A 144,179-nucleotide genomic window follows, 5' to 3' on the forward strand; every position below is an offset into this window, starting at 1 on the left:
CTACTATATGCTGCTATCTTAGCGGAGATGCTGTATATTTGCAACATTTATTTTTTCAGAAATTTCAGAAATTTAGATTCATGTAAACACCTGAAAAACTTTTGTTGATTACATGTTTCTTCGGTCATGTTTTTAGGTTAAAGCATGTATTTTGGCCTATCAAGTAAGTAAAAATCGTAGTCCCCGGTCAAGTCTAAAAAGTGCTCGGCTTTTTGTATTTTTTTTAATTTGTATATTACTGTTAGGTGTTCCTTACATTTTCTTCAAAATTGAAAAGAAATACTATTGCTTTTCCCATCATTTCATATATATGGCCATCTAAAATCTAACTAAATCACTGAGATAGCCAGATATTATCATGTGTGTATGTTTAGAGCTTTTAAGTTATCAAGCAAATAGCTCACTCTATATTGAAAAAAGGAACTTCGCTGAGAAAATCTCAAGTAACAAGAAATTACGCATTTACCTAGACCAGGAACAAGGAACGTTTAAACGAGGAAATGTGTTTTTTATTCAGTTTGTTCAAATACAATGAAAATAAATATCAGGAACCCGATCATAAATTGACGTTGTCCTGTTGAATGCATTACATTTTTGTGATACAAAAACACTGTCAAATAATATTTCCTTACTAGGGAATTACGTTTGGCTTTTCAATAATATATGATTACAGATAAACATCAATTTGTTGCTATGTTAATATCTAATTTTATCTTTAGGGAAAATGTCAACATTTTCTATAGATATTTATCATTTAAAAAATGTATTGATTAGTACACCTATGAGAAAATTTCAATTTTGCTACGTACTGCCTACACCTATAAAGGGAGATGACTCGAGTGCTGTTTCAACTATTTGTATATTTTTGCACCTTTATGATAAAGGTAGTTATATAAGGTAAATTAAAGAACACTCACATATTTGCGCTCTTTCGAATAAAAAAGCTTCGCCGAAAACAGCATAATACGAACCGTAGACAGTTAAATTCAGTTCACTTGAGGCAAGTGTGGATTTTGACACATAGGGTCTTACAGTTCATTATGGACACAATTCGTCTGTGCACAGCTGTATTGCACAATATTTTGAAATTTAATTCAGGGAGCATTCGTGGATCGCTTTGTACTTCTTTGTCTCAAAAACAGTAAATAATACGTTTAATTTTGTAAGCGTACTTCTTAAAGCTCTTGTATTTAGTTTTTTTTCAAATGAAATCTGAAAAGATATCTGAAATCTGACTGAAAAATCCAGGCCGGAAATATCATGAGGAATATAATACTTTTTTTTTCAAAAAAGCACCAAAAATAAAAAGACGATTTTTGAGGCGTGGTCCCCGTTGACCCCTTATAATTCAAAAACTGAAAAAGATATCTGAAATCTGATTGAGAACGCAGGCAAGGATTTTATTGAGGCAACTAAGAAAAACATTAAAATAAATCCAGAAATAAACAAGAAATCAGGGGAAAATTATTTATTTCTGGCCACTTATTCTTACTTGGCTCAAGTCACAACCACAAAAAAACAATTCCAGTCTTCCTTTTGTGGTATGACACCTTGTAATACAATTTCAAAAAGATTTATTTACTATAGTCAATTGCAAATTGTCGTCTGAGCATCAGGAAATTCCACATTTCTGCCCCCTTTCTGGCCCCTAATTATGAAAAGTCTTTACCTCAAAAACCAATCCAAGTATGATCATTGTGGTTTAGAATGTTGTGGAATAATGTCATAGACATTCCTATGCTTTTATTGGAATTATATAGTTCAATGAAATCTTGTTTAGGTCCCTAATTCTAAAACAATTGTGGCCATTTCGTAGCTACCGACCATTCACCAAAGTTTTAAGGAAATCGTTCAAAAACTGGAGACGTGGGGTATAAATATGAAAGTTGGCCTTTTCAGTACAATAACTGTTACATGAAATGAGAATAATGATAAAATATGGAAGTCGACATGAAATGGGCTCATAGTTGAGTCTTTCGATGTGGTATTAGTTTCATAATGTAGTTACAGATATTAAAAACTAGAGGCTCTAGGATCCTGAATCTTTCACCTTGTTATTTTTTGCATTTCAAAGGCAATGACTCGGAATTGTCTGACAACTTTGACTCAATGAAGACTTTGGTAGGTCTCATTCTGAGGATCATTTTATCAATTGAAAGTTTCTATCTATATATTATAGTTTTTAAGATATTGGCTAAAAACTGCTATAACACCATTTTTGGGCATTTTAAGGGCCATAGCTCTAGCATTGATTAATCCCTGCAGACTATTGTAGACCTGTAAAGTAATGTAAGACATGTACAAGGGAAGTTCTTTCTCTAAATATTTTTAACTTTGTACCCGTGCTAGATTTTATGTCATATGACAGTTGGAAGCACCACTGTGTTTAAGTTTTAAAGTGGGAAGAACTGTTAGAAACAGAAACTGTAGACTGGTAAAATACTTCATTTTAACAAAAACGTGTCGTTCTGACAGTTATCTGAGAAATTTTCAATACAAACTACTACATCGTATTATTTCTACAAATTCCTTCTTTTAGAGAATCAAGCTAAAGCCAAGCAATCCATGTTCTTTTTGTAAACTAGATGAAGAAACCATCGAACATTTATTCCATGATTGTCATATCACAAAACATTTCTGGTCATCATTTTTTGCATCAAATACATTTGTACAACAGAGGCTTAGCATTTACTAAGCAGCAAGTACTATTAGGGTTTCCTTCATTTCTTCATATTTTATGTGTTGTTTATAATTGCAAAAATTATCTATATAGATGTAAATTAAAGGAAATTATACCAAATATGGTTGGCCTCCTCAACCGTATTAGACAGTACCGATCTCTTGAAAACTATGCAGCAAACAAACATTGCACATATGACAAATTTGAAAGATGTTGGGCTCCTTTACAAACTATTTTTCCATTGTAATTTTATTACACAGGAACTTTTTTTCATTTATCAATTTCTCTTTTCTTTCTTTCTTTCTTGACTTTTATTCCAAATGAACTTCCGTTCTTTAGATACATTGCAGCCCAAACTTATATATTACAATGAACGAGTGGTAGGTGAATGATGTGAGAATGGAAATGGAATATATTTACTCTTTTTTTTCCATGGTGTTTTGTAAATATGTTATATGTATCTATAAAATTTTAGTATGTCAGTGATAATTTCCCCGTTAAGGATTCCCTGTACACCATAGTCAAGTGGTGATGTAAGGGCATTGTGTAAAATCCTGACTACTAGAAAACAAATAAAAAATAAAAAAAAGTCTGGTTCTAATTGGGCAGGTAGTTTCAGAGGAGAACATTAATAAAAGAAATAACATGAAAAATAGGGAAAAACGTCGAAGAAGGGCAATAACTCCAACATGGCTGAACAGATTAAAACGAAAATTTGATGCGAAATAGATCTCATCATGCTGAACACTTTTACCCGTAGGAATTTGGCTCAACCTAACGGTTTTGGAGATACATGCGAAAAACATCAGTCTGACCTTTTTTTGTTCTATTTTTAGTAACTGTGGCCATGTTTTTTCGACCAATCCCCACAATATTTCTATGCAGGATACCCTAAGGAACATTCCAACCAAATTTGGTTCAAATTGGTCAAGTAATTTCAGGGGAGAAGATTTTTGAAAAAAATAACATAAAAAAGAGCAAAAGTAATATCGAAAAGGGCAATAACTCCAACATGGTTTAACCGATTAAAATAAAATTTGACCACAGAAAGATCTCATCATGCTGAATACCTTTACTACCCGTGTCAAAATCTTGCTAAACCTAATGGTTTTGGAGCTATATGTGAAAAACTTCTGTCAGACACCTGTGTTCTATTTTTTTTTTGTAACCGAGGGCATGTTTTTCAACGGATCAAAAATCCCCACATCAGTTCTATGCAGGATACCCCAAGGAACATTCATACCAAGTTTGGTCAAGAAGTGTCAAAGAAAAGAGTTTTGAAAAATTGTTTAGAACGAGAGACGACGACAGATGCCAAGTGATGGTAATCGCTCATATGGCCTAAACCGATAAATCAAATGAAAGCGTAATCAAGGGAACCAAGGTTATAGTGGTAATCAAAAGAATGTAATCCAGGGACAAAGACCAGACATGAAAAACAGACATACACAACAAATATAAAGTAACTAAAATCATACATACAAAGTAACAAAAGTAAATGAGCAACTCGGACTCCACTAAAAACTGGGAGCATGGACCAGGTGTACCGGTAAGGTAAGCGTCCTCTGCTTTTCTAGAAACACCCCCTCCCCCCCAACCCGAGTTGCTCATAAAAAGTCAAGTCCGGGGTAGACAAACGAGGAAAGGTAAACTATGACCTGTTGAATAAATCAGTTTTCATGGTGCTGATGGATACATCATAACGATCCACGAAAAAATAACATATATGAAACTGATGCTGCAGTTTTTCTATTTTAATCAAGACAAAATGTGATTGTGGACACTGAAAGATACCATCTTCAAGATTTTGTTATTATCAATTCATCAAAGATTTTCATACATAACAAGACAAAAATTAATACATTGCGAAGGAAACATTGCAAGGCTTGTCTTTAATTTAAGTCCATTATAAGTTTCTGTAGGTATATGAGCAATGGAGTTAGCCTTTGTATAGTTGTAGATTATTTATTTCATGGCAAAGAATAGGAATGTCATGCAGAACTAAGTATTGCTACAGTGAAAACGATAAGGTCAAATCATCCTGTAAACATATTAATTTTTATGCTTTCACAGTGGACAGGAAAGTGTGAAAAATAATATTTGTACAGTGTATTGTTAACTATGTTTGAGGCTACTTATATTTTTTAAACTGCTTAAATAGATACCAGCAAATATGCTCACATGAAAAAATTCTGAAAATCAGCAACCACCAGGAAAACAATATCCTTCGACTCCTTTATAGAGGAAGAACCTGTGCATGTACATCAAATTCAAGAGGCTTTTTAAGCAATTGTTGTTTTATACACAAAGGGTACAATATTGTAATATTTGCAATTTATAAAAAGAAAGAACATACATCAAGATCTGTATAGATAATTTATTACATAGTATTATACATAGTCTTCAAATATTCTTTCATTCATATTTGGAAAATACAAAAAATTCTCTACCAAATGTTTGTTTCTATAATTTAAAATGTCTGTTCTTACCTAACCAAACATCAAAGTTCCTAAATATACCATCAAAATGTAGTAATATACCATCAAAATGTAGAAATATACCATCAAAATGTAGTACATGTAATATTATAAGGCCCAGCATGTTATCTAAACCCTTTTTTGTTTGTAAACTCAAAGTTTACTGATAGTGGTACTGAATAATTTTGCACATTTTCAAATGCAAATAATATGAAATTATTACACTGCATTTTCCATTATGGCTCTAGGGCTGGTATGGGAAGAGGGTTGATGCAAGGACCATATGGTACAATGCATTTTCATAATCTGTTTATCGCATGTGTAAACCATAATAAAAAAAAATGTCCATATTACTTCCAAATATGTGATAACATCTTTGTTGCAGGTACATTACTTTCATTCACCAAGATGTCAGCAAAGTTACAATAAAATTGCATTAAATACTAGTAACCAAAATATATTTACATTGCAAAAGCAAACAAAACTAAGTATGTTACCATGGGCCCAAGTTACCAAGAAACCCCACCAACCCCTTATAGAACTATAACTTTACTGTAGACATATAAACATTAATCTTTACTACATTACAACTTTCTTCACAATAATCTGAATTCATTCTGAAGCTGTATAATCACACTTTATAATAGTCATTAAAGTTCAGTCTGAGTAACAGTTCCTGTAGATGTGGCTGGTATCCTCTGATAGATAACTTATGGACAACTGAAAAAAAATATTGATAGCAGTGATTTATTGAATGTTCTCAGTGCAATCATTGTTTTCACAACCATTTCATTCTCCATTTTTTCTTACAAAACCATTATGATTCTTTGCACTTGTGACCTTCTGTACATGTTACTTGAAGTTACTGATGAGTCAGGATACACATAATAATAAAATAATGCATAAATTGAAAAGTTATACCCTGCCATATAATCAATAATAATAAGGCATTAATTGAATATCAAGTGATACCCTGTTGCACTATGGAGAACAAAATGGGATGGCAAAATGTTCTAAATGGCCTTACTTCAAAACTACATCTCGGATTTTGATGAAAATTAAAATTAAATTGTATTTCATGTCATTGATCAATGTGCAAAGTTTCAAAAATATTCATGGTTTCATTCTCAAGTTATCATCTTGCAGCTGTCATGGAATAGCAAAATGGACAGACAGAACATGTGGAAGGACACAAAACTTTTCTGAGGGTAGCATATAATACCACACCATAGAAATTAGGTGCTTGAATGTGGAGAAACTTATTCAAAATAAACCCTTAAAGGACTGATTATTCAATTCAGCTTAAGCAGGTGTTTGATTCATACAAGATAATACATTAAAACTTAAAAGAGAGATATGAAAAGATTTGGTTACCAATTTATTCTCATTAAGACAGGTTTGACTGTACAAATGTATGCCTACCTTTGAATAAAAATAATGAATATTCCCTGAAAGCCTTGTAGAGAGCCACCATATTGTTGAAGTTAGTGTGAGTCATTTGGTCTGTTTCATTGTCATGATACCACTCTGCATTGATCAGCTGAACACGAAACTTCAGAATGAGACAGAGAAGATCCTGTATTATCTTCATCACTGGAGCAGCCTTGTCATTCAGTAAACATCTAAAAGTAGATTATTCCTAACTATATAAAATATGTCAACTACGTGTAGAAAAATATGAAAAACAGTTATGATCAGAGATTTCCAAAGAAAACTTTATTTTTACTTATATTATTCCACTAACATCCTCAAATCAAATAATGTAGCCTAGAATTACCAAATTTATTTCACAATGTGAATTATTGGAATTTTATACACGGGAAACATTTGATAAATCACTGCTACCTATATAATAACAATAAATAAAGCCTACCTAAAGATGGTTTTATTGAGGTACTCTGAGTGGATTCTGTGTAGATCATCCAAATCATTGACATCTGTTGTAAGAGATTCCATAAACTCCCTCCATGATACATGTATAATCTGGTTTGTGACGTATCCCTGCATCACCTTCACAAAATGTTGCATTTCTTGCCTGTAGGGAAAACCATGGTTATGAAAAGGAATTGTATTGGTAATATCTCAAGTTGAAAAGGCTGAATTTGCATTCAAACAGAAAAAGCAGCTTCTTATATTTGATGCAGAAAATAGAAATATTTAAAACCATGATTCCTTGAATTGAAAATCAGTTGTCTGATTTTTTGCTTAAATTGAACTTGCCATTTGATAACAAAATAACATCAATATATACCAAGCGAAAACATTATTATTTCAGAGCTATCAGTAATCTAAAAGTGATGTTTCAAAAAATTGAAAATGTGATTGATTAACAGAAAGTAGTATCACATGTACATCTTTTGGTAGATATTTCTTCCACTTTAGGAGCAGAATGGTTGATCAATGCATGGATATCAATGAACTCCATATAAAGAAAAAGGAATTTTTAATAAAAGGGAGAAAACACTGGTAATTTCAACTAAACACTTCAGGCAATACCTGTAAAGCTGTAACTGTCTGAACTGTACACTGTTACCAGCTTTGTGTATGGTCGCTGTAAGGACAAACAAAAACATACAGTGTATGATTTAATATAACCAAACAGAAAGCCATGTGTGTGTGGAGAAATAAACATACAATATGGGATCAGAACAAAAGCCCCCTATGAGAAATTATTTTATCAATTATGCATAATATTTCTTTTAGCACTTAAAGGGTAAAATTTGAAATTTAATTTCTAAAGTGTTTCTTTTTAAGACAATATTTTATCAATAAAATGATAACAGTTGTCAAATATACACTCTTTAAAAAAAAGATATATCTAAAAACAGTCATTTTGTTTTCTTTTTAAAAAGTGTATTACTGGCAGCTTTTCTTATTTCATTGTTGAAATTTCAAATGATTCTTGTAAATAAGAAATATAATATCAAATATAAAATGAATATACCCTTGCACAATAGAAACTTACTAAACATACTAATAAGAATTGAAAAAAATTACACAAACAAAACAAACAAAAATGAAACAAAAAATTCACAGAAACTGAACCATTTTAATACAAACAAAAACTTCCTTAACAGAATTAAAAATTACACAAAAAAAGATAAACACAAATAAAAATATACATTAACATTAAGCTTATTGTAAGATGGGGGAAGGGCTTTTCTCTCGGGGCTTTTATCTGGGGGCTTTTGTCCGGAGGGTTTATGTCCTAGACCCATACAATATACGTAAGACTAAAAAAACATGCAGATACATTTACGTGTAATCACTTACTTACACTCTCAAATATGAATCATTTGTACAAAACAAAGCAGTATTTAAGATACATGTACATGTATAATGGTAGCCTTAGGTTTAACCCTTAAATTATTTTTTACATTAATATTTTTTTTTTAAATCCAGCTTACCTCCCCTTTTTAGCCTATGCCATATATCCTGTAGCACCCAAACAATTCTCTTTAGATTTAACATGAAGGAGAAGATTTTACTATACTTGCTGATCATACTGTCAGTGATCACTATGTTTAATGGCCATTCCACCTGAAAATATTTCATGACAGAACTATTGATATACAAACCAGGAAAAGTACTGAATACTTGTGTAAGGTTTTACTGTAACCCAACCTATAACAAAAGATATGGGGATATTCTATGAAACTAAATCCTGCTCTGTTAAAAGCACAACCAAACAAAGTATTGTACTGAATAAAGTGTGATGTTTTAATTCAATATACATTTCAGTATACATTTAGTAAGCAGAGATGATTTTATGAGGTCAACAAACAAAGCGGGAATTGGCAAAATCGGAAGTAAATATACAGTGAATCATAACAGTAAAATCCTGATTTAAAATAGTGTAAATCCACTCAAAAACGGAAGAAAATCATTCCTGAATATGTATTCAATTCTAAATGTTTGGTAAGACATTGATCTTTAAGTTACAAAATATAAATACTCTGTGAAATATTAATGTTTTATTTATTAACTGATTAAATCCTTCGTTTTAATTCAACATAATATACTCAGTACAATTATAAGTATTGACAGACATATAGAGTTCAAACAGAAATTTACAAAACTATTCAAATTTGTTCCAAATAATTAAAGATTTTCCTAAGTGAATAAGTGAATAAAAATATTTACCCATAACCTGACCTGAAACCCTTATCAGTTTTCTATTAGCTGCTACAAATATAACTTACCTTATATCTAAGCTCTAGACAGTCCAGTGTATTATGTGCAGTTTGTTGGAGGACTGGTGGTGCATATTTAATGGCAAAACTCAGATGGTCAGCATACTTATCATCAGCATGCATAGAAGACCTTAGTGACTTTGTCAAGATTCCATTCAGAAATACAGGATTTAGCATCTCCCTAGGCTTAGGGTTAGTGGCAAGCTGAAAGGATTGAACATACATAAAGTCAATAGAATGCTTGCTATTGACTGTGACACTACTGATTAACAAAATAACATATGTTATGAGCATAAGTGATAAGTTTCTATCTCAATTACATAACTGTTATTCTGTTTAGAAAAAAAATGCTTCTTTTGCTTGAAGCATAAAAAATACAGAAATTTTGTCATTCATGTATTTCTTTTCCTTAATTTTAGAGAATGAGCTTCTGTATGAATTGTATAATCTAATTATGTAACAAACCTTTTCAAACAGTAAATCACTGAGAATCTGTGAGAAATCACCATCTCCCATAAAAAGGTATCTTCTAAGGGCTTGGAAATGTTCTTCAATGTGAAGTTCTGTCATAAAGTAATCAATCACACTCTTATTTACAAGGGAGGCTCTGAAAATAAAATAGAGCTTCAATTCTAATGATAACACCCACTTTCTGCCTTTTACTCCCTGATTTTCAAAAGCGATGGGGATCTGTTTTAAAAGCGTTTTGGTGTGGTTGTTCAGGCATGGATATGTGTACTACATAAATACAGGAAATGAGCTTGACATCAATAGAAATTGGAAAAACAGTGAGCTATAACTTGATAGCCCTCCCCCCACCCCCACAATCCTCCATTTGATAAAAGGCACTTTGATTTAGATCAAAATCTAAAACGGAAGGTGGACAATTGGAATATGTAAGGAAGATTCAGTGAAAGTTTCATTCAATTCCATTCAATGCTATAGGAGGAGTAACGGATAAGAGATTGGTCCTCCCTGTGTAACAGAAGAAAAGAAGTACAGACAGTAGGACAGAGAGACACACCTATCACCGTATAACAACTCTATGGATCTCTATGTAATGAAAGTGGCAACAATGATTCCTTACAGTGAAATAATAAAAGATCATAGATATGTTTATATTAAATCATAACATTAATGAGATATAAGGGGACTATATACATACTGTATACCTTTGTAGCAGTTCATGTGGAGGGTTCTACCTCATTAAAACTCATGTAAGAGATTTTTTACTTAAAAAGATTTTTTTTTCTTTCACAAAAAGACAAGTTATTTTAACCAAAGATCTATCACTAACTTACAATTCTATGAGAGAGATTCTATATATTTTTTTTATTTTGTGGGAGTCTCTTTAAGCATCCTCTGCTTTCCTTACAGGTTGAATAAGTTGAATAAATCAGTTTTCAAAGGGAAAAAACCTTTTGGAACAGGGCTGTGCTGCTACAGGATTGAAGTCATTGTTAAAGTGTATCCATCTGTCCCATGAAAACTTATTTATTCAACATGTCATAGTTTTCCTTTCCTCTTTCGTCTAACCTGGACTTGACTTTTTATGAGCAACTCGGCAGGTGTTTCTAGAAAAACAAAGGACACTTACACTACCGGTACACCTGGTCCATACTCCCAGTTTTAGTGGAGTCCGAGTTGCTCATTTGCTTTTGGTACTTTGTATGTTTTATTTTAGTTACTTAATGTTCTTTGTTGTGTATGTCTGTTTTCCATGTCTGGTCTTTGTCCCTGGATTACATTCTTTTGATTACCGCTATAACCTTGGATCCCTTGATTATTTATTCTGCCCTAATGTGGGTGGGTTAATAGCTGTGACTACAAGCCTCTGACATCTTCCTCATACAATACTCACTGTGCTAGCAACGGTCTTGTGACAGAATATTTAAGTAGCTCAGGAAGTGGCATATATCTAAATACATCAACATCAGATCGGAGACTGAGGCCATAATCACCTAACCCTCCATAGATTGTGGTTATAGAAAGTAAATCTGTTACTGGCTCATGTTCTGAAAAAGTAACAGATGAATATGAAAATTTATACATTCTTTTATACAGTTAAATAATTAAGTATTTGATAAAGTTTGAATTATCATATTTAAAACTACCATATTAAATTTCAGTAAAGAGTATTTTTGCAGATTGTTATTTTTTTCAGTGTGAAAGAATGAGAATTTTCTTATTATGACTTTTGTTGTCCAGACCTTTCAGGGCTGACTTAAAGGTGTGTTTACACTTACTGAGAACTTTTGGTGATCTTGTATTTACTATTTTTGTAGGGGTTATATGATGGTGCGTTTGTTGTTTTACCATTTCTGATCCTTTTGAAAGGAAAATGAATTTTTCATTTTTTGGGTACTCCAAAAAAGATGCAAATAACACAGCTTATAATCATCCCCCTTTTTTTAAGTGTATAATATATCATTGAAATGAAAAATTTCAGAAAAAAAATGAAAAACAAAACGCAACTTCCTTCCATGATGTTTATAATTGCATTAAAAATCTGTCAAAGCCTTTTCACCATGTGTGGAGAACAGGATAGTGGTAGACAAATGTATTTTGTCAGAAGATGGGATATCAAAAATTGCACAGAATTAAAAATACTTTAGTCTACAGCTTTCAAGAATTCATTCAGCTACGTGTAGTACAGCAAAAACGATAAACGAAACAAACCAGAAACCTGCCATAATGGATCTTACATGGTTAATGCATTAACTGAGTGCTAGATATAACATATCCTTCATGTTTAACTGTAGTATCCTTATTTGTAAAATCTGACTGCCACATTTAAAAAAAAAAATTATAAAAAACATATACAATACTGTCAAAAGAACCTATCTGTTTTGTTATATTCATAAACTTATAATCCACTAAAACGATCAATTAAATTGTTAATCTCACCTAAATGGTCAAATTTATCTTCATAAGAGAACTTCTCTAAGACCTGTACCTCTGTAAATATCACAGTAGGACCAGCATCTGAAAATAAACAATTATTATAGACAATCTGAACTTGATTATTTTATGAACAATTTATCAGTGTCAAATATGTTGTACAGCTGTAGTTCATGTACATGTAAGTAAACAGGTTGAGGAATAAGGGGAAGGGGGTCATGGTAAATTTGCTATATAATTTTTTGCTGTTGATATATCATATTTTATTCTCTTAATCATTGGCATATATGTTTTTGAGATAGAAAAATATCCTCATGCTTTTTTTATTTCAGTCGAGTTACAAATGTACATGTAGTGAAATTTCAACGCAGATGGAAGTAGACATCATAACAAATATTGTCTGCTTAATATTGAAAATACACAATTCTAATCAAATTTGCAAGAAGCCCAAAAAGCTGCTCAGTTTGGAAGTATGTTCTGCATATACTTTCCAAAGTGTGTTTTAACTGTTAATAAAATCATCAAGTGATGTGTGTTTATTGTATCAACAGAACAAGGTGTCAACCTCAAACAGTTCTTACTTTTTTTCAGATAAAAACCTAATCATTTGCTCATAAAGTAAAAAGTTGGAAAAAACATTGAAAAAGAAAGGAAAACAGCACCATAAAACTAAACAACTCAGTTCGAGGTAAAATTATAACATACCAATTTCATCATGTCCCTTCACATGTCTATCACCATACAATAGTCTCTGTACAGTAGAATCAGATGAATGTCCATGAATATTCGTAGCTTTAAATTTATCCAATCGAAGCTGATCATAGTCGATGAATTCTGACTCCTTAGATGCCCACATTTGTTCTGACTTTTTAATCCGTAGTCTTTTAATCACAGAAGGTTCAGACTCTTTCGATGCATATTTGTCCTTGTTCATTCTTATTTTCGGCTTTATGCCAAAGTCCCGTAACTCCGACTCCAGAGATGCATAGAAATGTGGGTTCTTCCGTAATTTTGGAACTGCTAGTTCTACAGAGTCTATTTGACTTAACTGAGAAGGATGTCCAAACAGACTAGGCTTTTTTATTTTCCACACTACAGATTCAGATTCCTTGCTTGAATCATAATCCTTGTTACGTTTCATTTTCGGGAAACTGGTTTCCTGAACATTTGTTGACTGGGTGTTAGCAGACATATTGGGATTAGGTCTGATATGTGGACGGATTTTATCACTGTTTGATTCAGTTTGCTTTGAAGCATGCATATCTTCACGTAATTTGATATGCCTTCTATATTCTTGTTCTGAACTCTCTTTGGTTGCATGTTTATCACCAACTGGCTTCACAGAAAATTTATCTTTTTGATCAGGTTCCGTTTCTTTGGTTGCATGAGCATGATCATAAGTTTGAATTCCTCTACGAATGTCAGTCTCCTCTGTTTCAGCAGTAGCACTATATGTTTCATTCAATTTTATCCCTGTTTTAACCCTAGGAGAGGGAGAACGTTTCAGTTTGGGAGTAGATGGTCTGCCAGCTGTAGGGAACTGTTTTTTAGGTGATGAACCTTTGTCAGGGTTTTCAAAGATCTCATCATAATTTCTAGCAAAAAAAAAGTTAATGTAAATTTTTCTATACTTAAAGAACATTAATACAGCACTACAACAGATTACCTGAAAGTAAATTAAGGCAAGTACTATCTTTAAAAATAGATAGCCGATGCAGTAAAATTTTGCTCCTTTTACTTCAAAGTTTCTACAATTCTGTCAAGAAAATAACACATAAGGCACGTCATTTCAAATTTTCTATACAGTTTTTTTGAACGCAACTAAGTTATTAGTATTTGGCCAATGGGGAAAAAGAATTGTGATCAGGTGACTTGCATTTCCATAGAAGAGCATCCTTAAAGTCAAAGGGTAAACGAAAAACTATATCGATTGCGTCGGAAAAAATGATATATTTAACAATACATTTGACTGTCATTAATGTAAATTTGTTAAATTGAAACCATCCAGCTATTCAGGAAGTATATTGAGAAACTGCCAACTATTGCTACATTTTTTTTATGCAGTTAACATGAAAAGTTGATTAATGTCTTATTACTTAAGAAAGGAAAATAATTTAGCATAAATACATACACTGTAGTTAGGTTCATACATACAAAGCACCATTTATATAATTTTTTTTTAAAACCTACTCTCCTAGCTCGTTCTTTGCCCAGTCTGGCATCTGTACACCAGTTTTTCTACTTGCCCATTTAGGCAAGGCAACATTATCATCAACAACAACAGGTTTGTCCCTCTCCATGCCTCGGCTTGCCCAGGCAGGTAGCACTATTGTGTCTGGAAAATCTTCAGCTTTCTGAAAATATAAAAATATTCAACACATATGCTTCCATAAAATTAGTTGAACTTGGACCAGTTGTTCAAAATTTGATCTGCATATTAAGCATTTATACACTGGGTAACTCAGACAGATTGTAAAAGATTTTCTCAGTGAATAACATTTTATCCAGTAAATCTTATTCGGTATTTTGGTCAACCAAGCTTAAGGCTTAAACGTACAATATGACACCACAATGGTTTAAATTACATTAAGATTTCCAGTGCAAACAATACAAAGATTTCTCTTCAATTTCTTGGGGTGAATACCTACCTCTAAATCTGCTCCATGCTTCAGAAAAATTAGGGAAAATCTTTTAAACTTACAAAAGAATTAAAATTGAGTTTAGTCAAACAATGTTCAAATCTTGAATTTTTTCATGAATCACCCGTTTATTTACCAACCACTTCATATCATAAAATATTTTTGATTCTATCTATTTGTACCTTAGGTTCTGGGTTGGCCTCCAGTTCATGTGACCAGAAGTTAGAGGGCACTGTATACCTACCTTAGGTTCTGGGTTAGCCTCCGGCTCCTGTGATCAGAAGTTAGACGGCACTTTATACCTACCTTAGGTTCTGGGTTAGCCTTAAGCTCCTGTGACCAGAAGTTAGAGGGCACTGTGCAACTAACTTAGGTTCTGGGTTGGCCTCCGGCTCCTGTGACCAGAAGTTAGAGGGCACTGTCTAACTACCTTAGGTTCTGGGTTAGCCTCCGGCTTCTATGACCAGAAGTTAGACGGCACCTTATACCTACCTTAGGTTCTGGGTTAGCCTCCAGCTCCTGTGACCAGAAGTTAGAGGGCAAGGTATACCTACCTTAGGTTCTGGGTTGGCCTCCAGCTCCTGTGACCTGAAGTTAGAGGGCACTGTATAGGTTCTGGGTTAGCCTCCAGCTCAAGTGACCAGAAGTTAGAGGTCACTGTGTAACTACCTTAGGTTCTGGGTTAGCCTCCAGCTCCTGTGACCAGAAGTTACCGGGCACTGTGTAAGTACCTTAGGTTCTGGGTTAGCCTCCAGCTCCTGTGACCAGAAGTTACAGGGCATTGTACACATACCTTAGGTTCTGGATTGGCCTTCAGCTCCTGTGACTAGATGTTAGAGGGCACTGTAGATGTTTTGGGTTGCCCTCCAGCTCCTGCGACCAGAAGTTAGAGGGCACTGTGTAGGTACCTTAGGTTCTGGGTTAGCCCCCAGCTCCTGTGACCAGATGTTAGAGGGCACTGTGTAAGTACCTTAGGTTCTGGGCTAGCCTTCAGCTCCTGTGACCAGAAGTTACAGGGCATTGTACACATACCTTAGGTTCTGGATTAGCCTTCAGCTCCTGTGACCAGATGTTAGAGGGCACTGTATATGTTTTGGGTTGGCCTCCAGCTCCTGTGATCAGAAGTTAGAGGGCACTGTATACGTACCTTAGGTTCTGGGTTAGCTTCCAGCTCCTGTGACCAGAAGTTATCATCCTGTTGTATAAAGTTGATTCTGTCAATATCTAACTTAGCTCTCCTGACTCGCCATAATGCCTTTTGTTCTCTGAATGCTGCCTCCTCTGTCAGCTTCCCATAATATTCTACAATCTCTTCTCTACAAGGATAGATTTATTGATTGATAATGTTTAACTTCATATAGCAGAAATTTTGAGTATTTCAGGACAAGAATATTTGAATAATTGAACTGGCCCCTGCTATGTACTAGACAGATACACCAAGATGGATTGTTATCGTGCTAGCTTCATAAGGTAAGCTTGTCACTCTACTCAGACACATAATTGTTGGTTAACCTTATATGGCATGGTCCTGGCAAAAAAGCAGTGACAGCCAATTTTAAAGTATTTATCATGACTCTATCAGAATTATTTCCATGACCTCCCACACTCATAGAAAAGGATGTTCAAAATGTACAAATGTCAAAACACACACAACAATTAAGTGTCAGTCCCTGTAAGAATCAGTAGGTGGCTGAAACATGGTATAAAAAAAAACATCATTTTGAAAGTTTAATTTGACTATATGCACCATCAGAATTAAGGAAATATGACAAAGTTTTCCATATCATGCTGGACAATTGAATTACAATTTCATTGAAATGCACAGAAAATGAACATTTCAAGGGCAGATAACTCTGTCAAAAACCTCAATTTCCTAAGATTCTATTGAAAAATGTCTGAGTAAAGACAGTGATGCAGAGATCAAATAATGGTCTTTTCAAAGAGAGGAAGTATCCTTGAGTGATATTACATTGTCAGATCAGTAAGGTTTTGACATGCATGTTTCTGATTTTTCCCATTTTGCCTAATTCTTACAAAGACTTACACTTAATCTATAGCAAACTATCTTAAAGGAGACAAATATTTTAAACTAATTACTTCAAACTTTCAAACAAACCGGATAATTCAAATTAATTTTTTTAATTATTAGGCAATCTGTTTATTTTTCAAAAATCTATAAGGGATGGACGAACCTGTTTTACATTTTTTTGTCCAAACATTTTGTGTATTAATGGCACATGAAGTGATACCTGTCAAAGAATGGTGAAAACTGTTAAAAATAGCCTAAATGAAAAACTGTATTTTGGATGTTGGTGAATTTAACTTACATGATCTTGTATTTTATGGTTATAAACAACTGTGCAAAGTATCAAAAACATTCACTGATCATTCTCAAGGTATTATCTGCAAAACATCAGGCAACTGACAGACACGGACACACCACTTTTTTTAGGGTGTCACATATTACCTCCCCACTCCATGTGGTAGGAAATGAAGAGATGAACAATGCAGCACAAATGGGCACCCTTAATAAAATGAGAGAGGGTCTGGTAAACAACAGTGTTTCTGTACTGACCTAACATAGCACTATTTTTCATGGTCGCAGACAAAGTTTAAAAGACCGGAAATCCTGCAACTTTTGAAGTGAACATGCATCTAACAGCATGCATTATTTTCTTACAAATTCTTACCCATCATTTTTGGTATTTACAAAACTAAATTCATGGAATAATATTTTATGTAAATACACCATACACAGTAAAACTTACTTTGCTTTTCTTTCTAACTCTAATTCTTTTTCTGTTAAAGCCTCTTCCTGTCTTGTTGCTACGGCAACCAATTGTTTATCTGCTTCTTTCTGCGTCTTTTTCTCAGTTGCTCTTCGCTGCAATACATATTTTAAACAAATGTTCACTATTTCTTCATTAAACATTCCAAAAGCATTTTATCTGCTTGAAAACGGTATTGCAGGTAGTTTTTGTTGGGGTGCTAATTTTGCCAGAATAAAATTTGCATAATATATACTCTGAGCTTTAATAGGTACTTAGAGCACAACTTAATATACCCAAAAATTAGAATTACCAAAATTTTTGGCATACTTTTTTGCCTAAAACTCACCAAATTATACAACTGCCAAAATAATAAACTAAACAGCATAATATTATCCTACTCTTTAAAATAATGAATCTGTTCATCTTTGAAATTAGTTGTCAAACTTTATAGATGTAAAAAGTTTACAGGTACCTCTAGGTAAAGCTTTTTTACTAGTGATGTTGCAACTGATTGGTATTCATCCTATATGTCAGTTTTATATAAATTTTAATTTTTAGGAACATTTAGATTCACACACATACTAAATCAGACTAAGTTTACAGGTTGCTAAATTGTGTTTTTATAATATGTAACTCTAACTAAGGCTTTTATCAATATTTCATTGATTTCTATCAGTAACTTCAAACATACAGTTTCTGATATTATGCAGTATTCACTTCATACCCTTTTTTAAATCTGCATGGCCAATAAACATCAGGAAATAAAATTATAATTTTTGTCTGAGCTTCAGGAGAAATTTCTATTCACATCTAATACCTCTAAATCAGAAGTCATCTGTTCTTTCAGGAAAGTGAACTGTTTTCTCTTCTTCTCATCAACCTTTCTCTTCTGTGCTATGACTTTCTCTACAATTTATTTGAAGATGAAACCACCTCATACTAACAAGGATATTGATTTTAGATCAACATTTACTTAAATCTAAACTTCAAGTCTGCAAAGCACCTTGCCATATCACCTGCATTTTAATATTTATTAAACAGATGGTCAGTTTAGATACACTTTCTTATGCTAGACAAGATATCATAGAATGTTTGCCAGTCGAAGGAGTGTTATCATGACTCAGATTAATGTTTCAGACAACATAAAATATTTCTACTAGTTTTCTACATTCAACACCATATCAACGTTTTATAACTTCCCATACCTTTCATATTCCACGAGTATCACTCTTTATCATATAGATAGCAGGGTTTTATAGAATGTTCCCAGTGAAATCAATTTCGATAATTCACACTGTAAAATAAATTTGGTGATTTCACCCTCGATCTTTTTCACAGCAAAACGTCACAACACTGATATCAATCTGTCTTTCACAAAATTTGAAATTCATGTTGAAAAAAGCAATGGATAATGGAGAAAATCTATGTAATAAATAGGATAACTAATTGGTGATCGTGAATAACCAAAACATGATCACTCGTGCCATGAACGCATAAAGATTTAACTTGTGCATGGAACAAGTTCTGCACAATCTTTAAATTTTCAAAGTGTTCTTCGGCACCCGTGATCACATTTTGGTCATTCATTCTTTCAAATTAATTATCCTATTATACTTTATGAATTAGTGTTCGGTAATTTTGTTTTACCCTTATTTGATATTTCATTGATTACCTCCCTTATCTTGACGTTTTTTCTCAATATTTCCCTTACCTTGATATTCTCTGATTTCTCGCTCTGCTGCAACCCTAGCTTCATGTATCAAGTCCTGTTTAGCTTTCTCTGCTCTAGCTTTCATTTCCTCTCTGTAATACAAAAAAACTTAAATGAGCATCGGAACAATCTATTAAGTAAAAGAGGGCCAAACCAAAATCCTAAGGGCATACGCATTAATACATTTTGGGTAAAAATATTAAATGCTACTGCTTGGTTGAATTAGATTATTTCAAAGTGAGTAGAATTATGAATGAAATAATTTGTTATAATCTGCTTGACGGTAGAGGGGCACATCAAGTGGAAACTTGTACACCATGCTCTTCCTGCCTAGCTAGCTTCAACAATGTACTTTTATGCTGACATCATATCTTTAAGGTTTTAAAAGTCCATGATAAACATAACGATGAAAACCATTAATTTGATGACCCTATGAATATAAATGATTAAAGTTAGTTAACTTTCAGCATTAAAACACTATATAAAACTGAGGAGGAAACCACCTCTGAGGTCTAAGGACCTCCCCTAGCCTAAATAAAGTGAATTATGAACATTTTGGAGGATCATAATTATACAGAAAATTTAAGCTAATCCACCCACATGCAAAATACCGAAAGCCTACACCAAAAGACAACAAAATTACAGTCCAGACACAAATCCGTATAGCAAAATCATTATTTTGACCTTGAGGTCAAAATTATCTGGTACAGGGTTTTTATAGCATTCATGCATGTTTCCAGTGCAAAGAATTTAGCCTAGCACCTGTACTAAAGTAATTAACATTACCTGGTCTGTGTGAGTTGAGAGGCAATCTGTTTCATCCTACTGACATATATCTCACACTGTCTCTTAGTACCTTCTATCTCCTCACTGGAGTAGGACAATACAATCCTGGGGATCTCAAAATCTTCCATGTTACACAAAAAATGCTTAAATAAGAAATGAAAATATAAATAAAACGGAAACAATGTAAAAAATACTTACAAATGGTGGAATTTAAAAAAGATCTACTTAAGCAGAAAGTTGACTTCATACACTGTTTTACAATGTTCAAAGTATCTCATATGTACTTTAAATATATCAAGTTTCAGAGTATATCTATTTGGAGATAACCGTGAATATGGTCACTTCCTGGAATTCTCTAAAATAAGCAAGCTACTAATTGGTATGCTTACAGTGTACATATATCTATGAAGACATTTTTCTGTAAATGCTCTATGAAATAGCAGAACACATGTGTCTATAGACAAAAATACAAACAAAGATATTTAGTAAACTGCAATTTGATGCATATCTGAAAAAAACTGCACAAGCTATCATGCTTTCACCACATATTGCTATTATGAAAAATTTTCTGTAGGGATCCAAAGTTTACGTTAGACCACAGTTTTTTAATTTGTGGGAATTTCAGTTTTCCAATTATCATTTTTATTACCACTGACTTTAAAAAAAATTTACAAGTGCAAAATTTTAATATCTACATTTTAAAAAAAATAAAGTTACAGACAATGCGTGCTTCTAGTACTGTTCATTAACATCTTGACAAAGCAAAATCAATGAGAAGATTGAATGAAAATGGCTGCATAATTTTCACCACTTTAAACATATTTAAGAGTTTTGGTAGTTTGGGAAACAAGTTAACAATAGCTAGAGATGATTAAATCAAATACCTTTAATTGAAAAGAATGTAAACAATTTCTGTAAATGATTTAAGAGTTTGAAAACCTTGTGGGCTTGTTTTCATTCTCACAGGGAAGTAGATAAATACAGGGGAGATAATTGGTGGAAAATCAAAGCTATGATGTATTGTGTGGAATATGCAAGAGAGCTTATTAAACAATTAAAAAAATTCAATTAAAACATAATTTGTTGTCTTCTTTATTTCTGAAGATCATATCACCCTCCATAATTATTGAAATTTTATAAACTATTTTTAAATCACAGGATAATTTAAAGGGGAAATCATTGTGAGAAAAAGACAAGTTTCATTGTCTTCCCATTGATGGAAAATTACAAGACTTTTAAAACATTTTTTAGATTTGAAAGCCAATTTGATTTTTTTTAAGAAGGTTGTTTAGTCTCTCGGCGTAATTGTTATATGAAAATAGAAGACAAATGTTAAAAAAAAAGAAGTTTTAATGAAATCCGTCTGCTTACAAAATTCTTTGTCCCTGAATTATTCCTATACTTTGCAGTTTTTTTTTTCGATATGGACTTTTCACTTAGCCTTTCTGTAACACTACTTATTTACACCAAAACAGTGCTCAATGATAAATTACACAGTACATGTTTTTGACCAACCCTGTTTTAAACTCGAATTTCCTCTTTGATTTTGAAAATAACTTTTGAGTCATTTTTTACCACCTTTATTTTAACCTAACTGTATAATACTGTAACGAAGGCTATAAATACAAAAAATAGGAAATTAACATTGTTTAAGTATTGCACATTGAATTTACTGGACACTTAAAAAATTGGAATGACAATTTATGTTAATAACTGATGTGTAGGTACATACGGTAGATTAGAATCCCACTTCTAATTATGTCAGGTTAGAAAATGGAAACTTTGAAAAATTTTTATTTAAAATATAAATAGTAGATATGTATTTATGGTTCCCATTTTATCATATATTTTTTTTTCAACTGACTAACCCGATTACATCCAGTCAAAAATCCGTAAACCAACAAATTAAGAAACTGTGACCTTAGTAAAAATTCATAGAATGGACATTTCTTTGCCGTTGTATACAGATACCTCCGGACAACAAGTCTTCAGTAGGTTGATAGATTTCCCACAGCTAAATATCTTCTTGGCATACTGTCTGAGGAACAAAGGGACAGAATCCATAACATCGCTTACATTCAGGGTAAACCCATGGGTCCAATAGTGTTTATCTGTAATAAAAAGATAATAGTGTGGTAGGAGCAGAACATTTTTTTTTAATCATGCAACACATGTGAAGTGAATGTGGTGCTATTCTTTATTTAAACGTGGACTGAGTTTGATATTGTTACCATAGTTTAATGTTCATGTATGTGATTTTCTATAATTCATAATTTTAAAAAATATTTTTTTAATGTGTTGTTATAATTTTTATCATCGTACAGTACTGTAGCAAGGGTAATTTTCGTGGGATGCTAATTTTGGCATATGTTAGCGATTTGTCTTAAATATGCCAAATAAACTCCATGAAGCATTAACTCTGAACATAAGTATTACATGTATTAGTGCACCACTTAGCATTCACCAAAATTACAATCATCAAAATTGTTCATACACTTTTTTGCTTCAAAACCACCCAACTTTATACCCACAATACAGTATGAAGGTACACTAAAAATCTATTTACACATATACAACACATGATTACATATAATTCACACATGAAAAGAACAGCATAAAACTAAGGGCTGTTCCATTAGACATCAGGTACTAAGGGAAGGCATTTTTTCACTAGGGGAGCCACCCATATACAACATTTTGATTATAAAGGATTCAAAAACCAACTGGTGTCAAAAACCAAATTCCATAAGTATATTCAAATTTAACAAAATACAATGACATGGTTAAGAAAGTGAAAATGTCTATATGCAAAATGAGAAAGCAGAAAAATTGACAGGAATTGATCTCCTAAAAAATAATCTGAAGTAAACGTAGATGATAAAAGGGGGACCGATGGATGTAATAATGGACACATAAAAAATGTTAATACCCTCATAACAAATCTTTGTTGCTTGAGATATATTTCTGACAAAAATAACAAACCCAGTTCCATAATATTTCATGAAAATCAAGATCCTATGACCTTGCACACCATCATTATGTGTAGAAACATCCTGAAAAAAATATTTTAGATGTAGTTCAAAAACTGTACGAGGAGATAGCCAGACAAGCCAAGATCCATATATTTCTGAGTAAAATGACAACATGTAACTATCACCAATTTCCGTAATATTTTATGAAAATCAAAATCCTTTGGCCCTGCACACCTTCATCATGTGTAGTAATATCCTGTAAAATATTTTATATGTAGTTAAAAAACTGTACAAGGAGATAGCCTGACAAGCCATATAGCCCTGTTTCTGAGTAAAATGACTAAGTGTAACTAATTTCCATAAAATTTCATGAAAAACAAAATCATTTGGCCCCGCACACCTTCATCATGTGTAGAAACATCCTGAAAAATATTTTAGATGTAGTTCAAAAACTGTACGAAGAGATAGCTGGACATGCCATGATTCATTTATTTCTGAGTACAATGACGTGTAACTATCACCAATTTCCATAATATTTCATGAAAATAAAAATCCTTTGGCCCTGCACACCTTCATCATGTGTAGAAATATCCTGCAAAATATTTTAGATGTAGTTCAAAAACTGTACGAGGAAATAGCCGGACAAGCAATAATTATGTGACGGACAGAAGGACGGATGGACAGATGGATTGACAGGGGTAAATTACTAAGCCCTCTGACAGTTTGTCACAGGGGCATAAAAAACATGGGTCTGTGATTAGCATGATGAACTCATTGGACCTCTTGCCATTTTTACTGTTCTTTAGACAGGTAAGTACAGGTACCTCTGAACTGAAGATAGTCATCATGAACTAGTATCATAAACTCCCCGTATATATCTCTATATCTACCATGGTATATCCAATCCTCTAAGCATCTACATAGAAAGAAAGGAAAATATAACAATAAAATATTATGTGGTTCTTTGGCATATATCAATATATATTTGTACAGAGGTAAAAAAGTAAATCCTACATGAATTTTTCATTCTTGAGTGTTTTACATACTACTATTATATACAACTTCTTTAGCCTAAGTTCTATGCAAAATGAGCGGATAGAATTTAATACCAAATACATATACATGAATAAGTCATAACAAATCCATCAGCTATAATTTGTAACAATATTAATTTAGTTTATTTTTTATTCAAACTTTGTTCATGGAAGCAAAAGAAAATAAAAGACTTTGAATTCCTGACTTGGGCTTTAGAGACATTTTCTATCAAAAAAAAATAGGTTGAAATGATGATAAAACCGCATTTCAAGTCAAGAAAGGATTTTTATGTACATGATGTGTATTAACAGCTTTCTAAAAAAAGAATTAAATGACAAACTACACAAGACATGAAGTTGTCTGGTATACCCCCACTCATACAGGAAGTTTAAATCTGATATCAACCAAATAACTCATAATGTATGCCTTATCAATTGAAAAAAACACATACAAAATTTGAAAAGAACCCATCCATTTAAAGTAAAAATAATTGCAAACGAATTTGGACAGACACAATGACGGAAGGATGGACAAGCAATTCCAATATATCAACTACTCATTGCATGTGGGTATAATATCTGTACTTACAGCAGATAAGGAGCACAAGCAGCCTGGAAGATAGACAGCATCATGGAGTAGTTGTCAGAGCTGGCAGATTCTAATGTCTCTGTGTATACATAACTCAATAACTCTATACCCTAAAACATACAGTATTATAACATTTTAATAAGATGTCTTGGACTTCTGAAATGTTTTTTAATAGGTACAAACTTCAGTTACAAATGGTATCTTTAGAATTTTTTTCTTTTTTTCAGAACGTAATACACCTACACAATCTGATATTCTTCAGCCAACATAAAGAGTAAGTATACAATAAAGCAACAATAATTTGAATCTTCCATAATATGGTGCATTTTTTAACAAAAAAACAATCATACTTGAAACAGAGAGTATTGTTATAACACTTATAAATGGTTCAACAATCAGACATAAAGAGGGTGAGAGAGACAGAGAGAGGGACATTATAAATATCTCAGACTCTGAGATACATGTACATTTGTACTTACAGTTGGAAAATCAAATTCCCCATATAGATCAAAATGTTCTTCACATTTACACAGTTTGACAAGATATCTGTAAATATAACATTAATCCAACTAATAACCATGTTACCTTTAAACATGTAACACCAAGTTACAAGTACATGTATGTTGCATGAATTAATCACAGATATGGTTTTAAATGATTTTTTTTCACCTCTACATTTGCATGAATTAATCACAGGATATGGTTTTAAATGATTTTTTTTTACTTCTACATTTGATTAGTTCCTGATTAAATACATCTTATAATATTTCATATCTATAAAACTCATAATCCTTAGTTTGTGTGTTTCATTAGTGCTTCTGCATATTTTCTAGAATTGAGCAGGAAAATAATCCCTTTCTGTGATAACTGTGATAAGCAGGTTTATTTTGTCATCGTTACTAACTTTTCTCACTGAGCTGGCTTGAGCAAGAAAGTCGAAGTGTAAGATGACCGATGGGAATTTTTAAAGTTCACGTAGATAGACTTATAGATGATTATTGAGCATCTTCACAAAACTGAATTTCTCCCTTAAGCTGACACAACAAAAACAGACTATCAACGAGTAAAGACAACCCATGATAATCTCAGGGGCAAATCCAACGATTTTGAAAAAAGGGGGCTCTACAGGGGTTCCAGACTATCATTATTTCATTTTTGCCCAAATATACACAAAATTAGTCAAAATTTTGCAACAATAAAGGGTCCCAACCCTTAGAAAACCCTTATCTTCACCAGCTTCTTCATCTGTTTGCCAATATTTTGCCAAAATAATACTGACAAAGGTACATACATCCTTATTTAAGAGAGATGTTTTCTTTCCCACATTTCAATGCCAAGAATAGAAGTTATCAGTCATTAAGATCAATAAAAACATCATCTCATTATTTACCTCATCTGACTGAGAAGCTGGTGACACATAAACTTCAGTCGTAAAACAGTTATATTATCTCCTATAGATAGTACAACAGCAACATAATGTTGTAATATTTTCCTAATGGCACCAATGAAGGCCTAAAATTAGAGAAATATTTATATCAACAATTATGAAATGTATAGCACAACAGAGACAGGTTGTGTAGAAATTTAAACCCTAATGAATGTACTTATACATAATTAATCTCTTTGACTAGATCTAACCAAATACCTAAGGAGAAAGATTCTTTTTTATTACAGAATTAGCTACTAAGTAGAAATTACAATTTTGAAGATGATTTAATAAGAACAGTGGCAAATTTTCTTCAATAATGAAACATGAAACCTCTTGTTAAAAACCTGTGGTGTGACCTTGTCAAACTAGTCATTGATTGGAAACATGGACGAACACTTTAAGATTTCTGACTAAAACTCATCTACTGTAGAAATAGAAAAAACATAACATAACATTAAATGATCCGTGTTTTTGATAATTTTGTAGCAAAAAAAAGACACCTGGAATATCAGTCCTTTCTTGTAGAAGGAGTCCATAACCTGAGGTAGAGAGAAGTAATGGAGTCTGTTATATATAGTCCCACATTCCATGAAATCCTTACAGATAGACTTCAGACTCTGTGGTGTGACTCCAGTAATACAGGTGCCTTCTCTAATGTCAAACTCTCCAACAGCCTAAAAAGAGTTGGGAATCAAAAACATATTTGAAGAATTACAATAGTTTCCAATATACATGTAAAATATGAAGCAGGTGTTAACAACATGAGGAGAAAGTCAAAAACCTGACATGTTTGACTGAAAGTTATGCCACATTGGAAATATATATTTAGTGTAGATTTTTCTTTAATGTTGAGAATCATTTATTATATTTCCTAAGTTATCAAAATGCAAAACAGCCCATGAACTGAAATTCTAACTCCAACTCTAGTCAAGTCATATGTTATCTGTTTATCAGATAGTCATGTTCAACTGCTGTACATGTCTGATAGCCATTTGTATGAAGTGACCAATCTAATACAGTAAGACTAATAAACCTCACTCTTACTGTCTTGAAACAGTCACTACTAACCAAGAATCTGACTTACCCCATAAAGTTCAAAGGTCACTGAGGGTATTCCAATCATGACATTAATGACATCTTTACATAATGCCCTTTCTGTAACAACTCGTCGTGGAGGGGCTGTAATTGATGGACATAGTACCTTGATTTCTCTGGTTTTCATAATGATCCATTCATCCATGGCCTGTGGTCCAGCTTCTGTGATGTAGGGTCTCTTCTCTGTAGACCCAGGACCCCTGAAAGGAAAACAATAAATACAGGTTGAATGACATTCATTATTGATGAGTAGAACTACATTTTCATGTACGCAAGTGTTTGATCATCTGTTTTTTTCTTTGAATATCATTAAAACGGGTCTATGACATAAGCCCCCTGGATAAAAGCTCCCCATCTTATAATAAGCTTAATGTAAAAATTGTACATTTATTTTTGTTTGTTTAGTTTCTTTTTGTGTGTATTTTTAATTTTTTTCTTTTGTTATGCGTTCCTTTTTTATTGGTATTGATTTTTCTTTGTTTGTCTTTTTGTTGTTGTTTTTTTTTTTTTTAATTCTGTTTAGTGTATTTAGGAAGAGTTTTTTTGTATTAAAACGGTTCAATTTCTGTGAATGTTTTTTTTTCATTTTTGTTTGTTCTATTTAGTATATTTAGGAAGATTCTGTCATGTAATAAAATGGTTCAGTTTCTGTGTATTTTTTTCCAGGGTATACTCATTTTATATTTGATATTGTATTTCTTATTTACAAGAATCATTTGAAATTTCATTAATGATATAAGAAAAGCTGCCAGTAATACACTTTTTAAAAAGAAAACAAAATGACTGTTTTTAGACATATTTCCTTTTTAAAGAGTGTATATTTGACAACTGTTATTATTTTACTAAGTTGCAAAGAAATTAAATTTCAAAATTTTCACATTCAGGATTAATAGAAATATTATTCATAATTGATAAAATAATTTCTCATGGGGGGAGGGGCTTTTGTCCTGATCCCATTAAAACTTTAAACATAATTAACTTTACATCTAACTTGTAAAATTTGTAAAAGACATATTTAATTGTCAGACCAAAATGTGCAAAACAAATAAATGAACAGTAACTACTCCTAACACTGTGGGTAAGCAGAAGCAGGTCCAGGCCAGGGCGTAATAGGTGTAAGCCGCCCTTTTTAAAGGAAAAAAATTGTAAACTGATAAATATTGTATTGAATACGTCAAATAAGCATGTTCATTCATTAAACAGGTCATAATCTGGTTTCCTTTTATACTGATTTTCATAATTATGCCTTCTCTTCATAAAATCCTGAATCCACTCATGGTAAGAGTTGTCTTTTAGGAGTATTTTATGTTGAAATTTTCAAAACCCTACACAACAAAATTCTTGTCACTATTTAATAAATGTAACATGTGTAAAAGAACTTTATGTTCAGTTAATCTTCATATTATGGGAAAAAATGACACTTTCATTTGATTCCCTCCAACAGTAGTCTTCAATATACATGACCTTTTTTACCCACCATCATTTCTTGCTACAGCAAACTGAAAGTACACTTAAAAGTTTCACAGAGAATCATGTTTTTTTGTTTCAACAAAGTGGATGTTTGTTGTTTGTTGGGGTTTAACATCCGAGCAGCAATATTTCAGCTATATTCAGACGATGAACATGAAATTGATGATAAAATGAAAATGAAATGATGATGAAATGAAAAAGGGATGGGACACAAGGACAATGGGGTTGACAAATTTTGATTGCCACTGGAAATAGGGAGAGGTGGGTAGGGTCGGGCAATTTAGCCTCCTGTGGCGGAGCCCTATGGTTCCTACTCCGGGAGAATACCACAGTAGGGTTCTTTAACGTGCGAGGAAAGTGGCACCTTTTCCAACACGGTGCACCACTATGGTTTGCAGTCAGGTTTTCTGTATTATAGCCTGACAACCCCAGCATGTAACACACCAGGGGTACCCCATTCCACCATCTGGGGCACACATCCCAGTTGCTCTGTGGGCAGAGCGCCCTAGCCCCCGGCTAGGGTTCTGAGTACTATTTAGTCGCCTTTTACGACCAGCTTAGCGCTGCTGCAGGCCTATTCTTTTAACACCCGGACCTGCACAGGGCTCAACAAAGTGGAATTATTACAAATTTTTCACAGTATAACTAAAGATTTAGAATACTGACCATTTAGAAGATTCCCAAGAGTAATGTTTACTGAGCGGTTGTGACAGACATTCTTCCCATATAGACGTATCAATGCCTGAATCCTGGGATATAATACTACATGACATGGTATCAATACCTGTCGATGCCTTGTCATCACATATCTACAAAGAACATGAAAAGCTACTTAGTATCAATAAATATGTTCTGAACTACAACAATCCCTAACTTTAATTTTAATTACATGTTATAATTATTAGGAATTTTACATCGACAAAGGTTATCTAGGTGAAAGCCATATGATCAGTTCCTCTGCCCTATTTTGCTATTACATGTAACTTTGAAACAATAAAAACGGTTAGAATCAAAAGACATCAGGTCATACAAGTGGATTCATGTACCTGTAGTTGTTTTGTAATTTCCTAAAAAAAAAAATTTCTGAATTCAGCCAGCTCTTACAGCCAGCCTGGTATTCAGATAATTCAATAATCACAAACTCTACTACAAACCCTTCAGATAAATAACATGAAATTTCATTGCAAACCAAACATGCTGCAGTTGAGAAAATGACAACAGAGACATTACATAATTAAAAATCTTGTAAGTGTGTGACCTGACAGTCTGTTGGGACACACTTCTAAAATGGTGATTAGGAAAAATAATTCAAAAGAAGGTTAGCCTGCCCTGTGGTCTGAGGATTTCCTTGTTGTTCATTGAAGACCAATGGGTGGCCTTGGGCTGACATTATCATCCGGTGGGGTTGTTGTCACAATACCAACTCTCATTATAGATAATTAGAAATTCATCTTTTGTGTCTATTTTTTGAAAAAAAAAAATGAGAGTCCCATAAGGGAATATCCATGGAAACAGCTCAAGAGATGTAGACCTACCCATGGGACCTAAGGATAAGCAGTTGGTCAATTAAATGGATAAATTTTATAGATTTTACATATTTATAAAAAGTACAATGTGTGTTATATTACCATTTTATCTATAGACTGTACACTAGGAATTCTTATCTCAAAGATTCTGTAAAAAAGAAAATTAGAACATTACTTTATTTTGTTTTCATTCCTTCAAAAAAGGATCAACATGTTTGTAAATTTATCCATTAAGAATTCCACTTGATAAGTGACTTGTGTTTGATAACAGTTGTAATCAATCAATGGATTCCTGTATAGAATAGACTGTTTGTCAAAACAAAATTAAGCAATTAACAGAAATAATCATTTTACAAAATGTAATACACAAATTAAACTGTTTATGTATTTCCTACGACTCTACTACTACAAATCTGTAAGTGACTGATCAATGAACAGGGATGATTTCACGAGGTCTACAAACAAAGCGGAAATAGGCAAAATAGGAAGTAAATATGCAGTAAAAAATTAATTGCAACAGTAAAATCCAGATTTGAAATAGCCAATTCTTCTAAAAAGTTGAAAAAAAAACATCTCTGAATATAATTACATGTAGGTCTAGTAATGGTTAACATGTTAATTCAGACAGTATTATCCATGGCTCAACTAAACTGTTTATTTTGTTATGCAATGTCACTATTTAGATTATGCAAATGCTAAATCTTATCAGGGAAAAGAATCTTAAGACTATTTTAAGAAAGATATAATCAAGACAACTTCAAGAAGGGTCATAAGGGCTACAAGCCCAGATGTCTGAACTTGGGACAAGGTAAAGTATCATAAATCATACTTACCCACTATCCTCTCCATCAGGTAAGTCAGGAAGTTCTAGTTTATCTTCAAGGGAGGTGAATCTTCCCTGTACTAGTCCTCCAAACAGGGTACCAGTAGTAAGCCTTTCATGTGTATCTTGTAGATAACCCTGTAATACAACTTGCTATAATAATATCATGTAACCATAATAGAGGCATAACAGAATTACATGCATTACTGAGGTATCACAAAATTACATGTATAATAGGGGCATAACAGAATTACATGTATTACTGAGGCAAGACAGAATTACATGTATTACTGAGGCATAACAGAATCACAAGTATCACAGAAGCATGACAGAATTATATGTATTACTGAGGCATCACTGAATTTCAAGTATTGAGGCCTAACAGAATTATACGCATTACTGAGGCATCACAGAATTACATGTATTACTGAGGCAAAGCAGAATTACACGTATTACTGAGGCATCACAGAAGTACATGTATTACTGAGGCAAAGCAGAATTACATGTATTATGTTTGGTGTTTAATTTATATCCTAATTATTGTTCAGGACAAAAATTTTTTGTATGTGACAACCCAAGGTATAATTATTACATTTATCTCCTTTCCACCAACTATTTCAATATTGTAAGTGTTTTTATACAGGCATTAAATTTGAAATAACTACATTTTCATTGTCATAGCATCTCATTTCATTTTTCCAGTTCATCCTTGACTTCAATTAGTTCATTTACTATCTATCTCCCTTACTAACATTTGATTTTGAGTTCAGTAATCCTTCTTTGATCTTTTCTTAAAATTTAATAGATAAATTGTAATTTAAATCTAAGTTGAAAAAATGTATGCAGATTTTACATGTACTTACTTTAATTCAAATATAGATAAAATTGTTTCCATCAACTTTTTTATCAGTTATCAAAAAAATATCTAACCTTTATATTAAACAAACTGTTACCACATAAGTCTGTTCCTGGAATGGCTTGGAACAGCTGAAAACATGAGAAAAAAATAAATACATATTTTTTTCTTCCTTTTTTCCAGTGATAAGTTTAGGAGAAATCTGATACTGATTCCCACAAATTCTCCATCAAGTAATCTACAAAAAGTTTCACAAAAGTTAAGAACTAAAGAATATAACATGTACAAATAAATGTAAAGGCATTAAAACGCTGATAAGGATTTTTAATAGCATCTGGGTTTATACCTGGTAGTTTATCAAAACTATGTATTTGCGTGTGCATAGATATAAACAATGTAAATTAAAACAGTGTACCTTTGGATATTGCTCAAACTGCTTAACAGGTTCAGCCAAAAATACTTCCCTGAAAAAAAAACAGAAGCCAATACTATAAAAGGTGTATAAATACATGTATAATATTCTTTGTCATGTTATATTACAGATACAACAGACCAATTTCTTTTTTAAGAGAAAAGATGTCAGAGAAGACATGTATAGTTCAATGTTTATCTGTTAAATCTAAACCGCTTTACATATTTGTAATTATAATGTAGAATTTCTCTTTAATGGTAATCTCCTGCAAATGCCTAATTGCCAAAGATCTATAAACATCTGCCTGAATGATGGGGAAAATATTTTCCAATATTATATGATTTTTATTTGTTTACTTTCTTAGATAAAACTGCCAGTCCATTTAACGTCATATAAGAAATATAAGAAGTTATATGGAGTGCCTCGCTTTCAAATTAAGAATATGACATCATAATGTAAGCAGTTGTGTATGTCTCCTCTTTACTTCTGCACGAATGATCCAGAGTAAACTATATAGAAAAGTATGATTGGCCAAATACTTCATGTTACTTCGGTTCAAACTGTAATACATGGAACAGTTGGTCACCCCAAAAATTCAATAGACCTCAGCTATATTTCTGTCCCAAATTTTTTTTTTTTTTTTTTTTTGGGGGGGGGGTGACAAACCAGTTCACATGTTGCTATATGACCTTTTGCATCAATGAACTATTTGCTAAATATTATGCCTACAATGTGATTAGATAATCAATCAAATATGGGCTCCTACCATTTAATTCTCAATTATAAAATGACTAACTACATATAAACTGGAATTTAGTATTATCTTTCTTTTACAAACATGATTTACGCAAAAAAAGGGGGGTCAGAGGAACAGAGAAGCCAAAATTGGCAAAATCTAAAATAAATATGCAGCAAAATGAATACTAGTACTAAAATGTAGTAAAATCCAAATTTTAAAAAGCAAAAACTTCATATAATGTGAAAAAAATCATTCCTGCATCAGAATTGTACAAAATTCAAAATATACATCCTTCCAAATACAACGTACATATACATATAGCAGTAAAAAAAAAGATTCACTCTTACATTATACTTTATAAAAAGCTATGACTATTACCGTCAAAGAGTGTTTAGTCATAAGATCAACACTTACTGAGGGTAATGCATGTAGAATCTGTTATCTGGGAGAGACACCATGCTGTCACCATAACATCGTGGTCCATAAGGCAATACAGAATGGTCTGACTGAAAAATAAAAAATGGTACAAATTAAAACTTTACCAAATGATAATCATGAAATACATACATTATACATTTGTTGAGTGATCATGAAAGTAACAATAAATTTATATTCCAAGGTATCTATTATTACCTGAGGCAACACCAAAGGTATTAGTTGGTATCGAGGGGTGATCAATTGATTGTTTCTTGAATAAACGAACAACAAATGCTTTAGTATACTGAACCATAGCAATGCCTTCATAACCATGAAATGAAATGAATAGCATGATCATGATTGTTGATTGTCATCACAGTAAGAGGTTTTAAGGACAAACCCTTAGAATGTCTGAACTTCAGTGAGCAAGTGAGAATAATAGTGTAAAAAACCTGAGAAATACAAGTACCAAACTATTGCTTAGGTCAATAGTAAAAACTTTTGACCTGATAAATAGAACAATCAAGGCCTCCTTGAGTAATGACTTAAAATGTTACACTCAGAAAATACATACTGAAATATAATGCTTGCACTTGTTCCCTGTTCAAATGACCAGTGATGTATAATGATTGCACTTGTTCCATGTTCAAATGACCAGTGATGTATAATGATTGCACTTGTTCCCTGTTCAAATGACCAGTGAGTTTATTTTGTACATGTACAATAACACAAATAAGGTTCAATGTGTGTATTGTTTCCTGTTGAAAGTGATGAGGTCAGCGTTACATATGCACAAATTTTCATTAAACAGTCATTTTGACTCAAGTTAAAGAAATTGGCTATCAAACTACAGTACATGTGTGTACTTAATTGCCTGACTATCATTTTGTTTCAACTAAGTAACCTTTGCCCCCAATGTGGGGTATTTTGAGTCCCCATGGCCAACAACTGTAGGTTCTGTCTGGTTTGGTATGTCAGCCAACGTCACTAGAAACTTTAGAACAGACCTGACAGACTCTTGCTCTGTTGAGCATGGTTCTTCATCTGGAAAACAATGATGAAAAAATAGCATTTTTAGATTAAAGAAACTATATACATGTAATGTAAACCTGAACTATATAACTTGATACATGTAATGTAAACCTATTTGATTGTGGAGCATGAAGAATTTTTATACAGGATTTGGATGAATATACGTTTCAGATAAGGTATAATATTAAAAATACAATATATAACATATAATGTATTTAAATTCAATGATTTGTTCTTCACAATGTGCCTACTAAAAAATACTTGGTTGGTGAATTACTTTTTACTTATCTACTAACTTATACATGAATATGTTCTATGTGCCCTGTATATTCAGGCAATACAGACATCCAAGGATTGTTTTAATTCATATGTAAAAGTACATTGCATATCTGAGCAACATGATCCAAAAATAAATAATATTTCCTCCTCTATCTATGCAATGGATTTTATCAGTTTCACCTGCAGTTTATTTCTTTTTTTTACAGGAGGTATATTGCAGGGAAAAAAATGGTATTCCACCTACTGACCAACCTGTTACAACATTTAAACTATCAAGTAATTCCTCCAGCCTGTTGGCTTCATCAAACCTCCTCCTATACCTAAGCTGTAATATGTAGGATAAAATAGTAACTCGCTCATCTTTTGTTTTATCCTCAATTCTGAAATAGGAAAATTCATATTTTACAGTATAAGTGAGTTCTGAGTTTTATTCTTAAAAAAAATATCCCTTGGGTAGGAACCTTCATAAATAGAAAGCAGAACAGACCATGCATGTATATCTCAATATTCCAGATATTACATTTTAATGAAGTCAAATGTTCAGTGTGAAGGACATTTTGACCTTTTTTACAAAATGCAAGGGCCCAAAAAAGAACTATGGTCCAGAGTCCCTCCTATTGTATACTAATATTATTTGTTCTAGACTTCCTGTAATATGTTGACCAATCTAGTACATTCTTTAAAATAAGTGTGTTGTATCTATTGCATAGAAAAAATAGAACATAATTACAAATACATGCATGATGCGTACAATGAACTAAACTTATTTCACTAGTTTTAGGAAGATTTGAGCTAATTATATCACCATTATATATATGTACTACCATTCCCTACCTCTGTTGACTTTTTAGGTACTCAAAAACTGTATCATATGATTTCCTTTGTAATGATTTCTTAACATGTTCTCTAGATTCTTGAGGTTGTGTCAGGAATGCACGTTTTGGATCCTTCAGAAAACTTCCACACAGCTTGTCCAGAAGGTGGGGAACACTCTCTGTACATGCTGTCATTTTTCTATTCAAATCATCATCTATAAAACATCAAATACTAAATATCAATAGTAATCAAGTTATACATGTGGGTATATCAATGGCAAGCACTAGGTTTTTGAAAAAAAGCACTATAGACATGAGAGAAGAATATACAGTTTATGAGATAAAAGGATGACCAAATTGGATTTTGTTAAACAATAAAAACTAGAATTAAAATAAAAGCAGTACTTTGAATTAAACCACTTTGCATTTAATGATCAAGAGTAAAGCCCTCCACAGGTAAAATTTGTTAATTGAAGTTTGGTAATTATCATACCAAGGGCTTTAGCCTGACAGGCTTTTCTGACCAGCTGCTCCTTGGACTCTGAGAAAAACAAAATAATAAGTTTAGCAAAAGTTAATTTATGGGTCCAAATAAATTCTGCATAATGAATCAAAACAGGTTTTCCCAATGTGAATTTCTCCAATTCCCTGATGAGCAGGGCTCACAAATCAGAGAACTACCCTAACAGTTTTTTTTTCAATCAATAAACTCCCAAAATATCCCACTATCCCTTAGGAGCATTCCAATTAGTATCTGTCTCATACTCCAATATGGTGCTTTGAGATCAACTCAGAAGGAAAAGGATACAGACAAAAAAACTGTATTATCTAGAGGGTGAACAAAAGAGATTGGAAAAAGACATGGGAAGAAGTATAACAAATAGCAAGGGACTGAGGTACATTTTGTACATGTTGGCAACTTACACACAGGCACATGTTTATATCAATGGTCATATACTCTTGAATTAATGTAGTAATACAATCATATTTGATAATTTATCATGATAATAACCTTTTGAAAAAAGTGTTTGACATTGTGAGCCAAGGGCTGCTCTGGCTTCCAAAATTTTGTCGTCAGAAAAATTGACAGCTGCCATCTTTTTTCACCAATTTTTAAATACAAAAACGTATTCGAGTCAAATGGGTGCCAAAAAAAATTATTCTATTTTTTTTTAATATGACAGTAAAGTACACTGATGCATTATCTTTGTCCATTCATCAAAATAATCCCTTCATTCATGACATACATGTACTCTTGATGTATATAATGCAGGTATTTACATGTAGCTCTAGTCTTAGTCAGGATCTAAAGCCATTAATCACTTTTCATAGACAAAATAATAAAGTACTACTCCAGAAACAAGTGTTTCATTTCTATCAAGGACTTTAAATTACTATGCTCATGTAGTCCCTGATTTTGAAACATGCTGACCTTTGGCCTTTATGGTCAAATTAAATTTATCTTAAAATATAATTTGATTTTTTATCTATAAATTTTCAACAAACTTTATTCATTTTTTCAAGTGATAAAATTTCTATCAAACTGCCAGTACCATGGACCATTAATTATCACTTCTACTCCTGCTTGATATCTGAATATTATGACTGAATGCCTTCAGTATTTCCTTAATTAGATTTTGAGAATCCCCACTTTATTTTTTACAGATTTTCCCACCAAAAATCCACATAGAAAAAATGTATACAAATGTCATCCATTTAATTTTATCAATTCTTTCATTTCAAAGTGTTTTAGACACTTCCTGATGGGACAATTGTTGTTAATTGGATTTAATTTATTTTGTTATAAGGTAAATCTACTTTTGAATTTACCATATGGTTTAACAGGGCTGTGAAGCTTGTATGTAGCCACATGCACATGGCCATGATTATACCTTTGACCAGATGAAGAGATTTTGCTTAGCTTGATAATATATTTACATCTGATTGACACCTCCTATGAGGATATTGAAAGTCACAGTCACCTGGTCTAATTTCCTTTGATTGGCTTCAGTCGTAAATTGGTTATGGTCAATTAACTCAGCACGATCCAAGTATGAGCTCACATTTGACAAGAAAAGTGAGTTTTATCAGTTATTTGGCTGACTGGTTGTACTATACCAAAGGCTCATTTTAATTTAATCATCATTTTCACATCTGTTCTATTCTCAAGTCAGATGATTTTTCTTGTTGTTTGTTATGTTAGTATCAGTGCTCCAGCTAGAAATTGAAAATGGCAGGGCACAAATGGAGGAAAGGGCACTTTTCAGTTGTTTTCCACATTTCATAATTAGATTTTTTATCCATGTTTCTCTTACTCAATATGAAATTAATGCACATCTATTTGCAAGTTAACATTTAAGCTTACATAACATCATAGCTAATTATAATGAGATTGGTAAAATTTCCTTACATTTACTGAGGTAAAGTGTTTCAGGAAATTGTAACAAATGATAAAGATTTCCAAATGCTATCAAATTCCCAAATTTATCACTTTTTCAAAGAAATAGTATTTTCTAGAACTATTGCAAACACAACCTTTGGATAATATAAATGTACTGTACTGTTGAAAATACAGAAAAACTGCATATTGTAAGGGAAATAACTGACAATTTCATAAACAAACGTATAATTTTACAATTGTTCAACACAGTAAAGACCTGTTAAATTGACAGTATTTGCCTTATTAACAGTGCAGTAAAAAATAACCTTTGTTAAATGATGGCCTGTCCATAAAATTGTGAACCAGTTGTAATCCATTTTCTACTTGTCAATCATCATGATTATTTACAGGTCATATACTCTTTCCCTTACATGTACATGTTTATACAGTAATCATCACCTTTCTTCAGATTTGTGGCTCTTCTTATTAACAAAATGATATTGAAACATGTAAAGGTACAAGGGCGATTTTTGAGTCAAGATAAAAGGACAGGTGGGCATGCCAAGGGCAAGAAGGGTATGGCACCTTTCTTAATTGGGCTACATAGACCACTGAATATTAATGTTTCATGTGATGAATTAAAAAAATCAGTAATTCATTTACCAAGTGTGATTTCACAGAGCGAAGCGGAAATTGTTGAAATAAGAGGTAAAACACAAAAATGTAGAAACCTGATGATAAATTCATGATTTGAAAAAGTGCCAGATCTGATTACTAGAAATTCCATTGATGTGTTCCTTGCAGCAGTAAATAAGGACTGTCTAATCCAGGTAAAAAAAGGACACGGTAGCACTATCAAATCAAATTATGTCAGTAAAGGACAAATTTGAAGGCACATTATACAAGAATTAATCTATAAGAAATTAACATTTATCTAGGGAAAACCAACAGAAAAAGGTAAGGTGCCTATACAACCAAAGACTTTATCTGTAAATGCTTAATAACTGAAAACTTAATGTTTTTGTTGTTATTTTTTCAAGTTTGAACCAGAAAAACACATCAAGAATACATAACGAATTCTAATTGTTTTAATGATCAGGGCTTGTGTGGAATACTTTACAAAGAAGTTTGTTCATTATATATTTGAAAATTGATTAATCTTAAGCGAAAAACAGGTCAAGTAAAATTACATTAACTGTTGAAAATATTTGTTTACTTCGGCGTCGTCCATCTTGAAAATTGCGCCCTTTCTAATTTTGATACAATTGACGGAAATATTTAATATTCCGGATATGGAAAATCGGTGTCAGTGAACGTACGTAATATTTTGCGCAGACCCGGCTCTCTCAAATAGACAAAATAAACACTACGAAAGCTACAGGCAATGATGGTATATCTGTCAAATTATTAAAACAAGCAAAACCAGTGATTACGAAACCTATCACAGTACTGATCAACAAATCATTACATTAGAAAAATCTGTATTTCCAAACTGGCAATCTAAAACAGGCCCATTACACAATAAGAACAACACCCTTGAAAAAGTAACGATTGGCCTGTCAGCATTTTATCAACTATATCAAAATTCTTTGAAAGAGTCATTAATGACCATTTCATATAAAGTCTTAGTTTACATTTCCACCCGTCCGAATCTGCATTTCGACCAGGGTATGGATGTAACACAACATTATTCAAAAAAATATTGAAGACTGAAGGCAATCTTTTTTAATGGATTTAAGTAAAGCTTTTGATTGTTTACCACAATAACTTTTACTTCAGAAATTAAAAGCCCATGGATTGTCTGAAATTGCACTCAAACTCATAAAAACTACCTTTCTGACAGGCAGCAATCAGTAAAACTTGGTTCAGCACTGAGTGAAAGGCAAACCATTTATAAAGGAGTTCCACAAGGTTCAATTCTCGGACCGGTACTTTTTAACACCTTCATTAATGACACCTTCCACTTCACGAAAAATCAATAGCACTCTATACAATTGTGCAGACGACAACACCCTATGCACATCATAAAGAACATGTGTATGGTTATACAAAATCTAGAATCTGACAGTTTAGCACTTATAGATTGGTTTTCCAGAAATCAAATGAAGGCATATTCAGAAAAGTTTCAGGTTTTGGCTGTTGGGAAAAACAAGGGATAAAAATATAAGATTTAATTTGTCTGGAAATACAATCAATTGTGAAAATGAAGTAAAACTACTTGGGTTAACCATTGATTTTGAACTGAAATTCAACACTCACATCTCAAATATTTGCAAAAGGCATCAAAACAACTTAATATACTCAAAAGAATGGGAAAATACCTAAACAGATTGGGCAAATTTACCATATACCGCATTCCTTCATAATATCAAACTTTAACTTTTGTCCACTCAGTTGGCACTTCTGTAGCAAAAGCAATACTAACAAAATCGAAAAAATCCAAGATCGAGGCATCTTATTTATGAAGACTATATCAAAGTAAATATGAAAAACTACTAGAAACATCTAAAATGACAACATTAGAAATCAGAAGGATAAGATCTATGGCAATTGAAGTTGTTAACATCATACACAAAAGAAGCCCATCATACTTATATGACTTAATAAATATTAAAAATACCAATTATTGTTTTAGGTACCAACATTTAGCTGCAGTTCCATCAGTAAGAACAACTGCATATGTCATAAAATAATTCAGGTATACTACAGCCATGCTATGGAACGAGCTGCCAAACCATTTTAGAACCCAGACTTCTTTCAATCAATTTAAAAGTCTTATTAATGCATGGAATGACAGCTCGTGCAAAAGCACTGCATGCACATAACCTCATGCTTTTGTTATTAAAGTAAGGCTTTTTATGTTCCTATAATTTATAATTTACATTGCTTGGTTATAGTGCTATCTGATCTGCTATCATCGAGAATAATTTGGGTTATGCTTATTGCTAGCTGTTTTATTTTTGGCATTGGATAATTTTTACAGTTTGCATGTATGTAATTTAAGGACAGAGCACAGCGTGACGTTCCCACATATGACGTTTCTCTTGAATTATTGCCATTTTGATTTGCTTTCTTCGCTGTTTTGTGTGTATTTTAATGCTGTATGTCTTCTGTGTCTTATGTTTATTATTGTTATTGTTATATATATCGGCTTTAAAAGCTCAGTGGGACCAATCGGATCCCATAAGTGGGAGCTGGCGCTCAAGTCGGAAAAGGTTCCTCCCATTTATGGAATATGGCATAGCTAGAACCGCATCCCATTTATGGGATATGGTCCATATCCTATAAATTGGATCTGATCGGACCCACTTCCCCTTATGGAATATATATATATTTAAAGTGAATTTGGTTTGATTAAGGTTCGTATTTATTTCAGATGATTTTAATACTGTTCATTTTGTTAAAGTATTCATTTATAAGAATTAGGTATTTTTCTTTAAATAAGCTAATTTGAACCAAGACAAAGTTGTATTTTACTCAGTAACTTATATTTGGAAATAAGTATTTAAAGATTAAGACTGCTCAAAGTTAGGGTCCTAATTAATGTTTATTTATGTTTAATGTTTAAATGATAAATTGACTTATATATGATTTTTATTATGGTAACTTTCAGTAATCATTATTATTATCAATTTTGGTCGAAGAATGGAAATGATATAGCAGTCGCCAGAGCCTTTAGATTTGTGATGCCTGACAGCATCTGCAATTATCGTACACTGCCGAAGGAAAACAGTCCCAATGGCATACCCCACTAGCGTATTTAGAAGCATTAAAAATGAAAACCCTGCGATATTATAAATAGTCAACAACCATATAAATGAAACATAAAGAGGAATGCTAAGTACCAATCGGAGTAGCTGTCTTCAGATATTTCATGCATGCAGGCCATGACGGATAAAATGGGAAGTGGGTACGATCAAGAAACTTCTATAAAGAAAGGGGTTTCAGGCTATTATTTGCCACTTATCTTTTGTCCATATTTGTACAAAAAGGTAGCATGACCCCCGAAACCATCCGGACGTATTTTTATTATGATTACCGCCTCGTGACATCAGAATTCCTGGTCTGACAAATAAAAATGAAACTTTGCTTAGACGATGCCATAGAAATTTTGATTATACATTTCTCGGGAATTTTGTCATTTGTTTTGGTCTGGTGTTCTTGGTTTTTGCAAAACTCATTCTCTCTGGCTATTTTAGCCATGTGTGTGTTATTATAATGAAGCTGTAGGTGCTTCAGGGCCTTAAAAGTGCATGGCAAATGTTTCATGCACCAGACACGATTGGTGAAAATATATTCTAAGACTTCATCGTTAATGTTAATGTGTACCTAGAAACTAAGTGCTTTTACATGACACATAGGCGTTTATTGAATAACTTTTAGCACTTAAGCTATAAAGCTTATCATCTGAGAAATGTAGCTAGTTTAGAGGAACATGTATCCAAGGATATGATTTATTGCAATGATTGTGGCTTAATTTTGAATGATTTAAGAGACAGTTTCGATTTGGAGGTCGATAAATTGAATATATATCGACCGAAAAATTTAAAAACTGGGAATGGCCAACTAGTAGTTTGTAGTTCAAATATGTACAATGTCGGAGAATTTTGTGTTCATTCATCTAGGTGCTTCATGGAAATCGATATCGAACTTGCCACCAAACAGAAAGAGAAATACATCTTCAAGAAGTGTTTTAACACAAAATATACAGGAAAGAAAAATTTGGAGAAAACATAAAGGGGAAATCACATGCAGCCAAACGCGCTGAATCAACATCTCACGCTCCAATGCAAGCAGTTTATTATAAAGTTTTTTTTTAAATTGTGGTTTAGCGTATGTGCAGGTCCTACTCTTGATTCTTCAGTAGAGGAGCTCAAAAGAACTATGTTCAACTGTTACATGTACCAGTAGAACACCTTCTCGTTCGATGTGATTTGGTAGTTTGGAATTAGCGTGTCACCTGTCAGTTTTCGCCGATGGAACTGGAACTAGAAATTTTGGGAAAAAGTAGAAGACAAAGAGCAAGTAGCAAATTATACATGTATTTTCAACTACTTCACTTCTTGTATTGAGAATTTAAGAAACCAGATGATTGTGCCAAACCATGATTTATATAAACATGACTATGTAAAGAAAAGGTTAGAAACTATCATCATAAATGGTTAATGATACCTCCAGTAGGAGTAATGAAAGTCATGAAGCACTATTGAAGTTAGATACGACTACGTTATCAGGACATTATAATATTAGATCTACAATTACATCGGCTGAAGTCATTTCAACAAGTCTTACTTTTATGTATAATTCTGTGATTGATACAGGCATGTTTCCACATTCACTAAAGATTGCTAAAGTAACTCCTGTTTATAAGAATGGTCAGAAAGATCTAATACTTCATTATCCAAAATAATTGAGGGACATATATCTGATCACTTATATGACTGCTTATTTAAAAGGAAAATTTTACATCCAGCACAATCTGGATTTAAACCTTAACACTCATGTCAAACTGCTTTTGTGAATATTGTGGATAAATGGCTATGTGAGATGAGCAATATAAACATTGATCTGGCTGTATTTTTAGACTTTAAAAAGGCTTTTGATGTTGTTGATTATGATATACCTTGTAAAAAACTAATGAGCTTCTATGGTGTAAGTGACAGTACTGTGCGATAATTGAAGTCTTACTTTAAAGGACAGAAAGCAGCAAGTAAATATTTTAAATACTTTTGCTTAAAAAAAAAACCTGTTAGTTTTGGTATTCCTAAGGGTTCCATACTTGAGCCGCTTTTATTTGTTTCATTTATTAATGATCTCAATCCTGCCATGCATAATACTAAAGTTGTGTTGACGATATAGATAAATATTAGTGTGCGAAGTGGAAAAGACGTCTCTCAATAAACATTTAATGGAAGACTGAAGAATGAGGTTACATATATAGAATCAATAATGACATTACATGAGAGAGCGGTATTGCGTAAGAATGCATGCATAAAGTACTGAAGTCCTCCTCGACTTGATATGTATGCTGATGATACAACCGTACACAAATCTGGAAAAAAATATTAATAGGTTACAACAGGGCGTGCAAAATGATCTAAGAATTGAAGTTGAAAATTGGTGTAAAAATAACTGTATGTTTATTAACGCTAACAATACTAAGTGTATGATTATTGGAACAAGACAAAAACTGTCAAATGTTGATATACCCTGCTTAGTAGTTAATGATAAAGCTTTAACATTTTCATCCTGTAAAAAATTACTTGGTGTAAAAATTGATGATACTCTAAGCTGTAAAATGGCAGCATGGTTTAGTAGACATGTAATCTATGCTACAATCACGCTGTATTCTAGTACATGAATTAGCAGTGCTAAAAAAAATTGCTAAATTTAACCCTAATTTCAGCTGAAATTATTCATGGGTATTTATAGCCATTTCATTATTATACTACTAATTTTACACAATGAGTTATTGTGAGAATAATTTTTTTTCAAGATTGTGTAACAAGTTTCTAGCAGTGCTAATATATGCCAGCATATGTTTAACATGTAAGCTGTTCCAGTGTATAATTGGGGGAGTTTGTTAAATTCATTTTAGTATAATTCTAGCACTGCTAATTTGTACTAACACATTAAACAACTAAGCTGTAGCAAAGTATATTTGGAGGAATTTTCCTGTTTTTTTCTTAGTATAGTTGTAGCATTGCTTATTTCTACTGAAATGACTTTTTAGCTGTTGGAGTAGATAATAATAAATTTAATATATTTTATTATAATATACCTTTAGCAGTTTTTTTTTTACTACTTTCTGAATGAAAAACTTTTCTACACATGGCACTGCCTTTAGAAGGGTGTATTTGATTAATAAAGCAGAAATAGACATTACAGAAAATATCTACTACACTACCCAATGAAGAAGTCATACAGCCAGTAAAAATATTTATTAATCTGTACAGAAAAAAGTCATTATATATAAATATACTAGTAAAGAAGTGTACACTATGACATACATGTTTATTATGTACAAAACATTTTAGACCTGATTTTATGAGATAAAAAAAAAACAAAGCAGAAACTGACAGATTAACATTATTATTATGATTAAGTATAGACACCATTCTCTTTAAAAAGTGACAAAAAGTTCTACAAGGTATTGGGGAAATTAGTCATGTTCCTCCACTATACATACATATTATATGTATATAAATATTGTACTAAGTTTCAGTTATATTTGATTAATACTTTTCAGGCTACAGATAAAATAGATACCAATTCAGTATGACAGACGGACATAGTCAAGCAGCTACTAGTCATAGATCTGCTTCCACTGTCTATTGTATAATTCAAATTGTGAATTTGAAGAAGTGGAATTATGTTTTAGGCAAAAAAAGTCCAAACTTTAGAAAGGCACTGAATAAAATTACATCCATATCAATTACAATGTCTGATGTAATATATTGTACACTTATAATAATACAGAATACATGAGCAAATGCATGTTAAAAACTTATACAAATGTATGTTAATTGGGAAAAAAATATATAAAACAAAAAAAAAAAACAATTCATGTACTGACCACTGCTGTACCTACATGTATATACATGTATAACATAAAAACCTCTCTTAACAGTAGACGTTTCCTATAGGAAAGCACATGGATTTATATCTTTTTACTCAAATTTAAACTATCATTGTTTATTTTCCTTTTCATTTTTCATTTCAAAAGAATGCCTAATTATAAACCAGTTACAGAATAGGTAATTTATAAATTGATGCTGTGTACATAAAATGTACCAGAAAATAATGTGTCACCAAAAATCACTTTACTCTCTTTCTACAGTTTGGAGAAAGAACAATAAATCAATAATTCTGATTTCTGAAGTCCATATAAACACATAACTCTTATATTATTTCTACTGGCACAGTAATCCATATATTGGACCTTAGAACAGCTTCCATGTTTTCTACTTTGTCCAACCAAGTTCCTAAAATGTAAAATAATTATTCTTAATTTCTTGCCATAATAAAATGAGGCTAGCATAAGTTCACCATGTAATTCATAATATATTAAAGTAAAGCTAATTATGTGATGGTGTTACCTGACTAATGCCTTCAATATCTTGATAATGCTAGTGAAGAAATAAAATTGTCTCATGTTAGGCCACATCAAGGTAATCTGTAGATACTCATCCCCGCTCGCCCCTACTCAAATGGGTCTGCTCCAATTTTTTTTATTTTTTATTTTTTTACATTGGTTCAAATTTCTGGATTTTTTTTATGTCTGTATCCATCATGACTCTACTTATACTCAATACCATAGACTTACGGTAACAAAAAAACAAGTAACATGGTGTATGTTTACAGAATATCTCCAAAATTTTAGGCAGATCTCAGGATGGTTTTCGTTGTTAGTCGCATTATAATGTAAATTAAAGAAATAAAGCAATGGTGTGGCACAAACATAACTGATAGTACACATTTCCATGATTTCTTTATCGCATTCATCAGCAGGAATATGATTTTACACATCTTGGAAAAATAAAAAAGTAAAATTCACCCACCCACCCCATTTTTTTGTTGCTGGTAGATGAAAATCTATAAATTTACTTGATGTGGCCTTAAAGAAGATTTTGTAAAACCTTTATTTGAATAAATCAATATTGTTAAAGCTAAAAAAGTTGGCTAAGGCGAACACTGCAGTTGCTTGTAAAAAATTGTACTTCAAGCCTTAAAAAGGCTTTAGGATCAATTTTTATCATATCAAAAATCAAACAATCCAATTCATGGTAAAGATTATGTGAGAACTCATGCATATGTAAAAAAAATTCTTATTTAAGACTACACATGTTAATGTACCTGTGGAAATTGGTGTCATGTTGATCAAAGCTAGGTACTTGATGTCTCCATTGTTCAGGAATACTTGGACTACATCGACTTAACCATTATCTCCATAAATAACTGTGTAGCTACCTCTGCCTGTCACTTGGGTATAGTCCATTGAATATATGGTATACTTCTTCATTGCAAGCCTATAAAAAATGTATGCCTTTGCCAAGTTGCCAACTACATAAAGCACTTTTAATTTCTTCTGTCTTCTGTAACACTTTTCAATGCCTCTGGATTTCCTCTATGACTATGTTTGAAATTTTCAGTAGCTTCTCTAGCAAAATGCATTGTCGACTCATGGGTCCTTGGTACTGCATGGCTTGAATTGATCTCTACTTCATATCTGTATATTCATACTGAATCTAGAATGTCTAGAATGGCCCTTTTCACTGATAGAATGACTTTTGCTTGGGGCTAAGCAAACAGGCAACCATGATTTTCAATGTATTGCATCATGTTCATCATAGAACACCTGGCACAAGCTGTAAAATTCATAATAAAGGGAGATAATTCTGTAAATAACACTAAAATACAATAATAGAAACAGTTGAATTTTCAATGTGCATTATCTCCCTAGAGCAGAAAGATTGGAATGAATAATTATACATTTCATAATACATTTCATCAAATAGACCTATAAAGCAACTTAATAACAAAAATAAAAATGTGTAGCCCTTATTGGGGTGTATCAAATATTACAGAATTTGCATGATTCTTACGAAGACTACTACTTCAGATATATATCCTGCAGAAAATTCTTTTTATATGGTTACATCCCTTTATCACCATCATATGGTGTTGCCACATCACAATTGGTTCCATTTGCTTGCATTTGTAATAATGTTTTAGAATTTTATGAAAGCAATCTTACTTTATCAATAAAGGTTTTCGATATCACAAGCCAGAAAAAGATTCACAAAATTAAGACATGACAAAAATAAGTGAGAAAATGTCCTAGTCTACAGTATCAATGAGAGTGAACATGTATGGATCTATAGACAAATCATTATCTTCACTTTTTGAATTCCTTAAAAATTGTATGTTTTAGATACATGCACCAGTCATTCAAAACAACATTGATTTTTTTCAACTCCTAAACTATACCTGCATAAGAAAATTAAAAAAAAAAATAGTCAGTATTTGCCAATGTGTCCAATACTACAAGGAAATTATAAATTGTCTGATTGCAGAATATATCACTTGCTGGGGGTATCAGGATAATGAAATGTAATTAAGTCTCACAGACCAAATTTATTAATTCTGCATCATTTCTGATTAATGTTATTATCATTATTATTTTCTTTAGTCAAGATGACCAGAATGTTTTAAGGAGATGTTTTAATGGAATGAACTGAAACCTTGTTTTACTTACATGTGAACTATATTTTCAGGGAAGGAACCATCCTCAACTGATATTATCTTGTTACTATACAACTTCCTGAAATACATGTACATGTGTAGGATACAATGAGGCATTATCATATACAATAACTAGAAATACTATGAAGAAGCACACAAAGAGAATGGAATTAATTTTAAAAGTTTAGGTCTCACTAACCACTTCCGGGTCGAATGGCCACCCCCTATGTAGTACCAAAAACACACTGAACCTAGACATATGCATTGTAAGTGCATTATTTGTGTGTATTATGATTAAAAGCAGTCAAAATAAAGCTGAGAAAGTGTACTTTAAAATCATATATGTAATTTACTACAAAAGTGTATGAATATTGCTTTACATGTGTGAGTAATTTGCCTCCATGCTGTCAGTTAGCAGAACAGGTAAAAATGAGGATTTTATTATTATTTATTCAAGTAAATTTTTTGAAAATTTTTTACAATCATCGTACCATTAGCATAATGATTTTGGAAGCCTTATTTTCCAAGCTTTGCAATGGTATGCAACTTTAAGATGTCATTTGTCCTGGAAATTCACAGTGAAACTTTGAAAATTACTTTTTTGACATGTAAAGTAATGGAAAAGTTAGAAGTGGTTAGTGAGACCTCAATTCTTTGTTCAATTACCTCCCTTTAATCATATTTCTTCTTTTGCATCTACATATACATCTAATCTTCCTATAAACCTTGGACTTTGTGAAGAAATGAAAAGGAGCTTCCCAATATAAATATAAACTTTTTAATTTGTGCAAGCTTTTTTTAGTTATTCTTCGAAACTATGTGGAATAGGCAGTTGGACTGATGGAGAGACTGACAGTAAGACAGTCAGGAAAAAATCTATACACCCCTCAAAATTCACTTGCGGGGGTATAATACCTATAATCAGAGAGATCAGTAACTGTAGTGTTAACCAATTCATTTGAAATCTGGGAACCAGTTTTAGAATTTACTGTAAGATACTTGTTAATGTGTATTTACTCCATCCTGAACTGAATGATACATGTACATGTAACTAACAACACTGTATATGAACAACTCAGTGATTCTAGAAAAGCAGAAGACGCTTACTCTACTGGTGCACCTGGTCCATGCTCCAAGTTTTTGGTTGAGTCTGAGTGACTCATTTACTTTTGTAACTTTGTATGTATTATTTTAGTTACTTTATGTTCTTTGTTGTGTACATGTATGTCTGTTTTCCATGACAGGACTTTGTCCCTGGATTACATTCTTTTGATTTCTGCTAGAACCTTGGTTCCCTAAATTACTCATTTTACTTATAATTTGCATAATAATTTAAGTTTAAAAGTGATCAGAATTAATGTATTCAGATATTTATTTATTTATTGTAGTTATTGAAATAAAAGAGGAAACAAAATATTTCTTTCTAAGAACTACATGTATGCAAATCAGAGATGCATCACCTGTCCATTCAAAATGACCCTTTATTACAAATCTTGTTTAAAGTTTAATCCCATCTCAGACCAGGTGAAAAAAAATTAACTTCAAGATCCTTCACATGATCATTTATATGATAGTGTACTTTGTCAGACAGTAGGACCAGGGAAGGAAAGGAACTATACATTGTTCTCCAGTATTGGGTTGTGCTTACAAATGATCAATATAGAGATTCAACCTACTGACTAGTTGTTTATTTACAAGAGGCACCAATGGACTGTGCTTAAAGAAGTACAATTGATATTATGTATTCCTTTTGGTGCCCGAATAACAAATACAATAACTAAAAATACTGCAGAAGCCCACAAAAAATTTTGTTCTCACTTCAAATGAGGTAAAATTTATAACCCATAAGTTTCATTATCTCTCTTTGGAGTCCATCCAACAACAATATTATTCATTCATGCACATGTACACATGGTGTCCAACCTACCTGTAAAATTTCATTTTATTCCCTACAGCAGTTAAGGAGGAGTTGCACAGAAGAGGTTTTAACATGTAAAACTTTTTAGGTTGATTTATTTCCCTTTGAAACAATTCTTCATTCTTTCATGCATATATGCATATGATTCCTTAAATCCCTTTAAACAACATGACCACTTGTGCTCACGATGTATGAACATATAAAACCTTATGTTTAGGAGGAGGTGTGTTTACAAGAAATATGGACAAGTGGATGGACAGACAAACTGGCTGATTCACATATACCACTAATTTTATCAATATATACACATCCTACTGTTATTGAACTAGAGGCTGTAGAGAGCCTTTATCGCTCATCTTGTCAAAAATAGTCTTTTTAGCTTTCTAAAGCTGGACTCTTGATCTTACTGAACTACTGTCTTTTGTCACAAGAATCATTTAATCAATAGGTTATTTTTTCAGATAAAAAATCCTTCCACAAAAATTGTTAAAAATACCCTCAGGCACATTCATACAAACTTACAAAGTTTGGTTACAATATGTTGAGTAGTTTCAGAGGAGAAGATGCTCCAAATAGTTTATGGATGAACGACACATAGTGATGGCAATAGTCCACATGGCCTTTCGGCCAGGTGAGCTAAACCGGACAGTCCAATTTTGAATCATTCGAGTAATATATACTATACAGTGATTAATCTCCAGAAGTTATCAAGAGGGTAGTGTATAAGGGCATGTTACTAAGTCGAAGTTGCTGTCCTCTTCATGTATAATGAAATTAGGAGGGTAAGAAGTTTGGACATCACAATTCACAATAATCACATGTACATGTAGTATGTTAATATATTGTAAAAGTATCATAAATGGCTGTCAACACAACAGAAGTGTATGTTTACCTGCAAATTATATTTTAAATGATAAAATCAATCTTATAACTTGATAGAAAGTTGAGTTTGGCCATCTGCCATGATCTGGACCTGGGCCTGGGGCACATTGTAAACGGTGCTAGAAGATGAAGGCATGATGCAACGCCATGCTAAGGAAACCTCTATGCATTAGACATATATCAACTGAAACGTACATACCCTGGTACTATGTTCCAGGTATTAGTTACTAGCCATACTCTACAAGCTATACCTCATGAGTATTACGTTCTATTTATGCATATACTGAATATTGCGATCGGGATCCAGTCTGTACGTACGGAACTCGCAATGGCCAGCCCAGAGGCTTCCGAATGACTACAAGGATAAGGAATAAAATAAAATCTTCCGAATATTTCCAGAACTTTTTTAGCGCAATTTTATGAAATGTCTAGGTGACCACCTGCTGTGCAACTTTCCAAATATCTGGGTTTGGTCCGGTTTTATTGAGGTATCTGTTGTTTTTTCTTCTTTGAATTTCATGTCCATATAGGTTTTGTGCATAGTTTGCACATTACATTACCCATATCCTGTGGCTGTAATAATGATAAATTATAACTATAAGTAGTCGAGACCTGAACTGTTGACCCTCCTTTTTTGGGAGGGAGCCTCCCTCTTTTTGGATCAACCTCTCTCTTTGAGAAAATCTCCCATACTACCCAAAAAGAGGGAGTCTTCCTCCAAAAAGGGAGGGTTAACAGGTATGTGAAAACACAATAAAATATTAAAGGAATTTTGCATGTTTGATTTTGAAGAGCAGACAAAGTAGTCTAAAAAATGAAATCTAATAAATAAGATAAAACATACCTACATAAAGTACAACTCTTTGTGTGTTCCACATATTATCTGTTAGGAGCAGGTGAACTCTAAATCAGTTAGCAGGTTGCCACATATTTTACTTAAAAATAATTATATTGAATCTGTAAATAAATTCATATGCTGAGATCAAGATCTGTGACCATTACAGATCAGTAAATAATCCAACTGTAATCTACACATCATTGAATCAAGCCAGATATAAATCTAAGTACTCATGTACTGTGTCAACAAAGTTTTTTTACTTCAAAAACTTGAAAATCTGGAAACTAAAAGTGAAGAAATTGTTCAATTTTATTGTCAGTAAGCATCAAGCATAGGATGCCCATTATGGAAACCTCAATATTTTGTATAGGTTCCACTATATAGATAGATCACTGCAGATAACTTTATAAAGCTTAAGCAAATCCAACATTTTTCCTGTAAAAAGTATATATTTTTAAAAACCTTGTATCATGGAGAACCATGTAAAAAAAAGATAGATTTTATTTTCTATTTTGTCTATAGCCATGGTAACATAATAAAAATATGTATCAGTTTTCATAACAACCACCCACAATAGATTATATATAAGTACATGTATATTTTTATTATTCCTTATATATGTTTTATCAAGACACAAAGATAAACAAGAATGAATGTGTGAGTGATAGATGTATAGAGCAGGTACCTTAATAGATTATAAATACATTTTTGATATACATGTATAATGAAAACAGTACACATAGCCAAAATTTAAGAAGTAGTGAATATACTTTGTTAGGTTTCATAAACTGCCTTTATATTTATATTTGGTGCCTTCCCAAAATTAATTGTCAAAAAACAAGTTTTCTAAAATATCAGGCATTTTAAAACTGATGGAAAGAGTAAGGGGGCATGGTATTATTGTAAAAAAACCAAATAAAATGTGCACTTTTTCTGCGAAATTTTGCATTTTTTTTAAAACAGCCAGTTGGTGCAGGGAAGAGAACCCAATCTGGTGAGAACCTAAATCTTTCCGGATAGCTTAAAGCATGCATTTTACACCCCTTTACCTTCACAAGTATTGTATCTATTTATGAATAAATGCTCTACCACCCACAATCAATATTTCCACCAAGTGTCGCCTTTTTTTTTTTTCATTTTATTAAATTAGACCAGGTTAGTTTCGTGTATGGAACAGTGCACCTCAATCCCATCTGTATAGTGCAAACATAAGGTTTTTTTTTGCTTATTTCAAACTGATATATTTTGGATGTGTTGAACCAAGAAATAATATTAAAAATATGATGCTCCAAAAATGTGGTTGCTATGGTAACGTTATATCAGACATGGTGTTAAACTCTCAGAAAAAAGTTTATGAATAGTGTTTTCCATTATTGTTCCCAAAAAAAGCGCAACAATAAACTAATGGCTCCAGTTTTCCTGTAATATAATACCATAATATCATCTTTTAAAAAATAAAAATGGGTAGCTTTTGCATTTAAAAAGAAAAAAAAAATAATCCACAAAATATGGTGTAATTTTATCAAGAAAGGATGTTAAAAAAAATTTATTTTTTTTTTTTTATTTCTAAAATATAAATATTTTAATAATAATTATAAATAATTTAAGATATATGCCAAAGTCTGCTGTCTGACCCCTATGTTCTATTTTTAGTAACGGCGGCCATGTTTTTGACAGATCAAAAATCCAAATGGTCATTTTGTTTAAGATACCCAAGAAAACAAAAATACCAACTTTCATTGAATGCTGTATAGTAGTTTCTGAGGAGAAGATTTTTGAAAATGGTAACATCAAAAACAGCAAAAAAAACGTCCAAAAAGGGCAATAACTCCAACATGGGTCAACAGATTTTCACCAAAATTTGACCACAGATAGATCTCATCATGTTGAATACTTTTACCCTGTCAGACTTTGGTTTAACCGAACAGTTTTGGAGATATATGCAAAAATCTGCTGTCTGACCCTTATATTCTATTTTTAGTAACATGGCCATGTTTTTTTATCAGATCAAAAATCCAAACGGTTATTTTGTGCAGGATACTCTAAAAAAACTATCATAGTTTCATCCAAATCCATTCAGCAGTTTCAGAGGAGAAGATGTTTGAAGAATTGTTAATGACGACATCTGTCAGAACCAAATACAGTCACTATTTTTTGGCTAAATCTAGAATAGCTTTTGCCTGGCTTTCAGCTTCCAAGTCCTCTTCCACATATGAATTACACGATGATTTCCTTTTTTCTAAAGCTGTCAACTGAAAAAAGTGGCCAATCTGGTTTGCTGACAGAAAATCATCTTTCAATCACTGTCAAGTTTCAAGAAATTTGTTTCTGCAGTTTCAGGGGAGATTTTTAAAAATATGTACGGATGACGCATGACGATAGACGCCAATTAAATTCTAAAGCTCACATGGTCTTTTAGCCTAAGTGAGCTAAAAATAGCTTAGTAGTAATTGTAATACAAATTTCATGCATCCTGCAACAAATCTGGTTGTATTTGTGTAGAAAAAAGATAAGTTATTGAACACAATGATTTACTGTTACCCTGCCTTTTTCATGGTTTTTTTTGCTTATAGTTTGATGGCCAATCTGGCTTTTGACATCTTTTCTTAAACTTACATGTACCTTATATTCAAATTTAAAATACTGTTTCCCTGCTGTTAAGGACTTCTGTACTTTTTCCTGCCACTCTGAACCCATCCTTGATTTTCCTAACACTTCTGCGATCTTTTTCAAGTCATCTATGGCTTTAGCACCATCTGACAGCTGCATAATTGTTGAGGCCTTTCATTGATTTTCTAACATTTGGTTCAACAGCCTGTAAAATTCTCAAGTATGATCTTGTACTGGCAAAATCTGAAAAAATTTATTTCAGAACAAAATGACTGGCACTGTTCAATGACACAGGTTCGGAAACTTCAATATTATCTTTGGTACTTCAAATACTTCTCCAGATGCAGTTTTCAACTTAGTTTCTCCATATGGGGCATCAGTTATAATGCATGGGGACATCATGAATTCCATAAAGTGGTTTACTTGTTGGTCAGTTAAACCTTCTCTACTATAGTGGGCATTTGTAACAGGTTGTCCAGACCCTATTTGTACTTTGACAATTCAGGAATATGTACTCTTGTGTCTTGTAAGGAGTAGTCATTTGCAACCAAAGAAAAAATCTGTCTTTGTCCCCCAATCAGATGAATCAGTGTAAGCTGTAGTTATAAGTTGAAACATCTTCTCTCCTGGTGGTTTGGAAGTGGACTGAAGAAGTACTAAAGAAAGAAGATCAGCTTGTCCAGGAGCAATGACATTCAAAACCTTTTTTAGCTTTTGTTATATAATCTCTTTTGGTTCTTTCTGACACATCATTCCAGTTGCATAGTAGCTGCTTCTTTAAAGGGCTTGCATTGCAAGAAGACAAGAATTTGTCAAGCCTTGCACGTTTCATGTCGTTTGGGTTTTGCTCTTGACTCAAACTATCTTGGGAGCCAATATAGTTTTTGATTAAAATGTTGCTGTACAGGAAAACAAGATATATTGTGACCAGACTCACAACCCACCCAAAATACATCTAGGTTCTTAAAACTCCAAGTACTTGGACTATAAAATCTAAAGAACCATTTTTTTTTTAATTTTAAGAGGGAGTCCATGCAAAATCCAGGTTGACACATAACAAATTTTGTTTAAAAAAAAAATACATTTATTTTATTTCACAAAAACATCCTTTTTCAAAGTTGAAAGTTGTTTTTTTGATTAAGTTCAACGATTTAAAAGAAATAAATATAGAATAGAAAGCATTGAAATTAATTGAAAAAGGAGAGATAACTCTTTAATTTGAGTAAAATTTGGTTGCATTGTTTGTGAATTTTAGTCAAAGTCTGAGCTATCTTTTGTTTGATTTAAAACAAACTTAATACTATTTGACATACATATGATATATAAATTACATTGGAACAAATATTTAAGTGGAATAAAATTTAAATGTGGCACCTATATCATAGGATCTGCCTGATTTTTACATGGACAGCCTCTTTTATATGACAAAATTACGAGTAAAAAGAATTTATTAGGCTTGAATAGAGATTAAAACCATTGATTGTTCATTAAAAACATGCTTTTGTCTTCTTTTGACCAAAAAAAAAACAAAACAAAACAAAATAAAAAGATAGTAGAAAATGTGTTCATGGTATCTGAATGCTCTAACACATTCAGATGCAACCCTTTAATTACTTAAATGAAAGTTAAAGGGTCAAATCAGGGGACCCTTTTGGTATGTAAAAAGATTTTTATTTCCCCTCACACTAGTGTGTGAGACCTGACCCTGAAACACATCTCTTTTAAGTTAAGCATGAAATTTAGCTGTAGCCCGACTTCTACTTATATCCTCTTTGACTGTCTTCCATTGCCAGCAGCTACATATAGTCTTATTTATGCACATATACATATGAAACTTGACCATATCCATGTAAAAATTCATTAAAATCAATCTGAAGGAGGAGTTCAAGGCTAAAATGTGGTGTCAAAACATGGAAGTTGGATAATTCCCCTTTATTGATATTAAACATACAGGTTTTATTTTTTGCTTTATGAACATCTACATCACCTACATATTAAATTTCATCTAAATCGTCTAAACTGTATCAGGAAAGCTGCATTTACTAGTAACATATTTTATGGATTCCTTTTTTCAAGTATTGTCACAATATTTCATTGCAACTAGAACATATACGTCTGATGTTAGTTTCATCAATTCAATCACTTCAACAGTGAATGAAGTGTTGTGCACATAGAAAATTTCTTGACCAATGGAAGTATTTAGGAAAGGGCTAACAGAGGAACAAACATACTCCTTGAATCCCCAAAGACGGCAAAACATTCAAAAAGTCTTATGTCAAATTTTCTGATTTCTTTTCAGTAGGTAATTTTTTTTTACCAATTTTTATATTTGAAAATGTTTTTATAAAGGGGGATAAATGCCATACTGCCCAAAACAATACATTGTGACTCAACTATAAAAATTCCTTCGAAGTTCCAAAACATGATAGAAGATAATTCACTTAAACTGATTTTTACTAAAAAAACACTATGAGAAATTTGTTGAAAATTTAACTGTTAAGTAACTTTAGTAAATTACCCAAATCTCATAAAATCATTTAAAAAAGAATTTACTGGAATTGACAGAATTTAAACCAATTTCTTTTGAGAAAAAAAAAAAACAAAAAACAAAAAACAAAAAGGTGGTAGAAAATTTGTTCATGGAAGCTGAACAAAACTTGTTCATGGAAAGTGAACAATCTGCCGCATCTCCTGATGCCAACCTATAATTACTTCAATAGTATAGGGTCGAAATGGGGGACGTGGCAGCCGATGGCTGCTGCAGTGAACCCCAAACACTGCCCGACTTCACTTTATTCGACCCTTTACGTACATAAAAAGATTTTGCTAAATTCAGCTTCAACTTAATTTTCAGCTGAACTCCTTTATATAATACTATTCCTCTGAATCCTTTGTTTTAGTTACAGTTGTGCAGATGTTGTTCATTAATGTATCTTCATGATTTCATTGGACTTTTTAGTTTATTTTGAAGAAGTGATTTTGTATTTTCATATTGTATACTTACTTGTAATCGAGTTAAAGCTGGAAAGTAACTGCTGCGTAATCCTTTTATGTCTTGACTTGAATCTGTTAAAGAATCCTCATCATGTGCTGATAGTGTGAACATTCAAAATAGTGTCTACACTGCAAGCCTGAGCCAATTTGCAGGCTTGACAGATGTATAACCATTTCTAGTATGCCACAATTTGGTGACTTGAGATTAAAAAACTGATCAAAAATTGAAAATATATCCAAAAAACAAGAAAACACATTTCAAAACAAAACCAAAAAAAAAAAAAAAGAAAGCCCAAATTGAAACAACTAAATAGCAGTAAAGATTCCAAAAATACAAAAAAAACAAAAACACTTTTAGTGTGTCAAGAGAATTGGAAAAATAAAAAACTTTGTAACATAGTTTTCAGCTGATCTACTTAAATGCTGAACTTTATAACTGTAAGTTTTGTTTTTACATGCTCACAAGTTATTACTGGTTACCCTTATTTCACAGGAATAAAATGCACAAAATATTTAGAAGCTAAGCCTGAAATACCAAATTTTAATTTTTTACCTACAGGAGACCTCAAACATGAACCTACTCCCCAAAAATCAATTAATATCTGATCAGGTTATTTAGTACAAGTTTTGTGAGAATGCATAAATAAATGCATTCAGAAGTAATGCCATGGGAGTAATTTGAACTTTCATCAAAATCAAAAGCTGTCTTTCTAACTCATTAATTTGTTTGGTGCTTAAGTTTAAATACCTTATGATTGTTGAACCAAAATGAAATATATGGCATAGCATGCCCAGCCACACTTAACAAAACCTACCAATTATGGAAGAAATTAATCAGTGGTTTTAGGTGTTGTCTTCACAAGATCTTACAGACAGACAAACAGACCCTATGTAATTTTAACTTCAATCTAATGTTTTATGTAAGAGAAAGTGGTTGGACAATTTAAAAAGAAATATACATCTCTTAACCATTAAAAAGAAAAACTTACAAGTACGAATGGACCACAGGACACAGTTATGTTCTGTTTTTAAATAATGTAAATAGAACTCCTTGATTTTTTAAAATGGAGAAATATTCTTATTTTTAAAAGACAATAATGTAGTCTAATTGCTAAAATGTAACTATTTCATAAATAGCAAAATTACCCAAATTAGGAGTGTAACCAAATTTTAAACTGTTTAAAAAGTTGGAAGCCAAAGTAGTTTTTGATTTAAGTTCGGCTGTACTGCCTAAACAGATATATTGTAACCTGACTCACAATCTGTTGGCAATAGAATTTTTGGTTCTTAAAATTGCAAGTACTTGGACTATAAACACTTAAGAAAAATTCATAAAACTTTAACCATTTTATATGCGACAAAATTACTGGAAAAAGAATTTACTGGACTTACACAAAATTTTAAATGATGAAAAAAGTAGTAGTTGAATAAAAAACCTGCCTTTGTCTTCATTTTACAGGAAAATGAATTTGTGGTAGCTGAGCAATCTGCCACATCTTCCAATGCAACCCTATAATTACTAAAATGGTAATTATAGGGTTGAATGAGGGGACCCTTATGGTATGTAAACTGATTTTGTTTCACCTCACACTAGTGTGTTAGGCCTGACCCTGGAACACATCTCTTTTATTAGCTGTAGCCTGACTCCCCCTTATATCATCCCGTAAACTGGACAGTCTTCCTCTGCCAGCAGCTACATACAGTCTTGTTCAAGACACATATACGTATGAAGCTTGACCATATCCATATAAAATTTCATTAAAATTCATCTGAAGGAGGAGTTCAAGGCTTAATTTTGGTGTCGAAACATGAAAGTTGGATAATTCCCCTTTATTGATATTAAACAAATAGGGTTTTGTTTTTCCTTTATGAACATCTACGTCAACTCCATATAAAGTTTCATCATAACCCTCTGAACTGTATCAGGAAAGCTGCATTTATTGGTAACATATTCTATGTATTCTTTTTTTCAGTATTGTGACAATATTTCATTGCAACTAGAACATATACATCTGATGTTAGTTTCATCAATTCAATCACTTCGACAGTGAATGAAGTGTTGTGCACATAGAAAATATCTTGACCAATGGAAGTATTTAGGAATGGGCTAACAGAGGGACAAACATATACTCCTTGAATCCCTAAAGATGGCAAAACATTCAAAAAAGTTGTAGGTCAATTTTCTGAATTCTTTTCAGTAGGTAACTTTTGTTCAGCAATTCTTATATTTTAAACTATTTTTATAAGGGGGAGATAAATACCATACTGCCCAAGTTCTTAAAATTGCAAGTACTTGGACTATTAACCCTAAAGAAAAATTCATAAAACTTTAACCATTTTATATTCGACAAAATCTGTATTAAAAAATTACTGGACTTGCACAAAATTTTAAATGATGAAAAAAGTAGTAGTTGAATAAAAAACCTGCTTTTGTCTTCATTTTACAGGAATATGAATTTGTTCATGGTAGCTGAACAATCTGCCACATCTCCCAATGCAACCCTATAATTACTACAATGGTAATTATAGGGTTGAATGAGGGGGACCCTTTTGGTACATAAAAAAGATTTTGTTTCACCTCACACTAGTGTGTTAGGCCTGACCCTGGAACACATCTCTTTTAATTTAAGTATGAATTAGCTGTAGCCTGACTCCCCCTTATATCTTTCAGTAAACTGGACAGTCTTCCTTTGCCAGCAGCTACATATAGTCTTGCATAAGGTATATATATATATATAAAGCTAAGTAGCATGATCCATGTAAAGTTTCATTTAAATCAATCTGAAGGAGTTCAAGGCTAAAATGTGGTGTCAAAACATGGAAGTTGGATAATTCCCCCTTATTAATATCAAACATATAGGGTTTTGTTTTTGTTTTATGAACATCTACATCAACTCCATATAAAGCTTCATCATAATTTGTTAACCTGTATCAGGAAAGCTGCATTTTCTGGTAACATATTCTATGGATTCCTTTTTTCAAGTATTGTCGCATCATTTCATTGCAACTAACACATATGCATCTGATGTTAGTTTCATCAAATCAATCACTTCAACAGTGAATGAAGTGTTGTGCACATAGAAAATTCCTTGAACAATGGAAGTATTTAGGAAAGGGCTAACGGAGGAACAAACATACTCCTTGAATCCCCAAAGATGGCAAAACATTCAAAAAGTCTTATCTCAAATTTTCTGATTTCTTTTCAGTAGGTATTTTTTTTTTACCAATTTTTATATTTTAAAATGTTTTTATAAAGGGGGATAAATGCCATACTGCCCAAAACAATACATTGTGACTCAACTATAAAAATTCCTTGGAAGTTCCAAAACATGATAGAAGATAATTCACTTGAACTGATTTTTACTAAAAAAACACTATGAGAAATTTGTTGAAAATTTAACTGTTAAGTAACTTTAGTAAATTACCCAAATCTCATAAAATCATTTAAAAACGAATTTACTGGAATTGACAGAATTTAAACCAATTTCTTTTGACAAAAAAACAAAAAGGTAGTAGAAAATTTGTTCATGGAAGCTGAACAAAACTTGTTCATGGAAACTGAACAATCTGCCGCATCTCCTGATGCCACCCTATAATTACTTCAATAGTATAGGGTCGAAATGGGGGACGTGGCAGCCGATGGCTGCTGCAGTGAACCCCAAACACTGCCCGACTTCACTTTATTCGACCCTTTACGTACATAAAAAGATTTTGCTAAATTCAGCTTCAACTTAATTTTCAGCTGAACTCCTTTATATAATACTATTCCTCTGAATCCTTTGTTTTAGTTACAGTTGTGCAGATGTTGTTGATAAATGTATCTTCATGATTTCATTGGACTGTTTGGTTTATTTTGAAGAAGTGATTTTGTAATTTTATATTGTATACTTACATGTAATTGTAATTGAGGTTAAAGCTTGAAAGTAACTGCTGCATAATCCTTATGTGTCTTGACTTGAATCTGTTGAAGAATCCTCATCATCATGTGCTGATAGTGTGAACATTCAAAATAGTGTTTACACTGCAAGCCTGAGCCAATTTGCAGGCTTGACAGATGTTTAACCATTTCTAGAATGCCACAATTTGGTGACTTGAGATTAAAAAACTGATCAAAAATTGAAAATATATCCAAAAAACATGAAAAAAAATTTCAAAACAGAACCAAAAAAAAAAAAAAAAGAAAACCCAAGTTGAAACAACTAAATAGCAGTAAAGATTCCAAAAATACAACAAAAACAAAAACACTTTTAATGTGTCAAGAGAATTGGAAAAATAAACTTTGTAACATATTTATCAGCTGATCTACTTAAATGCTGAACTTTATAACTGTAAGTTTTGTTTTTACATGCTCACAAGTTATTACTGGTTACCCTTATTTCACAGGAATAAATTGCACAAAATATTTAGAAGCTAAGCCTGAAATACCAAATTTTAAGTTTTTACCTACAGGAGACCTCAAACATGAACCTACTCCCCAAAAATCAATTAATATCTTATCAGGTTATTTAGTACAAGTTTTGTGAGAATGCATAAATACATGCATTCAGAAGTAATGCCATGGGAATAATTTGAACTTTCATCAAAATCAAAAGCTGTCTTTCTAACTCATTAATTTGTTTGGTGCTTAAGTTTACATGTTGTAATGTATTGAGAAATACCTTATGATTGTTGAACCAAAATGAAATATATGGCATAGCATGCCCAGCCACACTTAACAAAACCTACCAATTATGGAAGAAATTAATCAGCGGTTTTAGGTGTTGTCTTCAAAAGATCTTACAGACAGACAAACAGACCCTATGTAATTTTAACTTCAATCTAATGTTTTATGTAACAGAAAGGGGTTGGACAATTTAAAAAGAAATATACATCTCCTAACCATTAAAAAGAAAAACTTACAAAGTACGAATGGACCACAGGACACAGTTATGTTCTGTTTTTAAATAATGTAAATAGAACTCCTTGATATTTTAAAATGGAGAGATATTCTGATTTTTAAAAGACAATAATGTAGTCTAATTGCTAAAATGTAACTATTTCATAAATAGCAAAATTACCCAAATTAGGAGTGTAACCAAATCTTAAACTGTTTAAAAAGTTGGAAGCCAAAGTAGTTTTTGATTTAAGTTCGGCTGTACTGCCTAAACAGATATATTGTAACCTGACTCACAATCTGTTGGCAATAGAATTTTTGGTTCTTAAAATTGCAAGTACTTGGACTATAAACACTTAAGAAAAATTCATAAAACTTTAACCATTTTATATGCGACAAAATTACTGGAAAAAGAATTTACTGGACTTGCACAAAATTTTAAATGATGAAAAAAGTAGTAGTTGAATAAAAAACCTGCCTTTGTCTTCATTTTACAGGAAAATGAATTTGTGGTAGCTGAGCAATCTGCCACATCTCCCAATGCAACCCTATAATTACTAAAATGGTAATTATAGGGTTGAATGAGGGGACCCTTATGGTATGTTAAATGATTTTGTTTCACCTCACACTAGTGTGTTAGGCCTGACCCTGGAACACATCTCTTTTATTAGCTGTAGCCTGACTCCCCCTTATATCATCCCGTAAACTGGACGGCCTTCCTCTGCCAGCAGCTACAGTCTTGTTCAAGGCATATATAGGTATGAAGCTTGACCATATCCATATAAAATTTCATTAAAATTCATCTGAAGGAGGAGTTCAAGGCTTAATTTTGGTGTCGAAACATGAAAGTTGGATAATTCCCCTTTATTGATATTAAACAAATAGGATTTTGTTTTTCCTTTATGAACATCTACGTCAACTCCATATAAAGTTTCATGATAACCCTCTTAACTGTATCAGGAAAGCTGCATTTACTGGTAACATATTCTATGTATTCTTTTTTTAAGTATTGTGATAATATTTCATTGCAACTAGAACATATACATCTGACGTTAGTTTCATCAATTCAATCACTTCGACAGTGAATGAAGTGTTGTGCACATAGAAAATATCTTGACCAATGGAAGTATTTAGGAATGGGCTAACAGAGGGACAAACATATACTCCTTGAATCCCTAAAGATGGCAAAACATTCAAAAAAAGTTGTAGGTCAATTTTCTGAATTCTTTTCAGTAGGTAACTTTTGTTCAGCAATTCTTATATTTTAAACTATTTTTATAAGGGGGAGATAAATACCATACTGCCCAAGTTCTTAAAATTGCAAGTACTTGGACTATTAACCCTAAAGAAAAATTCATAAAACTTTAACCATTTTATATTCGACAAAATCTGTATTAAAAAATTACTGGACTTGCACAAAATTTTAAATGATGAAAAAAGTAGTAGTTGAATAAAAAACCTACTTTTGTCTTCATTTTACAGGAATATGAATTTGTTCATGGTAGCTGAACAATCTGCCACATCTCCCAATGCAACCCTATAATTACTGAAATGGTAATTATAGGGTTGAATGAGGGGGACCCTTTTGGTACATAAAAAAGATTTTGTTTCACCTCACACTAGTGTGTTAGGCCTGACCCTGGAACACATCTCTTTTAATTTAAGTATGAATTAGCTGTAGCCTGACTCCCCCTTATATCTTTCAGTAAACTGGACAGTCTTCCTTTGCCAGCAGCTACATATAGTCTTGCATAAGGGATATATATATATATAAAGCTAAGTAGCATGATCCATGTAAAGTTTCATTTAAATCAATCTGAAGGAGTTCAAGGCTAAAATGTGGTGTCAAAACATGGAAGTTGGATAATTCCCCCTTATTAATATCAAACATATAGGGTTTTGTTTTTGTTTTATGAACATCTACATCAACTCCATATAAAGCTTCATCATAATTTGTTAACCTGTATCAGGAAAGCTGCATTTACTGGTAACATATTCTATGGATTCCTTTTTTCAAGTATTGTCGCATCATTTCATTGCAACTAACACATATGCATCTGATGTTAGTTTCATCAAATCAATCACTTCAACAGTGAATGAAGTGTTGTGCACATAGAAAATTCCTTGAACAATGGAAGTATTTAGGAAAGGGCTAACGGAGGAACAAACATACTCCTTGAATCCCCAAAGATGGCAAAACATTCAAAAAGTCTTATGTCAAATTTTCTGAATTCTTTTCAGTAGGTAATTTTTTTTTTACCAATTTTTATATTTGAAAATGTTTTTATAAAGGGGGATAAATGCCATACTGCCCAAAACAATACATTGTGACTCAACTATGAAAATTCCTTGGAAGTTCCAAAACATGATAGAAGATAATTCACTTGAACTGATTTTTACTAAAAAAACACTATGAGAAATTTGTTGAAAATTTAACTGTTAAAATCTTTAGTAAATTACCCAAATCTCATAAAATCATTTAAAAACGAATTTACTGGAATTGACAGAATTTAAACCAATTTCTTTTGACAAAAAAACAAAAAGGTAGTAGAAAATTTGTTCATGGAAGCTGAACAAAACTTGTTCATGGAAACTGAACAATCTGCCGCATCTCCTGATGCCACCCTATAATTACTTCAATAGTATAGGGTCGAAATGGGGGACGTGGCAGCCGATGGCTGCTGCAGTGAACCCCAAACACTGCCCGACTTCACTTTATTCGACCCTTTACGTACATAAAAAGATTTGCTAAATTCAGCTTCAACTTAATTTTCAGCTGAACTCCTTTATATAATACTATTCCTCTGAATCCTTTGTTTTAGTTACAGTTGTGCAGATGTTGTTGATAAATGTATCTTCATGATTTCATTGGACTGTTTGGTTTATTTTGAAGAAGTGATTTTGTAATTTTATATTGTATACTTACATGTAATTGTAATCGAGGTTAAAGCTTGAAAGTAACTGCTGCATAATCCTTATGTGTCTTGACTTGAATCTGTTGAAGAATCCTCATCATCATGTGCTGATAGTGTGAACATTCAAAATAGTGTTTACACTGCAAGCCTGAGCCAATTTGCAGGCTTGACAGATGTTTAACCATTTCTAGAATGCCACAATTTGGTGACTTGAGATTAAAAAACTGATCAAAAATTGAAAATATATCCAAAAAACATGAAAAAAAATTTCAAAACAGAACCAAAAAAAAAAAAAAAAGAAAACCCAAGTTGAAACAACTAAATAGCAGTAAAGATTCCAAAAATACAACAAAAACAAAAACACTTTTAATGTGTCAAGAGAATTGGAAAAATAAACTTTGTAACATATTTATCAGCTGATCTACTTAAATGCTGAACTTTATAACTGTAAGTTTTGTTTTTACATGCTCACAAGTTATTACTGGTTACCCTTATTTCACAGGAATAAATTGCACAAAATATTTAGAAGCTAAGCCTGAAATACCAAATTTTAAGTTTTTACCTACAGGAGACCTCAAACATGAACCTACTCCCCAAAAATCAATTAATATCTTATCAGGTTATTTAGTACAAGTTTTGTGAGAATGCATAAATACATGCATTCAGAAGTAATGCCATGGGAATAATTTGAACTTTCATCAAAATCAAAAGCTGTCTTTCTAACTCATTAATTTGTTTGGTGCTTAAGTTTACATGTTGTAATGTATTGAGAAATACCTTATGATTGTTGAACCAAAATGAAATATATGGCATAGCATGCCCAGCCACACTTAACAAAACCTACCAATTATGGAAGAAATTAATCAGCGGTTTTAGGTGTTGTCTTCAAAAGATCTTACAGACAGACAAACAGACCCTATGTAATTTTAACTTCAATCTAATGTTTTATGTAACAGAAAGGGGTTGGACAATTTAAAAAGAAATATACATCTCCTAACCATTAAAAAGAAAAACTTACAAAGTACGAATGGACCACAGGACACAGTTATGTTCTGTTTTTAAATAATGTAAATAGAACTCCTTGATATTTTAAAATGGAGAGATATTCTGATTTTTAAAAGACAATAATGTAGTCTAATTGCTAAAATGTAACTATTTCATAAATAGCAAAATTACCCAAATTAGGAGTGTAACCAAATCTTAAACTGTTTAAAAAGTTGGAAGCCAAAGTAGTTTTTGATTTAAGTTCGGCTGTACTGCCTAAACAGATATATTGTAACCTGACTCACAATCTGTTGGCAATAGAATTTTTGGTTCTTAAAATTGCAAGTACTTGGACTATAAACACTTAAGAAAAATTCATAAAACTTTAACCATTTTATATGCGACAAAATTACTGGAAAAAGAATTTACTGGACTTGCACAAAATTTTAAATGATGAAAAAAGTAGTAGTTGAATAAAAAACCTGCCTTTGTCTTCATTTTACAGGAAAATGAATTTGTGGTAGCTGAGCAATCTGCCACATCTCCCAATGCAACCCTATAATTACTAAAATGGTAATTATAGGGTTGAATGAGGGGACCCTTATGGTATGTTAAATGATTTTGTTTCACCTCACACTAGTGTGTTAGGCCTGACCCTGGAACACATCTCTTTTATTAGCTGTAGCCTGACTCCCCCTTATATCATCCCGTAAACTGGACGGCCTTCCTCTGCCAGCAGCTACAGTCTTGTTCAAGGCATATATAGGTATGAAGCTTGACCATATCCATATAAAATTTCATTAAAATTCATCTGAAGGAGGAGTTCAAGGCTTAATTTTGGTGTCGAAACATGAAAGTTGGATAATTCCCCTTTATTGATATTAAACAAATAGGGTTTTGTTTTTCCTTTATGAACATCTACGTCAACTCCATATAAAGTTTCATGATAACCCTCTTAACTGTATCAGGAAAGCTGCATTTACTGGTAACATATTCTATGTATTCTTTTTTTAAGTATTGTGATAATATTTCATTGCAACTAGAACATATACATCTGACGTTAGTTTCATCAATTCAATCACTTCGACAGTGAATGAAGTGTTGTGCACATAGAAAATATCTTGACCAATGGAAGTATTTAGGAATGAGCTAACAGAGGGACAAACATATACTCCTTGAATCCCTAAAGATGGCAAAACATTCAAAAAAAGTTGTAGGTCAATTTTCTGAATTCTTTTCAGTAGGTAACTTTTGTTCAGCAATTCTTATATTTTAAACTATTTTTATAAGGGGGAGATAAATACCATACTGCCCAAGTTCTTAAAATTGCAAGTACTTGGACTATTAACCCTAAAGAAAAATTCATAAAACTTTAACCATTTTATATTCGACAAAATCTGTATTAAAAAATTACTGACTTGCACAAAATTTTAAATGATGAAAAAAGTAGTAGTTGAATAAAAAACCTACTTTTGTCTTCATTTTACAGGAATATGAATTTGTTCATGGTAGCTGAACAATCTGCCACATCTCCCAATGCAACCCTATAATTACTGAAATGGTGATTATAGGGTTGAATGAGGGGGACCCTTTTGGTACATAAAAAAGATTTTGTTTCACCTCACAGTAGTGTGTTAGGCCTGACCCTGGAACACATCTCTTTTAATTTAAGTATGAATTAGCTGTAGCCTGACTCCCCCTTATATCTTTCAGTAAACTGGACAGTCTTCCTTTGCCAGCAGCTACATATAGTCTTGCATAAGGAATATATATATATATAAAGCTAAGTAGCATGATCCATGTAAAGTTTCATTTAAATCAATCTGAAGGAGTTCAAGGCTAAAATGTGGTGTCAAAACATGGAAGTTGGATAATTCCCCCTTATTAATATCAAACATATAGGGTTTTGTTTTTGTTTTATGAACATCTACATCAACTCCATATAAAGCTTCATCATAATTTGTTAACCTGTATCAGGAAAGCTGCATTTACTGGTAACATATTCTATGGATTCCTTTTTTCAAGTATTGTCGCATCATTTCATTGCAACTAACACATATGCATCTGATGTTAGTTTCATCAAATCAATCACTTCAACAGTGAATGAAGTGTTGTGCACATAGAAAATTCCTTGAACAATGGAAGTATTTAGGAAAGGGCTAACGGAGGAACAAACATACTCCTTGAATCCCCAAAGATGGCAAAACATTCAAAAAGTCTTATGTCAAATTTTCTGAATTCTTTTCAGTAGGTAATTTTTTTTTTACCAATTTTTATATTTGAAAATGTTTTTATAAAGGGGGATAAATGCCATACTGCCCAAAACAATACATTGTGACTCAACTATGAAAATTCCTTGGAAGTTCCAAAACATGATAGAAGATAATTCACTTGAACTGATTTTTACTAAAAAAAACACTATGAGAAATTTGTTGAAAATTTAACTGTTAAAATCTTTAGTAAATTACCCAAATCTCATAAAATCATTTAAAAACGAATTTACTGGAATTGACAGAATTTAAACCAATTTCTTTTGACAAAAAAACAAAAAGGTAGTAGAAAATTTGTTCATGGAAGCTGAACAAAACTTGTTCATGGAAACTGAACAATCTGCCACATCTCCTGATGCCACCCTATAATTACTTCAATAGTATAGGGTCGAAATGGGGGACGTGGCAGCCGATGGCTGCTGCAGTGAACCCCAAACACTGCCCGACTTCACTTTATTCGACCCTTTACGTACATAAAAAGATTTTGCTAAATTTTTCTAAATTCAGCTTCAACTTAATTTTCAGCTGAACTCCTTTATATAGTACTATTCCTCTGAATCCTTTGTTTTAGTTACAGTTGTGCAGATGTTGTTCATTCATGTATCTTCATGATTTCATTGGACTTTTTAGTTTATTTTGAAGAAGTGATTTTGTAATTTTATATTGTATACTTACATGTAATTGTAATCGAGGTTAAAGCTTGAAACTAACTGCTGCGTAATCCTTATGTGTCTTGACTTGAATCTGTTGAAGAATCCTCATCATCATGTGCTGATAGTGTGAACATTCAAAATAGTGTCTACACTGCAAGCCTGAGCCAATTTGCAGGCTTGACAGATGTTTAACCATTTCTAGAATGCCACAATTTGGTGACTTGAGATTAAAAAACTGATCAAAAATTGAAAATATATCCAAAAAACATGAAAAAAAATTTCAAAACAGAACCAAAAAAAAAAAAAAAAAGAAAACCCAAGTTGAAACAACTAAATAGCAGTAAAGATTCCAAAAATACAACAAAAACAAAAACACTTTTAATGTGTCAAGAGAATTGGAAAAATAAACTTTGTAACATATTTATCAGCTGATCTACTTAAATGCTGAACTTTATAACTAAGTTTTGTTTTTACATGCTCACAAGTTATTACTGGTTACCCTTATTTCACAGGAATAAATTGCACAAAATATTTAGAAGCTAAGCCTGAAATACCAAATTTTAAGTTTTTACCTACAGGAGACCTCAAACATGAACCTACTCCCCAAAAATCAATTAATATCTTATCAGGTTATTTAGTACAAGTTTTGTGAGAATGCATAAATACATGCATTCAGAAGTAATGCCATGGGAATAATTTGAACTTTCATCAAAATCAAAAGCTGTCTTTCTAACTCATTAATTTGTTTGGTGCTTAAGTTTACATGTTGTAATGTATTGAGAAATACCTTATGATTGTTGAACCAAAATGAAATATATGGCATAGCATGCCCAGCCACACTTAACAAAACCTACCAATTATGGAAGAAATTAATCAGCGGTTTTAGGTGTTGTCTTCACAAGATCTTACAGATAGACAAACAGACCCTATGTAATTTTAACTTCAATCTAATGTTTTATGTAACAGAAAGGGGTTGGACAATTTAAAAAGAAATATACATCTCTTAACCATTTAAAAGGAAAACTTACAAAGTACGAATGGACCACAGGACACAGTTATGTTCTGTTTTTAAATAATGTAAATAGAACTCCTTGATATTTTAAAATGGAGAGATATTCTGATTTTTAAAAGACAATAGTGTAGTCTAATTGCTAAAATGTAACTATTTCATAAATAGCAAAATTACCCAAATTAGGAGTGTAACCAAATCTTAAACTGTTTAAAAAGTTGGAAGCCAAAGTAGTTTTTGATTTAAGTTCGGCTGTACTGCCTAAACAGATATATTGTAACCTGACTCACAATCTGTTGGCAATAGAATTTTTGGTTCTTAAAATTGCAAGTACTTGGACTATAAACACTTAAGAAAAATTCATAAAACTTTAACCATTTTATATGCGACAAAATTACTGGAAAAAGAATTTACTGGACTTGCACAAAATTTTAAATGATGAAAAAAGTAGTAGTTGAATAAAAAACCTGCCTTTGTCTTCATTTTACAGGAAAATGAATTTGTGGTAGCTGAGCAATCTGCCACATCTCCCAATGCAACCCTATAATTACTAAAATGGTAATTATAGGGTTGAATGAGGGGACCCTTATGGTATGTTAAATGATTTTGTTTCACCTCACACTAGTGTGTTAGGCCTGACCCTGGAACACATCTCTTTTATTAGCTGTAGCCTGACTCCCCCTTATATCATCCCGTAAACTGGACGGCCTTCCTCTGCCAGCAGCTACATACAGTCTTGTTCAAGACACATATACGTATGAAGCTTGACCATATCCATATAAAATTTCATTAAAATTCATCTGAAGGAGGAGTTCAAGGCTTAATTTTGGTGTCGAAACATGAAAGTTGGATAATTCCCCTTTATTAGTATTAAACAAATAGGGTTTTGTTTTTCCTTTATGAACATCTACGTCAACTCCATATAAAGTTTCATCATAACCCTCTAAACTGTATCAGGAAAGCTGTATTTATTGGTAACATATTCTATGTATTCTTTTTTTCAGTATTGTGACAACATTTCATTGCAACTAGAACATATACATCTGATGTTAGTTTCATCAATTCAATCACTTCGACAGTGAATGAAGTGTTGTGCACATAGAAAATATCTTGACCAATGGAAGTATTTAGGAATGGGCTAACAGAGGGACAAACATATACTCCTTGAATCCCTGAAGATGGCAAAACATTCAAAAAAGTTGTAGGTCAATTTTCTGAATTCTTTTCAGTAGGTAACTTTTGTTCAGCAATTCTTATATTTTAAACTATTTTTATAAGGGGGAGATAAATACCATACTGCCCAAGTTCTTAAAATTGCAAGTATTTGGACTATTAACCCTAAAGAAAAATTCATAAAACTTTAACCATTTTATATTCGACAAAATCTGTATTAAAAAATTACTGGACTTGCACAAAATTTTAAATGATGAAAAAAGTAGTAGTTGAATAAAAAACCTGCTTTTGTCTTCATTTTACAGGAATATGAATTTGTTCATGGTAGCTGAACAATCTGCCACATCTCCCAATGCAACCCTATAATTACTAAAATGGTAATTATAGGGTTGAATGAGGGGGACCCTTTTGGTACATAAAAAAGATTTTGTTTCACCTCACACTAGTGTGTTAGGCCTGACCCTGGAACACATCTCTTTTAATTTAAGTATGAATTAGCTGTAGCCTGACTCCCCCTTATATCTTTCAGTAAACTGGACAGTCTTCCTTTGCCAGCAGCTACATATAGTCTTGCATAAGGAATATATATATATATATATATATATATATATATATATATATATATATATATATATATATATATATGAAGCTAAGTAGCATGATCCATGTAAAGTTTCATTTAAATCAATCTGAAGGAGTTCAAGGCTAAAATGTGGTGTCAAAACATGGAAGTTGGATAATTCCCCCTTATTAATATCAAACATATAGGGTTTTGTTTTTGTTTTATGAACATCTACATCAACTCCATATAAAGCTTCATCATAATCTGTTAACCTGTATCAGGAAAGCTGCATTTACTGGTAACATATTCTATGGATTCCTTTTTTCAAGTATTGTCGCATCATTTCATTGCAACTAACACATGCATCTGATGTTAGTTTCATCAAATCAATCACTTCAACAGTGAATGAAGTGTTGTGCACATAGAAAATTCCTTGAACAATGGAAGTATTTAGGAAAGGGCTAACGGAGGAACAAACATACTCCTTGAATCCCCAAAGATGGCAAAACATTCAAAAAGTCTTATGTCAAATTTTCTGAATTCTTTTCAGTAGGTAATTTTTTTTTACCAATTTTTATATTTTAAAATGTTTTTATAAAGGGGGATAAATGCCATACTGCCCAAAACAATACATTGTGACTCAACTATAAAAATTCCTTGGAAGTTCCAAAACATGATAGAAGATAATTCACTTGAACTGATTTTTACTAAAAAAAACACTATGAGAAATTTGTTGAAAATTTAACTGTTAAAATCTTTAGTAAATTACCCAAATCTCATAAAATCATTTAAAAACGAATTTACTGGAATTGACAGAATTTAAACCAATTTCTTTTGACAAAAAAACAAAAAGGTAGTAGAAAATTTGTTCATGGAAGCTGAACAAAACTTGTTCATGGAAACTGAACAATCTGCCGCATCTCCTGATGCCACCCTATAATTACTTCAATAGTATAGGGTCGAAATGGGGGACGTGGCAGCCGATGGCTGCTGCAGTGAACCCCAAACACTGCCCGACTTCACTTTATTCGACCCTTTACGTACATAAAAAGATTTTGCTAAATTTTTCTAAATTCAGCTTCAACTTAATTTTCAGCTGAACTCCTTTATATAGTACTATTCCTCTGAATCCTTTGTTTTAGTTACAGTTGTGCAGATGTTGTTCATTCATGTATCTTCATGATTTCATTGGACTTTTTAGTTTATTTTGAAGAAGTGATTTTGTAATTTTATATTGTATACTTACATGTAATTGTAATCGAGGTTAAAGCTTGAAAGTAACTGCTGCGTAATCCTTATGTCTTGACTTGAATCTGTTGAAGAATCCTCATCATCATGTGCTGATAGTGTGAACATTCAAAATAGTGTCTACACTGCAAGCCTGAGCCAATTTGCAGGCTTGACAGATGTTTAACCATTTCTAGAATGCCACAATTTGGTGACTTGAGATTAAAAAACTGATCAAAAATTGAAAATATATCCAAAAAACATGAAAAAAAATTTCAAAACAGAACCAAAAAAAAAAAAAGAAAACCCAAGTTGAAACAACTAAATAGCAGTAAAGATTCCAAAAATACAACTAAATAGCAGTAAAGATTCCAAAAATACAACAAAAACAAAAACACTTTTAATGTGTCAAGAGAATTGGAAAAATAAACTTTGTAACATATTTATCAGCTGATCTACTTAAATGCTGAACTTTATAACTGTAAGTTTTGTTTTTACATGCTCACAAGTTATTACTGGTTACCCTTATTTCACAGGAATAAATTGCACAAAATATTTAGAAGCGAAGCCTGAAATACCAAATTTTAAGTTTTTACCTACAGGAGACCTCAAACATGAACCTACTCCCCCAAAAAATCAATTAATTCTTATCAGGTTATTTAGTACAAGTTTTATGAGAATATACAAGTACATGCATTCAGAAATAATTCACTGTACAACCTAGATTTAACCTACTATTTCATTGGAAGTGCCAGTACCAAGTCAGGACCATTGCTGTACCGGCTGCTGTGGTAGTAAAATATTTATTATGGACTTGATTGTGAATCAGATTAGTGTTCAGTTATTTTGTTGAACTTCCAGCAATTGACCCAAAATCAAAGTCTTTCTGATAAATTGTTAATTGGTTCTTAAGTTTACATGTTTTAATGTATTGAGAAATACATTGAACCAAAATGAAATATATGGCATAGCATGCCTTGCCACACTTATTAATAAAACATACCAATTATGGAAGATTATTTAATCAGTGGTTTTAGGTGTTGTCTTCACAAGATCATACAGACAGGCAAATAAACCCTATGTAATTTCAACTTCAATTTAATGTTTTATGTTATGGAAAGGAGTTGGACAATCTTAAAAGAAATATATCTCTTAACCATTAAAAAGAAATACTTATCAAGTATGATGGATCACAGGACACATTAATTTTCTGTTTTTTTTTTTATTCTAATTGAAATGGAGGAATATTTTTAGTTCAAAAGACAATAATTTAGCCAAATGCTATTTGAATTATTGTATATTTGGTTTTATTTACAATACTGTGTTTGACAGAAAAAATAGTGAAAAAGTGAAATTAAAAAAAAATGTTAAGAGTTCAGGGGAGTGAGTGGCATAACTTCACGAGTCTCCTCACAATATTTCATATATACTTGAAAATGCAAATTCCATATCTCATGAAATGTTTATGATATCACATCATTAAAGTCATTTTCTAATTGAGAACTGTTAGAAGCATACACTTGTGAACGAGGAGGTAGCAAAACTCTGTACAGTTGTTTTCAGATCAAAACAAAAGGAGATGGAAAACATGACTGATGCATGGAAAAGCCCGACTACACTAATCTCAAGTAAAAGCGTTTGGGGGGTGGGGGTGGCGAGATGTGTACCAGGGTCAGTAAAAACCCTGAAATCAGCAATAGCCTTACTTAACCAGACATCACCATTTATTGACCACTTTCCTTTCATTCAATCTTATTACATCTGTACTAAGTTTTACTAACTTCAGTTTCACAAACACATGCTTCTACAAAGTTCTTAATTAGAAGATGACTTTCATGATATGCATCTTCACAAAACATTTCATGATATATGTTACATGCACAATGCATACATAAAAAATACTGTGAGCAGACTCACAAAATGATACCAACTACTTGGTTTAAGTCATACAAATTGGAATGTCTACCTTTGAAAGCATTTGATCACAATCTGTGACTTAACAAGAGTGTTGGCCTAATTGTTATTTAAGTAAAATTTATAAAGCTTCATTAATCATTTAATTTATATAGAAAGACCCAAGCATTTAGTACCGGTATTGAACCTATAAGACAGATTGTGTTATTCATGTTTCAGTAATATTGTAAATGGAAAAACATTTTTTAACCAAATGTTCACTTTAAGATACTCACAGGACTCCCTATTTTAATATATTTGAAATCAATGCTTAACATTTTAATGCTTAACAATTTGTCAATTAAAACAAATAAAATATTAACATGAAGATTCTTTCAATTGTAACCAATCTATTTTGCACATCTTAAAAAAATTAATGAGTTTAGTCTGTCCTGGGACATTTTTGTGGATCTAACAGCTGTCATGTCTGTGACTTAACAAAAATATTGATCCAACTGCAACCCAAATTGAAAACAGTAATTAACATATAAACAAAATTGGTTCAAATGTATGTTTCAGAGATTTTGCAGTAAAAACTACCCAATTGAAAAGAAAGCACTTTTACATGGTAATTAAAATACAAATTGTTTGTGTTAAAATCTCCTTTGCCTGACCATATTTCAATTGAACAATGTTTTGTACCAGGCAGACATGTCGAACCAAACTTTTTTATGTGCTACTTTGCTGAAGCAACAACCTGCATGCAAGAATAACATCCTAATCAGAGCGAAGTTGTGGTTACTCCATTACTAATATACTGCCTTCATGAAACAGCGAGCACCATCTTTGAACACCTAAATCCTGCTGCACTCAAGCTAAGCACACTAAGTTTGCACACAAAATTTTCTTTAATTGGTATTAAACCTTAATATGCATATCTTCATATGACTGGTACATTAACAAAACATTTCAGTTCAACGGTGTGAATACCCTGATTTTGTGTTCATTCTTTGACAGATATATTTGTCTCATTTCCTCACAATTTTAATATCTCAATATACTAGTACATGTGTAGTTGATCATGAATATACATAATTGCAGCATGTAAATTCTCATGAGGACAGGTTATGAATGGATGCAAGTACAGAATAATTATCTTTTTTAATTTTTCTAAAATGTCAAAAGTTCAGTTGGAGTAAGTCGTTTAAGACATGAAGATGGATTTTTACTAGACATATGCACACCATTTGATTTTTTTTTCTTCAAATGTCAAGAGTTCTGTAGGAGTGTGTGGTTTCACCTCACGATTCTCCTCACAATATTTCATTTATATTTGAAATGCATATTCCATATCTCATGAAATGTTTATGATGAATTCACATCATGAAAGTCATTTTCTAATTGGGAACTGTTAGAAACATGCATTTATAAACCAAAAGGTGGCAAAACTCGGCACAGATATTTTCAGATCAAAACAAAAGGAGATGACAAACATAACTGATGCATGGTAAAGCCTGACTACCACTAATTTCAAGTAAACCCGAAAGACAGAGTGATTATTATTAAAAACGAGCAAACCTTGAAATCAGCAATAGCCTTACTCACCAAGACATCATCGATTGACCACATTTCTTTCATTCAATCTTATTACATCTGTACTAAGTCTTACTAACTTCAGTTTCACAAACACATGCTTCTACAAAGTTCTTAATTAGAAGATGACTTTCATGATATGTATCTTCACAAAACATTTCATAACATATATTACATGCACATGCATACATACAAAATACTGTGAGCAGACTCACAAAATGATACCAACTACTCCAATTGAACTCAAAACAATTCAGAAATTTATTAAGTTGGAATGTCTGAATTCCTGTGCATCTACTCACAACGCTAATGATGACAGTGTTTCAGGTGGATTACTTCCCTTTGAAAGCATTTTGCTTTATGCACACCTTCATATGAAATTTCTCTGATGTGGAAGTGTAATCAGGGGAACCAATATTTGAGCAAAAAATCTAAACATTAAATTATGCAAGGATAAGACTACCACAGGTAAAACAAGACGCACAAAACAAAGATTTACATAAGGTAAATCTGTTGATAAATTTTGTTCATCATGCAGTCTATCGTTAACCACTTAAACAGTGTATAATTCATTGATTAATGCCCAAGCAACAGTATTTCAGCTATATCCAGGCAATTAACATAAAATGAAAAATATGGGATGGGTGATAGAGCGGATACATTTTGACTCAAACCAGAAATAGGGAAAGGTAAGTAGGGTCAAGCAATTAAGCCTCTTTAGCGAAGGTACTTTAATGTCCAAGGAAGTGGCATTTTTCCTACCACGGTGCACCACTTAAGTTTATGCTTAGGTATTACTTTTATGATATAAGGGCCACAGCAGGAAAAACTATTTGAAAAATACAAACCAGTGTATCTGATGTTAATGGGAATCTGCATTTGGCATATTTCATGTGCACAGTACATGGCATTTTTTTTCAAATCAAAGATAAAATAGGTCCTAACTGCAACACAGAAACATTCAGTACACATCTTATGAAAAAGTTTGTTTGTTGGGGTTTAACGTCCGAACAGCAATATTTCAGCTATATTCAGACGATGAACATGAAATTGATGATAAAATGAACATGAAAAGAAAAAGGGATGGGACACAAAGGACAATGGGGTCGACAAATTTTGATTGCCACTGGAAATAGGGAGAGGTGGGTAGGGTCGGGCAATTTAGCCTCCTGTGGCGGAGCCTTATGGTTCCTACTCAGGGAGAATACTACAGTAGGGTTCTTTAACATGCAAGGAACTTGGCATCTTTCCCAACATGGTGCACCACTATGGTTTGCGGTCAGGTTTTCCGTATTATAGCCTGACAACTCCAGCATGTAACACAGCAGGGGTACCCCATTCCACCACTTGGGGCACACACACCAGTTGCTCTGTGGGCGGATGACCTAGCCCCTGGCTAGGGTTCTTAGCACTATTTAGTCGCCTTTTACGACAAGCTTAGCACTGCTGCAGGCCTATTCTTTTAACACCCGGACCTGCACAGGGCTCTTATGAAAAAGAAAAACATAGAAATTATTTCTTAAAATGTTTTTTCACATCTTCTTCTTGAACTTAATAAATGTGTTAAGTTTCATTAAACTTCCACCATAAATGTAGGAGATCACACAACCACAAAATAATGCTGCTTCGAATCAAACAACATTCCATAGAAGTAATTTTGAACTTACTTCATGGTAAGGGTGTCATCACAGGTTGAAAGGAACATCATCAGAACTGTATGTGGATGTTTGTTTATCCAGATGTTCATAGACATGCATAGTTCAGGCTTCAGCCATCTGTGTGGTAATAATCAATTTTTGCTTGTCTTCTCGCACATTTTAAAACTCATTCAACAAGAGAGATAATTTCTCTATAAAATTCTGCCTAAACAAACAGATGCCACCAATTAATAAGTGCATCTATACTGCAATACACAAACATTTAGTCTTATGAAAAAGAAAAACATAGAAATTATTTCTTAAAATGTTTTTCGCACATCTTCTTCTTGAATTAAATAAATGTGTCAAGTTTCATTAAACTTTCACTATGAATGTAGGAGATTACAAAATAATGTTGCTTCAAATTAAACAAAATTCCATAGAAGTAATTTTGAACTTACTTCATGGTAAGGGTGTCATCCCAGGTTGAAAAAGAACACCATCAGAACTGCATGTGGGTGCTTGTTTATCCAGATGTTCATAGACATGCATAGTTCAGGCTTCAGCCATCTGTGTGGTAATAATCAACTTTTGCTTGTCTTCTCCCACATTTTAAAATACATTTAAAAAAGCTGTTAATAAAACCTGAAAGTTAAAGCATTTCAAATAGGACACACAATTCACGCCATTATTTAGATACCGATTCACGAGTAATAAACAAGTAGATCAAAACCACTACTCCTTGATCTATGTTGCTCATTCGCGTATTCTACCTCTCGCGATACTTTTCCAACTCGGACAGCTTGAAATGATATTAAAAATGAATTTTGACAATTTAACAGACTTTATAACCATTCCGCTTTACAAGATATATTTCCTGGAAACTGGGGTTTGTTGAGCAACGCACAGACTGTCATCATCTGGGTGGCGAGTAATTTATATTATTAGGAAAACGAAGTGGGCAGTTTTCACATTTTGCTTTCAATATACTCAAAGAAGAGATCAATTAGGCGCCGACACGATATATTGACACACGATGCAAAACTCGCTCGAAATTCTTAAGACGAAAAAGATAATATAGTGATTAAAGCTTGAATGATATTTTAGGTCAAAAACTTAAGAGGCATATACACCTGTTTAATTTAGAAATTTCACAAGTTTCATAAAAATGAAATTTTCCTCCTAACAGTAAATACAAAATGTTGTTTTGGAATAAAGTAACAATTTGCTTACTTGTAAGACATAACAAATTAGAAAACAGCCAAACATACTGGAACATCTTCCATTTCAACCCAATAAATACCAAAATTAACCCATTATCTGACATTTTGTTTAGTCATCCATTTTATTACAATTACATTTGACTTTGAGAAAAATGAGTGTCTCTCTCCATGCCCAAGTGTACAAATCAGTACATCTTAAGTGTTTGGTGTCTATTGGAATCTGCATTTGGCATATTTCATGTGCACACACATGGCATTTTATGCACACAGATCCTCATTTTGTCTTGTTAATAAGACACACCTTTAAGATTAAGGTTGTACCACGCAGTCAGAGATAATGGGTCCTGTTTATATACCCCGGGGTCCCACAGGGGGTGGGGGGCCTAAGAGATGAAGTAAGGTGTTGTCCATGTACTGTCAAGAGATAATTTCTCTATAAAATTCTGCCTAAACGAATGCCACCAATTTACAAGTGCATCTTTACTGCAACACACAAACATTTAGTCTTATGAAAAAGAAAAACATAGAAATTATTTCTTAAAATGTTTTTCGCACATCTTCTTCTTGAACTAAATAAATGTGTCAAGTTTCATTAAACTTTCACTATAAATGTAGGAGATCACGAAACCACAAAATAATGTTGCTTCAAATTATACAACATTCCATAGAAGTAATTGTGAACTTACTTCATGGTAAGGGTGTCATCCCAGGTTGAAAAAGAACACCATCAGAACTGCATGGGGATGCTTGATCATTTAAAAAAAAAAATTTTTCCATAAAAGTTCAAGTGTTTTGAGCATAAATCCTTTAAACTAGTAAACTGTTAGAGATATCTGAAATCTGACTGAAAAGAAAAGGCCAGAAGGTAATCTCATAAAAAATCAGTTATACATGTACTAGTTTATCGAAAAGATTGATTCATAGTGTTTGGGCTAAACACCCCAGCAGCAATATTTCAGTCGTATTCAGGCAATGGAGATGAAATGAATGATAAAATGAAAATGAAATGAAAAATGGAATGGGACACAAGGACGATGGGTTCAACAAATTTTGACCAACTGGAAATAGGGAGAAGTGGGTACAGTCTGGCAATTTAGCCTCATGTGGCAGAGCCCTATGGTTCCTACTCTGGGAGAATACCACAGAAAGATTCTTTAATGTACAAAGAATGTGGCGTCATTCCGGACAAGTTAATTGCTCCACTATGGTTTGCGATCAGGTTTTCTGTATTATTGCCTGACGACCCTAGCAAGTAAGATGCCAGGGTTATCCAATTCCTCCCCTTTGTGCACACAACCCAGTTGCTCTGTGAACAGAGTGCCCTAGTCTCCGGTCAGGGTTTTAAGCGCTATTTAGTTGCCTTTTATGACAAGCTTAGCACTTCTGCAGGCCAATTCTTTTGACACCCAGACCTGCACGGGGCTTTATCAAAATAAGACCCAAAAACAGAAAAAGAAGTTATATGATGGGGGCATAGCTAAATTTTGTACTCCTTTAACTCCAAAATAATTAAAAACAATCTACCAAGTCAAAACTTTTAAAGCAGAGATTAGACGGGAACACACTGATATTAACGTTTTTTCTATTAATTCAGATGATAAAAACTATTTTCCCCTTCTTAGCCCCTTATTTTCAAAAGGGTCTGAAAAAACTCCAAATAAAATAAGACCTTCTGCTTTGTCCCTAACAATAATGTGGTTAAAAAAAAGGTCAGATAAGTTTCACTCAAGTTATTGTAAATCAACAAAAATTAATGGACACCAAAGAAGACAGTGTGACACCATTATAAGACAGAAATCAATTCATCCAATTGTAACCAAAACATTAATTATGCACATCTTTAGTAATTTATAAGTTCATGTCCAGGACTTTATCATGTTTTTTTTTTTTTTTGTGTGTGGATCTAGCAGTCACATCTGATTCTCAAAATCTGACTTTACAAGAATATTGATCCAACTGTCATCAAAATCAAAAATGTTCATATTCACATGGTATTTAACACATTAACAATATCGGAATTCAACACAATGTTCAGATATGGTCTTTTGCAGCAAGATGACATGTTTTCTTACACTGTGTACAGGGCATGAAATATTTTCTTACACTGTGTACAGGGTGTGACATGTTTTCTCACACTGTTTACAGGGCATGACATGTTTTCTTACACTGCGTACAGGGCATGACATGTTTTCCTGCACTGTTTATAGGGCATGACATATTTTCTTACAGGCATTGGCATTCCAATGATTAGAGATTCATATAAAATGTGAGTGTCTCCTTTGTGCACATCTACAAAATTCCTCTTCATGAAGTTCTAAGAAATTCTCAGAGCTATATTTAAGATCTAACAAATAATTACCATATTTTCAACATTTCACATCAGCTACAGGAATCACTTAAATAGATAAAGTTTAAGATTCCTATGTGAACACGTATGAAAATGGATTATAACTAGACATACGCACACCATTTGATTTTTTTTCTTCAAATGTCAAGAGTTCTGTGGGAATGAGTGGTTTCACCTCACGATTCTCCTTACACTATTTTATATATATTTGAAATGCATATTCCATATCTCATGAAATGTTTATGATGATTTCACATCATGAAAGTCATTTTCTAATTGGGAACTGTTAGAAGCATGTACTTATAAACCAGAAGGTAGCAAAACTCTGCACAGATATTTTCAGATCAAGACAAAAGGAGATGACAAACACAATTGATGCATGGTAGAGCCTGACTACCACTAATTTCAAGTAAACCCGAAAGACAGAGTGATTAATATTAAAAACGAGCAAACCTTGAAATCAGCAATAGCCTTACTCACCAAGACATCATCATTGATTGACCATATTTCTTTCATTCAATCTTATTACATCTGTACTAAGTTTTACTAACTTCAGTTTCACAAACACATGCTTCTACAAAGTTCTCAATTAGAAGCTGACTTTCATGATATGAATCTTCACAAAACATTTCATAACATATATTACATGCACATGCATACATACAAAATACTGTGAGCAGACTCACAAAATGATACCAACTACTCCAATTGAACACAAAACAATTCAGAAATTTATTAAGTTGGAATGCCTGAATTCCTGTGCATCTACTCACAACCTCCAATGATGACAGTGTTTCAGGTGGATTACTTCCCTTTGAAAGCATTTTGCTTTATGAAAACCTTAATATGATTTCATGAAATTTCTATTATGTGGAAGTGTATTCAGGGGAACCAATATTTGAGCAAAAAATCTAAACAATAAATTAGGCTAGGATAAGACTACCACAGATAAAACAAGAGACACAAAATAAAGATTTACATAAGGTTTACATAAATTTTGTTCATCATGCAGTCTGTCGTTAACCACTTAAACAGTGTATAACTCATTGATTAATGCCCGAGCAACAGTATTTCAGATATATCCAGGCAATTAACATAAAATGAAAAATATGGGATGGGCAACAAGGACAATAGGGCAGATGAGTTTTGACTCGGGTCAAGCAATTAAGCATCTTTTAGCGAAGGTACTTTAATGTGCAAGGAAGTGGCATTTTTCCTAACATGAGGCACCACTTAAGTTTAAATTTAGGTATTACTTTTATGGCATAAGGACCACAGCAGAAAAAAACTATATGAAAAATGCAAACCAGTGTATCTGATGTTAAAAGGAATCTGCATTTGGCATATTTCATGTGAGCACACATGGCATTTTATGCACACAGATCCTCATTTTGTCTTGTTCATAAGACACTCCTGTAAGATAAAGGTTGTACCACACAGTCAGAGATACTGGGTCCTATTTATATACCCCGGGGGTCCCACGGGGGGTGGGGAGGGCCTAAGAGATGAAGTAAGGTGTTGTCCATGTACTGTCAAGAGATAATTTCTCTATAAAATTCTAAATATGGACATAGATATCCATTTCAAAAGAAAGTTTCAAGTTCTGATCAAAGTCTGCAGTTCACCGCCTTTTGAACTCTGAATTTCTTCTTCTTCAGGAAATAGTCATACACCAGTGCCAAATGCTGTGTAATCTATGAAAACAAAACAAAAGCACATCCAGAAATCACAGATGTTGGAAAAATGATTGTATTTGAGTAACACTGAACCCCACTTAAACCCTCTTGTGATCTCAGGTTTCTCCAAAAGAGTGAGCCAATACAAGAATTATTTAACCAATAAAAATTATACATACATGTATGTTAACTGATGTAGCACAACCTGCAACAAATAATTGTGCTCCCATGGATTTTTTTTTTTTTTTTTTTTTTTTTTTTTTTTTTTTTAATTTTTTGTTATCGTACCATGGAAGTAAAATCATTTTGCATCAATTGGCTATTTATACTCGATTTCTATAAAATCACAACTTTAAAATAAAATACTCTCCATTTTGTCTATTTAATGTCATTTCATAATGTGTTTTCTGTCCTCAGATTACCCTTTATTTGACATTCAGTATAGTCATCCATTTTCTTACATTTACATTTGACTTTGAGAAAAAAGGGTGCCCCTCTTCATGCCCATGTGTACAAATCACTACATCTTAAGTGTCTGGCGTCTATTGGAATCTGCATTTGGCATATTTCATGTGCACACACATGGCATTTTATGCACACAGATCCTCATTTTGTCTTGTTCATAAGACACTCCTGTAAGATAAAGGTTGTACCACACAGTCAGAGATACTGGGTCCTATTTATATACCCCGGGGGTCCCACGGGGGGTGGGGAGGGCCTAAGAGATGAAGTAAGGTGTTGTCCATGTACTGTCAAGAGATAATTTCTCTATAAAATTCTGCCTAAACAAACGGATGCCACCAATTAATAAGTGCATCTATACTGCAACACACAAAAATTTAGTCTTATGAAAAAGAAAAACATAGAAATTATTTCTTAAAATGTTTTTCGCACATCTTCTTCTTGAACTAAATAAATGTGTCAAGTTTCATTAAACTTTCACTATAAATGTAGGAGATCACGCAACCACAAAATAATGTTGCTTCAAATTAAACAACATTCCATAGAAGTAATTTTGAACTTACTTCATGGTAAGGGTGTCATCCCAGGTTGAAAAAGAACACCATCAGAACTGCATGTGGATGCTTGTTTATCCAGATGTTCACAGACATGCATAGTTCAGGCTTCAGCCATCTGTGTGGTAATAATGCCATCAACTTTTGCTTGTCTTCTCCCACATTTTAAAACACATTTATAAAAGCTGTTAAAAAACCTGAAAGTTAAAGCATTTCAAATAGGACACACAATTCACGCCATTATTTAGTTACCGATCACGAGTAATAAAAAAGTAGATTGAAACTACTTCTCCTCGATCTGCGTTGCTCATTCGCGTATTCTACCTCTCGCGATACTTTTCCGACTCGCACAGATTGAAATGATATTGAAAATGAACTTTAATTTGAGCAACGCATTGACTGCCATCTCCTGGTGGTGAGTAATTAACGAAAACAAAGTGGGCATGCAGTCTTCAAATTTTGCTTTCAATGTACTAAAAGAGGAGATTATTTAGGCGCTAACACGAAATATTGACACACGATGCAAAACTCGCTCGAAATTCTTAAGACGAAAAAGATAATTTAGTCATTACAGTTTGAATGAAATTTTAGCTCAAAAACTTAAGAGGCATGAAATTTCACAAGTTTTATAAAAATCAAATTTTTCTCCAAACAGTAAATAGGAAATGTTTTAGAATAAAGTAATTTGTTTAATTGTGAGACATGACAAATTAGAAAACAGCCAAACATATTGGAACATCTTACATCTCAACCCATTAAATTACCAAATTAACAAAATGGAAGTAATTATGGGGAAGTACAGATATTGCACCATGGCAGCTCATGTACTGAAAACACTGCCCTACTTCACTTCATTTGGCAATATTTTGGTACTTTACATGTCATACTGGTTTGTAAAGCCCTGGAATACATGTAAACATGTACATCACTCTGTCTTTCGGGTTTATAAGCTTGAACTGAAGATCAGTTCTGTACACAAAATACAGTTGATATGATTTCGATTTCTAAATTACCTCAAACAAAAAATACTATTTTCCAAAATTTCAACCCTAAGCATCCTCATATGGCCTTTAAATATTTGAAAGGAAAAATTTCCAAATCCATTTTAGCTAAATATGGACATAGATATCCATTTCAAAAGAAAGTTTCAAGTTCTGATCAAAGTCTGCAGTTCACCGCCTTTTGAACTCTGAATTTCTTCTTCTTCAGGAAATAGAGTCATACACCAGTGCCAAATGCTGTGTAATCTATGAAAACAAAACAAAAGCACATCCAGAAATCACAGATGTTGGAAAAATGATTGTATTTGAGTAACACTGAACCCCACTTAAACCCTCTTGTGATCTCAGGTTTCTCCAAAAGAGTGAGCCAATACAAGAATTATTTAACCAATAAAAATTATACATACATGTATGTTAACTGATGTAGCACAACCTGCAACAAATAATTGTGCTCCCATGGATTTTTTTTTTTTTTTTTTTTTTTTTAATTTTTTGTTATCGTACCATGGAAGTAAAATCATTTTGCATCAATTGGCTATTTATACTCGATTTCTATAAAATCACAACTTTAAAATAAAATACTCTCCATTTTGTCTATTTAATGTCATTTCATAATGTGTTTTCTGTCCTCAGATTACCCTTTATTTGACATTCAGTATAGTCATCCATTTTCTTACATTTACATTTGACTTTGAGAAAAAAGGGTGCCCCTCTTCATGCCCATGTGTACAAATCACTACATCTTAAGTGTCTGGCGTCTATTGGAATCTGCATTTGGCATATTTCATGTGCACACACATGGCATTTTATGCACACAGATCCTCATTTTGTCTTGTTCATAAGACACTCCTGTAAGATAAAGGTTGTACCACACAGTCAGAGATACTGGGTCCTATTTATATACCCCGGGGGTCCCACGGGGGGTGGGGAGGGCCTAAGAGATGAAGTAAGGTGTTGTCCATGTACTGTCAAGAGATAATTTCTCTATAAAATTCTGCCTAAACAAACGGATGCCACCAATTAATAAGTGCATCTATACTGCAACACACAAAAATTTAGTCTTATGAAAAAGAAAAACATAGAAATTATTTCTTAAAATGTTTTTCGCACATCTTCTTCTTGAACTAAATAAATGTGTCAAGTTTCATTAAACTTTCACTATAAATGTAGGAGATCACGCAACCACAAAATAATGTTGCTTCAAATTAAACAACATTCCATAGAAGTAATTTTGAACTTACTTCATGGTAAGGGTGTCATCCCAGGTTGAAAAAGAACACCATCAGAACTGCATGTGGATGCTTGTTTATCCAGATGTTCACAGACATGCATAGTTCAGGCTTCAGCCATCTGTGTGGTAATAATGCCATCAACTTTTGCTTGTCTTCTCCCACATTTTAAAACACATTTATAAAAGCTGTTAAAAAACCTGAAAGTTAAAGCATTTCAAATAGGACACACAATTCACGCCATTATTTAGTTACCGATCACGAGTAATAAAAAAGTAGATTGAAACTACTTCTCCTCGATCTGCGTTGCTCATTCGCGTATTCTACCTCTCGCGATACTTTTCCGACTCGCACAGATTGAAATGATATTGAAAATGAACTTTAATTTGAGCAACGCATTGACTGCCATCTCCTGGTGGTGAGTAATTAACGAAAACAAAGTGGGCATGCAGTCTTCAAATTTTGCTTTCAATGTACTAAAAGAGGAGATTATTTAGGCGCTAACACGAAATATTGACACACGATGCAAAACTCGCTCGAAATTCTTAAGACGAAAAAGATAATTTAGTCATTACAGTTTGAATGAAATTTTAGCTCAAAAACTTAAGAGGCATGAAATTTCACAAGTTTTATAAAAATCAAATTTTTCTCCAAACAGTAAATAGGAAATGTTTTAGAATAAAGTAATTTGTTTAATTGTGAGACATGACAAATTAGAAAACAGCCAAACATATTGGAACATCTTACATCTCAACCCATTAAATTACCAAATTAACAAAATGGAAGTAATTATGGGGAAGTACAGATATTGCACCATGGCAGCTCATGTACTGAAAACACTGCCCTACTTCACTTCATTTGGCAATATTTTGGTACTTTACATGTCATACTGGTTTGTAAAGCCCTGGAATACATGTAAACATGTACATCACTCTGTCTTTCGGGTTTATAAGCTTGAACTGAAGATCAGTTCTGTACACAAAATACAGTTGATATGATTTCGATTTCTAAATTACCTCAAACAAAAAATACTATTTTCCAAAATTTCAACCCTAAGCATCCTCATATGGCCTTTAAATATTTGAAAGGAAAAATTTCCAAATCCATTTTAGCTAAATATGGACATAGATATCCATTTCAAAAGAAAGTTTCAAGTTCTGATCAAAGTCTGCAGTTCACCGCCTTTTGAACTCTGAATTTCTTCTTCTTCAGGAAATAGAGTCATACACCAGTGCCAAATGCTGTGTAATCTATGAAAACAAAACAAAAGCACATCCAGAAATCACAGATGTTGGAAAAATGATTGTATTTGAGTAACACTGAACCCCACTTAAACCCTCTTGTGATCTCAGGTTTCTCCAAAAGAGTGAGCCAATACAAGAATTATTTAACCAATAAAAATTATACATACATGTATGTTAACTGATGTAGCACAACCTGCAACAAATAATTGTGCTCCCATGGATTTTTTTTTTTTTTTTTTTTTTTTTAATTTTTTGTTATCGTACCATGGAAGTAAAATCATTTTGCATCAATTGGCTATTTATACTCGATTTCTATAAAATCACAACTTTAAAATAAAATACTCTCCATTTTGTCTATTTAATGTCATTTCATAATGTGTTTTCTGTCCTCAGATTACCCTTTATTTGACATTCAGTATAGTCATCCATTTTCTTACATTTACATTTGACTTTGAGAAAAAAGGGTGCCCCTCTTCATGCCCATGTGTACAAATCACTACATCTTAAGTGTCTGGCGTCTATTGGAATCTGCATTTGGCATATTTCATGTGCACACACATGGCATTTTATGCACACAGATCCTCATTTTATCTTGTTCATAAGACACTCCTGTAAGATAAAGGTTGTACCACACAGTCAGAGATACTGGGTCCTATTTATATACCCCGGGGGTCCCACGGGGGGTGGGGAGGGCCTAAGAGATGAAGTAAGGTGTTGTCCATGTACTGTCAAGAGATAATTTCTCTATAAAATTCTGCCTAAACAAACGGATGCCACCAATTAATAAGTGCATCTATACTGCAACACACAAACATTTAGTCTTATGAAAAAGAAAAACATAGAAATTATTTCTTAAAATGTTTTTCGCACATCTTCTTCTTGAACTAAATAAATGTGTCAAGTTTCATTAAACTTTCACTATAAATGTAGGAGATCACACAACCACAAAATAATGTTGCTTCAAATTAAACAACATTCCATAGAAGTAATTTTGAACTTACTTCATGGTAAGGGTGTCATCCCAGGTTGAAAAAGAACACCATCAGAACTGCATGTGGATGCTTGTTTATCCAGATGTTCACAGACATGCATAGTTCAGGCTTCAGCCATCTGTGTGGTAATAATGCCATCAACTTTTGCTTGTCTTCTCCCACATTTTAAAACACATTTATAAAAGCTGTTAAAAAACCTGAAAGTTAAAGCATTTCAAATAGGACACACAATTCACGCCATTATTTAGTTACCGATCACGAGTAATAAAAAAGTAGATTGAAACTACTTCTCCTCGATCTGCGTTGCTCATTCGCGTATTCTACCTCTCGCGATACTTTTCCGACTCGCACAGATTGAAATGATATTGAAAATGAACTTTAATTTGAGCAACGCATTGACTGCCATCTCCTGGTGGTGAGTAATTAACGAAAACAAAGTGGGCATGCAGTCTTCAAATTTTGCTTTCAATGTACTAAAAGAGGAGATTATTTAGGCGCTAACACGAAATATTGACACATGATGCAAAACTCGCTCGAAATTCTTAAGACGAAAAAGATAATTTAGTCATTACAGTTTGAATGAAATTTTAGCTCAAAAACTTAAGAGGCATGAAATTTCACAAGTTTTATAAAAATCAAATTTTTCTCCAAACAGTAAATAGGAAATGTTTTAGAATAAAGTAATTTGTTTAATTGTGAGACATGACAAATTAGAAAACAGCCAAACATATTGGAACATCTTACATCTCAACCCATTAAATTACCAAATTAACAAAATGGAAGTAATTATGGGGAAGTACAGATATTGCACCATGGCAGCTCATGTACTGAAAACACTGCCCTACTTCACTTCATTTGGCAATATTTCGGTACTTTACATGTCATACTGGTTTGTAAAGCCCTGGAATACATGTAAACATGTACATCACTCTGTCTTTCGGGTTTATAAGCTTGAACTGAAGATCAGTTCTGTACACAAAATACAGTTGATATGATTTCAATTTCTAAATTACCTCAAACAAAAAATACTATTTTCCAAAATTTCAACCCTAAGCATCCTCATATGGCCTTTAAATATTTGAAAGGAAAAATTTCCAAATCCATTTTAGCTAAATATGGACATAGATATCCATTTCAAAAGAAAGTTTCAAGTTCTGATCAAAGTCTGCAGTTCACCGCCTTTTGAACTCTGAATTTCTTCTTCTTCAGGAAATAGTCATACACCAGTGCCAAATGCTGTGTAATCTATGAAAACAAAACAAAAGCACATCCAGAAATCACAGATGTTGGAAAAATGATTGTATTTGAGTAACACTGAACCCCACTTAAACCCTCTTGTGATCTCAGGTTTCTCCAAAAGAGTGAGCCAATACAAGAATTATTTAACCAATAAAAATTATACATACATGTATGTTAACTGATGTAGCACAACCTGCAACAAATAATTGTGCTCCCATTGTTTTTTTTTTTTTTTTTTTTTTTTTTTTTTTTTTTTTTAATTTTTTGTTATCGTACCATGGAAGTAAAATCATTTTGCATCAATTGGCTATTTATACTCGATTTCTATAAAATCACAACTTTAAAATAAAATACTCTCCATTTTGTCTATTTAATGTCATTTCATAATGTGTTTTCTGTCCTCAGATTACCCTTTATTTGACATTCAGTATAGTCATCCATTTTCTTACATTTACATTTGACTTTGAGAAAAAAGGGTGCCCCTCTTCATGCCCATGTGTACAAATCACTACATCTTAAGTGTCTGGCGTCTATTGGAATCTGCATTTGGCATATTTCATGTGCACACACATGGCATTTTATGCACACAGATCCTCATTTTGTCTTGTTCATAAGACACTCCTGTAAGATAAAGGTTGTACCACACAGTCAGAGATACTGGGTCCTATTTATATACCCCGGGGGTCCCACGGGGGGTGGGGAGGGCCTAAGAGATGAAGTAAGGTGTTGTCCATGTACTGTCAAGAGATAATTTCTCTATAAAATTCTGCCTAAACAAACGGATGCCACCAATTAATAAGTGCATCTATACTGCAACACACAAAAATTTAGTCTTATGAAAAAGAAAAACATAGAAATTATTTCTTAAAATGTTTTTCGCACATCTTCTTCTTGAACTAAATAAATGTGTCAAGTTTCATTAAACTTTCACTATAAATGTAGGAGATCACGCAACCACAAAATAATGTTGCTTCAAATTAAACAACATTCCATAGAAGTAATTTTGAACTTACTTCATGGTAAGGGTGTCATCCCAGGTTGAAAAAGAACACCATCAGAACTGCATGTGGATGCTTGTTTATCCAGATGTTCACAGACATGCATAGTTCAGGCTTCAGCCATCTGTGTGGTAATAATGCCATCAACTTTTGCTTGTCTTCTCCCACATTTTAAAACACATTTATAAAAGCTGTTAAAAAACCTGAAAGTTAAAGCATTTCAAATAGGACACACAATTCACGCCATTATTTAGTTACCGATCACGAGTAATAAAAAAGTAGATTGAAACTACTTCTCCTCGATCTGCGTTGCTCATTCGCGTATTCTACCTCTCGCGATACTTTTCCGACTCGCACAGATTGAAATGATATTGAAAATGAACTTTAATTTGAGCAACGCATTGACTGCCATCTCCTGGTGGTGAGTAATTAACGAAAACAAAGTGGGCATGCAGTCTTCAAATTTTGCTTTCAATGTACTAAAAGAGGAGATTATTTAGGCGCTAACACGAAATATTGACACACGATGCAAAACTCGCTCGAAATTCTTAAGACGAAAAAGATAATTTAGTCATTACAGTTTGAATGAAATTTTAGCTCAAAAACTTAAGAGGCATGAAATTTCACAAGTTTTATAAAAATCAAATTTTTCTCCAAACAGTAAATAGGAAATGTTTTAGAATAAAGTAATTTGTTTAATTGTGAGACATGACAAATTAGAAAACAGCCAAACATATTGGAACATCTTACATCTCAACCCATTAAATTACCAAATTAACAAAATGGAAGTAATTATGGGGAAGTACAGATATTGCACCATGGCAGCTCATGTACTGAAAACACTGCCCTACTTCACTTCATTTGGCAATATTTTGGTACTTTACATGTCATACTGGTTTGTAAAGCCCTGGAATACATGTAAACATGTACATCACTCTGTCTTTCGGGTTTATAAGCTTGAACTGAAGATCAGTTCTGTACACAAAATACAGTTGATATGATTTCGATTTCTAAATTACCTCAAACAAAAAATACTATTTTCCAAAATTTCAACCCTAAGCATCCTCATATGGCCTTTAAATATTTGAAAGGAAAAATTTCCAAATCCATTTTAGCTAAATATGGACATAGATATCCATTTCAAAAGAAAGTTTCAAGTTCTGATCAAAGTCTGCAGTTCACCGCCTTTTGAACTCTGAATTTCTTCTTCTTCAGGAAATAGAGTCATACACCAGTGCCAAATGCTGTGTAATCTATGAAAACAAAACAAAAGCACATCCAGAAATCACAGATGTTGGAAAAATGATTGTATTTGAGTAACACTGAACCCCACTTAAACCCTCTTGTGATCTCAGGTTTCTCCAAAAGAGTGAGCCAATACAAGAATTATTTAACCAATAAAAATTATACATACATGTATGTTAACTGATGTAGCACAACCTGCAACAAATAATTGTGCTCCCATGGATTTTTTTTTTTTTTTTTTTCATTTTTTGTTATCGTACCATGGAAGTAAAATCATTTTGCATCAATTGGCTATTTATACTCGATTTCTATCAAATCACAACTTTAAAATAAAATACTCTCCATTTTGTCTATTTAATGTCATTTCATAATGTGTTTTCTGTCCTCAGATTACCCTTTATTTGACATTCAGTATAGTCATCCATTTTCTTACATTTACATTTGACTTTGAGAAAAAAGGGTGCCCCTCTTCATGCCCATGTGTACAAATCACTACATCTTAAGTGTCTGGCGTCTATTGGAATCTGCATTTGGCATATTTCATGTGCACACACATGGCATTTTATGCACACAGATCCTCATTTTATCTTGTTCATAAGACACTCCTGTAAGATAAAGGTTGTACCACACAGTCAGAGATACTGGGTCCTATTTATATACCCCGGGGGTCCCACGGGGGGTGGGGAGGGCCTAAGAGATGAAGTAAGGTGTTGTCCATGTACTGTCAAGAGATAATTTCTCTATAAAATTCTGCCTAAACAAACGGATGCCACCAATTAATAAGTGCATCTATACTGCAACACACAAACATTTAGTCTTATGAAAAAGAAAAACATAGAAATTATTTCTTAAAATGTTTTTCGCACATCTTCTTCTTGAACTAAATAAATGTGTCAAGTTTCATTAAACTTTCACTATAAATGTAGGAGATCACACAACCACAAAATAATGTTGCTTCAAATTAAACAACATTCCATAGAAGTAATTTTGAACTTACTTCATGGTAAGGGTGTCATCCCAGGTTGAAAAAGAACACCATCAGAACTGCATGTGGATGCTTGTTTATCCAGATGTTCACAGACATGCATAGTTCAGGCTTCAGCCATCTGTGTGGTAATAATGCCATCAACTTTTGCTTGTCTTCTCCCACATTTTAAAACACATTTATAAAAGCTGTTAAAAAACCTGAAAGTTAAAGCATTTCAAATAGGACACACAATTCACGCCATTATTTAGTTACCGATCACGAGTAATAAAAAAGTAGATTGAAACTACTTCTCCTCGATCTGCGTTGCTCATTCGCGTATTCTACCTCTCGCGATACTTTTCCGACTCGCACAGATTGAAATGATATTGAAAATGAACTTTAATTTGAGCAACGCATTGACTGCCATCTCCTGGTGGTGAGTAATTAACGAAAACAAAGTGGGCATGCAGTCTTCAAATTTTGCTTTCAATGTACTAAAAGAGGAGATTATTTAGGCGCTAACACGAAATATTGACACATGATGCAAAACTCGCTCGAAATTCTTAAGACGAAAAAGATAATTTAGTCATTACAGTTTGAATGAAATTTTAGCTCAAAAACTTAAGAGGCATGAAATTTCACAAGTTTTATAAAAATCAAATTTTTCTCCAAACAGTAAATAGGAAATGTTTTAGAATAAAGTAATTTGTTTAATTGTGAGACATGACAAATTAGAAAACAGCCAAACATATTGGAACATCTTACATCTCAACCCATTAAATTACCAAATTAACAAAATGGAAGTAATTATGGGGAAGTACAGATATTGCACCATGGCAGCTCATGTACTGAAAACACTGCCCTACTTCACTTCATTTGGCAATATTTCGGTACTTTACATGTCATACTGGTTTGTAAAGCCCTGGAATACATGTAAACATGTACATCACTCTGTCTTTCGGGTTTATAAGCTTGAACTGAAGATCAGTTCTGTACACAAAATACAGTTGATATGATTTCAATTTCTAAATTACCTCAAACAAAAAATACTATTTTCCAAAATTTCAACCCTAAGCATCCTCATATGGCCTTTAAATATTTGAAAGGAAAAATTTCCAAATCCATTTTAGCTAAATATGGACATAGATATCCATTTCAAAAGAAAGTTTCAAGTTCTGATCAAAGTCTGCAGTTCACCGCCTTTTGAACTCTGAATTTCTTCTTCTTCAGGAAATAGTCATACACCAGTGCCAAATGCTGTGTAATCTATGAAAACAAAACAAAAGCACATCCAGAAATCACAGATGTTGGAAAAATGATTGTATTTGAGTAACACTGAACCCCACTTAAACCCTCTTGTGATCTCAGGTTTCTCCAAAAGAGTGAGCCAATACAAGAATTATTTAACCAATAAAAATTATACATACATGTATGTTAACTGATGTAGCACAACCTGCAACAAATAATTGTGCTCCCATGGATTTTTTTTTTTTTTTTTTTTTTTTTTTTTTTTTTTTAATTTTTTGTTATCGTACCATGGAAGTAAAATCATTTTGCATCAATTGGCTATTTATACTCGATTTCTATAAAATCACAACTTTAAAATAAAATACTCTCCATTTTGTCTATTTAATGTCATTTCATAATGTGTTTTCTGTCCTCAGATTACCCTTTATTTGACATTCAGTATAGTCATCCATTTTCTTACATTTACATTTGACTTTGAGAAAAAAGGGTGCCCCTCTTCATGCCCATGTGTACAAATCACTACATCTTAAGTGTCTGGCGTCTATTGGAATCTGCATTTGGCATATTTCATGTGCACACACATGGCATTTTATGCACACAGATCCTCATTTTGTCTTGTTCATAAGACACTCCTGTAAGATAAAGGTTGTACCACACAGTCAGAGATACTGGGTCCTATTTATATACCCCGGGGGTCCCACGGGGGGTGGGGAGGGCCTAAGAGATGAAGTAAGGTGTTGTCCATGTACTGTCAAGAGATAATTTCTCTATAAAATTCTGCCTAAACAAACGGATGCCACCAATTAATAAGTGCATCTATACTGCAACACACAAAAATTTAGTCTTATGAAAAAGAAAAACATAGAAATTATTTCTTAAAATGTTTTTCGCACATCTTCTTCTTGAACTAAATAAATGTGTCAAGTTTCATTAAACTTTCACTATAAATGTAGGAGATCACGCAACCACAAAATAATGTTGCTTCAAATTAAACAACATTCCATAGAAGTAATTTTGAACTTACTTCATGGTAAGGGTGTCATCCCAGGTTGAAAAAGAACACCATCAGAACTGCATGTGGATGCTTGTTTATCCAGATGTTCACAGACATGCATAGTTCAGGCTTCAGCCATCTGTGTGGTAATAATGCCATCAACTTTTGCTTGTCTTCTCCCACATTTTAAAACACATTTATAAAAGCTGTTAAAAAACCTGAAAGTTAAAGCATTTCAAATAGGACACACAATTCACGCCATTATTTAGTTACCGATCACGAGTAATAAAAAAGTAGATTGAAACTACTTCTCCTCGATCTGCGTTGCTCATTCGCGTATTCTACCTCTCGCGATACTTTTCCGACTCGCACAGATTGAAATGATATTGAAAATGAACTTTAATTTGAGCAACGCATTGACTGCCATCTCCTGGTGGTGAGTAATTAACGAAAACAAAGTGGGCATGCAGTCTTCAAATTTTGCTTTCAATGTACTAAAAGAGGAGATTATTTAGGCGCTAACACGAAATATTGACACACGATGCAAAACTCGCTCGAAATTCTTAAGACGAAAAAGATAATTTAGTCATTACAGTTTGAATGAAATTTTAGCTCAAAAACTTAAGAGGCATGAAATTTCACAAGTTTTATAAAAATCAAATTTTTCTCCAAACAGTAAATAGGAAATGTTTTAGAATAAAGTAATTTGTTTAATTGTGAGACATGACAAATTAGAAAACAGCCAAACATATTGGAACATCTTACATCTCAACCCATTAAATTACCAAATTAACAAAATGGAAGTAATTATGGGGAAGTACAGATATTGCACCATGGCAGCTCATGTACTGAAAACACTGCCCTACTTCACTTCATTTGGCAATATTTTGGTACTTTACATGTCATACTGGTTTGTAAAGCCCTGGAATACATGTAAACATGTACATCACTCTGTCTTTCGGGTTTATAAGCTTGAACTGAAGATCAGTTCTGTACACAAAATACAGTTGATATGATTTCGATTTCTAAATTACCTCAAACAAAAAATACTATTTTCCAAAATTTCAACCCTAGGCATCCTCATATGGCCTTTAAATATTTGAAAGGAAAAATTTCCAAATCCATTTTAGCTAAATATGGACATAGATATCCATTTCAAAAGAAAGTTTCAAGTTCTGATCAAAGTCTGCAGTTCACCGCCTTTTGAACTCTGAATTTCTTCTTCTTCAGGAAATAGAGTCATACACCAGTGCCAAATGCTGTGTAATCTATGAAAACAAAACAAAAGCACATCCAGAAATCACAGATGTTGGAAAAATGATTGTATTTGAGTAACACTGAACCCCACTTAAACCCTCTTGTGATCTCAGGTTTCTCCAAAAGAGTGAGCCAATACAAGAATTATTTAACCAATAAAAATTATACATACATGTATGTTAACTGATGTAGCACAACCTGCAACAAATAATTGTGCTCCCATGGATTTTTTTTTTTTTTTTTTTTTTTTTTAATTTTTTGTTATCGTACCATGGAAGTAAAATCATTTTGCATCAATTGGCTATTTATACTCGATTTCTATAAAATCACAACTTTAAAATGAAATACTCTCCATTTTGTCTATTTAATGTCATTTCATAATGTGTTTTCTGTCCTCAGATTACCCTTTATTTGACATTCGGTATAGTCATCCATTTTCTTACATTTACATTTGACTTTGAGAAAAAAGGGTGCCCCTCTTCATGCCCATGTGTACAAATCACTACATCTTAAGTGTCTGGCGTCTATTGGAATCTGCATTTGGCATATTTCATGTGCACACACATGGCATTTTATGCACACAGATCCTCATTTTGTCTTGTTCATAAGACACTCCTGTAAGATAAAGGTTGTACCACACAGTCAGAGATACTGGGTCCTATTTATATACCCCGGGGGTCCCACGGGGGGTGGGGAGGGCCTAAGAGATGAAGTAAGGTGTTGTCCATGTACTGTCAAGAGATAATTTCTCTATAAAATTCTGCCTAAACAAACGGATGCCACCAATTAATAAGTGCATCTATACTGCAACACACAAACATTTAGTCTTATGAAAAAGAAAAACATAGAAATTATTTCTTAAAATGTTTTTCGCACATCTTCTTCTTGAACTAAATAAATGTGTCAAGTTTCATTAAACTTTCACTATAAATGTAGGAGATCACGCAACCACAAAATAATGTTGCTTCAAATTAAACAACATTCCATAGAAGTAATTTTGAACTTACTTCATGGTAAGGGTGTCATCCCAGGTTGAAAAAGAACACCATCAGAACTGCATGTGGATGCTTGTTTATCCAGATGTTCATAGACATGCATAGTTCAGGCTTCAGCCATCTGTGTGGTAATAATGCAATCAACTTTTGCTTGTCTTCTCCCACATTTTAAAACACATTTATAAAAGCTGTTAAAAAACCTGAAAGTTAAAGAATTTCAAATAGGACACACAATTCACGCCATTATTTAGTTACCGATCACGAGTAATAAAAAAGTAGATTGAAACTACTTCTCCTCGATCCGCGTTGCTCATTCGCGTATTCTACCTCTCGCGATACTTTTCCGACTCGCACAGATTGAAATGATATTGAAAATGAACTTTAATTTGAGCAACGCATTGACTGCCATCTCCTGGTGGTGAGTAATTAACGAAAACAAAGTGGGCATGCAGTCTTCAAATTTTGCTTTCAATGTACTAAAAGAGGAGATTATTTAGGCGCTAACACGAAATATTGACACACGATGCAAAACTCGCTCGAAATTCTTAAGACGAAAAAGATAATTTAGTCATTACAGTTTGAATGAAATTTTAGCTCAAAAACTTAAGAGGCATGAAATTTCACAAGTTTTATAAAAATCAAATTTTTCTCCAAACAGTAAATAGGAAATGTTTTAGAATAAAGTAATTTGTTTAATTGTGAGACATGACAAATTAGAAAACAGCCAAACATATTGGAACATCTTACATCTCAACCCATTAAATTACCAAATTAACAAAATGGAAGTAATTATGGGGAAGTACAGATATTGCACCATGGCAGCTCATGTACTGAAAACACTGCCCTACTTCACTTCATTTGGCAATATTTCGGTACTTTACATGTCATACTGGTTTGTAAAGCCCTGGAATACATGTAAACATGTACATCACTCTGTCTTTCGGGTTTATAAGCTTGAACTGAAGATCAGTTCTGTACACAAAATACAGTTGATATGATTTCGATTTCTAAATTACCTCAAACAAAAAATACTATTTTCCAAAATTTCAACCCTAGGCATCCTCATATGGCCTTTAAATATTTGAAAGGAAAAATTTCCAAATCCACTTTAGCTAAATATGGACATAGATATCCATTTCAAAAGAAAGTTTCAAGTTCTGATCAAAGTCTGCAGTTCACCGCCTTTTGAACTCTGAATTTCTTCTTCTTCAGGAAATAGAGTCATACACCAGTGCCAAATGCTGTGTAATCTATGAAAACAAAACAAAAGCACATCCAGAAATCACAGATGTTGGAAAAATGATTGTATTTGAGTAACACTGAACCCCACTTAAACCCTCTTGTGATCTCAGGTTTCTCCAAAAGAGTGAGCCAATACAAGAATTATTTAACCAATAAAAATTATACATACATGTATGTTAACTGATGTAGCACAACCTGCAACAAATAATTGTGCTCCCATGGATTTTTTTTTTTTTTTTTTTTTTTTTAATTTTTGTTATCCTTTTTTTTTTTTTTTTTTAATTTTTTGTTATCGTACCATGGAAGTAAAATCATTTTGCATCAATTGGCTATTTATACTCGATTTCTATAAAATCACAACTTTAAAATGAAATACTCTCCATTTTGTCTATTTAATGTCATTTCATAATGTGTTTTCTGTCCTCAGATTACCCTTTATTTGACATTCGGTATAGTCATCCATTTTCTTACATTTACATTTGACTTTGAGAAAAAAGGGTGCCCCTCTTCATGCCCATGTGTACAAATCACTACATCTTAAGTGTCTGGCGTCTATTGGAATCTGCATTTGGCATATTTCATGTGCACACACATGGCATTTTATGCACACAGATCCTCATTTTGTCTTGTTCATAAGACACTCCTGTAAGATAAAGGTTGTACCACACAGTCAGAGATACTGGGTCCTATTTATATACCCCGGGGGTCCCACGGGGGGTGGGGAGGGCCTAAGAGATGAAGTAAGGTGTTGTCCATGTACTGTCAAGAGATAATTTCTCTATAAAATTCTGCCTAAACAAACGGATGCCACCAATTAATAAGTGCATCTATACTGCAACACACAAACATTTAGTCTTATGAAAAAGAAAAACATAGAAATTATTTCTTAAAATGTTTTTCGCACATCTTCTTCTTGAACTAAATAAATGTGTCAAGTTTCATTAAACTTTCACTATAAATGTAGGAGATCACGCAACCACAAAATAATGTTGCTTCAAATTAAACAACATTCCATAGAAGTAATTTTGAACTTACTTCATGGTAAGGGTGTCATCCCAGGTTGAAAAAGAACACCATCAGAACTGCATGTGGATGCTTGTTTATCCAGATGTTCACAGACATGCATAGTTCAGGCTTCAGCCATCTGTGTGGTAATAATGCCATCAACTTTTGCTTGTCTTCTCCCACATTTTAAAACACATTTATAAAAGCTGTTAAAAAACCTGAAAGTTAAAGCATTTCAAATAGGACACACAATTCACGCCATTATTTAGTTACCGATCACGAGTAATAAAAAAGTAGATTGAAACTACTTCTCCTCGATCTGCGTTGCTCATTCGCGTATTCTACCTCTCGCGATACTTTTCCGACTCGCACAGATTGAAATGATATTGAAAATGAACTTTAATTTGAGCAACGCATTGACTGCCATCTCCTGGTGGTGAGTAATTAACGAAAACAAAGTGGGCATGCAGTCTTCAAATTTTGCTTTCAATGTACTAAAAGAGGAGATTATTTAGGCGCTAACACGAAATATTGACACACGATGCAAAACTCGCTCGAAATTCTTAAGACGAAAAAGATAATTTAGTCATTACAGTTTGAATGAAATTTTAGCTCAAAAACTTAAGAGGCATGAAATTTCACAAGTTTTATAAAAATCAAATTTTTCTCCAAACAGTAAATAGGAAATGTTTTAGAATAAAGTAATTTGTTTAATTGTGAGACATGACAAATTAGAAAACAGCCAAACATATTGGAACATCTTACATCTCAACCCATTAAATTACCAAATTAACAAAATGGAAGTAATTATGGGGAAGTACAGATATTGCACCATGGCAGCTCATGTACTGAAAACACTGCCCTACTTCACTTCATTTGGCAATATTTCGGTACTTTACATGTCATACTGGTTTGTAAAGCCCTGGAATACATGTAAACATGTACATCACTCTGTCTTTCGGGTTTATAAGCTTGAACTGAAGATCAGTTCTGTACACAAAATACAGTTGATATGATTTCAATTTCTAAATTACCTCAAACAAAAAATACTATTTTCCAAAATTTCAACCCTAAGCATCCTCATATGGCCTTTAAATATTTGAAAGGAAAAATTTCCAAATCCATTTTAGCTAAATATGGACATAGATATCCATTTCAAAAGAAAGTTTCAAGTTCTGATCAAAGTCTGCAGTTCACCGCCTTTTGAACTCTGAATTTCTTCTTCTTCAGGAAATAGTCATACACCAGTGCCAAATGCTGTGTAATCTATGAAAACAAAACAAAAGCACATCCAGAAATCACAGATGTTGGAAAAATGATTGTATTTGAGTAACACTGAACCCCACTTAAACCCTCTTGTGATCTCAGGTTTCTCCAAAAGAGTGAGCCAATACAAGAATTATTTAACCAATAAAAATTATACATACATGTATGTTAACTGATGTAGCACAACCTGCAACAAATAATTGTGCTCCCATGGATTTTTTTTTTTTTTTTTTTTTTTTAATTTTTGTTATCATTTTTTTTTTTTTTTTTTAATTTTTTGTTATCGTACCATGGAAGTAAAATCATTTTGCATCAATTGGCTATTTATACTCGATTTCTATAAAATCACAACTTTAAAATGAAATACTCTCCATTTTGTCTATTTAATGTCATTTCATAATGTGTTTTCTGTCCTCAGATTACCCTTTATTTGACATTCGGTATAGTCATCCATTTTCTTACATTTACATTTGACTTTGAGAAAAAAGGGTGCCCCTCTTCATGCCCATGTGTACAAATCACTACATCTTAAGTGTCTGGCGTCTATTGGAATCTGCATTTGGCATATTTCATGTGCACACACATGGCATTTTATGCACACAGATCCTCATTTTGTCTTGTTCATAAGACACTCCTGTAAGATAAAGGTTGTACCACACAGTCAGAGATACTGGGTCCTATTTATATACCCCGGGGGTCCCACGGGGGGGTGGGGAGGGCCTAAGAGATGAAGTAAGGTGTTGTCCATGTACTGTCAAGAGATAATTTCTCTATAAAATTCTGCCTAAACAAACGGATGCCACCAATTAATAAGTGCATCTATACTGCAACACACAAAAATTTAGTCTTATGAAAAAGAAAAACATAGAAATTATTTCTTAAAATGTTTTTCGCACATCTTCTTCTTGAACTAAATAAATGTGTCAAGTTTCATTAAACTTTCACTATAAATGTAGGAGATCACGCAACCACAAAATAATGTTGCTTCAAATTAAACAACATTCCATAGAAGTAATTTTGAACTTACTTCATGGTAAGGGTGTCATCCCAGGTTGAAAAAGAACACCATCAGAACTGCATGTGGATGCTTGTTTATCCAGATGTTCACAGACATGCATAGTTCAGGCTTCAGCCATCTGTGTGGTAATAATGCCATCAACTTTTGCTTGTCTTCTCCCACATTTTAAAACACATTTATAAAAGCTGTTAAAAAACCTGAAAGTTAAAGCATTTCAAATAGGACACACAATTCACGCCATTATTTAGTTACCGATCACGAGTAATAAAAAAGTAGATTGAAACTACTTCTCCTCGATCTGCGTTGCTCATTCGCGTATTCTACCTCTCGCGATACTTTTCCGACTCGCACAGATTGAAATGATATTGAAAATGAACTTTAATTTGAGCAACGCATTGACTGCCATCTCCTGGTGGTGAGTAATTAACGAAAACAAAGTGGGCATGCAGTCTTCAAATTTTGCTTTCAATGTACTAAAAGAGGAGATTATTTAGGCGCTAACACGAAATATTGACACACGATGCAAAACTCGCTCGAAATTCTTAAGACGAAAAAGATAATTTAGTCATTACAGTTTGAATGAAATTTTAGCTCAAAAACTTAAGAGGCATGAAATTTCACAAGTTTTATAAAAATCAAATTTTTCTCCAAACAGTAAATAGGAAATGTTTTAGAATAAAGTAATTTGTTTAATTGTGAGACATGACAAATTAGAAAACAGCCAAACATATTGGAACATCTTACATCTCAACCCATTAAATTACCAAATTAACAAAATGGAAGTAATTATGGGGAAGTACAGATATTGCACCATGGCAGCTCATGTACTGAAAACACTGCCCTACTTCACTTCATTTGGCAATATTTCGGTACTTTACATGTCATACTGGTTTGTAAAGCCCTGGAATACATGTAAACATGTACATCACTCTGTCTTTCGGGTTTATAAGCTTGAACTGAAGATCAGTTCTGTACACAAAATACAGTTGATATGATTTCGATTTCTAAATTACCTCAAACAAAAAATACTATTTTCCAAAATTTCAACCCTAGGCATCCTCATATGGCCTTTAAATATTTGAAAGGAAAAATTTCCAAATCCACTTTAGCTAAATATGGACATAGATATCCATTTCAAAAGAAAGTTTCAAGTTCTGATCAAAGTCTGCAGTTCACCGCCTTTTGAACTCTGAATTTCTTCTTCTTCAGGAAATAGAGTCATACACCAGTGCCAAATGCTGTGTAATCTATGAAAACAAAACAAAAGCACATCCAGAAATCACAGATGTTGGAAAAATGATTGTATTTGAGTAACACTGAACCCCACTTAAACCCTCTTGTGATCTCAGGTTTCTCCAAAAGAGTGAGCCAATACAAGAATTATTTAACCAATAAAAATTATACATACATGTATGTTAACTGATGTAGCACAACCTGCAACAAATAATTGTGCTCCCATGGATTTTTTTTTTTTTTTTTTTTTTTTTAATTTTTTGTTATCGTACCATGGAAGTAAAATCATTTTGCATCAATTGGCTATTTATACTCGATTTCTATAAAATCACAACTTTAAAATAAAATACTCTCCATTTTGTCTATTTAATGTCATTTCATAATGTGTTTTCTGTCCTCAGATTACCCTTTATTTGACATTCAGTATAGTCATCCATTTTCTTACATTTACATTTGACTTTGAGAAAAAAGGGTGCCCCTCTTCATGCCCATGTGTACAAATCACTACATCTTAAGTGTCTGGCGTCTATTGGAATCTGCATTTGGCATATTTCATGTGCACACACATGGCATTTTATGCACACAGATCCTCATTTTGTCTTGTTCATAAGACACTCCTGTAAGATAAAGGTTGTACCACACAGTCAGAGATACTGGGTCCTATTTATATACCCCGGGGGTCCCACGGGGGGTGGGGAGGGCCTAAGAGATGAAGTAAGGTGTTGTCCATGTACTGTCAAGAGATAATTTCTCTATAAAATTCTGCCTAAACAAACGGATGCCACCAATTAATAAGTGCATCTATACTGCAACACACAAACATTTAGTCTTATGAAAAAGAAAAACATAGAAATTATTTCTTAAAATGTTTTTCGCACATCTTCTTCTTGAACTAAATAAATGTGTCAAGTTTCATTAAACTTTCACTATAAATGTAGGAGATCACGCAACCACAAAATAATGTTGCTTCAAATTAAACAACATTCCATAGAAGTAATTTTGAACTTACTTCATGGTAAGGGTGTCATCCCAGGTTGAAAAAGAACACCATCAGAACTGCATGTGGATGCTTGTTTATCCAGATGTTCACAGACATGCATAGTTCAGGCTTCAGCCATCTGTGTGGTAATAATGCCATCAACTTTTGCTTGTCTTCTCCCACATTTTAAAACACATTTATAAAAGCTGTTAAAAAACCTGAAAGTTAAAGCATTTCAAATAGGACACACAATTCACGCCATTATTTAGTTACCGATCACGAGTAATAAAAAAGTAGATTGAAACTACTTCTCCTCGATCTGCGTTGCTCATTCGCGTATTCTACCTCTCGCGATACTTTTCCGACTCGCACAGATTGAAATGATATTGAAAATGAACTTTAATTTGAGCAACGCATTGACTGCCATCTCCTGGTGGTGAGTAATTAACGAAAACAAAGTGGGCATGCAGTCTTCAAATTTTGCTTTCAATGTACTAAAAGAGGAGATTATTTAGGCGCTAACACGAAATATTGACACACGATGCAAAACTCGCTCGAAATTCTTAAGACGAAAAAGATAATTTAGTCATTACAGTTTGAATGAAATTTTAGCTCAAAAACTTAAGAGGCATGAAATTTCACAAGTTTTATAAAAATCAAATTTTTCTCCAAACAGTAAATAGGAAATGTTTTAGAATAAAGTAATTTGTTTAATTGTGAGACATGACAAATTAGAAAACAGCCAAACATATTGGAACATCTTACATCTCAACCCATTAAATTACCAAATTAACAAAATGGAAGTAATTATGGGGAAGTACAGATATTGCACCATGGCAGCTCATGTACTGAAAACACTGCCCTACTTCACTTCATTTGGCAATATTTCGGTACTTTACATGTCATACTGGTTTGTAAAGCCCTGGAATACATGTAAACATGTACATCACTCTGTCTTTCGGGTTTATAAGCTTGAACTGAAGATCAGTTCTGTACACAAAATACAGTTGATATGATTTCGATTTCTAAATTACCTCAAACAAAAAATACTATTTTCCAAAATTTCAACCCTAAGCATCCTCATATGGCCTTTAAATATTTGAAAGGAAAAATTTCCAAATCCATTTTAGCTAAATATGGACATAGATATCCATTTCAAAAGAAAGTTTCAAGTTCTGATCAAAGTCTGCAGTTCACCGCCTTTTGAACTCTGAATTTCTTCTTCTTCAGGAAATAGTCATACACCAGTGCCAAATGCTGTGTAATCTATGAAAACAAAACAAAAGCACATCCAGAAATCACAGATGTTGGAAAAATGATTGTATTTGAGTAACACTGAACCCCACTTAAACCCTCTTGTGATCTCAGGTTTCTCCAAAAGAGTGAGCCAATACAAGAATTATTTAACCAATAAAAATTATACATACATGTATGTTAACTGATGTAGCACAACCTGCAACAAATAATTGTGCTCCCATGGATTTTTTTTTTTTTTTTTTTTTTTTTAATTTTTGTTATCATTTTTTTTTTTTTTTTTTAATTTTTTGTTATCGTACCATGGAAGTAAAATCATTTTGCATCAATTGGCTATTTATACTCGATTTCTATAAAATCACAACTTTAAAATGAAATACTCTCCATTTTGTCTATTTAATGTCATTTCATAATGTGTTTTCTGTCCTCAGATTACCCTTTATTTGACATTCGGTATAGTCATCCATTTTCTTACATTTACATTTGACTTTGAGAAAAAAGGGTGCCCCTCTTCATGCCCATGTGTACAAATCACTACATCTTAAGTGTCTGGCGTCTATTGGAATCTGCATTTGGCATATTTCATGTGCACACACATGGCATTTTATGCACACAGATCCTCATTTTGTCTTGTTCATAAGACACTCCTGTAAGATAAAGGTTGTACCACACAGTCAGAGATACTGGGTCCTATTTATATACCCCGGGGGTCCCACGGGGGGTGGGGAGGGCCTAAGAGATGAAGTAAGGTGTTGTCCATGTACTGTCAAGAGATAATTTCTCTATAAAATTCTGCCTAAACAAACGGATGCCACCAATTAATAAGTGCATCTATACTGCAACACACAAACATTTAGTCTTATGAAAAAGAAAAACATAGAAATTATTTCTTAAAATGTTTTTCGCACATCTTCTTCTTGAACTAAATAAATGTGTCAAGTTTCATTAAACTTTCACTATAAATGTAGGAGATCACGCAACCACAAAATAATGTTGCTTCAAATTAAACAACATTCCATAGAAGTAATTTTGAACTTACTTCATGGTAAGGGTGTCATCCCAGGTTGAAAAAGAACACCATCAGAACTGCATGTGGATGCTTGTTTATCCAGATGTTCATAGACATGCATAGTTCAGGCTTCAGCCATCTGTGTGGTAATAATGCAATCAACTTTTGCTTGTCTTCTCCCACATTTTAAAACACATTTATAAAAGCTGTTAAAAAACCTGAAAGTTAAAGAATTTCAAATAGGACACACAATTCACGCCATTATTTAGTTACCGATCACGAGTAATAAAAAAGTAGATTGAAACTACTTCTCCTCGATCCGCGTTGCTCATTTGCGTATTCTACCTCTCGCGATACTTTTCCGACTCGCACAGATTGAAATGATATTGAAAATGAACTTTAATTTGAGCAACGCATTGACTGCCATCTCCTGGTGGTGAGTAATTAACGAAAACAAAGTGGGCATGCAGTCTTCAAATTTTGCTTTCAATGTACTAAAAGAGGAGATTATTTAGGCGCTAACACGAAATATTGACACACGATGCAAAACTCGCTCGAAATTCTTAAGACGAAAAAGATAATTTAGTCATTACAGTTTGAATGAAATTTTAGCTCAAAAACTTAAGAGGCATGAAATTTCACAAGTTTTATAAAAATCAAATTTTTCTCCAAACAGTAAATAGGAAATGTTTTAGAATAAAGTAATTTGTTTAATTGTGAGACATGACAAATTAGAAAACAGCCAAACATATTGGAACATCTTACATCTCAACCCATTAAATTACCAAATTAACAAAATGGAAGTAATTATGGGGAAGTACAGATATTGCACCATGGCAGCTCATGTACTGAAAACACTGCCCTACTTCACTTCATTTGGCAATATTTCGGTACTTTACATGTCATACTGGTTTGTAAAGCCCTGGAATACATGTAAACATGTACATCACTCTGTCTTTCGGGTTTATAAGCTTGAACTGAAGATCAGTTCTGTACACAAAATACAGTTGATATGATTTCGATTTCTAAATTACCTCAAACAAAAAATACTATTTTCCAAAATTTCAACCCTAGGCATCCTCATATGGCCTTTAAATATTTGAAAGGAAAAATTTCCAAATCCATTTTAGCTAAATATGGACATAGATATCCATTTCAAAAGAAAGTTTCAAGTTCTGATCAAAGTCTGCAGTTCACCGCCTTTTGAACTCTGAATTTCTTCTTCTTCAGGAAATAGAGTCATACACCAGTGCCAAATGCTGTGTAATCTATGAAAACAAAACAAAAGCACATCCAGAAATCACAGATGTTGGAAAAATGATTGTATTTGAGTAACACTGAACCCCACTTAAACCCTCTTGTGATCTCAGGTTTCTCCAAAAGAGTGAGCCAATACAAGAATTATTTAACCAATAAAAATTATACATACATGTATGTTAACTGATGTAGCACAACCTGCAACAAATAATTGTGCTCCCATGGATTTTTTTTTTTTTTTTTTTTTTTTTAATTTTTGTTATCATTTTTTTTTTTTTTTTTTAATTTTTTGTTATCGTACCATGGAAGTAAAATCATTTTGCATCAATTGGCTATTTATACTCGATTTCTATAAAATCACAACTTTAAAATGAAATACTCTCCATTTTGTCTATTTAATGTCATTTCATAATGTGTTTTCTGTCCTCAGATTACCCTTTATTTGACATTCGGTATAGTCATCCATTTTCTTACATTTACATTTGACTTTGAGAAAAAAGGGTGCCCCTCTTCATGCCCATGTGTACAAATCACTACATCTTAAGTGTCTGGCGTCTATTGGAATCTGCATTTGGCATATTTCATGTGCACACACATGGCATTTTATGCACACAGATCCTCATTTTGTCTTGTTCATAAGACACTCCTGTAAGATAAAGGTTGTACCACACAGTCAGAGATACTGGGTCCTATTTATATACCCCGGGGGTCCCACGGGGGGTGGGGAGGGCCTAAGAGATGAAGTAAGGTGTTGTCCATGTACTGTCAAGAGATAATTTCTCTATAAAATTCTGCCTAAACAAACGGATGCCACCAATTAATAAGTGCATCTATACTGCAACACACAAACATTTAGTCTTATGAAAAAGAAAAACATAGAAATTATTTCTTAAAATGTTTTTCGCACATCTTCTTCTTGAACTAAATAAATGTGTCAAGTTTCATTAAACTTTCACTATAAATGTAGGAGATCACGCAACCACAAAATAATGTTGCTTCAAATTAAACAACATTCCATAGAAGTAATTTTGAACTTACTTCATGGTAAGGGTGTCATCCCAGGTTGAAAAAGAACACCATCAGAACTGCATGTGGATGCTTGTTTATCCAGATGTTCATAGACATGCATAGTTCAGGCTTCAGCCATCTGTGTGGTAATAATGCAATCAACTTTTGCTTGTCTTCTCCCACATTTTAAAACACATTTATAAAAGCTGTTAAAAAACCTGAAAGTTAAAGAATTTCAAATAGGACACACAATTCACGCCATTATTTAGTTACCGATCACGAGTAATAAAAAAGTAGATTGAAACTACTTCTCCTCGATCCGCGTTGCTCATTTGCGTATTCTACCTCTCGCGATACTTTTCCGACTCGCACAGATTGAAATGATATTGAAAATGAACTTTAATTTGAGCAACGCATTGACTGCCATCTCCTGGTGGTGAGTAATTAACGAAAACAAAGTGGGCATGCAGTCTTCAAATTTTGCTTTCAATGTACTAAAAGAGGAGATTATTTAGGCGCTAACACGAAATATTGACACACGATGCAAAACTCGCTCGAAATTCTTAAGACGAAAAAGATAATTTAGTCATTACAGTTTGAATGAAATTTTAGCTCAAAAACTTAAGAGGCATGAAATTTCACAAGTTTTATAAAAATCAAATTTTTCTCCAAACAGTAAATAGGAAATGTTTTAGAATAAAGTAATTTGTTTAATTGTGAGACATGACAAATTAGAAAACAGCCAAACATATTGGAACATCTTACATCTCAACCCATTAAATTACCAAATTAACAAAATGGAAGTAATTATGGGGAAGTACAGATATTGCACCATGGCAGCTCATGTACTGAAAACACTGCCCTACTTCACTTCATTTGGCAATATTTCGGTACTTTACATGTCATACTGGTTTGTAAAGCCCTGGAATACATGTAAACATGTACATCACTCTGTCTTTCGGGTTTATAAGCTTGAACTGAAGATCAGTTCTGTACACAAAATACAGTTGATATGATTTCGATTTCTAAATTACCTCAAACAAAAAATACTATTTTCCAAAATTTCAACCCTAGGCATCCTCATATGGCCTTTAAATATTTGAAAGGAAAAATTTCCAAATCCATTTTAGCTAAATATGGACATAGATATCCATTTCAAAAGAAAGTTTCAAGTTCTGATCAAAGTCTGCAGTTCACCGCCTTTTGAACTCTGAATTTCTTCTTCTTCAGGAAATAGAGTCATACACCAGTGCCAAATGCTGTGTAATCTATGAAAACAAAACAAAAGCACATCCAGAAATCACAGATGTTGGAAAAATGATTGTATTTGAGTAACACTGAACCCCACTTAAACCCTCTTGTGATCTCAGGTTTCTCCAAAAGAGTGAGCCAATACAAGAATTATTTAACCAATAAAAATTATACATACATGTATGTTAACTGATGTAGCACAACCTGCAACAAATAATTGTGCTCCCATGGATTTTTTTTTTTTTTTTTTTTTTTTTAATTTTTGTTATCATTTTTTTTTTTTTTTTTTTAATTTTTTGTTATCGTACCATGGAAGTAAAATCATTTTGCATCAATTGGCTATTTATACTCGATTTCTATAAAATCACAACTTTAAAATGAAATACTCTCCATTTTGTCTATTTAATGTCATTTCATAATGTGTTTTCTGTCCTCAGATTACCCTTTATTTGACATTCGGTATAGTCATCCATTTTCTTACATTTACATTTGACTTTGAGAAAAAAGGGTGCCCCTCTTCATGCCCATGTGTACAAATCACTACATCTTAAGTGTCTGGCGTCTATTGGAATCTGCATTTGGCATATTTCATGTGCACACACATGGCATTTTATGCACACAGATCCTCATTTTGTCTTGTTCATAAGACACTCCTGTAAGATAAAGGTTGTACCACACAGTCAGAGATACTGGGTCCTATTTATATACCCCGGGGGTCCCACGGGGGGTGGGGAGGGCCTAAGAGATGAAGTAAGGTGTTGTCCATGTACTGTCAAGAGATAATTTCTCTATAAAATTCTGCCTAAACAAACGGATGCCACCAATTAATAAGTGCATCTATACTGCAACACACAAACATTTAGTCTTATGAAAAAGAAAAACATAGAAATTATTTCTTAAAATGTTTTTCGCACATCTTCTTCTTGAACTAAATAAATGTGTCAAGTTTCATTAAACTTTCACTATAAATGTAGGAGATCACGCAACCACAAAATAATGTTGCTTCAAATTAAACAACATTCCATAGAAGTAATTTTGAACTTACTTCATGGTAAGGGTGTCATCCCAGGTTGAAAAAGAACACCATCAGAACTGCATGTGGATGCTTGTTTATCCAGATGTTCATAGACATGCATAGTTCAGGCTTCAGCCATCTGTGTGGTAATAATGCAATCAACTTTTGCTTGTCTTCTCCCACATTTTAAAACACATTTATAAAAGCTGTTAAAAAACCTGAAAGTTAAAGAATTTCAAATAGGACACACAATTCACGCCATTATTTAGTTACCGATCACGAGTAATAAAAAAGTAGATTGAAACTACTTCTCCTCGATCCGCGTTGCTCATTTGCGTATTCTACCTCTCGCGATACTTTTCCGACTCGCACAGATTGAAATGATATTGAAAATGAACTTTAATTTGAGCAACGCATTGACTGCCATCTCCTGGTGGTGAGTAATTAACGAAAACAAAGTGGGCATGCAGTCTTCAAATTTTGCTTTCAATGTACTAAAAGAGGAGATTATTTAGGCGCTAACACGAAATATTGACACACGATGCAAAACTCGCTCGAAATTCTTAAGACGAAAAAGATAATTTAGTCATTACAGTTTGAATGAAATTTTAGCTCAAAAACTTAAGAGGCATGAAATTTCACAAGTTTTATAAAAATCAAATTTTTCTCCAAACAGTAAATAGGAAATGTTTTAGAATAAAGTAATTTGTTTAATTGTGAGACATGACAAATTAGAAAACAGCCAAACATATTGGAACATCTTACATCTCAACCCATTAAATTACCAAATTAACAAAATGGAAGTAATTATGGGGAAGTACAGATATTGCACCATGGCAGCTCATGTACTGAAAACACTGCCCTACTTCACTTCATTTGGCAATATTTCGGTACTTTACATGTCATACTGGTTTGTAAAGCCCTGGAATACATGTAAACATGTACATCACTCTGTCTTTCGGGTTTATAAGCTTGAACTGAAGATCAGTTCTGTACACAAAATACAGTTGATATGATTTCGATTTCTAAATTACCTCAAACAAAAAATACTATTTTCCAAAATTTCAACCCTAGGCATCCTCATATGGCGTTTAAATATTTGAAAGGAAAAATTTCCAAATCCATTTTAGCTAAATATGGACATAGATATCCATTTCAAAAGAAAGTTTCAAGTTCTGATCAAAGTCTGCAGTTCACCGCCTTTTGAACTCTGAATTTCTTCTTCTTCAGGAAATAGAGTCATACACCAGTGCCAAATGCTGTGTAATCTATGAAAACAAAACAAAAGCACATCCAGAAATCACAGATGTTGGAAAAATGATTGTATTTGAGTAACACTGAACCCCACTTAAACCCTCTTGTGATCTCAGGTTTCTCCAAAAGAGTGAGCCAATACAAGAATTATTTAACCAATAAAAATTATACATACATGTATGTTAACTGATGTAGCACAACCTGCAACAAATAATTGTGCTCCCATGGATTTTTTTTTTTTTTTTTTTTTTTTAATTTTTGTTATCATTTTCTTTTTTTTTTTTTTAATTTTTTGTTATCGTACCATGGAAGTAAAATCATTTTGCATCAATTGGCTATTTATACTCGATTTCTATAAAATCACAACTTTAAAATGAAATACTCTCCATTTTGTCTATTTAATGTCATTTCATAATGTGTTTTCTGTCCTCAGATTACCCTTTATTTGACATTCGGTATAGTCATCCATTTTCTTACATTTACATTTGACTTTGAGAAAAAAGGGTGCCCCTCTTCATGCCCATGTGTACAAATCACTACATCTTAAGTGTCTGGCGTCTATTGGAATCTGCATTTGGCATATTTCATGTGCACACACATGGCATTTTATGCACACAGATCCTCATTTTGTCTTGTTCATAAGACACTCCTGTAAGGTAAAGGTTGTACCACACAGTCAGAGATACTGGGTCCTATTTATATACCCCGGGGGTCCCACGGGGGGTGGGGAGGGCCTAAGAGATGAAGTAAGGTGTTGTCCATGTACTGTCAAGAGATAATTTCTCTATAAAATTCTGCCTAAACAAACGGATGCCACCAATTAATAAGTGCATCTATACTGCAACACACAAACATTTAGTCTTATGAAAAAGAAAAACATAGAAATTATTTCTTAAAATGTTTTTCGCACATCTTCTTCTTGAACTAAATAAATGTGTCAAGTTTCATTAAACTTTCACTATAAATGTAGGAGATCACGCAACCACAAAATAATGTTGCTTCAAATTAAACAACATTCCATAGAAGTAATTTTGAACTTACTTCATGGTAAGGGTGTCATCCCAGGTTGAAAAAGAACACCATCAGAACTGCATGTGGATGCTTGTTTATCCAGATGTTCATAGACATGCATAGTTCAGGCTTCAGCCATCTGTGTGGTAATAATGCAATCAACTTTTGCTTGTCTTCTCCCACATTTTAAAACACATTTATAAAAGCTGTTAAAAAACCTGAAAGTTAAAGAATTTCAAATAGGACACACAATTCACGCCATTATTTAGTTATCGATCACGAGTAATAAAAAAGTAGATTGAAACTACTTCTCCTCGATCCGAGTTGCTCATTTGCGTATTCTACCTCTCGCGATACTTTTCCGACTCGCAGAGATTGAAATGATATTGAAAATGAATTTTAATTTGAGCAACGCATTGACTGCCATCTCCTGGTGGTGAGTAATTAACGAAAACAAAGTGGGCATGCAGTCTTCAAATTTTGCTTTCAATGTACTAAAAGAGGAGATTATTTAGGCGCTAACACGAAATATTGACACACGATGCAAAACTCGCTCGAAATTCTTAAGACGAAAAAGATAATTTAGTCATTACAGTTTGAATGAAATTTTAGCTCAAAAACTTAAGAGGCATGAAATTTCACAAGTTTTATAAAAATCAAATTTTTCTCCAAACAGTAAATAGGAAATGTTTTAGAATAAAGTAATTTGTTTAATTGTGAGACATGACAAATTAGAAAACAGCCAAACATATTGGAACATCTTACATCTCAACCCATTAAATTACCAAATTAACAAAATGGAAGTAATTATGGGGAAGTACAGATATTGCACCATGGCAGCTCATGTACTGAAAACACTGCCCTACTTCACTTCATTTGGCAATATTTCGGTACTTTACATGTCATACTGGTTTGTAAAGCCCTGGAATACATGTAAACATGTACATCACTCTGTCTTTCGGGTTTATAAGCTTGAACTGAAGATCAGTTCTGTACACAAAATACAGTTGATATGATTTCGATTTCTAAATTACCTCAAACAAAAAATACTATTTTCCAAAATTTCAACCCTAGGCATCCTCATATGGCCTTTAAATATTTGAAAGGAAAAATTTCCAAATCCATTTTAGCTAAATATGGACATAGATATCCATTTCAAAAGAAAGTTTCAAGTTCTGATCAAAGTCTGCAGTTCACCGCCTTTTGAACTCTGAATTTCTTCTTCTTCAGGAAATAGAGTCATACACCAGTGCCAAATGCTGTGTAATCTATGAAAACAAAACAAAAGCACATCCAGAAATCACAGATGTTGGAAAAATGATTGTATTTGAGTAACACTGAACCCCACTTAAACCCTCTTGTGATCTCAGGTTTCTCCAAAAGAGTGAGCCAATACAAGAATTATTTAACCAATAAAAATTATACATACATGTATGTTAACTGATGTAGCACAACCTGCAACAAATAATTGTGCTCCCATGGATTTTTTTTTTTTTTTTTTTTTTTTTAATTTTTGTTATCATTTTTTTTTTTTTTTTTTAATTTTTTGTTATCGTACCATGGAAGTAAAATCATTTTGCATCAATTGGCTATTTATACTCGATTTCTATAAAATCACAACTTTAAAATGAAATACTCTCCATTTTGTCTATTTAATGTCATTTCATAATGTGTTTTCTGTCCTCAGATTACCCTTTATTTGACATTCGGTATAGTCATCCATTTTCTTACATTTACATTTGACTTTGAGAAAAAAGGGTGCCCCTCTTCATGCCCATGTGTACAAATCACTACATCTTAAGTGTCTGGCGTCTATTGGAATCTGCATTTGGCATATTTCATGTGCACACACATGGCATTTTATGCACACAGATCCTCATTTTGTCTTGTTCATAAGACACTCCTGTAAGATAAAGGTTGTACCACACAGTCAGAGATACTGGGTCCTATTTATATACCCCGGGGGTCCCACGGGGGGTGGGGAGGGCCTAAGAGATGAAGTAAGGTGTTGTCCATGTACTGTCAAGAGATAATTTCTCTATAAAATTCTGCCTAAACAAACGGATGCCACCAATTAATAAGTGCATCTATACTGCAACACACAAACATTTAGTCTTATGAAAAAGAAAAACATAGAAATTATTTCTTAAAATGTTTTTCGCACATCTTCTTCTTGAACTAAATAAATGTGTCAAGTTTCATTAAACTTTCACTATAAATGTAGGAGATCACGCAACCACAAAATAATGTTGCTTCAAATTAAACAACATTCCATAGAAGTAATTTTGAACTTACTTCATGGTAAGGGTGTCATCCCAGGTTGAAAAAGAACACCATCAGAACTGCATGTGGATGCTTGTTTATCCAGATGTTCATAGACATGCATAGTTCAGGCTTCAGCCATCTGTGTGGTAATAATGCAATCAACTTTTGCTTGTCTTCTCCCACATTTTAAAACACATTTATAAAAGCTGTTAAAAAACCTGAAAGTTAAAGAATTTCAAATAGGACACACAATTCACGCCATTATTTAGTTACCGATCACGAGTAATAAAAAAGTAGATTGAAACTACTTCTCCTCGATCCGCGTTGCTCATTCGCGTATTCTACCTCTCGCGATACTTTTCCGACTCGCACAGATTGAAATGATATTGAAAATGAACTTTAATTTGAGCAACGCATTGACTGCCATCTCCTGGTGGTGAGTAATTAACGAAAACAAAGTGGGCATGCAGTCTTCAAATTTTGCTTTCAATGTACTAAAAGAGGAGATTATTTAGGCGCTAACACGAAATATTGACACACGATGCAAAACTCACTCGAAATTCTTAAGACGAAAAAGATAATTTAGTCATTACAGTTTGAATGAAATTTTAGCTCAAAAACTTAAGAGGCATGAAATTTCACAAGTTTTATAAAAATCAAATTTTTCTCCAAACAGTAAACAGGAAATGTTTTAGAATAAAGTAATTTGTTTAATTGTGAGACATGACAAATTAGAAAACAGCCAAACATATTGGAACATCTTACATCTCAACCCATTAAATTACCAAATTAACAAAATGGAAGTAATTATGGGGAAGTACAGATATTGCACCATGGCAGCTCATGTACTGAAAACACTGCCCTACTTCACTTCATTTGGCAATATTTCGGTACTTTACATGTCATACTGGTTTGTAAAGCCCTGGAATACATGTAAACATGTACATCACTCTGTCTTTCGGGTTTATAAGCTTGAACTGAAGATCAGTTCTGTACACAAAATACAGTTGATATGATTTCGATTTCTAAATTACCTCAAACAAAAAATACTATTTTCCAAAATTTCAACCCTAGGCATCCTCATATGGCCTTTAAATATTTGAAAGGAAAAATTTCCAAATCCATTTTAGCTAAATATGGACATAGATATCCATTTCAAAAGAAAGTTTCAAGTTCTGATCAAAGTCTGCAGTTCACCGCCTTTTGAACTCTGAATTTCTTCTTCTTCAGGAAATAGAGTCATACACCAGTGCCAAATGCTGTGTAATCTATGAAAACAAAACAAAAGCACATCCAGAAATCACAGATGTTGGAAAAATGATTGTATTTGAGTAACACTGAACCCCACTTAAACCCTCTTGTGATCTCAGGTTTCTCCAAAAGAGTGAGCCAATACAAGAATTATTTAACCAATAAAAATTATACATACATGTATGTTAACTGATGTAGCACAACCTGCAACAAATAATTGTGCTCCCATGGATTTTTTTTTTTTTTTTTTTTTTTTTAATTTTTGTTATCATTTTTTTTTTTTTTTTTTTAATTTTTTGTTATCGTACCATGGAAGTAAAATCATTTTGCATCAATTGGCTATTTATACTCGATTTCTATAAAATCACAACTTTAAAATGAAATACTCTCCATTTTGTCTATTTAATGTCATTTCATAATGTGTTTTCTGTCCTCAGATTACCCTTTATTTGACATTCGGTATAGTCATCCATTTTCTTACATTTACATTTGACTTTGAGAAAAAAGGGTGCCCCTCTTCATGCCCATGTGTACAAATCACTACATCTTAAGTGTCTGGCGTCTATTGGAATCTGCATTTGGCATATTTCATGTGCACACACATGGCATTTTATGCACACAGATCCTCATTTTGTCTTGTTCATAAGACACTCCTGTAAGATAAAGGTTGTACCACACAGTCAGAGATACTGGGTCCTATTTATATACCCCGGGGGTCCCACGGGGGGTGGGGAGGGCCTAAGAGATGAAGTAAGGTGTTGTCCATGTACTGTCAAGAGATAATTTCTCTATAAAATTCTGCCTAAACAAACGGATGCCACCAATTAATAAGTGCATCTATACTGCAACACACAAACATTTAGTCTTATGAAAAAGAAAAACATAGAAATTATTTCTTAAAATGTTTTTCGCACATCTTCTTCTTGAACTAAATAAATGTGTCAAGTTTCATTAAACTTTCACTATAAATGTAGGAGATCACGCAACCACAAAATAATGTTGCTTCAAATTAAACAACATTCCATAGAAGTAATTTTGAACTTACTTCATGGTAAGGGTGTCATCCCAGGTTGAAAAAGAACACCATCAGAACTGCATGTGGATGCTTGTTTATCCAGATGTTCATAGACATGCATAGTTCAGGCTTCAGCCATCTGTGTGGTAATAATGCAATCAACTTTTGCTTGTCTTCTCCCACATTTTAAAACACATTTATAAAAGCTGTTAAAAAACCTGAAAGTTAAAGAATTTCAAATAGGACACACAATTCACGCCATTATTTAGTTACCGATCACGAGTAATAAAAAAGTAGATTGAAACTACTTCTCCTCGATCCGCGTTGCTCATTTGCGTATTCTACCTCTCGCGATACTTTTCCGACTCGCACAGATTGAAATGATATTGAAAATGAACTTTAATTTGAGCAACGCATTGACTGCCATCTCCTGGTGGTGAGTAATTAACGAAAACAAAGTGGGCATGCAGTCTTCAAATTTTGCTTTCAATGTACTAAAAGAGGAGATTATTTAGGCGCTAACACGAAATATTGACACACGATGCAAAACTCGCTCGAAATTCTTAAGACGAAAAAGATAATTTAGTCATTACAGTTTGAATGAAATTTTAGCTCAAAAACTTAAGAGGCATGAAATTTCACAAGTTTTATAAAAATCAAATTTTTCTCCAAACAGTAAATAGGAAATGTTTTAGAATAAAGTAATTTGTTTAATTGTGAGACATGACAAATTAGAAAACAGCCAAACATATTGGAACATCTTACATCTCAACCCATTAAATTACCAAATTAACAAAATGGAAGTAATTATGGGGAAGTACAGATATTGCACCATGGCAGCTCATGTACTGAAAACACTGCCCTACTTCACTTCATTTGGCAATATTTCGGTACTTTACATGTCATACTGGTTTGTAAAGCCCTGGAATACATGTAAACATGTACATCACTCTGTCTTTCGGGTTTATAAGCTTGAACTGAAGATCAGTTCTGTACACAAAATACAGTTGATATGATTTCGATTTCTAAATTACCTCAAACAAAAAATACTATTTTCCAAAATTTCAACCCTAGGCATCCTCATATGGCCTTTAAATATTTGAAAGGAAAAATTTCCAAATCCATTTTAGCTAAATATGGACATAGATATCCATTTCAAAAGAAAGTTTCAAGTTCTGATCAAAGTCTGCAGTTCACCGCCTTTTGAACTCTGAATTTCTTCTTCTTCAGGAAATAGAGTCATACACCAGTGCCAAATGCTGTGTAATCTATGAAAACAAAACAAAAGCACATCCAGAAATCACAGATGTTGGAAAAATGATTGTATTTGAGTAACACTGAACCCCACTTAAACCCTCTTGTGATCTCAGGTTTCTCCAAAAGAGTGAGCCAATACAAGAATTATTTAACCAATAAAAATTATACATACATGTATGTTAACTGATGTAGCACAACCTGCAACAAATAATTGTGCTCCCATGGATTTTTTTTTTTTTTTTTTTTTTTTTAATTTTTGTTATCATTTTTTTTTTTTTTTTTTTAATTTTTTGTTATCGTACCATGGAAGTAAAATCATTTTGCATCAATTGGCTATTTATACTCGATTTCTATAAAATCACAACTTTAAAATGAAATACTCTCCATTTTGTCTATTTAATGTCATTTCATAATGTGTTTTCTGTCCTCAGATTACCCTTTATTTGACATTCGGTATAGTCATCCATTTTCTTACATTTACATTTGACTTTGAGAAAAAAGGGTGCCCCTCTTCATGCCCATGTGTACAAATCACTACATCTTAAGTGTCTGGCGTCTATTGGAATCTGCATTTGGCATATTTCATGTGCACACACATGGCATTTTATGCACACAGATCCTCATTTTGTCTTGTTCATAAGACACTCCTGTAAGATAAAGGTTGTACCACACAGTCAGAGATACTGGGTCCTATTTATATACCCCGGGGGTCCCACGGGGGGTGGGGAGGGCCTAAGAGATGAAGTAAGGTGTTGTCCATGTACTGTCAAGAGATAATTTCTCTATAAAATTCTGCCTAAACAAACGGATGCCACCAATTAATAAGTGCATCTATACTGCAACACACAAACATTTAGTCTTATGAAAAAGAAAAACATAGAAATTATTTCTTAAAATGTTTTTCGCACATCTTCTTCTTGAACTAAATAAATGTGTCAAGTTTCATTAAACTTTCACTATAAATGTAGGAGATCACGCAACCACAAAATAATGTTGCTTCAAATTAAACAACATTCCATAGAAGTAATTTTGAACTTACTTCATGGTAAGGGTGTCATCCCAGGTTGAAAAAGAACACCATCAGAACTGCATGTGGATGCTTGTTTATCCAGATGTTCATAGACATGCATAGTTCAGGCTTCAGCCATCTGTGTGGTAATAATGCAATCAACTTTTGCTTGTCTTCTCCCACATTTTAAAACACATTTATAAAAGCTGTTAAAAAACCTGAAAGTTAAAGAATTTCAAATAGGACACACAATTCACGCCATTATTTAGTTACCGATCACGAGTAATAAAAAAGTAGATTGAAACTACTTCTCCTCGATCCGCGTTGCTCATTTGCGTATTCTACCTCTCGCGATACTTTTCCGACTCGCACAGATTGAAATGATATTGAAAATGAACTTTAATTTGAGCAACGCATTGACTGCCATCTCCTGGTGGTGAGTAATTAACGAAAACAAAGTGGGCATGCAGTCTTCAAATTTTGCTTTCAATGTACTAAAAGAGGAGATTATTTAGGCGCTAACACGAAATATTGACACACGATGCAAAACTCGCTCGAAATTCTTAAGACGAAAAAGATAATTTAGTCATTACAGTTTGAATGAAATTTTAGCTCAAAAACTTAAGAGGCATGAAATTTCACAAGTTTTATAAAAATCAAATTTTTCTCCAAACAGTAAATAGGAAATGTTTTAGAATAAAGTAATTTGTTTAATTGTGAGACATGACAAATTAGAAAACAGCCAAACATATTGGAACATCTTACATCTCAACCCATTAAATTACCAAATTAACAAAATGGAAGTAATTATGGGGAAGTACAGATATTGCACCATGGCAGCTCATGTACTGAAAACACTGCCCTACTTCACTTCATTTGGCAATATTTCGGTACTTTACATGTCATACTGGTTTGTAAAGCCCTGGAATACATGTAAACATGTACATCACTCTGTCTTTCGGGTTTATAAGCTTGAACTGAAGATCAGTTCTGTACACAAAATACAGTTGATATGATTTCGATTTCTAAATTACCTCAAACAAAAAATACTATTTTCCAAAATTTCAACCCTAGGCATCCTCATATGGCCTTTAAATATTTGAAAGGAAAAATTTCCAAATCCATTTTAGCTAAATATGGACATAGATATCCATTTCAAAAGAAAGTTTCAAGTTCTGATCAAAGTCTGCAGTTCACCGCCTTTTGAACTCTGAATTTCTTCTTCTTCAGGAAATAGAGTCATACACCAGTGCCAAATGCTGTGTAATCTATGAAAACAAAACAAAAGCACATCCAGAAATCACAGATGTTGGAAAAATGATTGTATTTGAGTAACACTGAACCCCACTTAAACCCTCTTGTGATCTCAGGTTTCTCCAAAAGAGTGAGCCAATACAAGAATTATTTAACCAATAAAAATTATACATACATGTATGTTAACTGATGTAGCACAACCTGCAACAAATAATTGTGCTCCCATGGATTTTTTTTTTTTTTTTTTTTTTTAATTTTTGTTATCATTTTTTTTTTTTTTTTTTTAATTTTTTGTTATCGTACCATGGAAGTAAAATCATTTTGCATCAATTGGCTATTTATACTCGATTTCTATAAAATCACAACTTTAAAATGAAATACTCTCCATTTTGTCTATTTAATGTCATTTCATAATGTGTTTTCTGTCCTCAGATTACCCTTTATTTGACATTCGGTATAGTCATCCATTTTCTTACATTTACATTTGACTTTGAGAAAAAAGGGTGCCCCTCTTCATGCCCATGTGTACAAATCACTACATCTTAAGTGTCTGGCGTCTATTGGAATCTGCATTTGGCATATTTCATGTGCACACACATGGCATTTTATGCACACAGATCCTCATTTTGTCTTGTTCATAAGACACTCCTGTAAGATAAAGGTTGTACCACACAGTCAGAGATACTGGGTCCTATTTATATACCCCGGGGGTCCCACGGGGGGTGGGGAGGGCCTAAGAGATGAAGTAAGGTGTTGTCCATGTACTGTCAAGAGATAATTTCTCTATAAAATTCTGCCTAAACAAACGGATGCCACCAATTAATAAGTGCATCTATACTGCAACACACAAACATTTAGTCTTATGAAAAAGAAAAACATAGAAATTATTTCTTAAAATGTTTTTCGCACATCTTCTTCTTGAACTAAATAAATGTGTCAAGTTTCATTAAACTTTCACTATAAATGTAGGAGATCACGCAACCACAAAATAATGTTGCTTCAAATTAAACAACATTCCATAGAAGTAATTTTGAACTTACTTCATGGTAAGGGTGTCATCCCAGGTTGAAAAAGAACACCATCAGAACTGCATGTGGATGCTTGTTTATCCAGATGTTCATAGACATGCATAGTTCAGGCTTCAGCCATCTGTGTGGTAATAATGCAATCAACTTTTGCTTGTCTTCTCCCACATTTTAAAACACATTTATAAAAGCTGTTAAAAAACCTGAAAGTTAAAGAATTTCAAATAGGACACACAATTCACGCCATTATTTAGTTACCGATCACGAGTAATAAAAAAGTAGATTGAAACTACTTCTCCTCGATCCGCGTTGCTCATTTGCGTATTCTACCTCTCGCGATACTTTTCCGACTCGCACAGATTGAAATGATATTGAAAATGAATTTTAATTTGAGCAACGCATTGACTGCCATCTCCTGGTGGTGAGTAATTAACGAAAACAAAGTGGGCATGCAGTCTTCAAATTTTGCTTTCAATGTACTAAAAGAGGAGATTATTTAGGCGCTAACACGAAATATTGACACACGATGCAAAACTCGCTCGAAATTCTTAAGACGAAAAAGATAATTTAGTCATTACAGTTTGAATGAAATTTTAGCTCAAAAACTTAAGAGGCATGAAATTTCACAAGTTTTATAAAAATCAAATTTTTCTCCAAACAGTAAATAGGAAATGTTTTAGAATAAAGTAATTTGTTTAATTGTGAGACATGACAAATTAGAAAACAGCCAAACATATTGGAACATCTTACATCTCAACCCATTAAATTACCAAATTAACAAAATGGAAGTAATTATGGGGAAGTACAGATATTGCACCATGGCAGCTCATGTACTGAAAACACTGCCCTACTTCACTTCATTTGGCAATATTTCGGTACTTTACATGTCATACTGGTTTGTAAAGCCCTGGAATACATGTAAACATGTACATCACTCTGTCTTTCGGGTTTATAAGCTTGAACTGAAGATCAGTTCTGTACACAAAATACAGTTGATATGATTTCGATTTCTAAATTACCTCAAACAAAAAATACTATTTTCCAAAATTTCAACCCTAGGCATCCTCATATGGCCTTTAAATATTTGAAAGGAAAAATTTCCAAATCCATTTTAGCTAAATATGGACATAGATATCCATTTCAAAAGAAAGTTTCAAGTTCTGATCAAAGTCTGCAGTTCACCGCCTTTTGAACTCTGAATTTCTTCTTCTTCAGGAAATAGAGTCATACACCAGTGCCAAATGCTGTGTAATCTATGAAAACAAAACAAAAGCACATCCAGAAATCACAGATGTTGGAAAAATGATTGTATTTGAGTAACACTGAACCCCACTTAAACCCTCTTGTGATCTCAGGTTTCTCCAAAAGAGTGAGCCAATACAAGAATTATTTAACCAATAAAAATTATACATACATGTATGTTAACTGATGTAGCACAACCTGCAACAAATAATTGTGGTCCCATGGATTTTTTTTTTTTTTTTTTTTTTTTAATTTTTGTTATCATTTTTTTTTTTTTTTTTTTAATTTTTTGTTATCGTACCATGGAAGTAAAATCATTTTGCATCAATTGGCTATTTATACTCGATTTCTATAAAATCACAACTTTAAAATGAAATACTCTCCATTTTGTCTATTTAATGTCATTTCATAATGTGTTTTCTGTCCTCAGATTACCCTTTATTTGACATTCGGTATAGTCATCCATTTTCTTACATTTACATTTGACTTTGAGAAAAAAGGGTGCCCCTCTTCATGCCCATGTGTACAAATCACTACATCTTAAGTGTCTGGCGTCTATTGGAATCTGCATTTGGCATATTTCATGTGCACACACATGGCATTTTATGCACACAGATCCTCATTTTGTCTTGTTCATAAGACACTCCTGTAAGATAAAGGTTGTACCACACAGTCAGAGATACTGGGTCCTATTTATATACCCCGGGGGTCCCACGGGGGGTGGGGAGGGCCTAAGAGATGAAGTAAGGTGTTGTCCATGTACTGTCAAGAGATAATTTCTCTATAAAATTCTGCCTAAACAAACGGATGCCACCAATTAATAAGTGCATCTATACTGCAACACACAAACATTTAGTCTTATGAAAAAGAAAAACATAGAAATTATTTCTTAAAATGTTTTTCGCACATCTTCTTCTTGAACTAAATAAATGTGTCAAGTTTCATTAAACTTTCACTATAAATGTAGGAGATCACGCAACCACAAAATAATGTTGCTTCAAATTAAACAACATTCCATAGAAGTAATTTTGAACTTACTTCATGGTAAGGGTGTCATCCCAGGTTGAAAAAGAACACCATCAGAACTGCATGTGGATGCTTGTTTATCCAGATGTTCATAGACATGCATAGTTCAGGCTTCAGCCATCTGTGTGGTAATAATGCAATCAACTTTTGCTTGTCTTCTCCCACATTTTAAAACACATTTATAAAAGCTGTTAAAAAACCTGAAAGTTAAAGAATTTCAAATAGGACACACAATTCACGCCATTATTTAGTTACCGATCACGAGTAATAAAAAAGTAGATTGAAACTACTTCTCCTCGATCCGCGTTGCTCATTTGCGTATTCTACCTCTCGCGATACTTTTCCGACTCGCACAGATTGAAATGATATTGAAAATGAATTTTAATTTGAGCAACGCATTGACTGCCATCTCCTGGTGGTGAGTAATTAACGAAAACAAAGTGGGCATGCAGTCTTCAAATTTTGCTTTCAATGTACTAAAAGAGGAGATTATTTAGGCGCTAACACGAAATATTGACACACGATGCAAAACTCGCTCGAAATTCTTAAGACGAAAAAGATAATTTAGTCATTACAGTTTGAATGAAATTTTAGCTCAAAAACTTAAGAGGCATGAAATTTCACAAGTTTTATAAAAATCAAATTTTTCTCCAAACAGTAAATAGGAAATGTTTTAGAATAAAGTAATTTGTTTAATTGTGAGACATGACAAATTAGAAAACAGCCAAACATATTGGAACATCTTACATCTCAACCCATTAAATTACCAAATTAACAAAATGGAAGTAATTATGGGGAAGTACAGATATTGCACCATGGCAGCTCATGTACTGAAAACACTGCCCTACTTCATTTCATTTGGCAATATTTTGGTACTTTACATGTCATACTGGTTTGTAAAGCCCTGGAATACATGTAAACATGTACATCACTCTGTCTTTCGGGTTTATAAGCTTGAACTGAAGATCAGTTCTGTACACAAAATACAGTTGATATGATTTCGATTTCTAAATTACCTCAAACAAAAACTACTATTTTCCAAAATTTCAACCCTAGGCATCCTCATATGGCCTTTAAATATTTGAAAGGAAAAATTTCCAAATCCATTTTAGCTAAATATGGACATAGATATCCATTTCAAAAGAAAGTTTCAAGTTCTGATCAAAGTCTGCAGTTCACCGCCTTTTGAACTCTGAATTTCTTCTTCTTCAGGAAGTAGAGTCATACACCAGTGCCAAATGCTGTGTAATCTATGAAAACAAAACAAAAGCACATCCAGAAATCACAGATGTTGGAAAAATGATTGTATTTGAGTAACACTGAACCCCACTTAAACCCTCTTGTGATCTCAGGTTTCTCCAAAAGAGTGAGCCAATACAAGAATTATTTAACCAATAAAAATTATACATACATGTATGTTAACTGATGTAGCACAACCTGCAACAAATAATTGTGCTCCCATGGATTTTTTTTTTTTTTTTTTTTTTTTTAATTTTTTGTTATCGTACCATGGAAGTAAAATCATTTTGCATCAATTGGCTATTTATACTCGATTTCTATAAAATCACAACTTTAAAATAAAATACTCTCCATTTTGTCTATTTAATGTCATTTCATAATGTGTTTTCTGTCCTCAGATTACCCTTTATTTGACATTCAGTATAGTCATCCATTTTCTTACATTTACATTTGACTTTGAGAAAAAAGGGTGCCCCTCTTCATGCCCATGTGTACAAATCACTACATCTTAAGTGTCTGGCGTCTATTGGAATCTGCATTTGGCATATTTCATGTGCACACACATGGCATTTTATGCACACAGATCCTCATTTTGTCTTGTTCATAAGACACTCCTGTAAGATAAAGGTTGTACCACACAGTCAGAGATACTGGGTCCTATTTATATACCCCGGGGGTCCCACGGGGGGTGGGGAGGGCCTAAGAGATGAAGTAAGGTGTTGTCCATGTACTGTCAAGAGATAATTTCTCTATAAAATTCTGCCTAAACAAACGGATGCCACCAATTAATAAGTGCATCTATACTGCAACACACAAACATTTAGTCTTATGAAAAAGAAAAACATAGAAATTATTTCTTAAAATGTTTTTCGCACATCTTCTTCTTGAACTAAATAAATGTGTCAAGTTTCATTAAACTTTCACTATAAATGTAGGAGATCACGCAACCACAAAATAATGTTGCTTCAAATTAAACAACATTCCATAGAAGTAATTTTGAACTTACTTCATGGTAAGGGTGTCATCCCAGGTTGAAAAAGAACACCATCAGAACTGCATGTGGATGCTTGTTTATCCAGATGTTCATAGACATGCATAGTTCAGGCTTCAGCCATCTGTGTGGTAATAATGCAATCAACTTTTGCTTGTCTTCTCCCACATTTTAAAACACATTTATAAAAGCTGTTAAAAAACCTGAAAGTTAAAGAATTTCAAATAGGACACACAATTCACGCCATTATTTAGTTACCGATCACGAGTAATAAAAAAGTAGATTGAAACTACTTCTCCTCGATCCGCGTTGCTCATTTGCGTATTCTACCTCTCGCGATACTTTTCCGACTCGCACAGATTGAAATGATATTGAAAATGAATTTTAATTTGAGCAACGCATTGACTGCCATCTCCTGGTGGTGAGTAATTAACGAAAACAAAGTGGGCATGCAGTCTTCAAATTTTGCTTTCAATGTACTAAAAGAGGAGATTATTTAGGCGCTAACACGAAATATTGACACACGATGCAAAACTCGCTCGAAATTCTTAAGACGAAAAAGATAATTTAGTCATTACAGTTTGAATGAAATTTTAGCTCAAAAACTTAAGAGGCATGAAATTTCACAAGTTTTATAAAAATCAAATTTTTCTCCAAACAGTAAATAGGAAATGTTTTAGAATAAAGTAATTTGTTTAATTGTGAGACATGACAAATTAGAAAACAGCCAAACATATTGGAACATCTTACATCTCAACCCATTAAATTACCAAATTAACAAAATGGAAGTAATTATGGGGAAGTACAGATATTGCACCATGGCAGCTCATGTACTGAAAACACTGCCCTACTTCACTTCATTTGGCAATATTTCGGTACTTTACATGTCATACTGGTTTGTAAAGCCCTGGAATACATGTAAACATGTACATCACTCTGTCTTTCGGGTTTATAAGCTTGAACTGAAGATCAGTTCTGTACACAAAATACAGTTGATATGATTTCAATTTCTAAATTACCTCAAACAAAAAATACTATTTTCCAAAATTTCAACCCTAAGCATCCTCATATGGCCTTTAAATATTTGAAAGGAAAAATTTCCAAATCCATTTTAGCTAAATATGGACATAGATATCCATTTCAAAAGAAAGTTTCAAGTTCTGATCAAAGTCTGCAGTTCACCGCCTTTTGAACTCTGAATTTCTTCTTCTTCAGGAAGTAGAGTCATACACCAGTGCCAAATGCTGTGTAATCTATGAAAACAAAACAAAAGCACATCCAGAAATCACAGATGTTGGAAAAATGATTGTATTTGAGTAACACTGAACCCCACTTAAACCCTCTTGTGATCTCAGGTTTCTCCAAAAGAGTGAGCCAATACAAGAATTATTTAACCAATAAAAATTATACATACATGTATGTTAACTGATGTAGCACAACCTGCAACAAATAATTGTGCTCCCATGGATTTTTTTTTTTTTTTTTTTTTTTTTAATTTTTTGTTATCGTACCATGGAAGTAAAATCATTTTGCATCAATTGGCTATTTATACTCGATTTCTATAAAATCACAACTTTAAAATAAAATACTCTCCATTTTGTCTATTTAATGTCATTTCATAATGTGTTTTCTGTCCTCAGATTACCCTTTATTTGACATTCAGTATAGTCATCCATTTTCTTACATTTACATTTGACTTTGAGAAAAAAGGGTGCCCCTCTTCATGCCCATGTGTACAAATCACTACATCTTAAGTGTCTGGCGTCTATTGGAATCTGCATTTGGCATATTTCATGTGCACACACATGGCATTTTATGCACACAGATCCTCATTTTGTCTTGTTCATAAGACACTCCTGTAAGATAAAGGTTGTACCACACAGTCAGAGATACTGGGTCCTATTTATATACCCCGGGGGTCCCACGGGGGGTGGGGAGGGCCTAAGAGATGAAGTAAGGTGTTGTCCATGTACTGTCAAGAGATAATTTCTCTATAAAATTCTGCCTAAACAAACGGATGCCACCAATTAATAAGTGCATCTATACTGCAACACACAAACATTTAGTCTTATGAAAAAGAAAAACATAGAAATTATTTCTTAAAATGTTTTTCGCACATCTTCTTCTTGAACTAAATAAATGTGTCAAGTTTCATTAAACTTTCACTATAAATGTAGGAGATCACGCAACCACAAAATAATGTTGCTTCAAATTAAACAACATTCCATAGAAGTAATTTTGAACTTACTTCATGGTAAGGGTGTCATCCCAGGTTGAAAAAGAACACCATCAGAACTGCATGTGGATGCTTGTTTATCCAGATGTTCATAGACATGCATAGTTCAGGCTTCAGCCATCTGTGTGGTAATAATGCAATCAACTTTTGCTTGTCTTCTCCCACATTTTAAAACACATTTATAAAAGCTGTTAAAAAACCTGAAAGTTAAAGAATTTCAAATAGGACACACAATTCACGCCATTATTTAGTTACCGATCACGAGTAATAAAAAAGTAGATTGAAACTACTTCTCCTCGATCCGCGTTGCTCATTTGCGTATTCTACCTCTCGCGATACTTTTCCGACTCGCACAGATTGAAATGATATTGAAAATGAATTTTAATTTGAGCAACGCATTGACTGCCATCTCCTGGTGGTGAGTAATTAACGAAAACAAAGTGGGCATGCAGTCTTCAAATTTTGCTTTCAATGTACTAAAAGAGGAGATTATTTAGGCGCTAACACGAAATATTGACACACGATGCAAAACTCGCTCGAAATTCTTAAGACGAAAAAGATAATTTAGTCATTACAGTTTGAATGAAATTTTAGCTCAAAAACTTAAGAGGCATGAAATTTCACAAGTTTTATAAAAATCAAATTTTTCTCCAAACAGTAAATAGGAAATGTTTTAGAATAAAGTAATTTGTTTAATTGTGAGACATGACAAATTAGAAAACAGCCAAACATATTGGAACATCTTACATCTCAACCCATTAAATTACCAAATTAACAAAATGGAAGTAATTATGGGGAAGTACAGATATTGCACCATGGCAGCTCATGTACTGAAAACACTGCCCTACTTCACTTCATTTGGCAATATTTCGGTACTTTACATGTCATACTGGTTTGTAAAGCCCTGGAATACATGTAAACATGTACATCACTCTGTCTTTCGGGTTTATAAGCTTGAACTGAAGATCAGTTCTGTACACAAAATACAGTTGATATGATTTCAATTTCTAAATTACCTCAAACAAAAAATACTATTTTCCAAAATTTCAACCCTAAGCATCCTCATATGGCCTTTAAATATTTGAAAGGAAAAATTTCCAAATCCATTTTAGCTAAATATGGACATAGATATCCATTTCAAAAGAAAGTTTCAAGTTCTGATCAAAGTCTGCAGTTCACCGCCTTTTGAACTCTGAATTTCTTCTTCTTCAGGAAATAGAGTCATACACCAGTGCCAAATGCTGTGTAATCTATGAAAACAAAACAAAAGCACATCCAGAAATCACAGATGTTGGAAAAATGATTGTATTTGAGTAACACTGAACCCCACTTAAACCCTCTTGTGATCTCAGGTTTCTCCAAAAGAGTGAGCCAATACAAGAATTATTTAACCAATAAAAATTATACATACATGTATGTTAACTGATGTAGCACAACCTGCAACAAATAATTGTGCTCCCATGGATTTTTTTTTTTTTTTTTTTTTTTTTTAATTTTTGTTATCATTTTTTTTTTTTTTTTTTTAATTTTTTGTTATCGTACCATGGAAGTAAAATCATTTTGCATCAATTGGCTATTTATACTCGATTTCTATAAAATCACAACTTTAAAATGAAATACTCTCCATTTTGTCTATTTAATGTCATTTCATAATGTGTTTTCTGTCCTCAGATTACCCTTTATTTGACATTCGGTATAGTCATCCATTTTCTTACATTTACATTTGACTTTGAGAAAAAAGGGTGCCCCTCTTCATGCCCATGTGTACAAATCACTACATCTTAAGTGTCTGGCGTCTATTGGAATCTGCATTTGGCATATTTCATGTGCACACACATGGCATTTTATGCACACAGATCCTCATTTTGTCTTGTTCATAAGACACTCCTGTAAGATAAAGGTTGTACCACACAGTCAGAGATACTGGGTCCTATTTATATACCCCGGGGGTCCCACGGGGGGTGGGGAGGGCCTAAGAGATGAAGTAAGGTGTTGTCCATGTACTGTCAAGAGATAATTTCTCTATAAAATTCTGCCTAAACAAACGGATGCCACCAATTAATAAGTGCATCTATACTGCAACACACAAACATTTAGTCTTATGAAAAAGAAAAACATAGAAATTATTTCTTAAAATGTTTTTCGCACATCTTCTTCTTGAACTAAATAAATGTGTCAAGTTTCATTAAACTTTCACTATAAATGTAGGAGATCACGCAACCACAAAATAATGTTGCTTCAAATTAAACAACATTCCATAGAAGTAATTTTGAACTTACTTCATGGTAAGGGTGTCATCCCAGGTTGAAAAAGAACACCATCAGAACTGCATGTGGATGCTTGTTTATCCAGATGTTCATAGACATGTATAGTTCAGGCTTCAGCCATCTGTGTGGTAATAATGCCATCAACTTTTGCTTGTCTTCTCCCACATTTTAAAACACATTTATAAAAGCTGTTAAAAAACCTGAAAGTTAAAGAATTTCAAATAGGACACACAATTCACGCCATTATTTAGTTACCGATCACGAGTAATAAAAAAGTAGATTGAAACTACTTCTCCTCGATCCGCGTTGCTCATTTGCGTATTCTACCTCTCGCGATACTTTTCCGACTCGCACAGATTGAAATGATATTGAAAATGAACTTTAATTTGAGCAATGCATTGACTGCCATCTCCTGGTGGTGAGTAATTAACGAAAACAAAGTGGGCATGCAGTCTTCAAATTTTGCTTTCAATGTACTAAAAGAGGAGATTATTTAGGCGCTAACACGAAATATTGACACACGATGCAAAACTCGCTCGAAATTCTTAAGACGAAAAAGATAATTTAGTCATTACAGTTTGAATGAAATTTTAGCTCAAAAACTTAAGAGGCATGAAATTTCACAAGTTTTATAAAAATCAAATTTTTCTCCAAACAGTAAATAGGAAATGTTTTAGAATAAAGTAATTTGTTTAATTGTGAGACATGACAAATTAGAAAACAGCCAAACATATTGGAACATCTTACATCTCAACCCATTAAATTACCAAATTAACAAAATGGAAGTAATTATGGGGAAGTACAGATATTGCACCATGGCAGCTCATGTACTGAAAACACTGCCCTACTTCATTTCATTTGGCAATATTTTGGTACTTTACATGTCATACTGGTTTGTAAAGCCCTGGAATACATGTAAACATGTACATCACTCTGTCTTTCGGGTTTATAAGCTTGAACTGAAGATCAGTTCTGTACACAAAATACAATTGATATGATTTCGATTTCTAAATTACCTCAAACAAAAAATACTATTTTCCAAAATTTCAACCCTAGGCATCCTCATATGGCCTTTAAATATTTGAAAGGAAAAATTTCCAAATCCATTTTAGCTAAATATGGACATAGATATCCATTTCAAAAGAAAGTTTCAAGTTCTGATCAAAGTCTGCAGTTCACCGCCTTTTGAACTCTGAATTTCTTCTTCTTCAGGAAATAGAGTCATACACCAGTGCCAAATGCTGTGTAATCTATGAAAACAAAACAAAAGCACATCCAGAAATCACAGATGTTGGAAAAATGATTGTATTTGAGTAACACTGAACCCCACTTAAACCCTCTTGTGATCTCAGGTTTCTCCAAAAGAGTGAGCCAATACAAGAATTATTTAACCAATAAAAATTATACATACATGTATGTTAACTGATGTAGCACAACCTGCAACAAATAATTGTGCTCCCATGGATTTTTTTTTTTTTTTTTTTTTTTTTTAATTTTTGTTATCATTTTTTTTTTTTTTTTTTAATTTTTTGTTATCGTACCATGGAAGTAAAATCATTTTGCATCAATTGGCTATTTATACTCGATTTCTATAAAATCACAACTTTAAAATAAAATACTCTCCATTTTGTCTATTTAATGTCATTTCATAATGTGTTTTCTGTCCTCAGATTACCCTTTATTTGACATTCAGTATAGTCATCCATTTTCTTACATTTACATTTGACTTTGAGAAAAAAGGGTGCCCCTCTTCATGCCCATGTGTACAAATCACTACATCTTAAGTGTCTGGCGTCTATTGGAATCTGCATTTGGCATATTTCATGTGCACACACATGGCATTTTATGCACACAGATCCCCATTTTGTCTTGTTCATAAGACACTCCTGTAAGATAAAGGTTGTACCACACAGTCAGAGATACTGGGTCCTATTTATATACCCCGGGGGTCCCACGGGGGGTGGGGAGGGCCTAAGAGATGAAGTAAGGTGTTGTCCATGTACTGTCAAGAGATAATTTCTCTATAAAATTCTGCCTAAACAAACGGATGCCACCAATTAATAAGTGCATCTATACTGCAACACACAAACATTTATTCTTATGAAAAAGAAAAACATAGAAATTATTTCTTAAAATGTTTTTCGCACATCTTCTTCTTGAACTAAATAAATGTGTCAAGTTTCATTGAACTTTCACTATAAATGTAGGAGATCACGCAACCACAAAATAATGTTGCTTCAAATTAAACAACATTCCATAGAAGTAATTTTGAACTTACTTCATGGTAAGGGTGTCATCCCAGGTTGAAAAAGAACACCATCAGAACTGCATGTGGATGCTTGTTTATCCAGATGTTCATAGACATGTATAGTTCAGGCTTCAGCCATCTGTGTGGTAATAATGCCATCAACTTTTGCTTGTCTTCTCCCACATTTTAAAACACATTTATAAAAGCTGTTAAAAAACCTGAAAGTTAAAGCATTTCAAATAGGACACACAATTCACGCCATTATTTAGTTACCGATCACGAGTAATAAAAAAGTAGATTGAAACTACTTCTCGATCCGCGTTGCTCATTCGCGTATTCTACCTCTCGCGATACTTTTCCGACTCGCACAGATTGAAATGATATTGAAAATGAACTTTAATTTGAGCAACGCATTGACTGCCATCTCCTGGTGGTGAGTAATTAACGAAAACAAAGTGGGCATGCAGTCTTCAAATTTTGCTTTCAATGTACTAAAAGAGGAGATTATTTAGGCGCTAACACGAAATATTGACACACGATGCAAAACTCGCTCGAAATTCTTAAGACGAAAAAGATAATTTAGTCATTACAGTTTGAATGAAATTTTAGCTCAAAAACTTAAGAGGCATGAAATTTCACAAGTTTTATAAAAATCAAATTTTTCTCCAAACAGTAAATAGGAAATGTTTTAGAATAAAGTAATTTGTTTAATTGTGAGACATGACAAATTAGAAAACAGCCAAACATATTGGAACATCTTACATCTCAACCCATTAAATTACCAAATTAACAAAATGGAAGTAATTATGGGGAAGTACAGATATTGCACCATGGCAGCTCATGTACTGAAAACACTGCCCTACTTCATTTCATTTGGCAATATTTTGGTACTTTACATGTCATACTGGTTTGTAAAGCCCTGGAATACATGTAAACATGTACATCACTCTGTCTTTCGGGTTTATAAGCTTGAACTGAAGATCAGTTCTGTACACAAAATACAATTGATATGATTTCGATTTCTAAATTACCTCAAACAAAAAATACTATTTTCCAAAATTTCAACCCTAGGCATCCTCATATGGCCTTTAAATATTTGAAAGGAAAAATTTCCAAATCCATTTTAGCTAAATATGGACATAGATATCCATTTCAAAAGAAAGTTTCAAGTTCTGATCAAAGTCTGCAGTTCACCGCCTTTTGAACTCTGAATTTCTTCTTCTTCAGGAAATAGAGTCATACACCAGTGCCAAATGCTGTGTAATCTATGAAAACAAAACAAAAGCACATCCAGAAATCACAGATGTTGGAAAAATGATTGTATTTGAGTAACACTGAACCCCACTTAAACCCTCTTGTGATCTCAGGTTTCTCCAAAAGAGTGAGCCAATACAAGAATTATTTAACCAATAAAAATTATACATACATGTATGTTAACTGATGTAGCACAACCTGCAACAAATAATTGTGCTCCCATGGATTTTTTTTTTTTTTTAATTTTTGTTATCATTTTTTTTTTTTTTTTTTAATTTTTTGTTATCGTACCATGGAAGTAAAATCATTTTGCATCAATTGGCTATTTATACTCGATTTCTATAAAATCACAACTTTAAAATAAAATACTCTCCATTTTGTCTATTTAATGTCATTTCATAATGTGTTTTCTGTCCTCAGATTACCCTTTATTTGACATTCAGTATAGTCATCCATTTTCTTACATTTACATTTGACTTTGAGAAAAAAGGGTGCCCCTCTTCATGCCCATGTGTACAAATCACTACATCTTAAGTGTCTGGCGTCTATTGGAATCTGCATTTGGCATATTTCATGTGCACACACATGGCATTTTATGCACACAGATCCCCATTTTGTCTTGTTCATAAGACACTCCTGTAAGATAAAGGTTGTACCACACAGTCAGAGATACTGGGTCCTATTTATATACCCCGGGGGTCCCACGGGGGGTGGGGAGGGCCTAAGAGATGAAGTAAGGTGTTGTCCATGTACTGTCAAGAGATAATTTCTCTATAAAATTCTGCCTAAACAAACGGATGCCACCAATTAATAAGTGCATCTATACTGCAACACACAAACATTTATTCTTATGAAAAAGAAAAACATAGAAATTATTTCTTAAAATGTTTTTCGCACATCTTCTTCTTGAACTAAATAAATGTGTCAAGTTTCATTGAACTTTCACTATAAATGTAGGAGATCACGCAACCACAAAATAATGTTGCTTCAAATTAAACAACATTCCATAGAAGTAATTTTGAACTTACTTCATGGTAAGGGTGTCATCCCAGGTTGAAAAAGAACACCATCAGAACTGCATGTGGATGCTTGTTTATCCAGATGTTCATAGACATGTATAGTTCAGGCTTCAGCCATCTGTGTGGTAATAATGCCATCAACTTTTGCTTGTCTTCTCCCACATTTTAAAACACATTTATAAAAGCTGTTAAAAAACCTGAAAGTTAAAGCATTTCAAATAGGACACACAATTCACGCCATTATTTAGTTACCGATCACGAGTAATAAAAAAGTAGATTGAAACTACTTCTCGATCCGCGTTGCTCATTCGCGTATTCTACCTCTCGCGATACTTTTCCGACTCGCACAGATTGAAATGATATTGAAAATGAACTTTAATTTGAGCAACGCATTGACTGCCATCTCCTGGTGGTGAGTAATTAACGAAAACAAAGTGGGCATGCAGTCTTCAAATTTTGCTTTCAATGTACTAAAAGAGGAGATTATTTAGGCGCTAACACGAAATATTGACACACGATGCAAAACTCGCTCGAAATTCTTAAGACGAAAAAGATAATTTAGTCATTACAGTTTGAATGAAATTTTAGCTCAAAAACTTAAGAGGCATGAAATTTCACAAGTTTTATAAAAATCAAATTTTTCTCCAAACAGTAAATAGGAAATGTTTTAGAATAAAGTAATTTGTTTAATTGTGAGACATGACAAATTAGAAAACAGCCAAACATATTGGAACATCTTACATCTCAACCCATTAAATTACCAAATTAACAAAATGGAAGTAATTATGGGGAAGTACAGATATTGCACCATGGCAGCTCATGTACTGAAAACACTGCCCTACTTCACTTCATTTGGCAATATTTCGGTACTTTACATGTCATACTGGTTTGTAAAGCCCTGGAATACATGTAAACATGTACATCACTCTGTCTTTCGGGTTTATAAGCTTGAACTGAAGATCAGTTCTGTACACAAAATACAGTTGATATGATTTCAATTTCTAAATTACCTCAAACAAAAAATACTATTTTCCAAAATTTCAACCCTAAGCATCCTCATATGGCCTTTAAATATTTGAAAGGAAAAATTTCCAAATCCATTTTAGCTAAATATGGACATAGATATCCATTTCAAAAGAAAGTTTCAAGTTCTGATCAAAGTCTGCAGTTCACCGCCTTTTGAACTCTGAATTTCTTCTTCTTCAGGAAATAGAGTCATACACCAGTGCCAAATGCTGTGTAATCTATGAAAACAAAACAAAAGCACATCCAGAAATCACAGATGTTGGAAAAATGATTGTATTTGAGTAACACTGAACCCCACTTAAACCCTCTTGTGAACTCAGGTTTCTCCAAAAGAGTGAGCCAATACAAGAATTATTTAACCAATAAAAATTATACATACATGTATGTTAACTGATGTAGCACAACCTGCAACAAATAATTGTGCTCCCATGGATTTTTTTTTTTTTTTTTTTTTTTTAATTTTTGTTATCATTTTTTTTTTTTTTTTTTTTTTTTTTTTTAATTTTTTGTTATCGTACCATGGAAGTAAAATCATTTTGCATCAATTGGCTATTTATACTCGATTTCTATAAAATCACAACTTTAAAATAAAATACTCTCCATTTTGTCTATTTAATGTCATTTCATAATGTGTTTTCTGTCCTCAGATTACCCTTTATTTGACATTCAGTATAGTCATCCATTTTCTTACATTTACATTTGACTTTGAGAAAAAAGGGTGCCCCTCTTCATGCCCATGTGTACAAATCACTACATCTTAAGTGTCTGGCGTCTATTGGAATCTGCATTTGGCATATTTCATGTGCACACACATGGCATTTTATGCACACAGATCCCCATTTTGTCTTGTTCATAAGACACTCCTGTAAGATAAAGGTTGTACCACACAGTCAGAGATACTGGGTCCTATTTATATACCCCGGGGGTCCCACGGGGGGTGGGGAGGGCCTAAGAGATGAAGTAAGGTGTTGTCCATGTACTGTCAAGAGATAATTTCTCTATAAAATTCTGCCTAAACAAACGGATGCCACCAATTAATAAGTGCATCTATACTGCAACACACAAACATTTAGTCTTATGAAAAAGAAAAACATAGAAATTATTTCTTAAAATGTTTTTCGCACATCTTCTTCTTGAACTAAATAAATGTGTCAAGTTTCATTAAACTTTCACTATAAATGTAGGAGATCACGCAACCACAAAATAATGTTGCTTCAAATTAAACAACATTCCATAGAAGTAATTTTGAACTTACTTCATGGTAAGGGTGTCATCCCAGGTTGAAAAAGAACACCATCAGAACTGCATGTGGATGCTTGTTTATCCAGATGTTCATAGACATGTATAGTTCAGGCTTCAGCCATCTGTGTGGTAATAATGCAATCAACTTTTGCTTGTCTTCTCCCACATTTTAAAACACATTTATAAAAGCTGTTAAAAAACCTGAAAGTTAAAGCATTTCAAATAGGACACACAATTCACGCCATTATTTAGTTACCGATCACGAGTAATAAAAAAGTAGATTGAAACTACTTCTCCTCGATCCGCGTTGCTCATTCGCGTATTCTACCTCTCGCGATACTTTTCCGACTCGCACAGATTGAAATGATATTGAAAATGAACTTTAATTTGAGCAACGCATTGACTGCCATCTCCTGGTGGTGAGTAATTAACGAAAACAAAGTGGGCATGCAGTCTTCAAATTTTGCTTTCAATGTACTAAAAGAGGAGATTATTTAGGCGCTAACACGAAATATTGACACACGATGCAAAACTCGCTCGAAATTCTTAAGACGAAAAAGATAATTTAGTCAATACAGTTTGAATGAAATTTTAGCTCAAAAACTTAAGAGGCATGAAATTTCACAAGTTTTATAAAAATCAAATTTTTCTCCAAACAGTAAATAGGAAATGTTTTAGAATAAAGTAATTTGTTTAATTGTGAGACATGACAAATTAGAAAACAGCCAAACATATTGGAACATCTTACATCTCAACCCATTAAATTACCAAATTAACAAAATGGAAGTAATTATGGGGAAGTACAGATATTGCACCATGGCAGCTCATGTACTGAAAACACTGCCCTACTTCACTTCACTTGGCAATATTTCGGTACTTTACATGTCATACTGGTTTGTAAAGCCCTGGAATACATGTAAACATGTACATCACTCTGTCTTTCGGGTTTATAAGCTTGAACTGAAGATCAGTTCTGTACACAAAATACAGTTGATATGATTTCAATTTCTAAATTACCTCAAACAAAAAATACTATTTTCCAAAATTTCAACCCTAGGCATCCTCATATGGCCTTTAAATATTTGAAAGGAAAAATTTCCAAATCCATTTTAGCTAAATATGGACATAGATATCCATTTCAAAAGAAAGTTTCAAGTTCTGATCAAAGTCTGCAGTTCACCCCCTTTTGAACTCTGAATTTCTTCTTCTTCAGGAAATAGAGTCATACACCAGTGCCAAATGCTGTGTAATCTATGAAAACAAAACAAAAGCACATCCAGAAATCACAGATGTTGGAAAAATGATTGTATTTGAGTAACACTGAACCCCACTTAAACCCTCTTGTGATCTCAGGTTTCTCCAAAAGAGTGAGCCAATACAAGAATTATTTAACCAATAAAAATTATACATACATGTATGTTAACTGATGTAGCACAACCTGCAACAAATAATTGTGCTCCCATGGATTTTTTTTTTTTTTTTTTTTTAAATTTTTGTTATCATTTTTTTTTTTTTTTTTTTAATTTTTTGTTATCGTACCATGGAAGTAAAATCATTTTGCATCAATTGGCTATTTATACTCGATTTCTATCAAATCACAACTTTAAAATAAAATACTCTCCATTTTGTCTATTTAATGTCATTTCATAATGTGTTTTCTGTCCTCAGATTACCCTTTATTTGACATTCAGTATAGTCATCCATTTTCTTACATTTACATTTGACTTTGAGAAAAAAGGGTGCCCCTCTTCATGCCCATGTGTACAAATCACTACATCTTAAGTGTCTGGCGTCTATTGGAATCTGCATTTGGCATATTTCATGTGCACACACATGGCATTTTATGCACACAGATCCCCATTTTGTCTTGTTCATAAGACACTCCTGTAAGATAAAGGTTGTACCACACAGTCAGAGATACTGGGTCCTATTTATATACCCCGGGGGTCCCACGGGGGGTGGGGAGGGCCTAAGAGATGAAGTAAGGTGTTGTCCATGTACTGTCAAGAGATAATTTCTCTATAAAATTCTGCCTAAACAAACGGATGCCACCAATTAATAAGTGCATCTATACTGCAACACACAAACATTTATTCTTATGAAAAAGAAAAACATAGAAATTATTTCTTAAAATGTTTTTCGCACATCTTCTTCTTGAACTAAATAAATGTGTCAAGTTTCATTAAACTTTCACTATAAATGTAGGAGATCACGCAACCACAAAATAATGTTGCTTCAAATTAAACAACATTCCATAGAAGTAATTTTGAACTTACTTCATGGTAAGGGTGTCATCCCAGGTTGAAAAAGAACACCATCAGAACTGCATGTGGATGCTTGTTTATCCAGATGTTCATAGACATGTATAGTTCAGGCTTCAGCCATCTGTGTGGTAATAATGCAATCAACTTTTGCTTGTCTTCTCCCACATTTTAAAACACATTTATAAAAGCTGTTAAAAAACCTGAAAGTTAAAGCATTTCAAATAGGACACACAATTCACGCCATTATTTAGTTACCGATCACGAGTAATAAAAAAGTAGATTGAAACTACTTCTCCTCGATCCGCGTTGCTCATTCGCGTATTCTACCTCTCGCGATACTTTTCCGACTCGCACAGATTGAAATGATATTGAAAATGAACTTTAATTTGAGCAACGCATTGACTGCCATCTCCTGGTGGTGAGTAATTAACGAAAACAAAGTGGGCATGCAGTCTTCAAATTTTGCTTTCAATGTACTAAAAGAGGAGATTATTTAGGCGCTAACACGAAATATTGACACACGATGCAAAACTCGCTCGAAATTCTTAAGACGAAAAAGATAATTTAGTCAATACAGTTTGAATGAAATTTTAGCTCAAAAACTTAAGAGGCATGAAATTTCACAAGTTTTATAAAAATCAAATTTTTCTCCAAACAGTAAATAGGAAATGTTTTAGAATAAAGTAATTTGTTTAATTGTGAGACATGACAAATTAGAAAACAGCCAAACATATTGGAACATCTTACATCTCAACCCATTAAATTACCAAATTAACAAAATGGAAGTAATTATGGGGAAGTACAGATATTGCACCATGGCAGCTCATGTACTGAAAACACTGCCCTACTTCACTTCATTTGGCAATATTTCGGTACTTTACATGTCATACTGGTTTGTAAAGCCCTGGAATACATGTAAACATGTACATCACTCTGTCTTTCGGGTTTATAAGCTTGAACTGAAGATCAGTTCTGTACACAAAATACAGTTGATATGATTTCAATTTCTAAATTACCTCAAACAAAAAATACTATTTTCCAAAATTTCAACCCTAAGCATCCTCATATGGCCTTTAAATATTTGAAAGGAAAAATTTCCAAATCCATTTTAGCTAAATATGGACATAGATATCCATTTCAAAAGAAAGTTTCAAGTTCTGATCAAAGTCTGCAGTTCACCGCCTTTTGAACTCTGAATTTCTTCTTCTTCAGGAAATAGTCATACACCAGTGCCAAATGCTGTGTAATCTATGAAAACAAAACAAAAGCACATCCAGAAATCACAGATGTTGGAAAAATGATTGTATTTGAGTAACACTGAACCCCACTTAAACCCTCTTGTGATCTCAGGTTTCTCCAAAAGAGTGAGCCAATACAAGAATTATTTAACCAATAAAAATTATACATACATGTATGTTAACTGATGTAGCACAACCTGCAACAAATAATTGTGCTCCCATGGATTTTTTTTTTTTTTTTTTTTTTTAATTTTTGTTATCATTTTTTTTCTTTTTTTTCTTTTTTTTTTTAATTTTTTGTTATCGTACCATGGAAGTAAAATCATTTTGCATCAATTGGCTATTTATACTCGATTTCTATAAAATCACAACTTTAAAATAAAATACTCTCCATTTTGTCTATTTAATGTCATTTCATAATGTGTTTTCTGTCCTCAGATTACCCTTTATTTGACATTCAGTATAGTCATCCATTTTCTTACATTTACATTTGACTTTGAGAAAAAAGGGTGCCCCTCTTCATGCCCATGTGTACAAATCACTACATCTTAAGTGTCTGGCGTCTATTGGAATCTGCATTTGGCATATTTCATGTGCACACACATGGCATTTTATGCACACAGATCCCCATTTTGTCTTGTTCATAAGACACTCCTGTAAGATAAAGGTTGTACCACACAGTCAGAGATACTGGGTCCTATTTATATACCCCGGGGGTCCCACGGGGGGTGGGGAGGGCCTAAGAGATGAAGTAAGGTGTTGTCCATGTACTGTCAAGAGATAATTTCTCTATAAAATTCTGCCTAAACAAACGGATGCCACCAATTAATAAGTGCATCTATACTGCAACACACAAACATTTATTCTTATGAAAAAGAAAAACATAGAAATTATTTCTTAAAATGTTTTTCGCACATCTTCTTCTTGAACTAAATAAATGTGTCAAGTTTCATTAAACTTTCACTATAAATGTAGGAGATCACGCAACCACAAAATAATGTTGCTTCAAATTAAACAACATTCCATAGAAGTAATTTTGAACTTACTTCATGGTAAGGGTGTCATCCCAGGTTGAAAAAGAACACCATCAGAACTGCATGTGGATGCTTGTTTATCCAGATGTTCATAGACATGTATAGTTCAGGCTTCAGCCATCTGTGTGGTAATAATGCAATCAACTTTTGCTTGTCTTCTCCCACATTTTAAAACACATTTATAAAAGCTGTTAAAAAACCTGAAAGTTAAAGCATTTCAAATAGGACACACAATTCACGCCATTATTTAGTTACCGATCACGAGTAATAAAAAAGTAGATTGAAACTACTTCTCGATCCGCGTTGCTCATTCGCGTATTCTACCTCTCGCGATACTTTTCTGACTCGCACAGATTGAAATGATATTGAAAATGAACTTTAATTTGAGCAACGCATTGACTGCCATCTCCTGGTGGTGAGTAATTAACGAAAACAAAGTGGGCATGCAGTCTTCAAATTTTGCTTTCAATGTACTAAAAGAGGAGATTATTTAGGCGCTAACACGAAATATTGACACACGATGCAAAACTCGCTCGAAATTCTTAAGACGAAAAAGATAATTTAGTCATTACAGTTTGAATGAAATTTTAGCTCAAAAACTTAAGAGGCATGAAATTTCACAAGTTTTATAAAAATCAAATTTTTCTCCAAACAGTAAATAGGAAATGTTTTAGAATAAAGTAATTTGTTTAATTGTGAGACATGACAAATTAGAGAACAGCCAAACATATTGGAACATCTTACATCTCAACCCATTAAATTACCAAATTAACAAAATGGAAGTAATTATGGGGAAGTACAGATATTGCACCATGGCAGCTCATGTACTGAAAACACTGCCCTACTTCACTTCATTTGGCAATATTTCGGTACTTTACATGTCATACTGGTTTGTAAAGCCCTGGAATACATGTAAACATGTACATCACTCTGTCTTTCGGGTTTATAAGCTTGAACTGAAGATCAGTTCTGTACACAAAATACAGTTGATATGATTTCAAT

General features: G+C 33.0%; 1 protein-coding gene and 1 long non-coding RNA gene across 4 annotated transcripts; both read right to left on the minus strand.

Annotated features, from left to right (window-relative positions):
- Window positions 1-5,037: 5,037 nt before the first annotated feature.
- On the minus strand, window positions 5,038-39,278 carry LOC148598975 (gamma-tubulin complex component 6-like). Of its 3 annotated transcripts, XM_088560539.1 has the most exons (34): window positions 39,217-39,276; window positions 36,140-36,187; window positions 35,666-35,861; window positions 35,084-35,211; window positions 34,425-34,564; window positions 33,518-33,609; window positions 32,368-32,416; window positions 32,027-32,083; window positions 31,107-31,234; window positions 30,376-30,421; window positions 29,414-29,556; window positions 27,267-27,477; window positions 26,683-26,856; window positions 26,144-26,265; window positions 25,233-25,299; window positions 24,754-24,863; window positions 23,955-24,046; window positions 22,130-22,269; window positions 20,159-20,301; window positions 19,373-19,464; window positions 18,479-18,567; window positions 17,659-17,774; window positions 16,038-16,206; window positions 14,442-14,605; window positions 12,957-13,846; window positions 12,258-12,335; window positions 11,212-11,365; window positions 9,816-9,957; window positions 9,360-9,554; window positions 8,565-8,697; window positions 7,654-7,708; window positions 7,031-7,192; window positions 6,580-6,779; window positions 5,038-5,877 (listed from the first exon to the last, which is right to left on the minus strand). In XM_088560539.1, the coding sequence occupies exons 3-34, from the start codon at window positions 35,839-35,841 to the stop codon at window positions 5,789-5,791; spliced, it is 4,746 nt and encodes a 1,581-aa protein (XP_088416665.1). In that variant the 5' UTR covers window positions 35,842-35,861; window positions 36,140-36,187; window positions 39,217-39,276; the 3' UTR covers window positions 5,038-5,788. The 3 variants fall into 3 exon arrangements, with proteins under 3 accessions (XP_088416665.1, XP_088416664.1, XP_088416666.1); XM_088560538.1 differs by lacking the exon at window positions 36,140-36,187 and having other exon boundaries at window positions 39,217-39,278; XM_088560540.1 differs by lacking the exon at window positions 36,140-36,187 and having other exon boundaries at window positions 39,243-39,271.
- Window positions 39,279-44,952: 5,674 nt separating this feature from the next.
- On the minus strand, window positions 44,953-51,409 carry LOC148598976 (uncharacterized). The gene is made up of 4 exons (XR_015918580.1): window positions 51,271-51,409; window positions 48,285-48,350; window positions 46,883-47,394; window positions 44,953-46,011 (listed from the first exon to the last, which is right to left on the minus strand). It is a non-coding gene; the product is annotated as an uncharacterized LOC148598976 (long non-coding RNA).
- Between the last annotated feature and the right edge of the window lie 92,770 nt (window positions 51,410-144,179).

This window comes from Perna viridis, chromosome 14 (genome assembly GCF_037379345.1).
Source record: "Perna viridis isolate PV_CMFRI_1.1 ecotype Kerala chromosome 14, ASM3737934v1, whole genome shotgun sequence".
Classification (NCBI taxonomy): domain Eukaryota; kingdom Metazoa; phylum Mollusca; class Bivalvia; order Mytilida; family Mytilidae; genus Perna; species Perna viridis.

What these genes read in the sequence shown, in the direction of transcription:
- LOC148598975 (XM_088560538.1), bottom strand. Translation starts at nt 35,841, where the DNA reads ATGACAGCATGTACAGAGAGTGTTCCCCACCTTCTGGACAAGCTGTGT. An exon ending in ACCCCACATTGGGGGCAAAG is followed by an intron (nt 33,610 to 34,424) that starts GTTACTTAGTTG and finishes TTTATTTTTCAG; the next exon opens with TCAGACCATTCTGTATTGCC. An exon ending in TCTTGGGAATCTTCTAAATG is followed by an intron (nt 27,478 to 29,413) that starts GTCAGTATTCTA and finishes TTTTCCTTTCAG; the next exon opens with GGGTCCTGGGTCTACAGAGA.